We start from the raw sequence: 144,179 nt of genomic DNA, 5'->3' as shown, positions 1-144,179 counted from the left end.
ATTCCAATAAAACTAAAAAAAAACACACGCCCCCATGATAGGCTACGTGACGATTAATGTAGCCTATCACGGCTAGATTTTCAAAGTCAGCCATGATAGGCTACGTAAATCTTCACGTAGCCTATCACGGGTGACTTAAAAAAAAAAAGCACGTACGCAAATGGCGGCCCCCATAGGGAGCCGCCATTCACATTCGTTATGTGGTCGCTGTAGTCTACGTAAAGATTACATAGACTACGGCTGCCATTTGCATTCCCGTAGTTAAGCCGTGATAGGCTACGTATCTATTTACATAGCCTATCACGGTTCTATGGAGGGAGCGAATGGCGGACACAGACATGGCCACCATTTGCAAGTCAGCACCGATGGCAGCAGGTAGGTGCTTTGTTTTGCGAGTCTTTCCCGGGGCGGGGGGGTGCGGGGGCTTCGTTCTGCCATGGATTTTGGAGGAGATCCGAGATCCATGGTGGAAATCTCTGACATCCCTAGTATTTACGTAGCCTATCACGGCCTAATGCAGCCATGCAAATGGCGGCTGCTATGACGGCCGCAGCAGCCCGGCAGCAGCTGTAAGAGGAGCTGGAGTTGGAGCTGCCGCCGCTGCATCCACCGCCAGGTAGGCTCCGTCCCAGGGGGGTTCCGTGGGGTGGCGGGGAGGGAAGGCCGTTCCGCCATGGACTCCAGGGGCCAGATTCCAAAGAATCACTGGAGCCCGAGGTGGAATTCTCCGCCATCCCTAGTTCGGAGGAAGGATTTTCCCAAGCCCCACACAGGGGATGGCAGGGATACATTCTTTCTCCATGATCTGATCCCATTCATTATCCACCCTCTGCCCCATTGCAGGTGATGTGATTTGCACATTAAATTAGGGATGGCGGAGAATTCCGCCACAGATTCCAGTGAGGCCGAATGCCAGTGCATTTGGCCCCCCAGAATCTGTGGCAAAATGGCCTCCTGCCCCCCTGCCCGCCCCGCAGAACCCCCCGGGACGGCACTTAAATGGGCAGATGCAGTGGATGCAGAGGCGGGTGCGGCAGTGGCGGCGGCGTGGTGGCGCGGCAGTGGCAGAGGTGGGGGCAGCAGGTGCGGTGGTGGGTGCGGCGGCGGAAGGGGCAGTGGTGGTAGGTGCGGTGGCGGGGCGGTGGCGAGGGCAGAAGGTGCGGCAGTGGCGGTGGAAGGTGTGGCAGTGGTAGGGATGGGGGAGAATTTCTCCCCGAAACTTCGGGGGGCCGAGCGCCAACGCATTCGGTCCTCCGAAGGTTGTTCGGGGAGAAATTCTCCGCCCCCCGCCCCCCCCCGGGATGGGACTTACCTTTCACAAATGTCCCTCCCGGCGGCGGGTCCCGGCGGCGGTTCAGCAGGTCTTCGTCAGGGACGGGTGCGGCAGCTGGTCTTTCGACCAGCTGCCGCCGCCGCCATTACAAGCAAAGTAAAAAACAAACAAACGCCCCTGTGATAGGCTACGTAATGATTAACGTAGCCTATCACAGCTAGATTTGCAAAGTCAGCCGTGATAGGTCACGTAGCCTATCACGGGTGACTTTGAAAAAAAAAAAAAAGCGCGTACGGCTAATGGCGGCCCCCATAGGGAGCCACCATTCGCGTTCCTTATTTGGTCCCTGTAGTCTACGTAAAGATTTATGTAGACTACGGCGAAAATAAGGACAACGCAAATAGCGTTGCCCTTATTTTCGCCGTAGTCTACATAAATCTTTACATAGACGACAGGGACCAAATAAGGAATGCGAATGGCGGCTCCCTATGGGGGCCGCTATTTGTGTACGCGCTTTTTTTTTTCCCAAAGTCACCCGTGATAGGCTACGTGATGATTAACGTAGCCTATCACGGCTGACTTTGCAGTTCTAGCCGTGATAGGCTACGTTAATCATTACGTAGCCTATCACAGAGGCATTTTTTTTTTCTTTTGAAGTTCGCGGCCGGGGAGACGGGGCGCTTCTCCCCGGCCTGAATTTCGGCCGGGCGAGGAGGGAAGCCTCCCCCCCCGGCCTGAACTTCGGGGGGAGCAGCGAAGTGCCTCCCCCCCACCGCGAAGCAAGCTGCGAGACCAGGTAAGTGACTTTCGTGCACCCCTAGGCAGTGGCGGGGGTGGTGGTGGGGGCGGCAGGTGCTGCGGTGGAAGGTGCAGCGGCGGCAGGTGTGGCGGTGGGGGTGGCAGGTGTGGCGGTGGTGGGTGCGGCGGAAGGTGCGGCAGTGGGGGTGGCAGTTGTGGCGGCAGCGGGTGAGGGGGCAGCAGCGGTGGCGGCGGTGGCTGGTCTCCTGGCTGGGCGCAGCATATGCAAATGGCAGTGGCTACAGCGGCCGCCATTTGTGTTTGCTATTTTTAGCCCTTCTAGCCTACGTAAATATTTACGTAGGCTAGAACAGCTAAAAATAGCGAACGCAAATGGCGGCCGTCGTAGCCGCTGCCATTTGCGTATGCGTTTTTTTTACTTTGCCGTGATAGGCTACGTAAATATTTCGTGATAGGCTATCACGGTTAAGTACAGGGACGCAAACGACGGTGGCTATGGCCACCGCCATTTGCGTCCCTGCTGCCCAGGGGCCAGATGTCCGGCTGCGGTCGGAGCCGGCTGGCAGCTCCGCGGGATCCCCACGGATCGGAGCCGGCCGGGCAGGATTCCAGGGGGAGGGACGGAGAGCCTCCCCCCCGTCGAGGATTCTGGGGGGAGGGACGGAGCACCTCCCCCCCCACCACCAAGCAGATCCGCGAAACGGTAAGTGGCTTTCGTACATCCCTACATTAAATAGAAAGATACATTTAGTGTCATGCATCATTTGACCCTTGGACATTGCACTGCATCAATATAAACACACATGAAGCTGATTTTGGTACATAGTGTAAGCACAATGAGCTCCCAGGAGCTTAGATTGCATTGACTGGAAACAGAGGGCTGTAAATAACAACCCTCAGTATGTTTTTCACTTGCTATATCTGGTGGGCAGCATAAGAACATAAGAAGAACCCTTGTAGATCAGACCAAAGGCCTATGTAGTCCAGCATTCTGCTCTCACAGTGGCCAGCCAGATTATTGTCGGGAGCCCAAAATAGGGATGGGTGGGCGCCCCCCCCATCTGGGTTCTCCGGGCACCTGCCCAGCCCCTGCCCCCACTTGTGCACACCTGAATTTGCACTCAAACTCCCTGCTGCTCACCAAGCCACGTGCACTCACCCGGGCAGCCTCGCCGAGCTCCGCAATCACCATTAAAAAAAAAAGAAAATGGCAATTGCAAAAACACGCACATTCGCATATACGCAAAATGGGGCAGTGAATTGCCCATATAGGCAAGATTACAGGTAAGCAAAGGCCTGCAATCTTGCCTGTATGGGCTATTCACTGCCCCATTTTTCATGTATGCAAATGTGCATTTTTTCATGATCGTCAGTTTGTTCCAAAAATGCAGCTTGCGAGCTCGGTCAGGGGGAGAATGGGGGCAGGGGCCCGGCGAGCATGGCTTGGGGGTGATTTTTCACCAGATTCCCAGACAGAATCGGGCACCCACACCACCCCTAGCCCCAAAGCAGGACATCAGGGCAATGGGACCCTCCTGCTCTCACCAACTGATATACAGAGGCATACTGCCTTCAATACTGGAGGGTATAGTCAGTCACCATGACTTGTATTATTTATTAGTTATTTTTAAATAAGACTTATAAACTGCTAAATATTTTTAAAAATTTCCAAGTGCTTTGTAGCCATTGCTACATACATTCAATGTAGCCATTGAAACACTGATACATTGAAATTGCCTGTGTGCTGCATGTGATTTTTATGGTTCATGTGCCCCCACATGTGACACATTCATTCATTCATTCATTCATTCATTGAACATATGCATCGCTTCCCACTGCAAAAGCAGATACTGGGGCTGTTCACACAACACGCTAACCTGCACTCAGTGGTTGAGTGTGGGTTGTTGTTGAACTGTGGGTTGCTTGTTGACTGAACCCAGGACATTTTTCTCAGGGGCCTTGTTAACCATGCAGTGTGGCTTGTTAGCCATCTGAACAATCCAGTAACAAACCATGGCTTCTCAAGGTAGTTTGTTCAAGAAAAATAAGCCATACTCCATGGCTAACAAGCCACCCTGTGGAAAATGTCCTGGGTTCAGACAACACTCTAACCTACGGTTCAACCAACAAACTACAGTTCAGCAACCCACACTCAACCACCGTGTGTTGTGCGAACCCAGTCAACGTGGAGGCAATCATGCAGGGGTGTAGAATCTCTTTCAGCCCAAGAGGCAAATGCAATTTTGGAGAAGCTCTCGGGGGGCCCATCCCAGTGGTTGGCAAGACCAACAGCAAAAGGTGTGGGATGAAAATACCAAAAATGCCAGCATATTTTAGCTTAGAGCTCTTACTGTCAGTAACTAAGCCTTAAACTTTTAAGAATGGGTAACTTTCAAACTTTTAGGATGGGGAAAAACCTGTGGAAAAGCTGGGAAACTACCAAATGATTGGAGGAAAGAGGGTGGGGCCAGGGGAAAGGGCATTGCCATCTGGAGAACCCCAGGGACTAGACTGGGATGTCAGGAGGGCCAGGTTTCACCCTCAGGCCTGAGGTTCTGCACTCCTGCAATAAATGGCTGAGGGCTGCTGTGTTCTTACTCTTAGCTGAGTTCACTTAAAAAAAAATAATGGAATGGATCTTAACCATGATAGCAAATAGAAGGCCATTACCTTCACACCTGTCTTATGTACTTCTGGATGCATTTGGCTGTCCTCTCTTGGAAACAGAATGCTAGGCTAGATGGTCCGATCTAGCAGGGCCATGGCATTCTGGAACTAAAGCAGTCTTCTCAGGCTCTCAGTAGCTGGAAAGCAGTGCCAGCTCCAGGCTTTTGAGGGCCCTTGGGCAAGACACTCTCACCAAGCCCCCTCCCTCGGTGAGTTTACTTTATCACTGCCATTGTCACGATCTGCTCTTGCAGCTCATGCTCTTTCTCATCACTGCTGTCACTTGCTTGCTTGACAGGCAGAGAGCCAGTGAGCAAGTAGGCCGTGGCATCCACTGCTCCACCTTCCCACCACCATTACCATGGTCTGGGCCAGAGCAAGAGACAGGTGAGCAAGCCAGTTGCAAAGCTGAAGCTGAGGAGCAACTCCAGGAGGCCCTTGCTAGTGGGCCACTGCTTGAGATATGGGCCCTTGGCAGTGCCCAAACATGCCTCCCCTTGATGCTGCCCCTGCTGGAAAGCCCCATTATCATTTGATTTGAAACATTTATTAGTAAGTCTTCCGCCTAGGCTCTCAGACATAAGACATTATCAAATGAGAGAAATGCCATGAAGCAAACATGTGTGGTGAGCAACCACAAGTTCCAGAGAAGGGTTGTCCGTGAGCTCTTAAACCTCTTGCTGTCCATGATGTCAGTCAATAGAGTGATTGATAACTGATAAGATACTTTCCCATGTGTGAATACGGGGGTGACAAATATTGACATGAGGGCTTAGCAAACTCTTTAAGGACATGGTTCCGGGAAATTTTAAAATAAGAGGTGTGGTAGTGCTGGGTGGCAAAAGAATGATGGAGATGCTGGAGAGAGAAATGGTCCAGAGAGTATGGAAGGAAACAAGGGGAAGGGTTAAAGGAACATCATCGAGTGGTATAGCGTAGGAGTAGGCAGAAGCAGTAGCGGGTGGTGGTTCCAGTGTCAGTGGGGCTGTGAATTCGCTTCAGGGTTCAATCAGAACCCGTCAGAACTCTAAAGGAGCTATCCAAGTTGCAGAAGCTTCCACACCTTGGATAGCTCCATTAGAGTTCTGATGGGTTCTGACTGAAACCCAAAGCAGAATCACTGCCCCACTGACATTGGAACTGCCAACCTCCACTGTGCAGATGATAGATCTGGATCTTCTGGAAGATCTCTGGATGATTTGTTATAGATCAGCAAGGATTTCGGGCTCCCAATTGCTTAACAATCATAGCAACAAAATGGCCACCCACCCCAATCTGCTGAAATGAAGAGAGCTTGGGGTAACCAGGAGTGGATTGTTCTGTGGAAGGACTGTGAGCTCCATTCAGTTCTGGAACGAAAAACAAATTCCTGGGCTCAGAATTCCTTAATTCTAAGTGTGTGTCTTTTGCATCAAGCTTCACTTGGTTGATCTCTGAGTTCTAGGAGAAAGAGAAACAAAAACAATGACCCAGTGTGGTGTAGTGGTTAGAATGTTGGACTGTGACTCAGGAGATTCAGGTTCTAGTCACCACTCGGTCACTCACTCTAACCTAATCTCCCTTACAGGGTTGTTGTGTGAGGATAAAATGGAGAAAAGGGGGACCATGTAAACCACCCTGGGTTCCTTGCAAGAAGGGGAAAAAAAAGTGGGATATAAATGAATAAGAAATAAATAAAAATAAACCATGTGGATCCTGCAAGCCTGAAGTCTGCCCATCCCTTGTGAAGCAGTTAGAGGGATGGCCTCTGTCTGTCGAAACTCAGGTTCAAATACCCACTCAGCCATCAAGGTCACTGGATGGCCTTCAGCCAGCCAATCTCTCTGCACCTAACATAGTTCACAGCGTTGTTCTTAAGAGGATAAAATGGGCTGGGGGACCATGCATGTCATCCTGAGCTTGTTGAAGGAATGGTAGGTAAAAATAAACTGTAATGTTTTCCAAAGCTGCATATATGGACTGAAAAGTGGCATGGGGGTTGCTATCACACATGGCAGGAACTAGTAGTCTTTTCTATTACCTAGCAGTAGCCAGCATTTCCTTGTGGTCAGTATCCATGACTCTGTTCAGTGAACAACCAACCCATGGTGGCTTCTTCTCAGGGTGGTTGAGTGTGATGTGTGAACTTGCCCATTGGCTTGATGCTGCAGCTGGAGATCTACCAACGTGAAATTGACAAAGTGCCTTTCTCCAAAGTTTAGTCTGGAGATAAATCCATTTCAGCTCTCAGGTATTTCCAGCAGGTAAAAGATACATATGAGAAGGAAAACACTTGCAGAAAGGTCTTCAGGCACATTTTGAAGGTGAGCAAGAGGAAACAAAGACATCAGTGTCACCAGCAACAGCCATTCCATCAGGCTGCAGCAGAGGGAGAGAAAGGAAGCAGGGCCCTTCCATTAATTCTGCTGAGAGACCAGCAACTTTGAGCTCTTCCTCTCCTCAGATTATTTCTTTCCAGCTGGTCATTATAAGGATGCTTTTTTCCTCCTTCCTCCCAATCTTTTTCGCTTTTGTCTCATGTCTTTTAGACTGTAAGCCTGGGTGCAGTGACTGTCTAATTACTGATCTCTGTAAGTTTCTCTTTGAGCCTTTTTCAGCAGATGGGTGGGGTAGAAATCCTCCAAACCAACCAACCAGCCAGCCAGCCAGCCAGCCAGCCAACCAACCAACCAATACATAAATGGTGACTTCAGCCCTCAGGGCCACCACCACCAAAGGCTCATCTCCAGCAGCTTGAGGAACAGTAGCAGCATCCCCAAACAGCAGGTGGCATCTATATAACCACCAGGACATATAGAAAGCTGCTGGTTTAAATTAGGTCAGACTGTGTATCCATCTGGTCCAGGATTGTCTCCTGTGATTGGCACCAGCTCTTCAGGGTCTCAGACAGAGGTCTTTTTCATCTCCTGCTATTTCAGCATTAGAGATAGGGGTGCCAGGGATTGAACCTGGGACCTTTGGCATGCAAAGCAAGTGCTTAACCACTGACCTATGGGCCCTCACTGATCCACATAAAGTGCCTGCCACCAGGGCAAAACTCCAAGAACTGATCTCAGATTAAAGATACAGGGATCTATGAGAGATTCATTTCGATTCATTTTTATGGGGATTTACCCAGTTTGCACCTTCCAGACTGAAGCTGAAAACACAGATTCAGTCAAGGGCTGAACATTTCCAAGCTGGCAACGTCATCTGTGGACCCCCAAACATGTGTTTGACAGCATGTCTACATTTGAAAAACATGTATGAAAAAATGCACACTTTTGAAAAATGTGCACAAATGCACTTTAAGGTGCACTTTTATCGAGATAGAAGGTTGCCTCTGACCTCCTCTGAAGTTGGAGGCAACCACCTATCCAGTGCAGGGCAGCTGAAGCACTGAGGAGAGGATTCCCTCCTGGCTCATGCTGCCCTGCACATTGCCTTAGATAGATGCCCGATTTCAAGCATCTAAGCATGGCTTCGGGGAGGGGGCAGGAACGGGGCTGGAGAACACACAGGAAGCTGTCTAAAACAGCTTCCACAGTCTCCTGCCCTCCCTGCCCCAGGAACACCCCATTTTCGCCCATTTCATGCTCCATGTTACAAGCATGGACAGGCATGGAGAGACAGCCACCATGGTTCTATCTGAACTGGCTACAAGGGTGGGGGGGGCGTGGTTTCATAGTACTGTCCATGAGCTCAGAGCCAGGAAACCCCAAAATCCTATCTTCTTGTCTAGGGGACATCGGATTGCTCTTTAATCAGTGGGAGAAGAACACATACATTTCAAAGATTGGCACAATTGCTGTGTGTATATTTGGAAAAAACACACACAAAATATGCACTGGGTTTCCTGTGAAAAGAAAAACAAAAAACAAAACAAAGCTCGCAATCTGATATGGACCTGAGTCAGAAGGAACTTTGGGATGGAATTTGGAGCTGGAGTTTTGCCAATTCTCACCTCTCTTCCTATTAGGGATGGGCAGATTCCCTACCTGCTGGTCCAGCTGGGAATCCGCCCTTGGGGGGAGGCGATCAGTTCCTCCCCCCAGAATTCTCTTTGGCTGGCTCTGCTCCCTGTTGCGTCCCTGTTTTTTCATGTGATAGGCTATGCAAATATTTGCGTAGCCTAGTATCGTGTGAAAAAAAAAGCAGGGATGCAAATGGCGTCCAAGACACCATTTGCAGATGTAAAGGTCTTAGTTTAAGGTAAATGCAGCCATTTACGGCTGCATTTACCTTAAACTGAGACCTTTATGGATGCAAATGGCATCTTGGTTGCCATTTGCTTCCACAGTCAATCCCCCTCAGCCAGCAATACAGCATGGTGGCTGTTTCGCTGACACTTCAGAACCGGAGGATCCAGCCAAAGAGGATTCCGCAGTGAGGTGGAGGTAAGTGTTCCGTTCCACCACAGACTCCAGGGGGGCGGATTCTTTAGAATCTAGCCTCCTTGGGGTCCGTGGTGGAATTATCCACCATCCCTACTTCTATTGGGGGTGTACGGATTCCCCACCGTCTGTTCTGGTGGGGAATCCGCGGGGGGGAGGCGATCTGTTCCTTCCCCCTGGAATCCTCGTGGAGTGACTCCGCTCCACGAGGATGCCGCAGAGCCGCGGGCTGCCCTGTTCCGCCATCCGCCTGGCCCGGATTTCCCCCCGTTTTTTTTTCCGGCTCCAGAACTTACGTAAATATGTCATATCCATGATTTGTAAATACTTTCCGCATGCCCTTGGTCTCCAGAGGAGTAAAGCCCTTCGCGGGTATTCCCCGCGTAACTTCCGGTCACCTCACTTCACTGGAGCTGTCCTGACCTCACCTGACCTCACTGGACCTGACTGGACCTCACCTCACCTGACCTCCACAGACAATAAACAGAAAAGATGGAGAATTTCCGTGGATGACTCAGCCCCAGCGAAAGAAAGCCTCCGGAAAATGCCTCGTAAAAAGGGTAAAGCCACTCGCGGTCTTTCTTCCTCCATTTCCGATTTACGTTTTTATTTCAGTATTTTTTTTCGAAAAATCTGCCCTTTGATGGAGAAAAAAAAAAAGTGTCCGCGTGAGCTCCGGTCCAGGTCAACCTGGCCGCCCCGTTCTGAGGAGGATTCTGCTGACTGGATTTGTCAGAATTTGAGCCCATTTAAAATCCAGGCGGAATTCTCTGACATCCCTACTTCCTATATAGAGCTCAGGCCTTTAAAATAAGCAGACTCTTGATAGCATGCTACTGCTCTGCAACTATCTACTCCAAGCACACCTGGTTCAATCCCAACAAATACAACATTGTCATATCTGTGATTTACTTGTCTACTTGCACTATTCATATGCTGCCCAATAAAAAATGTTCTCTGGGCAGCTTGCAACAATAAAACACTTAAAATTAGGGATGTCAGAAAATTCCACCACGGATCACGGGGAGGCCGAATGCCAGTGCATTTGGCCCCCCGAAATCGGTGGCAGAACGGTCTGCCCCCCCGCCCCCCGGGACGAGACTTACCTGGGGCGGATCTTCCTGGCGGTGGTGGCTCCGGCAGCGGCTCCGGCGGCGGTTTGGCGGCGGTGGCTGCGGCGGCCGGTCTTCTGACTGGCCACCATCGCCGCCATTTCCAGTTAAAAATACGTAAATGTTTACGTAGCCTATCACGGCTGACTTAAACAACAACAACAACAACAACAACCGCTATGCTATTTGCGTTCCCCTTATTTTCGCCGTCTTAGTCTACGTAAATCTTGATGTAGACTAAGACGTGCCAAAATAAGGAATGCAAATGGCGGCGGCCATGGCCGCCGCCATTTGCTTATGTGCGTTGTTTTTCTTTTTTTTTTTAAGTCAGCCGTGATAGGCTATGTAAACATTTATGTAGCCTATCACGGCTGACTGCAGGGACGCAAACGGCAGCGGCTACAGCCACCGCCATTTGCGTCCCTGCTAGCCAGCGGCTGGATGTCCGGCTGCTGGCAGAGCTGGCCGGCGGCTCCACAGAATTCCTGAGGAGCACAGCCAGCCGGCCAGGATTCTGGGGGGGGAGGAATGGAGCGCCTCCCCCCCCGTCCAGGATTCCGGGGGGAGGGACGGAGCGCCTCCCCCCCCATCAACATAATCCGCAAAAGGTAAGTTACTTTCGTACATCCCTACTTAAAATATACAATCAATGACGCAATAAAAACCAACATAAAAATATCTGGAGCAGCAAGCAAAATAGCAGCATAAGACGCACAGAAGTAAAGCACATTGCTGATTGAGAGCTGATTGATGGCTATAGAAACAACGTTAACGGAACGAAGGTAATTCCAGTGCCATGACAGTGCTTAGCGGCACAACCTGCCACTGCTGCCCCCTAATGTCCAAGTCCTGAATAGCACCACCTCACTGAGCAGTTCCCCCAAGCATCCAAATCTCCATGTGGTCTAGATAATTGTTACAAAGGACATTAGCTTTCACAACCAAGAGGACTAACCACTTGGAATTACATCTGAACACGGAACTTTGTTTGCCAAGGCAATGCTGGACACTGGAGGTGGGGCCATTTGTAGGAAAAAATGAGAGGGGAGGGCAATTTCCCCTAGCTGGGCTAAAGATGGCCAAGTGGACATTGGCAGGGGGAAATGTACAGGTGGGGTAAGGGTTAAGTGGGGTAAGGGTTAAGGGAGCAGTGTGGTGTAGTGGTTAGAATGTTGGAGTGGGACTTGAAAGATCTAGTCTCCACTTGGCCGTGAAGGTCACTGGGTGACTTTGAGCCAGTCACTGACTCTTAGCCTAACCTGCCTCATATGTTTATTGTGAGTATAAGTTGAAGAGGAGGAGGACCATGTAAGTCCCCTTGGGTTCTTTGCAAGAGGAAAAAAGGTGGGATATAATAAATAGAATACTAAAACTACTGTTATGTGTCTTTGGGGCCTCCTCCAGCAGGTTAGCAAGGCAGATTATTTTTCAGAAAGGACAGTGATCCAGTTTAGGAACACAACAGATGTTTTATTTATTCTTCTTCTGGAACACAAACTAGGCCTCCCTTCTTGAAATTCCATCTCACACACACACACAGGCCTTCTTACTTCCAGAACCCTATCTGGCTTTCTGGGCCCACCTCTCCTCAGACAGCTCTCCTTCTAAGCTCTCCTACTAAGGGCTGCTCTTAAAGATACATGGAAGCATAAACTGACTTTGTTACACTACAACTAATAATAATATAAAGTACCCACCCTGCTGATTCTCCCGGAGAATGCCCCCACCCTGCACTGATATCACGAGACAAACATGTGTATGTTGGAAATGGTGTCTTTGTTCGCGATAAATTCTTCTGTTCTGAGAAACTCACATTCATTCCTATATACCTGATTCTCATCTGGACTAGCCTTCCCAGTAAGAAAAATGTCATACACAGTCTCTCCAAGTTGCCATATTCATTCCCATTCTCAAGGTGTGCCTACCCTAAATGCTCTTTGGGTAGAGGTTAACCTGCTGCTGTGCATATTTACTTGGAAATAAATTCTACTGTATTCAGCGGAACTGACTTCCAAGTAAGTGTGTTTAGGATTGCCGTGTTAGTCATTGGAAATGAATGCGGAGTTTGTCCTTGGCAAATCCCAATACAAACTGACCTGATCAGCACCTCTTGGACTAATGGGCAGATCTGGATGCAGTGATACGTCAGATTTCACACTTCTCTGAATTTTGAGCCGTAGATCTCGGCTCAAAAAACCTACTAAAAACCGTATTAAAGGGCAAGTTTTAGGATCAACTATGTTTAGAAATATGTAGTTTGAGAGAAAACACATTTTGAAATGTGTATTTTGTGAGCAAATATATTCAAACTTAATATTTAAATATGCATATGAATAACACATTTTCCCCCTTCATGGATCACTGCCTTGTTGTGGCGAAGGGGCTTGCGTAACTCAGTGAAGCCATAAGCTATGCCGTGCAGGGCCACCCGAGACGGACAGGTCATGGCAGAGAGTTCTGACAAAATGTGGTCCACTGGAGAAGGAAATGGCAACCCACTCCAGTATTCTTGCCAAGAAAACCCCATGGAACATATCACAAGGCTAAAAGAGATGACGCCGGAAGATGAGCCCCTCAGGGCGGAAGGTGTCCAATATGCTACTGGGGAAGAGCAGAGGGTATTTCCAAGTAGCGCCAGAAAGAGTGAAGCGGCTGGGCCAAAGCCGAAAGGACACTCAGCTGTGGATGTGTCTGGCGGTGAAAAGAAAATCCGATGCTGTAAAGAACAATATTGTTTAGGAACCTGGAATGTCAGATCAATGAATCAAGGTAAGCTGGAGCTGGTCAAACATGAGATGGCAAGATTGAACATCGACATCTTGGGAATCAGCGAACTAAAATGGACAGGCATGGGCGAATTTAATTCAGGTGACCATCATATCTACTATTGTGGGCAAGAATCCCTTAGAAGAAATGGAGTAGCACTCATAATCAACAAAAGGGTGGGAAAAGCAGTACTGGGGTACAATCTTAAAAATGATAGAATGATCTCAGTACGAATCCAAGGCAAACCATTCAACATCACAGTAATTCAAGTCTATGCCCCAACCACTGAGGCCAAGAAGCTGAGGTTGATCGGTTCTATGAAGACCTACAACACCTTCTAGAACTAACACCAAAAAAAGATGTCCTCTTCATCATAGGGGATTGGAATGCTAAAGTAGGAAGTCAAGAAATCACCGGGATAACAGGCAGGCATGGTCTTGGTGTACAAAATGAAGCAGGACAAAAGCTAATAGAGTTTTGCCAAGAGAACATGCTGATCATAGCAAACACTCTTTTCCAACAGCACAAGAGGCGACTGTACACATGGACGTCACCAGATGGTCAATATCGAAATCAGATTGATTATGTCCTTTGCAGCCAAAGATGGAGAAGCTCCATACAGTCAATAAAAACAAGACCTGGAGCTGACTGTGGCTCAGATCATGAGCTGCTTCTTGCAAAATTTCGGCTTAAATTGAAGAACGTAGGGAAAACCACTAAACCTTTCAGGTATGACCTAAATCATATCCCTGATGAATATACAGTAGAGGTGAGGAACAGATTTCAGGGATTAGACCTGATAGACAGAGGTCCTGAGGAACTATGGACGGAGGTCCGTAACATTGTTCAGGAGGCAGCAACGAAATCCGTCCCAAAGAAAAAGAAATGCAAGAAAGCCAAGTGGCTGTCTGATGAGGCTTTACAAGTAGCTCACGAAAGAAGGGAAGCGAAAAGCAAAGGAGAAAGGGGAAGATATACCCAACTGAATGCAGAGTTCCAGAGAATAGCAAGGAGAGACAAGAAGGCCTTCTTAAATGAACAATGCAAAGAAATCGAGGAAAACAACAGAATGGGAAAGACTAGAGATCTCTTCAAGAAAATTGGAGATCTCAAGGGAACGTTTTGTGCAAGGACGGGCATGATAAAGGACAAAGAAGGCAGGGACCTAACAGAAGCAGATGAGATTAAGAAGAGGTGGCAAGAATACACAGAAGAACTATACAGGAAAGATCTGAATGTCCCTGATAGCCATGAGAGTGCGGTCACTGAACTTGAGCCGGACATCCTAGAGAGTGAAGTCAAGTGGGCCTTAGGAAGCATTAGTAACAACAAAGCTAGCGGAGATGACAGTATTCCAGCCGAGCTATTTAAAATCCTAAAAGATGATGCTGTTAAAGTGCTGCACTCAATATGCCAACAAATCTGGAACACTCAACAGTGGCCACAAGACTGGAAAAGGTCAGTTTACATTCCAATTCCAAAGAAGGGCAACGCCAAAGAGTGTTCAAACTACCGCACAATTGCGCTCATTTCACATGCCAGCAAGGTGATGCTCAAAATCCTACAAGCTAGACTTCAGCAGTATGTGAACCGAGAACTACCGGAAGTACAAGCTGGGTTTCGAAGAGGCAGAGGAACTAGAGATCAAATCGCCAACATTCGCTGCATCATGGAGAAAGCAAGAGAATTCCAGAAAAACGTCTATTTCTGCTTCATTGACTACGCTAAAGCCTTTGATTGTGTGGATCACAACAAACTGTGGCAAATTCTTAAAGTGATGGGAGTACCAGACCACCTTACCTGTCTCCTGAGAAACCTGTACGAGGGTCAAGAAGCAACAGTAAGAACCAGACATGGAACAACCGATTGGTTCAAAATTGGGAAAGGAGTACGACAAGGCTGCATATTGTCACCCTGCTTGTTTAACTTATATGCAGAGTACATCATGAGAAATGCCGGGTTGGATGAATCAGAGGTCGGAATTAAGATTGCCGGGAGAATTATCAACAACCTCCGATATGCAGACGATACCACCCTAATGGCAGAAAGCGAAGAGGATCTCAAGAGCCTCTTGTTGAGGGTGAAAGAGGAGAGTGCAAAAGCTGGTTTGAAACTCAACATTAAAAAAACGAAGATCATGTCATCTGGCCCTATCACTTCCTGGCATATAGAAGGGGAAGAAATGGAAGCAGTGACAGATTTTACTTTCTTGGGCTCCAAGATCACTGCAGACGGTGACTGTAGCCATGAAATTAAAAGACGCTTGCTCCTTGGGAGGAAAGCTATGGCCAACCTAGACAGCATAGTAAGAAGCAGAGACATCACCTTGCCGACAAAGGTCCGTCTAATCAAAGCTATGGTTTTCCCAGTAGTAATGTATGGCTGTGAGAGCTGGACTATAAGGAAGGCTGAGCGCTGAAGAATTGATGCTTTCGAACTGTGGTGCTGGAGAAGACTCTTACGAGTCCCCTGGACTGCAAGGAGGTCAAATCAGTCCATCCTAAAGGAAATCAACCCTGACTGCTCATTGGAAGGACAGATACTAAAGCTGAAGCTCCAATATTTTGGCCACCTAATGCGAAGAGAAAACTCCCTGGAAAAGACCCTGATGCTGGGAAAGACTGAGGGCAAAAGGAGAAGGGGACGGCAGAGGATGAGATGGCTAGATAGCATCACGGATGCAATGAATATGAACTTGAGCACGCTCCGGGAGAGAGGAGGACAGGAAGGCCTGGCGTGCTATGGTCCATGGGGTCACGAAGAGTCGGACGCGACTGAACGACTGAACAACAACAACAACAAACACATTTTCATGCAATTAAAAATGGCAGATGAATGTGGAAACATGATGGAACAAACTGAAGAATGAACACATGTGAATCTGATGTGGACTGGAAATAGAGAGATGCATCCCTATTAGTTATTTAGGCTGAAGACCTATACTTACCTGTGCGTAAACTCCATTGAACTCAATGTTACTTAGTTCTGAACAGTCCTGCATAGGATTGCACTGTTAAGTCTCTTTGTAGACACTTTCTCCCCAAACACTTGAAGCTGCAATCCTTTGCAAATTTACCTGGGAGCAAACCCCACCAAACATAGTAGGGGTTACTTCTGAGTAAACATGCATAGGATGGAGCCACAAAAGGGGATGTGCTCAAGTTCCTTTAGTTCTGCTGGGAAGAAGTTCAAGATGAACTCTGAAAAGCCTCTTGGGCCCTAACCACACTGTGTGCACTAAAACCTGATGTTGTGAACTAATCTCACTTTAAGTAATCCAAAACACATCCGTGAAACTGAAAGTGTATTGACTAATCCAGGCTTCATGTCCCTCCTCCAGGAAGCAATGACTCAAACTACCACACTCACACATTGGTATATGCCACTTTAACAGGTTGGGGACTCCCTCCTATATAAACTTTACATGCTTGGCATTGTGATAGTGAGAAGCTCACCAGTAGGTAAGTTGTTTCTTCTCTTTAGCCACCTGTGAAACGAACATGTGAGCGTGAAGGCATGCAGGCTTCTATTTCTTCTATTTGTCTGTTACCCATTTAGAAAAAGCGTTAACTCACTAGTCATGCAGGCATTTATCAGTTATAGCTTAATACATTTGCTTATCTGTAAAATCTGCAGTTCTGAGGAAAATGTGGATAGGGGAACACCCTTTGCTTTTAGATGATTGAATGCATTTGTCAAAGCAGGTACCATCTCAGAAGAGGCATTCTGTGCCATGCCAGAGGGAATACGGAATGCCTCTTCTAAGAAGGTGCGGACTCTATCTATCTATCTATCTATCTATCTATCTATGGTGTGTGTGTGTGGTGTTTGGATCCAGAATTAGCCATACTTAAAGTAGACTCATTGAAATCCATGTGACTTCTGTTAGTCATGGGTAACTTAAGTCCCATTGATTTTGATGGGTCTACTCTATCTGTGACTAAATCTGGATCCAACCCTTAAATATTACTATTTTAGATTTGCTTTCTCATTAATTGGGGGCACCTCTGTTAAAGGGTATTTAATCAATTTGCTATAATCAACTAAACAAGGAAACTGTGGCAGCCTTAATAGACAGACAAAATATTTCTAAAAAGTGAGATTTGACAAACGTGTATAAAATGGGTCTGGCAATAGCTATTAGCCATGACAGATAAACTGGATTTCCATGTGTAGGATCAATACAGTTCTGAATACCAGATGCAGAGGACAAGCCCTGTTCGGTCATTCTGATTCTTCTGACCTCTTTGGCTACTACCCAATGCTGGATCAGAAGGCCTGCCTAGACAGATTAGGTCAACCACCCACTTTGGAATGTGGCCCCATCCGCTGTGGGCATGTGGCCTCCAACATGCTTGCCCAGAACCAGTTTGGCCCTTCAGACAAAAAAAAAAAAAGGTTATTAGTCCCCTACTGTAGAGCAACCCCCCTCCACCAGCTATCCTGCTGCATCCAAAATTGCTGCTCCCTTGCTGGTTTTCAGCACAGGCAGGGACAGTACTTTTGGCTGGAGCAGGAAGGAAAACTCCCCCCCCCCCAATCCTGCAATCCTGATTGAGACTGCTGGTAATATCAGTGCAGGATAAGTAATCTTTTCTCTGCCATCTAGCTGATCAAGTGGGCAGTGGGGAAAAGTAGGCGGAGCTCCCTGGAGCTAAATGGGCTGCCTGCTTGGAGAGCAGGCAACAGCCACAAATGGCCTGCGGGCCATGCGTTGCCCATCTGTGCTATAGCACGGGGGTGGGGAACCTGTGGCCCATGGGCTGTATATGGGCCTTTTTAGTCCCATGGATAAATTTGTATTTTTTTTGGGGGGGGGGGTCCCACTGGCACATTTGTCATTTGGTGGTGGTGGTAGGATTCTCTCTTTTCTTGTCCCCCTGCATGGGTTCTCTCTCTTCTTGCCCCCACCCTGCCTGAATTATCTTTCTTTTCACACACCCCATACACCTGGAATCTCTCTATTTTCACCCCCCCCACACACACACCTGGAATCTTTCTCTTTTCATCTGCCCCACCTGGACTTTCTCTATTTCAACCCCCTAGGAATCTGTTTTTAACCCCCCACACACACACACGGAATCTCTTTTGTTTCACCTCCCCTACCTGTTATATATCTCTTTTCACTCCCCCCCACACAACTGGAACTTCTCTCTTTTCACCTCCCACACCTGGAATCTCTTTATTTCCCCCCCCCCACACACACACACTTAGAATCTCTATTTTCACCCCCTATACATAACCTTCGAATCTCTCTCTTTTCAACACCCCCCCCCCCAGGGGAAGTCTTTATTTTCACTTACCTACAACTGCCTGGAGTCACTCTCTTTTCACCTCCCCAATGTGGAATCTCTCTGTTTTCACCTCCCCCAATCCCACACACCCCAATGCACCTTCCCCAGCCCCACTGCCTACTTCATCTCTCCACCACTAAAGCACTAAAGAGGAAGCACGAAGTCAGCAGACTGGGTGAGGGAGGAAGTGCAAGGGTGTCATGGTGGGTGCTGTTGGGGCTCTTGGTGGGCACCAGAAGACCAGTGGCTGCCATGTGGCCAACCTCTGGCCTACAGGGCCTCCCTATAGGTTTTTAAAAAAGCTTCCATTAGTGCTAATCACCATGCAGGGATGGTTTTCAGAATGGATTAACCCTCCCCTCCCTGCACACTGTGATCTCCCTAAGAATTGCCCCCTGCAGAGCAATAAGGCTTTGAAAAGCCCCAAATTAGCAACTAATTTGAGCATCTTTTTAAAGCCTCATGCCTAAGTGGGGGGACTAAGAAGGAGGCAGCTGGGAAGGAGATCTTAGAGATATTTCAACATCTACTGCTTAGATATATTTTTATATATGGACAGCGGTATATAAACCTATTAAATAAAAATAAAAAAAATAAGGAGAGGGGGAAAAGAGGGGGGAGAGAAAAGGAGGGAAACCGAAGGTGTGTGCGCGTGTGAGAGAGAGAGAGAGAGAGAGAGAGAGGGCAGGAGGGCGAGCGAGAGCAAATACAAGAGAGTGAGATGGCCCTGGCTGCACCCATTTTTGGCTTCAGCCTCACTTCTGCTGGCATGCAATCCCTGACAGCTTTTGCCCAAGGAAAGGGATGTCTCAGCAGGTGATGGTCCCCCACCTATACTGTAGAACATATGATTTTACCGTGGCCTTTTCTTGATATTACTGGTATTGTTGCTGTTACTGCTGTTAACATGGTTGCTGGTTTTATTGTTATTTTTATTGCATTTATGTTTTTATCACTTCTCGTATTTTAACTGTTTTTATATATTTTATTGCTGTAAGCTGTCTTGGGAGGGCTTCTGCCCTGAAAGACAGCCAAGAAATATTTTAAATAACCATATAACTAAATCAAACAAGGGTAGGCATCCTGGTTAGGGTGGCCACTTATGAATTTCCCCCAAAGAGCAAATCCATCACCAAAAAATAGAGGACCAAAGAGGACAGCCATTTGAAAAAAAAAACTTTGCATATGTTAATATATATGTATAGATGCACATTTAGAAATGATGACTAACTTGAATAGAAATACATTACATCTCACCATAGCGCAGAAGACTGTGACTAGGTGACTTGTGTGGAAGCCCATTCAGCAAACTCTTGGTGGGCAACAATTCTTATGGTTCTTCATCTTTAAACCAGACCTGGAATGGACAACCCTTCAGACAGAGGATACCTTCGAGGCCCTCTGGCAGTCTTGTAAAAGAAGACACATGGCCTAAACCCAGTGCTATGGAGGTGATTTGGACTGCAACTCCCATCAGCCCCAGCCAGCATGGCCAATGTTAAGGGATCATGGAAGTTGTAGTCCAAAAACTCTGGAGGGCACCCAGCTGCCTAACAGCGCTCTACAGCATGGAAGGCAAACTTGCAGCAGAGATGGTGGGAATTTGTAACATGCCTGATCAGGAGCAGGAAGGCCTGTGAGCCAGGCAGTGGCATAGAATTTGGTCTAAGCTCTTGCATGGCTCTCCCGTGCTGTGCTGCTTCCTGCTCCCCAGCTGTACTGACTGCAGGACAGCAGGGGAGGCCACACCTAGGCACAGGATGGGATGCACAGAAAACATGGCATAACCTAGACTGGACATGTCTAAATGAGACATGATCATCAATTCATGGATAAATTTAGCTGTGACGGGCTCGACCGGATAATGATAATTTCAAAGCCATTTCACTCACATCAAAACCGATCGCTTCCCTTTGTCAATTTTGTGACAAAATAAATTAGAACATCTTGCAACCCCCACCCCCAATTTTTTAAAGCATGCCCTAAGGTTTAAAACACATCCTGAGCTGTAGGGGGGGCATATAAAATGGGATGCGGGGAAAAATCACAGTGCAATCCTATGCATGTCTTATCAGAAAGAAGCCCCGTTGAGTTCAATGGGACTTACTCCCAAGGAAAAATGCTGAAGCAGCAGCAAAATGAATGGACAAAACAAAGTGTGTGTGTGTGTGTGTGTGTGTGGCATGGGTGGAGGGAGAAGCCATTACACGAAACCATTTCCCCACAAATTACTGGGTCAATTTCACATCCTTTAAATCAATCAATAAAATCACTTTTTCTCACCAGGTGTACCTTTACCATGTCTTTTTAACCTTTCAAAATAATCATTGAGGGAGGAGGGGAGTTACAATTGGGACCATGGCATCTGGGGCCTAGTTAAACCTTTTCTCCTGCACTGTGGTTCTGGCAACTCCCACCTCACCCAGATTTTATTTCGGCCCTCCCCAAGCTGCTATTTCTTCCTGGAATTAATTGCAGCATTGGGGTTTGGGCAGAGATTTTTTTTGGCCAGGAACCATGGCATCTGTTATTTTGAGTGGGAAAAAAAGACACACATTAAATGCACCCATACATTTAATGTGTCACCTGTAGTTTGGCCCTCATGCTCTGGATTTGACTTGTGACTTAGAGCATCTCTACACCAGCCTAAAATCCTGCATTTAAAATGGGGCTTTCTGCTTCCATTTTAAATGCAGGATCATGTCGGATTCCCTTTACACATACTTCCTTCCCCATTCCTTCCCCCCATTATTTGAGTCTTCCATATGTTTCATTATACAGCCTCTAGATGATGCTGTGGTCTAGCTCTTCTTATTGTGGCTTTCCTTTATCACAGGGAACTGAAGTGGAACTCAAGCATGGTAATTTGATAGCTCATTATCTCCAATCTTTAAAAAAATGAAATAAAGGTCATTTAGTGCAGGAGATGCCCTGGAGATTGTCGACATCATCTAAAGGACCCACAAACTTCCGTGACTAACCGGGCTCAATAGCAGGATAAAAGTTCCATGTGAAGAAGCCCTTACTTGCCTGTAAAGTTGGCCACCACTGATGTCAAACTATCATTCCTCTCCCCATGGTCCTTAATCACTCTTCTTCCTTCTCCTTTTGTTTTGCAGTCATGGGGGCAAGGATGCTTCTACAGATTGCTGTGGGACTGGCCCTGATAAATGGTAAGTAGGAAACTGTCTCTGGACCAAAGCCTGCAACTATACTGGGATAGGAGTATTGGATAAGTAACCCACAATCCATCCATCTGCAACAGGTTAGAGCCAAGGAGATCCATAAGAAAACAGACATTGGTTCCTTGGGTGAGGTTTGCCACAAAGTACGCAAACTGTCAAGGATGCTATAGCATTCTGCAAGCAGCCCTTGGTTGTAGGGTGTGTTGTATCAACACTGAGGCTTGCTTATTCATTGTGAAAAGCAGGCATGGGGTGGCTAGGTCTGCTCTTGCTATTTCAAAGTCCTGTTTCTTTGGCAAACATTCAGATTAGCATATCAGGAGGAAAAAGGGATGTGGAGGGAAAGGAGGTATGGGAGGGAAATGTATGCCAAATAGGCGTGCATATGAAAGTCAGGATCACAGGCACCATTTTTGTACGTGCACAAAAATCTGGAATCCGAAGCATCTATTTTTTTCTTTCTTTTGCTTCCCATTTTGAAAAAAGAACAAGTTTCTAGCCAGCATGGTTGCAGCAAAGCATATGAAACTGTAGAGGCAGTGGGTCCTGAAGCTTCAGAGAACAGAGAAGGTGTAGGTCTACATGGGCTTCCAAAAGCCAAGAAGAGAAAATTCTAGTTCTTTCCCAGTTTCCTGTTTCTTCTCACAACCCCATCTTATGGACCCTCTAAGGTCTAGTTCCCACATACAACAACAGCAACCCCACCCACACACATAGCAAACCAGCACATTGCAGAGAGACTACACCAGAAGAACCCTTCTCCCTGGCATCCAGTTTCCTATGTGGAGGAAATTATTTTGTGGGGCTGAGCATTTCAGACCCATGAGCTCTCACCTGCATTCTGAAGTGGTACAGCCCTTACAGAAGTTAGGAACCCTTAGCAACTACTAGGCCTAACTGTAAGCTGGGATCAAAAGAGCTACTTTCCCCATCAGAGAAGAGCTAGAATAAGGTGGCACTGTTTACAGAGGGCAGCCCTGTACTTTAGTTTACAGAGGGCAACCCTGTACTTGAAGGGATGTCAGAAGACAATCATCTATTTGAAGACATCCTCTATTTGGTGGACCGTCCAATCCATGTCTGGTTTAAAGATAAAGAACCACAAGGAGTGAGAGTAGCAGGGCCCTTGAAGTTTCCCATCCACAGTTAGTACCATTGCCTGTGGTGGTGAGATTGTATTTCGATTTAAATGACCATAATGATTTCTAAATTTAATTCTGTAAGTATACCTTAGTTTATACAAATCTGTGTCATCTGTTGTCCTCTATTTATTTTAGTTTTTTGGTGATGTACCCCGCCCCCCCTTATTTTGGCAATGTCTTAATTGACTACCCTAAGCTACCCCAATTGTGGGGCTCATCTGTTGGATAATGTTTTAAGTGTGTGTGTGTGTGTGTGTGTGTGTTGTGGGGCTTTTGTGTAAGTGTGGTGGTGGTGGGCACATCACCAAGACCCATGGACATGGTTTGGTCATTTGGCTTTTTTACTATCATCCTACGAAGCTCTTGTGCAATGTAAGTAAAATAAATTGATTATTTTCACCTCAGACCTTTTCTTTGGGTGGAGGGGAGGATATTCTAGACCTTGTCTCAATGCCCAGGTCCCTGTCTAGTCTTTTCATACCTCTCATTCCTGGTTCCTTCTGTCACCAGAACCATTGTACAACAGCCTCCTGCCTTTTGCAAAAATGACAAATGTAATTGTCCCATTTTTAATTACCTTGTGGCCATCACATGAGAATGGACTTGAAAGGCTTCCAAATGAAAACTCAGCTCTTGCATTTATCCTTTGTTCTTGAGAGCGGGGCTGGCACTGGGTTTGAGAGCTCCGCACAAAGTGGCAGGAGGTGTGTCCCCCTGCAGTCCCCAGCAGTCTTCCTCTGGTTTCTGAACTCGCTAGTGAGCTCTGCAGCTGGGGAGTTTAGGCTCCAGAGGTTGCGCAAGGGTGCCAAGTGCTGATGATGAACAAGGGCCTCAACAAGGCCCTTGTTGAGAGCCTTTGAAAGTGTATATTCCTTTGAAAGGAATCTGGCAGGACCCCCACCCCCCGCCCACACCCCTGAGCCCCACTTGCCAAGCCTCTACCCCCATTTGCCCCCTGCCCATGTTCGGCAAATGGCCCACACTCACCCCAGCAGCCTCGTCGAGCTCCACGGTCACCATTTTTAAAAAATAAAATGGTGACTGCAAAAATGCGCATATTTGCATGTGTGAACATGAGCATTTTTGTGAATGAGCATATTTGCATATGCATGAAATATACATACGCCATTTCATGCATACGCAAATAAAGGGGTTGGACTCGATGGCCTTGTAGGCCCCTTCCAACCCTACTATTCTATGATTCTATGATATGAGCATGTTTGTGATCGCCATTTTATTTTTCAAAAGATGGTGACAATGGAGCTCGATGAGGCTGCTGGGGTGAGTGCAGGCTTCTCGCTGAGCACGGGAGGAGCACGAGCGTGGTCCGGGGACCAGTAAATGGGGGCAAGGGCTGGGTGGGCACCTGGAGAACCCAGACGGGGGTAGCTTCGCACATCCCTAGTCTCAGTTGAAATGTTAAAATGTGAACCACCTCCTTAAATGTCTGGTCAAAACTTTAAGCTGGGGGTACAGAACCTCAAGTCCAGGGGCAAAATCCAGCCCTCCAGAAATTCCAATCTGTCCCTCTGAAATTCCCCAGACAGCCATGCTCCCTTTCCTTCCTCCCAACCACTGATTGTTTGGTGGTTTCCAGCTTTTGCTCAGTTTCCCCACATTCTAAATGGTTTGAAGGCCTCTCCTAAGACTTGGTTACTGGCAGTAGGAGCTTTAAGCTACAATATGGTGATATATTTTGCATTTGTGCCCACACCTTCTTTTGCCTGCAGCCCCTCCCATCACTGGAATATGCCCCTGAGAGCTCCTCTGGAATGGAATTTGGCCCTTGGATAAAAGAAGTTTAACACCCCTTCCCCAAACTGGTGCCCTCCAGATATCTTGGACTTCAGCTCCCATCAGCCTCAGGAAAATGGCCAATGGTTAAGGAATGCTGGGAGCACTGTAGTCCAAAATGTCCAGAGGGCACCAAGTTAGGGTGGGCTACTTTAGAAACATAAAGCAGCCGTTCTGTTCCTAAAGTTATTTTATGCATGACTTAGTTTGCTCATAAACTTATCATTATATTTTAAAACTTTTAAAAGTAAACTCAGTTAGTAAATTTGTAATTATTGTCTGAATAGATTAGAACTACATTAAATGACTGCCACAGCATCAGAAACACAGGACTCTATAGAACAAAACCCCGTCTGTCAAGAATGCACAATGGTGACTCTACTCAGATGTTGGGAAACTGAGCATAAATGTCTATGAGTAAAATATGTTTTCGATTAATAATTTTAATAAGGAATGCATTTTCCTCTATTGTTTTCACTCTGGTCTGAGGGATCCCCCCAAAGTGCACTGAGAGCCACTGTTAATCTCCAGAGTAACCACCATTTTCTATTTTATTGGTTTATTTAGTTATTTGTATTTTTTAAAAAAACCAAAATGCTGATATGCTACTACCCTTCTGTTCAACAAGTGCCCTCACATGCAAATTGGAAAAATGCACACACAAAATACCTAAAACAATAGACATGGTAATAAGCCAATCAACATTAAGTATGACAGCAGCAGGAAAAAAACAAATCAACAAACAAACAAACAAAAAACACCCCAGAGGTTATCTAGCCAATTTTAGAGCCACTCCTATCATAACAGGTTGCCTACAGTAGGGATGTATGAGAATTCTGTTTCTGTTTCCAAATCATGTGAATATGTCCTGTTCACAATCTGAAACGTCAATGTGAGCCAGAGCACTTTTGAGGGGTGGGAATTCCCAAATGTGTGAGTGCATTTGAAAAATACATTTTTTAAAACATGTGCACTTTGAAATGTGCATCTGTCAAAACAAACCAACAAGCAACAAAACAGCCCCCCCCCAAACCAAAAGCATTTTCACACTTCAATCAACGAGGGGAAAATGCACACTTTTCCTGTTCAAAACATGCACTTTCCCCATTCAAACGAGCTGAAAAAAAGATCAAACTGAAAATAAAAGCGAGCCAAAATGAGCTTCAAAGTAATTTTTGGAGAATTCAGGTAAGGTTGAAAACTGCTGGTTCTGTCATCCTTAGCATACACAAGGAAATGCATCTCTCTCTCTCTCTCTCTCTCTCTCTCTCTCTCTCTCTCTCTCTCTCTCCGGAAAGATCTCTCATCTATCTATGTAATGTTCTACATATGTATGGGCTTAAGGAGTCACATTTGGGGTTCTCTGGGCAGCACTCTTCTTAATTAGCAGCTTTAGAAAGTAGGAATGTGTGAAACCCCCCTTACCTGGCTCCGCCGGGTTCCATTGGGGGGGGAGGCACTCCATCCCTCCACCAGGAATCTTTGCTGGGGAGGGGAGGCACAGAGCACTTCCCCCCGGCATCCTGGCCGGCCGGCTCCGCTCCACGGGGATTCCATGGAGCCGCCGGCCAGCTCTGCCAGCAGCCGGGCATCTGGCCACTGGCTAGCAGGGACGCAAATGGCAGTGGCCATAGCCGCTGCCGTTTGCATCCCTGTATTCAGCCATGATAGGCTACGTAAAGACTTACGTAGCCTATCACGTCTGGGTTAAAAAAAAAAAAACCACGTACGCAAATGGCGGCAGCTATGGCCGCCACCATTTGCGTTCCCTATTTTTGGTTGTCTTAGTCTACATAAATATTTACGTAGACTAAGACGGTGAAACTAAGGGGGAACGCAAGTAGCGTAGCAGACGATATTTGCGTTCCCCTTTATTTTCACCGTCTTAGTCTACGTAAATATTTACATAGACTAAGACGGCGAAAATAAGGGGGAATGCAAATAGTGTCCGCTACGCTATTTGCATTCCCCCTTAGTTTCGCCGTCTTAGTCTATGTAAATATTTACGTAGACTAAGACAACCAAAAATAGGGAATGCAAATGGCGGTGGCTGTAGCTGCCGCCATTTGCATATGTGTGTATGTGTGTTTTTTTTTTAACCCAGATGTGATAGGCTACGTAAGTCTTTACATAGCCTATCACGAATGGGGGGGGGAAGACTACAAATGGCGGCAGTGGTGGCAGCCGGTCGGAAGACCAGCCACCGCCTCTGCTGAAGCTGCCGCTGTCCGGAACATCCGCCCCAGGTAAGTCTCATCCCGGGGGGGATCCACGGGGGGCGCGGGGGTGGCAAGCCATTCCGCCACGGAGTTCGGGGGGCCGAATGCACTGGCATTCGGCCTCACCAAGATCCGTGGCAGAATTCTCTGACATCCCTATTAGAAAGAAAAGAACTTCCAGGTTCCCCAACCAGTGCCGGGCACATATGCACATACTGCAACCTGCTCGTCAGCACTGATTTCCTGCTTTTGCCATTCCTTCCAGGCCTCCATGCTGTATTGCCCATTGGCCGGGTGTTCATCACAGCCTTCATGCAAAACCACAAATTGGACTACTCTAAGGCTCAATTCCAGCTCTTTATCTCAGGGTACACGCAGCGTGCCCATGTCACTATCTCAGTCTGCAAATCCCAAACAATGAGCAAGCTGACTGTCTTCCATAGTGTGACCACGGTGGTGAAGATACCAGCTTATATGGAGATGGGCGGCACCGCTAAATTGTGCAACACTGTCATGGTGAGATCGAGTGCTCCCATCACTGTCTTGGCCTTCAGCTCAAAGATGAATTCAGCTGACACCATGGTTGTCTACCCCATCACCCATCTAGGTGTAGAATACTATGTTGTCACACCTCCTGGAGGGTTTCCCAACACATACAAGGAGTTCTCTGTCATCGCGTGGGAAGATCGCACGGCAGTGGAGATCTACCTCAAGGGCAGTGTGACATTCCAGGGGCGGACCTACCCAGCAGGCAGCAAGCTGGATGTTGTCCTTTCACCCTACAAAGCCATCCAGCTCCAGAGCCTTCAAGATCTCTCTGGCACTTTCATCAAGTCGGTGAAGCGTGTGGCAGTGTTGAGTGGGCACACCTGTGCCCAGAAGAACACCCATTGCAATCATGTGATGGAACAGCTGCTGCCAGTGCCTAGCTGGGGCCGGTCCTTCATTATCCCCCCACTCTCCTTCCAGAAGAATTATGACCTTGCATATATAGTTGCCTCCCAGACCACCACAGTCACCAAGGTCTCTGATGGGTTCCATACAAACTTCAACCTTGTGGCTGGGCAGGTACTTCAGCTGAAAGTCACCCATTCAGATCCCATCTACATCACAGCCAATGCTGGCATCCAGGTCTTCTTCTTCTGCACTGGTGGTGCCCGTTCTCATCTCACTTTTGACCCCTTCTTCATTAATATCCCTGACATGTCCAGTTATTGCACATACTACTCTATTAAGGCCTGGGCGGGCTTTGAGAATTATGCACACATCATTGCAAAAACCACTGCCATCAAGAGTATCACCAAAGATAAGCACACATTGGGAGTTGCCTCTTGGAGACCAATTCTGGGAACAGAATATTCCTGGAGCGAGTACAGCCTCGGGAAGGAAGGAAGGACCCATAACCTGTTAGATAAGAAGACCCCTTTTGGCCTGCTAAGTTTTGGCATTGCCGATAGGAATGGCTATGGTTCAGCAGGACTCTGCAAAGCAGGTGAGTAATGGGGTCATTGAGAAAGGGGTTCAGGATGCCTTGTCCCCAAGTGCCATCAGTACGGCAGATAAAGACAGGGTTTGAATCTCTACTCAGCCATGAAACTTAGCGGGTGACCTTTGGGGCAATCACTCTTTCTTGGTCTGACTAACCTCAAAGGGCTGTTGTAAAAATAAATTGGGATAACCTGTTTATGGATTGTCTTGGAGGAAGGATGCAATAAAAAGATATAGCCGCCAGTAGGGATGTACTTGTCCCCATTTGAACAAACTGAAAAACAGGTCACAAACAAGAATGGGAGAGACCCGAACTGAACTTGGTGGTAAAGTTTGGAGAATTTCAGTAAGCCCAAGCCTCCCTAGTTCTCCCACCCTACTAGGCACTTGTTTTTTGGGACAGCTAAATCTGTGAGTAATGTTGACTATCCCACTCCACTCTGTTCATATATTTTGAACTAAACAAACAATGGTCTCCCCAAATTCTCCACCCTGGTGAATTGGGGGGGGGGAGTGTTGCCAAATATTATCCACTGGGGTGGCTAAGAGAATTCAATTCTCCAACAGTTCAGGAAAATTTTGGCTGAATTAAGAGTGATTTAAACTATATTGTTAGTTCATACTAGTAGATGAAGGAAGCCACAGGTTAAGAGAGGAGGACTGAAAGGAGGAGGGGACAACTTAAAATAATGCGAGTCACTATGAAAACTGGATCCACAATTCTTCACTCTATTCAGGGAGCGGGGCAAAATGAGGTGCTGGATGTCCACATTCCTGATCTTCAGGAGGGGTTTCTCCCCATACATCCCCCCACCATGTTGTGAAATGTGGAGGAGTCAGATGTGGAGGAGGAGTCAGATCAGCCTAAAATGTTTTCCCCTCCTTCATTCTTGAATAAGTTTGTGTTTGTTGAAGTAGTATCCGTTGGCCCCTATTCTTAGGCTCTATTCAGAACATCAGTGATGATTTATAAAGCTCAAAAGGACCTGGGCCCAATATTATTATTATTTATTATTATTATTTATTACATTTATATACTGCCCAACAGCCGAGGCTCTCTGGGCAGTTCACGACAATTAAAGCCATAAAACCCAACGCAATAAAACGTCATATAAGACGTTAAAAGTTTAGAAGTAACATATAAAACCAAAGTCAAACTCAAAAGCAGTTGCACGCAGGGAAAGGCTGGGTGAAAAGGTGTGTTTTTAGGTGGTGCTTGAAAGATGCCACATTTTCTTCCACCCAAACTGCATGGGGGTGTGTGTCCAGAGGCTGGGTGCTGGTACAGAGAAGGCCCACCGTCAGGATTCTTCATGGAGACATTCCTTTTGTTTTGGAATGACCAGCAAGGCCTCCTCTGATGACTTTATATGTCACCTGGGTATATATATAAGGGGAGGCATTCTGCTAGGTACCCGGTCCCAAATTGTTTAGGGCTTTATATGATAATAACATAACCTTGTATGTGGCTCAGTATCTAATAGGCAGCCAGTGGCAATATCCCTTAGAGCAGGGGAGCATCTGCTTTGCTTTTTACTAGAACTCCAAATGGTTCACCAACTGGAGCTTAGGGATGTCTGTTGCGGGAAAATCCAGCTCTTTTAGGGCCCAGTGGATTCCCACAACACCCCTGGCTCAGCTTGCCTTTCCGAGCTGAGCCAAGGGTTTGCTCCTGAAATCCGGGAATTTTTTCCCTCTTTTTTGGAAGGGCAATGTTCCTCAAGTTACAGGTAGGGATGGATGGGCACCCCCCTTTCCAGGTTCTCCAGGTGCCCATCCAGCCCCTGCCCCTGCTCATGCATCCCTGGACTGACACTCGAACCCCATGCCTGCTTGTTGAGCCACCCGCATTTACCCGGGCCCCGTCTGCCTCTGCTGCAATCGCCATGTTTTGAAAAACTATGGTGATCGCAATACTGCTCACATAGACTTACACACAAAATGGTGCCATGAATCTTGCATATATGGGCAATTTGTGGTGCCATTTTGCATGTAAGTGTATGTCCACAGTATTGCGATCGCCATGTTTTTTCAAAATAGGGTGATCGCGGTGGAGGCGGATGGGGCCCAGGTAAGTCATGGGTGGTTCAGCAAGTGTGTGTGTGTGTGTGTGTGTGTGTGTGTCGAGCAGGGCAGGGGCTCAGCGGGAGTGGCTCGGGGGCGTGGACTCAGGCAATCCGCCGGAATCCTGGATCGAGACAGGTGTCCACACCATCCCTAATTACAGGCATAATTTGTGGAACATTGCACTTCTGAGAAAGAGAAAAAGCTTTCTGTCACTGCTGCTGTGCGCACTCCTTGTGGTCTGCTTGCCGGTGTCGGCTTTGGCAGGAAGAGCAGGACTGATGTGCGTGGCAGCGGCAGCAGGGAGGTGGTTTCCCTCCCTCCCTGCTGCCACCATCATGTGCACCCCTCCCAATCTCCTTGCCAGTGACAGCATTGTCAGGAAGAGTGGGAGGGGTACGCATGGCGCAGTGGCAGTGAAGGAGGGAGACCTCCCTCCCTGCCACCATGGCAGCGCATGCCCTTTGTTCTCTCCTTGCTGGTGTTGGCATCAGCAGGAATGGTGGGAGGGGTGTGTGCAGTGACATTGGTGGAAAATCCACAAGCTCACCCAACTCACTGCAGGCCAAGTCAGGCCAGCTGGCAGATGCTGGACCAGAGCCCAGGGGGCCGAGCTGGTGAAAGCTCCACCCTCTGAGCACTGCGCTCCACCCTCCAAAGGGGTTCCTTCAACATCCCTACTGGAGCCAGAGGTAAAATGGTGACTTGGAGGGGTGTGTGTGGAGCAAATGCTGTACTGTACCCTATGAGCCATGCATTAGGATGAACTATGCACAGAAAACTACATCTGAGTTACTACTGGTCAGGAATTAGACTAACTGATCTATCAGTAGATCCAAGTCAACCTTCTGCTCACCCCTGCCTTAGAGACCACTTCTACACCAACAGTCCACCATGACCATTAAGACTGATCAGGAGAACCCTCATAAGCTTCCATCTCTGTGTCCAGTCAGTCTCAGTGGCTACCTCTAAACTGTGAAAGTCTCTTCCTCTAAAGACTTGCCAAAGGCTGAATCTGTGCATCTTCCAGAAATGATGTAAGACATGTTGATGAAGGAGTGACTTCTGGTGGCCAAAAGGCTGCCTGCGGACCTTCTCCAAATGTGGAGGATGTGTACAGCATGTCAAGCTGTGGGACCAACAGCATGTTCTTGTCCCCCTTTCCCATATGTACATGCAGAGAAAGTTTGAGAGGGCTCCTGTGAGCTGAGGATGGTTTAATTATTGTAATCAGTGTTTTAGCACTTAACCTGTGGCATGGATTGGAGCATAAATCAAAAGAGAAAAAGAGGAAGTCTCTTCTAACCCTCCCTCCATTTGTTATTTTTATTCCGTCCATTGTCATTTCCCCCCTCATGCTGTCCCTTCCCCCATCTCCCTTCCTGCCCCATTCCATTCCTCTCCTCCCCGTGGTTACATTAACCTGTTGCCTGTTCTTGCCAGGTGGTGTAAACCTTCCACCTTCCTGCAGTTCCATCCAGTGCCAGAAGAAAGATGCTTGCCAGATGATTAACGGCCAACCCATGTGCGTGTCTAGGTCTACTGCCACCTGCAGGGCCCAGGGCGACCCCCATTACCAGACATTTGACAAGAGGCGATACAACTTCATGGGCACCTGCACCTACACTATGGCCAAGACCTGCAGGCCAGACATGACTTTCCCAGCCTTCCACATCACAACCAAAAATGAGAACCGGGGCAGTCGGAGTGTGTCCTACATTGGATTCATGATGGTCCAGGTCTATGGTTATAACATAAGAGTGGTCAGAAAGGAGTATGGCCTAGTTAGGGTAAGAATAGTCTCATTCTTTTCTTTTAAATATGTGAGTTGCCACTTCCCAGATCATGTCTCTAGCACTCGTCAGTTATCAAGGCAAACATTGCCTACCCAGACCAATGTAGGGGTGTACGAACCCAACTCACCAGTCCTCCTGGGAGTCCGCAGGGGGGGAGGTGATCTGTTCCTCCCTCCGGAATCCTCCCTGGCTGGCTCCGCTCCGCGGCGAGTCTGCAGAGCTGCTGGCCAGGTCTGTCCACAGCTGGACTTCTGCCCGCTGCCAGTCTGTGGATGCAAGTGGCGTCCAGCGTAGCGGACACCATTTGCGTCCCTACTCTTTTTGTGATAGGCTACGTAAATCTTTACATAGCCTATCACGGCAAAGAACAGGGACACAAATGGTGTAACGGATGCTATTTGTGTTCCTGCTCTTTGCCGTGATAGGCTACGTAAAGATTTATGTAGCCTATCACGAAAAGAGCAGGGATGCAAATGGCGTCCGCTACGCCAGACACCATTTGCATCCGCAGACCAGCAGTGGACAGCTGTGGACTCAGTGGACGGACCCAGACCTGCCCGGCAGCAGGTAGGGTCCATCCGGGAGAACTTCGTGGGGTGGCGGATGGCCACGGGCTCCGGAGGGGGGGATTCTAAAGAATTTGTCCTCATTGGAGTCCAGGGCAAAATTCTCCGCCATCCCTACAATATTGTCACCTGCCTGGCGTAAATATTTACGTAGGCTAAAACGGTGAATCAAAAAGGGACGTAAATAGTGCCCGCTATGCTATTTGTGTTCCCGTTATTTTCGCCGTCTTAGTCTATGTAAATATTTACATAGACTAAGATGGCCAAAAATAAGAAATGCAAATGGCGGCTGCCGTAGCCGCCGCCATTTGCATACAAGATTTTTTTTTTACCCAACCATGATAGGCTACGTAAATCTTTCTGTAGCCTATCACGTCTTGTAAAAAACAACAAGAAAAAATGACAAGACTGCAAATGGCGGCGGTGGCAGCCAGTTGGAAGACCAGCCGCCGCTACCGCTGCCGGACCCGCCGCCGCCCGGAACATCTGCCCCACGTACGTCTTGTCCTGGGGGGGATCCGTGGGGTGGCGGGGGGGTGGCAGGCTGTTCCGCCACAGATTTCGCGGGGCCGAATGCACTGGCATTCGGCCTTACCTAGATCCGTGGCAGAATTCTCTGACATCCCTACTCACAACTTGGCCTTGAGCTGACGTGAGTAGACTTCAGGTTTGTGTCATTGCTCAGGACTGGAAACTCTCAGATACTGAAGCCCACAGTGACAGTGACTCTGAAGAGGCACCAGAACCAGTCCATGGTCCTTCTGAACTGGTGCCCACTGCCTCAGATCCTATATACTATCCATGTAACTCAGGAGGATAGTATATCCTGCACCCTGACTCTGAGGAGTGCACCTCAGACTCCTTTAATAAAAGGGAGACCCTGAGGAGCAGTCCCCAACCAGTGTCTCATCCCTCCAACCTTCACTCGCCAGGAGAAGTCAATGACAAAGGAAGGGATTGCTTCCCTTTAAAAGCCAAATACAGTACCTGAAGGGGTGGAGCTTCCAGAAGGTGTCTCCTGGCTTGACTGTGAATCCCTGCCAGTTGCTCCTACTCATTGCTGGAATAACTTGCCACTAGGGATGGGGGAGAATTCCGCCATGGACTCCAATGAGGCTGGATTCTAAAGAATCCGCCCCCCTCCTGGAGTCCATGGTGGAATGGAAGATTTACCCCCACCTCCAAGCGGAATCCTCTTCGGCTGGATCTCTGGCTCTGGATTGCCAGCAATACGGCCACCATGCCATATCGCTGGCTGAAGGGGACTGACTGCAGATGCAAATGGCATCCGGGATGCCATTTGTGGCCATGCTTTGCATTAACGTGATAGGCTACGCCACTTGTATCCGCAGTCAGTAGTCCCCTTCAGCCAGCGACACGGCATAGTGGCCGTATCGCTAGCACTTCGGAGCTGGCCGGTGGCTCCGCAGCATTGCCATGGAGCAGAGCCAGCTGGAAGAAGATTCCAGGGGGAGGAACAGATCACCTTCCTCCCCAGCACGGACCCCCCCCCACTGGCAGATAGGGGATTCATACATCCCTACTTGCCAGTACTCTAGCTCCAGGATTGCTATCCATGGTCCTGAAATTAATTCAAGTCCCAGATATGATCCAACTGCCTGTCCCATGTTTTGCCTCCTCACCGGAGCCACTGCCCAGAGCAAATGATGGAAGCCCAGGTAGATCAGGACAGCTTCTCTTTACTTGTCAAAGTCTACTAAGTGGAGTGAATAATGTCTGGTAGGGATGTTGCGAGCGTCTGTTTGGGGGCTTGAGCTCGGCAGGTTCCCACCAGTTCACCCCTTCAGATGCCAGTCCATGACTTCCTACTCTTGCCAGACTCAGTGCATGCCAACTCGGGCAAGCACAGTGGCCCCCTCTCCTTGCCCGAGCGACAATTGCAGGATGGGAAGCCTTCCCATCCTGCTGCTGAGAGTAACTGCGACCCTCTCTGCCGGTGCTTGGCAGAGAGAGGTGCAGTTGTTCTGGGCGGTAGTGGAGACAGCAGGATGGGAAGTGAGAGGGAAGCAGTGCTTCCCTCTCGCTTCCCATCCTGCTGCCAAGAGCAACTGCGCTGGCACCCAGCAGAGAGGGATGCAGTTGCTTGCGATGGCGGCAGTGACAGTGCTCGTTGGGCCCCTGTGATTGTGAACCACCAGTCAGCTCGTGTCCCAGCACGAGCTGGGCTTGGCAGTGGGCAGGGCTCTGGCGAGTGGGTCACGAGGTGGACTCATGTGAGTTCACACAACCCCCAAATCTGGGGTCAGAGTCAAGTACAAAGTGATGTTTCAGGGGGTGGAACCAATTATCTACTGAGGCCCCATGAGCCGTGCGCTGGGATAACTTCCATTTAAAAGTACTGTACATATTTATATCTGAGTAGGATTTTAGCCAAGTGCTAAATTGGCTAACACAGCTGCAAAAAGACTTTGTCAAATACTCACATTTTACTCATATTTTACACTGAGGCTGAGAGGTGTGCAATTAGTACAAGGCTGGCCATTTTACTCACTAGGGATGGGCAAACTCACCATTCCTTGCCCCGCAGACTGCTCGCTGGCCCCTCACTGGCTGTCCAACCTTGTTCTCCAAGTGCAGATAGCCCTGGGCAGTCTGCAGGCACCTAGCACACAGTGTGCGGCTGCCCGGTCCCTCACCGAGCCACCATTTTGTGTAAAAATGGCGGCGCGGCTTATTCGTAAATAACCATTTACACAAATGTCTGTTTTACGGCTGCCATTTGCATAAATGGTTATTCATTAAATGGTTATTTACTTGGAATGTTATTGATTCAGTCAATATTGTCACCATATCAAGTGTTATGAGGTCACTTCATTGGCCACGTGGATTGACTTGTAGGCCTATGTCTTCAGGATGGACCATAGCTGATTAGCAGAGCAGAAACTTTGCATGTATACCATAAGGTCCCAGGTTCAATCCCTGGCATCACCAATTAAGAGGAAGATGGGAAAGGCCTCACCTTGAGACTCTTAAGGTCATACACAATGCTGAGCTAGATAGACAAATATGTTCTGGTACAAGGCAGCTTCCTATTTTCCTGTGATCTCTCATTCTTGTGAGATGCTGCTGGGGAGAGAGGGAATGGCATGGTTGAATGCTCCCCCACTAAAAAAAAGAAAAAAGAAAAGAAAACTCCATGTCCATAGAAAATTAGCAGATCAGAATGCAGGCTAGACTAGAACAGTTGGGTGTAGATATTCCTGTCTTGCAGCAGGTGGCTGGAACAAGTGTCTTTGGGCCACTTCCCAACTCTACGATTCTAAGAGCAACGTATATACTTAGGGCAGCCTTCCCCAACTTGGTGCCCTCCAGATGTTTTGGACTTCAACTCCCATCAACCCCAGCCAGCATGACCTATGGTCAGGAATCTTGGGAGTTACCATCCAAAACATCTAGAGGTCACCAGGTTGGGGAAGACTGATTCAGGGCAACTGTGATCATAGAATAGAATAGTAGGGTTGGAAGGGGCCTATAAGACCATCGCGTCCAATCCCCTAGATACATCTCTAACAATCATATTTACTATATCAGGTGAATAATCAGCGCTCCTGCCTGCCCATCTCCCTGCATGATGGGAAATTGAGGGTCTACCAGAGTGGGACCTCTGTCTTCATTGATACTGACTTCTCACTGAGGGTCTCCTATGACTGGAACAGCCGGTTGTTGGTGAAGATCTCCAGCACCTTCTCTGAGAATGTCTGCGGCCTGTGTGGTAACTACAACGGGAACCCCGCTGATGACTTCAAGACCCCAGGTGGGTCCTTGGCCCCAAACCCTGAAGAATTTGGGAAAAGCTGGAAGGTGGACGATGGAGACAAGCTCTGCTCGAATGACTGTCATGGAGAATGCAAGAAGGTCACTGAGGATGTGCTTACTAAGTACAAAGCTGAACCATTTTGTGGCTGGATCAGCAAGAGACAGGGCGGTCCATTCAGCCAGTGCCACTCTGTTATTGATCCCAACATCTTTGTGGAAAACTGTGCCTATGACCTCTATATCTATAAAGGCCACCAAGAGATTTTGTGCCAAGCACTGAAGAGCTATGCTGATGCCTGCCAGAGTGAAGGTGTGACCATATCTGATTGGAGGACACTCACTGGCTGCTGTGAGTAGAATTAATTTTCTTATGGTACTGTTCCCCAATGTGGAGCTTGCCAGATGTTTTAGACTGCAACTCCCATCATCTCTTAATTGTGCTGCTGGGGCTGATGGGAGTTTTAGTCCAAGACACCTGTAGACCGTCATGTTAGGGAAGGCTGGCTTATGACATGATGATTGCTATGGATCATTGCCATGCATTGCAATCTTATCAAAGAGTGGGATTAAAACAACAACATGTTAATGGAGACTCAGTTCAGGTGGGTGAAAAACATAGGCTCCATGCCCCCTATTGAACTGCTAACTCCAGTTCAGCCTTGTTGCATTATCACAAAAAATAACATTGAACCACTTGTTCAGATGGCTTAAAAAAAAAAAAAAAGGCTAGAAAAAATCATGGCAAGTAGTTCTGTCTATGGCTATTGGCAGTGATGGCTAAATGGAACATCCACGTTCAGTGGCAGTACATCTCAGACGTAGAGGACAAAAATAAGAGGTTCCCATCTTCAACCCTTGCTCGCCAGTTTTCGGTGGGTGTTTGGCTTGCCAGAATGTTGGAGTAGATGGACCTTGGCTTGATACAGCAAGCCATGTTCTCATCTCAGGGGGAAAAAAGAGGGAAAGCAAGTGTTCAGTCTGGCCTGGGCAGGATAACAAGTCACAGGGTTAAGACACAAAAAGATATGAGTTCACTTTTAGGAGATAATGTTCCTAAGCATAAGAGCATTCCAGCAACAAAGCAGGCTGCCTTGGGAAGCTGTGGAATTTCCTTCTTTAGAGTTTTCAGGAAAACATTGGACAGGTATGTCGGAGTTTCCAACAGGTGTAGGGTATCATGTGCCTGGTAGGTAGGGATGTACGAAAGTCACTTACCTTTTTGAAAGGTGACATTCGCGGTGGGGGGGAGGCGCTCCGTCCCTCCCCCCGAAATTCTGGCTGGGGGGGAGGTGCTCCGTCCCTCCCCCCTAAAATTCTGGCTGGGGTGGAGGTGCTCTGTCCCTCCCCCCTGAAATTCTGCCCGGGGGGGGAGGCGCTCCGTCCCCCCCCAGTCCTGGCCAGCCGGCTCTGCAAATAGCGGTGGCTGTAGCCGCCGCTGTTTGCATCCCTGCAGTCAGCAGTGATAGGCTACGTAAATGTTTACATAGCCTATCACGGCTGATTTTTAAAAAAACAACAAACTGCACATACGCAAATGGTGGTGCCCACGGGTGCCACCATTTGCGTTCCTTAGTTTGGCACGTCTTAGTCTACGTAAACATTTACGTAGACTAAGACGGGAAAAATAAGGGGAACGCAAATAGTGTAAACGCTACGCTATTTGCGTTCCCCTTATTTTTGCCGTCTTAGTCTACGTAAATGTTTACGTAGACTAGACGTGCCAAAATAAGGAACGCAAATGGCGGCGCCCGTGGGCACCGCCATTTGCGTACGTGTGTTTTGTTTTGTTTTTTACTCAGCCATGATAGGCTACGTAAACATTTTTTAAAAAATCTAGCTGTGATAGGCTACGTAAATCTTTACGTAGCCTATCACGTTTTTTGGTTTTTTTTTTACTGGAAATGGAGGCGGCGGCGGCAGCCGGTCGGAAGACCAGCCGCCACCGCCGCCGAACCACCACTGAACCGCCACTGGAGCCGCTGCTGCCAGGAAGATTTGCCCAAGGTAAGTCCCGTCCAGGGGGGGGGGCAGATCGTTCCGCCACCGATTTCGGGGGCTGAATGCGCTGGCATTCGGCCTCCCTGAAATTCGTGGCGAAATTCTCTGACATCTCTACTGGTAGGAAAAAGTAGAGGCCTCTTTGAGTGTCTTCCAGCAATGACTGTATAGTAGGGATGGGCAACCTGTGGCCATAGATAGCACTGCAGGAAATTGGCCAGTGCAGCCCTCTTCGGAATCCCATGCGGCCCTCTTTGGAATCCCATGCGGCCCTCTTTGGAATCCCATGCGGCCCTCTTTGGAATCCCATGCGGCCCTCTTCCGAATCCCATGTGGCCCTCTTCCTAATTTCAGAAGCCCTCAGCAAGTGATCACTTCAGGATTCTGGAAAGAGTGATGTGTCCCTCCCCCAGCAGGCTACTGCTGGAAAGGGAGAAGGAGAGGGTGGTGGTAGACAGAAGAGTTTGTCAGAAAGAGGGAGAGGGAAGAGGATGGTAGAAAAAGAGAAATGAGTGGCCCTGCCCACTTCTGGCTCTAGCCCTGCCCACTGCTGGCATGTGGCTCCAGACCAATTATCCCTGAGGGAATCCAGCCCTTTGTATCAATAATGGGTCTCTAGTTTAGAAATGGGGAGAACAGAGCCACTCTCAGGGATTTGCATCATTGGGCAGCTGCCAAGGCTCACATCCCAGCAGGAGGCCAACTGCCAATCACTGGAGCCTCCTGGCTCTGCTCCCCCTCTTCCTTGCTGTTGTTGCTTGTTCACCTCCTCTCTTCAAGTGTAAGAGAAGTAAGGAAAAGGAGCAGTAATCTCCACACACCTTGTCCACTCTACCTAGAAGATGGTGTGGATGCAGCCCATTGGTTGACACAATGAATGGTCAGTGTCGACGGTGGTGGTGGTGAGAAGGAGGGTCCAGCCAGGGATGGAGGTCAACTGAGAGCATCCTCCCAAACGGCCTCCTAAAATTCAACTTTCCATTTCAAGAAATTGCTGGAAAGTTGTCTTCCCCTCCTCTGGGGTTACAGCTAGGGATGTTGTGGGAGTCTGAGAAGGGGGTGGAGTCTGACAGATTTCCCCCCGTTTGGCCTCCTGGACCCCGTTCACTGAGCTGCCACCACTTACCAGGTCCAACTGGTAGCTGCCCGTCCCCTTAGAGAGCCCCCATTTTGCATAAAAATGGCAGCTCTGGGTTTTTTGGATATGTAATGTTACATAAATGGCAGCCATAAAGGGGCCATTTACGCAACATTACAGGCATGAATGGTCCATTTACGCCTGTAATATTGTGTAGATGGCCCCTTTATGACCGCAATCAACACAACATTAGTTTTCTGGAAAGACCCGAGAAGCCATCTTGTGTAACAATGGCGACTTGGGGAAGAAATGGGCAGCCCCACAGCGCTTGCTGGTCACTCAACGAGCCGTCTAGGGGCTCCCGCAATGCGACGAGTGGGCGTGGGCAGTGGTGGCATCTCAGTGACTGACCAGCGTCCCCAGATGGAGGTGAATCTGTCCATCCTGAGTTTCAAGGGTAGGCATGGTCGGGCAGCTGCAGAGGGCCAAAGCCCAGTAGGGGCCCACTAACAAAAGCCCCCTGGAGTAACTCCTGCTCATCATCATTGGCACACCCTTGTTTGCCTGCATCTTGCTCTGACTCAAATACTGGTGGTGGTGAGAAGGAGGAGGAGCAGATGCCACGGCCTTCTTGCTCCCTGGTTCTCTGCCTGCCAAGCAAGCAGGTGGTAGCAATGATGAGATAGAGGATGGGGAGCAAGAGTAGCTGGTGACCATGATAGTGAGAAGGTCGACTCCCTGAGGGAGGGGGCCATTCAGGGTGTCTTACCCATGGGCCCACAAGAACCTGGAGCCAGCACTTTGTGGAGGAAACCCCCTAAGAAGGAATCCTAACAACAACAACAACAACAAAGGCAAGCTATGAAGGAAAATGATGCTCTCCTTTTTTCTTTCCTTTTCCTTGAAGCTCTACCCTGCCCTGAGAACAGCCAATATAAGGTCTCTGGCTCTGCGTGTCCTGCAACTTGCAACAACCAAGCTCTTCCTACCGACTGCTCCTCTTTGGGATACGTAGAGACCTGCCAGTGTAACGAGGGCTTCGTATTGGATGCTGGGAAATGCATCCTGCAGGCTGCCTGCGGGTGCATTTTCAGAGGCCGTCTCTTCAGTCCCAGTGAGCAGTTCTGGGGGGATGGCACCTGCACGAGTCGTTGCATCTGTGACCCACAGACCAAGCAAGTGACTTGCCAGGCTGCCAGCTGCAAGGATGGGCAACAGTGCAAAGTGGAGAATGGCATACAGGACTGCTACCCAATGGGCTACGCGACATGTTCTGCCTTCGGATACTCTCATTATCATAGCTTTGATGGCCAGAGTTTTAACTTCCAGGGCACCTGTCTCTACACATTTGCTGGACTCAGCAAGAAGAACCAAGGTTTGGTCGATTTCCAGGTCTTGGTCCAGAATTCAGACCAAGGTGGTGGGTCCATGTCCCTCAACAAGCTGGTCAAGGTTCAAGTCTATGGCCTGGAGATATCTGTCAGCTGGGCTTATCGGGGAAGAGTCATGGTGAGTCACATTGGACTTGCTCCTGGGAGTGATGCCATTAAAAGCCCCACTCGTCCAGTTTGGTGCTGTGCTGAAAATTTCTCCCACATTTCCCCCCCTGACCATTCTCATTCCATTTCATAGAAGAGAAATTGCTTTTGAAAAGAAATTCAAAGGAGGGAAAATTTTGCAGAAATTCTCATGGGCTGGGTTTGGGGTTCTTGTGCTTACTTTACTTGTGAGGTGGCTGAAGAGTGTGCAGGAGTGTCCTGTCTGTCATTGAACAGTCATCTCTGTGGCAGCCTTTAGCCTCCTCAGCTTCCCAAGCTTCAAGTAAAGCTATCATGAGGAAGATATCATGAGGCACTTCCTCCCTTGGGGCTTTTTCAGTTCAGAAAGTGCAGGTGGCCTGGGAGGCTGCAGGGGAATGGAAAGGTGCGTGTTTTCTCTCTCTATTACACATAATACCCCAGCCACCTCGCAGTGATTAGGGAAGCTCAAAAATATTATAAAAAGAAATTCAAAGTTCTGCCTCAAAAAAGTGGAAGCCTCAACACAGTTGATGCTGTTGCCACCTGCAGAAGCAGTGGAATAAACTAAAAAACCCTAGGAAAAAAGAAAGGACCTGTGCTACAACCCCTGCCAATAGGGAGCCCCATCTGTGAGGAACTGTTGGAGAATTTCTTCTCTCCTAGGAGAAATTCAGTGAAATTGAATTTCTCTGCCCACAAATAGGCTGGAGATTTTTGAGAGGCCATTTGTGCACAGCTCTAATGCGAACAACTCTCCGTGCTTCAAAATGTTTTCTGTAGCATGTAAAACAGGGGTGTTGAACCTCTTTCAACTCGAGGGACATATTCCATTTTGGAGAAGCTCTCAGGGGCCATGCTCCAGTGGTGGACGGGACCAAAGGCAAAAGTGGTGGGGTCAAAAATACCACCATATTTTAGCTGAAAGCTCTTACTGACAGCAGCTAAACCTTAGGAGAGGCATTTCAGCCTTTTAGAACGGGGAAAAACTGCACAAAAGTCAGGAAAGTACTAAATGATCAGTGGTTAGGGGCAGGGGAAGGGCCAACTGGGAAATCCCTGGAGGACTGGATTGGGACCACAGGTGGTCTGGAGTTTGGTCCCAGGGCCTGGGAATCCGCACCCCTGATATAAATGGAAATGGCTTCTGAGATGCTTACACACACAGCACCTTTTCAGCAGAGTCTTCCTTCTAAAGAATCGTGCATGGGATGGAGTAATGTGAGATGCTCATGTGCATAGCTTTTCCAGAAGTTTTCCTTCTGAAGGACCATGCATGGGATGGAGTGATGGGCAGCTGGTTGATGTCATACCATGATCAGCCAATGGTAGTATTGGAGGGCCATGTTGCAAAGGGGTTCAAGGATAGCAAGCCAGTCTTCATCCCTCCATTAAGGCCTTCTGGTTCCCTATGGCCAGAGCCTCCATTCCCTCTGCCCACTCCACTTGCCTCTGCTTTGGCAATGGGGGGTGGTGGAATCAGCTGGTGAATGGGAAAAATCTAGGCCTGAGAGGCCCTCCCAGTCAGAGTAGATCCCACTTCGGCAGATGAAGCAGCGGTCTGAATCAGCCTTGTATGCTTGTAACTCTTGGTTTGGTTGAATGCATTGATCATTACTGCACAGATGCTTCCAGCAAGGAACAAGCTAGACCAGTGAGGTCCTCCTCTGGATAGCCTTGCAGTTTGACGTTCAGTGGGAGTCTATCAGGGGAATGGCCTTTTAGGTGATGGTGCTATCTTTGTGGAATACCTTCCCTAGCTTTGGCATTGTGTAGGGATGTCAGAGAATTCCACCCGGATTTTAAATGGGCTCAAATTCTGACAAATCTGGTCTGCGGAATCCTCCTCAGAATGGGGTGGCCAGGTCGACCCGGACCGGAGCTCACGCGGACCCAATTTTTTTTCTCCGCCAAAGGGTGGATTTTTCAAAAATAATTACAGAAATAAAAACGTAAATTGGAAATGGAGGAAGAAAGACTGCGAGCGGCTTTACCCTTTTTACAAGGCATTTTCCGGAGGCTTTCTTTCTCTGGGGCTGAGTTGTCCACGGAAATCCTTCATCTTTTCTGTTTATTGTCTGTGGAGGTCAGGTGAGGTGAGGTCAGGTGAGGTGAGGTCAGGACAGCTCCGGTGAGGTGAGGTGACTGGAAGTTACGTGGGGGAATCCCTGCAAAGGGCTTTACTCTTATGGAGACTGAGGGTGCACGGAAAGAATTTTTGGGCAGGAATTATGAAGGTATTTATGTAAGTTCCAGAGCCGAAAAAAACCGGGAGGGGAAATCTGGGGCAGGCGGATGGTGGAATGGGGCGGCCCTCAGCTCTGCAGCATCCTCATGGAGTGGAACCACTCTGTGAGGATTCCGGGGGGGACGAACATATCGCCTCCCCACCCCCTGCAGATTCCCACAGGAACGGGTGGTGGGGAATCCGTACATCCCTAGCATTGTGTGCCATCAGGAGCCAGGTGAAAAGTTCACTCTCTTGGAAGGTATTTGGTTTGAACTGAAGTTGTTTGGGGGCATTTACTGTGAAATTCTTTTTTTGCTGTTCTTTTCTGGGTATTGTCAGTCATACTGTGCCCATTGCTGTTATGTTGTTGTTGTTGTTGTTGTTGTTGTTTTGTCTTCTTTTCTTTTACATTCTGTGTGTGTGTTGTAACTGATGATTTTTTAAAATTCATTTTAGTTTGTTACCAAGCCTTGAGTTTATTTACAAAGAAAGGCGGGATCTATTTTTTAAAAAATATCTATATCTCTATATTATATTTATATCTATATGATCTAAATCAGTGGGGGAGAGAGTAAAGCTCTCAAGCAAATTCTCCCATAATAAGCTTTAAAATACTGAATTTGGCAAGTAGATCTCCAAAAACACCCCTTTAAAACGTACTAACAAGTGTTATAACTCAGTTCCACACATGTCCATTGCAAAGCAGACCGGCATTTTAGTCCTTTGGTTTTTAAAACTGCATTAAAAAACTGTTGCTGGCTTTAGTCCTGATTCTGGGTTAAACTTAAGGTTTTCATACTATGTTTTACTATATTATTGCATTTTATAATTTCATGTTTTCTTTTGTGAAGTGCCCAAAGAGCTTCTGCTATTGAGTGGTATGAGAAAGGTAATAAATAAAATAAGTAAATAAATAAGCTCTGTTGAGTTCAGTGGGGCTTATGCCCCAATTAAGTATATAAGCATACAGGAGCAATCCTGTATATATTTACCAGGAAACATGTCCCATTCAACTTTGTGGGGCTTAATTCAGTAGACAAGCACAGGATTGTGCAGCTATAAAGGGGGGGGGGAAATGAAGTCAAGTTTCAAAAGCAAAACTGGAAATGTGGTTTTAAAAAATCACCTTCAAAATGTTCATTTTGGCAATGTTCATAGCCATATAGGGTTGTCCATTTGGCCCTTTTTGGGCTTGTCAGATTTCTGTGGTACCCCCACTTGGCTTACGTTTGCAAGCTGAGCCATGGGTTTTTCCGGAAATCCATGAACTTTTTTGTTTTTGTGTTTTAAATGCATAAATAGACATTTGCAAAAATCGCAACTGCAATTTCTGTAATTTGTGCAAATTTCAGCCACAATTTGTGCAAGTTACGCAAATTGCAGCTGCAATTTGCGCAAATGCCTTTATGCATTTTTTAAAAAATACGGAAAATCTGCCAGGTGGCCCGATGGCTGTGGACCAAGTTTGGTCTTCTGGCAAAAGATGGAATGGAGTCCAAGGGGCTGAGTCAACAAAAGCTCATTAAGTTTCACCTTCCAACCAGATTCCTCGGACATCCCTATAGCCCTATAACCAGATTGCAGGCTGGAGGGTTCCTACTCACTCCTTCCACTCTTCTCCCAGGTGAATGGCTTGCTGACCAACCTGCCCTACAGGATGAACCTTGACCAGATCCTCATCTACCGAAAGGGCTGGAATACTGTGATCCAAACCGACTTCGGCCTCACTGTTACCTTTGACTGGCAAAGCCATGTCACGGTCACTGTACCCACAACCTACAAAGGGGCTCTTGGTGGTCTCTGCGGCAACTTCAATGGAGACAAACGAGATGACTTGACAACTGGGGACTCAGTGTCAGCCTCAAATCCTACCGCCTTGGCCCAGCGGTGGAAAGTGACAGAGTCCCCGGGATGTGGAGAACTGAACCCAAAGGTGTGCCCAGACTTGGAAAGTGCTGCCCGGCGTCAACGAGGCAGCAGCATAGAATGTGGGCTCCTCGTGCACAAGAATGGCCCATTCAGGGAGTGCCATGGCAAAATCGACCCAGAGCTGTTCTTCATGGACTGTGTATATGACTACTGTGCATACAATGGCCAGCAAGCTGTGTTGGGCCACGTCGTTGCTGCATATGCTGCAGCCTGCCAAGCCATGTGGGTGACCATATATACCTGGAGAGACCATGTACTTTGGAGTAAGTATGATTCCACCTTGCTCTGTCTTCTGTTGGGGAGAAGCCTAGGTAGAGACATGGATGTATAAGGATTTCCTTTCAGTCTGCACTCCTTCAGATGCAAACATGAGCTGGGAGAGCGTGTTCTCTGATATCTCACAAATCGCCATACTTTCATTCCTGCTTGAATGAATATATATATGTATGTATGTATGTATGTATGTGTATGTGTATAGTGGGGTGGGGGAAGTGCAGATTTTTGGAGCATTTAAAAAGAAAAGCAATTATTTTTACCATGTCAAATGTTTTGGCTGAATGGGAAAAGTGCACAACAACAACAAACAGTGTGCAAGTGAACAGGGGAAATGAAGTGAGACAAGTTTCAGATTGGTGTTTAGAGAATCTCTTGCCCATCTGTAGGTAGAGCTACCAAGGCCATCAAGTGTTTTCAAAGGGGGTTTAAAAAGATTTGTCTCACATACAATGTTGCATGCATGTAGAGAGGAGCTTATAATGTACACCTTGATATTATTATTATTATTATTATTATTATTATTATTAATTACCACCTTAGTTGCCTTGCTCTTAAAAAAGACCAAGGCAACTTACAACAAAATCATTGAAATGCTAAAAAAGGCTAAGCATAATTTCCATTAAAATACCAAAACATAATAAAACAGCTAAAACATCAGTACAGACCTTAACCAAGGCCACTACTGCAACCCCTCCCCCCCCAATCGTATGCCTTCAAATGCCCGGGAATAGAGGAGAGTCTTGACCTGGTGCTGAAAAGATGACAATGTTGGTGCCTGATGGGACTCACTGGAGAGAGTTTTCCACAATCAGGGGGCTGCCACTGAAAAGGCCCTTTCCCTTTCTGCCATCCCCCAAACCTCCCCCAGGGGAGGCACTCTGAGGAGGGTCTGAGATTTTGATCTCAGTGTATGGGTAGGTTCAGTAGCATCTTTGATGGCAATTTGGTGGTTTCTCTGGGGAGGGTTCATAGGTTGGTGGTAGAGAACATGTTTCGCATGTAGAAAGGCCCAGGTTCAAAGCCTGGCATAGTTAAAAGGATCTCAGGTTATGGGAAACAGATCTGCAATCTATAAGGCTTTTGCACTTGGGAAGCAATTCTGAGAGTTAAAAATGAAAATCCTTTCTAACACCGTGCACAAATGTCCTCTTAAATTCTTCACCCTGTTTGTAGGCAGAAACATTCAGGGGATCATTTCGGTGATTTTTTTCCAGTGGGAGGAGCTATTCCTTATGGTAGAGCTCACCATGAGTACTGCTTCTTTCTTCGTTTTTTCCCCTATGGGTTGTGTGTGTGTGTGTGTGTGTGGGGGGGTGCCTCTGCAATTGTGTTGGCAGCCAGGTTACTATTGATTTTGTATCCTCTGCAATGCCTTGGATCAAGCATCATCCCAGGGCATTCTGGGAGGGGAAATGGCTGCCAACACATACAACGTGGTGAAGAATATTTGGAGAAAATTCTGCAAAGCAGCTGTCTTATTCTACAGGAGGCAGGTAAGGATGTCAGAGAATTTCGCCATGAATCTCGTGGAGGCCGAATGCCAGCGCATTCAGCCCCCCGAAATCGGTGGTGGAACGGTCTGCCCCCCCGCCCCCCCCCCCGGGACCGGACTTACCTTCGGCGAATCTTCCTGGCGGCAGCGGCGGCACGGCGGTGGTGCGGTGGCGGCAGCAGCGGCAGTGGCCAGTCTTCTGACCGGCTGCCACCGCCGCCATTTCCAGTAAAACAACAACAACAACAACAACAAAATGATAGGCTTTGTAAAGATTTACGTAGCCTATCACAGCTAGATTTTTAAAAAACACCATGATAGGCTACGTAAATGTTTACGTAGCCTATCACGGCTGATTTAAAAGAAAAAAAAACCACGTGTATGCAAATGGCGGCGCCCATGGGCGCCGCCATTTGCGTTCCTTATTTTGGCACATCTTAGTCTACGTAAACATTTACGTAGACTAAGACGGTGAAAATAAGGGGAATGCAAATAGCTATTTGCGTTCCCCTTATTTTCTCCGTCTTAGTCTACGTAAATGTTTACGTAGACTAAGAGGTGCCAAAATAAGGAACGCAAATGGCGGCGCCCATGGGCGCTGCCATTTGCGTATGTGCATTTTTTTCCCTTTTAAATCAGCCGTGATAGGCTACGTAAACATTTACGTAGCCTATTGCAGCTGACTGCAGGGACACAAATGGCGGCTATGGCCACCGCCATTTGCGGAGCCAGCCGGCCAGGACTCGGAGGGGGGAGGGATGGAGAGCCTTCCCTCTGGCAAGAATTTCAGGGGGGAGGGACGGAGCGCCTCCCCCCCACCGTGAATGTCACCCTTCGAAAAGGTAAGTGACTTTCATACATCCCTAGAGGCAGGGAGGATAGAAAAAAAATCTCACACATTTCTCAGAAAAATGTCTTCTGAATGGTAGTTTAACTTAGTAGTTTCTCAAGTTTTAATTTTCAAAAGTTGGAGATATATATAAACAAGGACTAGCAATGTGGTACCCATGGACACCCCCCACCCCCCGGCACCTTTCTTGAGTCCACCAAGATGTTCTAACCTTCCCACTATGATGATGATGATATATTTTCTTACTAGAGGCTGGGATTGCTGTCAAATAGGTTTCTGTTGGTGCTGAAAACAATGGATTCAAAGGAGATGTTTAGTGTTTTGGGGCTCAGAGCCCATCTCCACCTTCTGCACAGTCATTTGAGCAAGTTACTTGTCCTTTGCCATGCCTCCCATGGCAGCCATTTTGTGGTGGTGCCCAGGACAGTTTAGCAAATTGCCAGATGTGCCCCAAAAGGTTGCCTGTCCCTGATCTAAACCAAGGAAGCAGATGAAGCAACATGTGAATGATGGGAATTTTCTTTCCTTCCCTTTCCAGAGCCAGTCTGTCTCCAAAACAGTCACTATGAACTCTGTGCCGGGAGCTGCCAACAGACATGCAGCAGTCTCTACTCGCCTGAGTCGCCTCTGCTTTGCTCAGCGCACTGCACAGAAGGGTGCACCTGTGATGAAGGCTTTGTGCTCAGCGGTGACCACTGCGTCCCCATGGAGCAGTGTGGCTGCATGTACCAGGGACAGTACTACTTGGCTGGGCAAACCTTCCACCCAACCAGCAAGTGCAATGTGGAGTGTCTGTGCCAGGTTGGCGGAGCCGTGGCCTGCAAGGAATTCTCCTGTGGCCCCAACAAGGCATGCCGGGTAGTGGATGGCACCCGGAAATGCCAGCCGATGGGTTCGGCCACTTGCACTGCCTATGGTGATCCCCATTACATCTCTTTTGATGGCGTCTCCTTTGACTTCCAAGGCACCTGCACCTACATTCTTGCTGAGGCTGCCATCACAGACAAGAGGAACCTGGATCCTTTTACTGTCCTGCAGAAAAACAAGCCCTGGAATGGTAGAAAAGTCTCGGTCACCACAATGGTGTCTGTGGAGGCCTACGGCATCACATTGACCATGCTGCAGAACAAAAAGGGAATGGTCAAGGTGGGTATCTTCATGTTTTCAAGGCTATCTGTTTACTGTATTGTCATCCCACTTGGCTCCAAGATGCTCAGGGCAACATTCATGGTTCTCCCTCTACCCCTCCTATTTATCCTCACAACATTTATCCTCACAACAAGGTAGACTGGGCAGAGAAATGGTGTCTGGCCCAAGGTCTCTCAGCAAACTTCATGGCTCAGTGGGGATTTGAATCCAGGTCTCCAAGACTTGCTCGAAGTCTGACACCCTAACCACTATGCCACACTACTTCCCACTACATGATTCATGCATAGGGAGCCAGCCCTCACTCTCTCCCATTTTTTCTCTCTTCCCCCCTTGTCTTAGGGATGTCTGAGAATTTCATTTCTGCTCACAAAGCATGCAAGCATACCCTGTTCGAATCTCCAAAGGCAAGAGCGAGCACATGTCTGCTGCAAATATTCCCGATTCCCAGTTTAATTTGCACAAATTTCCTAACTTGTGCAAATTTCCTCAGTAGGCAGAAACCGCCCCACTTTAGTCTATGGAGGCTATTTGTACAACTTAGGGGCAGTTTCTGCAAATTTGGGGGGATTTACACAGATCTCCCATTCAGTTGCTGCTTGATTTGTGAAAATATCCCCTTCATGCAAAGTGATCAGCAATCGCAAATGGGAATCAGGCGCGAGATGAGCGGCAAGATGACATTACCTTCCTGCACCGCTGTCTAGATGTGTTGACTCATGAGCTGGGCACAGGTTCAGCCATTCTCAAGGTGGCCCTCTATATGCAGATCCATTGAAAATGTCAACTTGATTGACCTCAGTATGTTAAGAATGGTTGTGCGATCTGGACTTATGACTATGGTAGAGACAGGGACCAAAGATCATTGAGGCCAGTTTTGTGACTGTCAAGGATAATGGCCTGCTTTCCGCCATAAGATCAGGTCAGGCTGTCAAGTCGGATATAACCACCTGAAATCATTTGTAATCTAGAGGCTCCTCGGCCCTTTGCCCAAGGCCAGATGCAGTCCCTGCTAACTAGAAAGTGCCAACAACTGGATTTGGTGGGGAGTTCCAGCCTCTTGGAGGCAAGGGCGGGCTGCCCAAGGACTTAGCCAGTGATTGGCTGAAGCAAAATCTGCCCTAGGTTGCCAGGGCTGGGCTTTATTTATTTATTTATTTATTTATTTATTATTAAATTTATTAATCGCCCATCTGGCTGGTCACCCAGCCACTCTGGGAGATGTACAACATACAATAAAACAGTTTAAAACAATACAATTCTACAATAAAAACATTTTCTAAAATACCCTAACCCACCCCAAATGCCTGCCTGAACAACCACGTTTTTAATGCATGACGGAAGCTCATTAAAGAGGGGGCATGACGGAGTTCCCTAGGGAGGGAGTTCCACAGAGTGGCGGCCACCACAGAAAAGGCCCTCTCCCTCGTCCCCACCAGTCTAGCTGTCCTGGCTGATGGGACAGAGAGAAGGCCATCCGAGGCTGATCTTGTTAAGCGGCCTGTCTGGTGCTGCTGGAGGCGCTCCTTAAGATAGGCTGGGCCGCAACCATATAGGGTTTTAAAGGTCAAAACCAACACCTTGAATTTGGCCCAGAAAACAACTGGTAACCAGTGCAACTCCTTCAGCACTGGAGTGATGTGATCTCAAAGGCGGCTGCCTTTAATCAGGCGAGCCACCATGTTCTGTACCAGCTGCAGCTTCCGAACCATCTTCAAGGGTAACCCCACGTAGAGCGCATTACAGTAGTCTAAACGAGAGGAGACCAGGGCATGTACTACCGATGGGAGCAGATGGTCGGGAAGGAAGGGGCGCAGCCGCCGTATCAGATGGAGTTGATACAGCGCTGTCCAGCTCACGGCTGACACCTGAGCCTCCATGGACAGCTGGGAGTCCAAAATGACCCCCAGGCTGCAGACCTGGTCTTTCAAGGGTAGCCGTACCCCATTCAACACCAGGTCAACATCCCCTAGCCTCCTCTTGTCTCCCACCAAAAGTATCTTGGTCTTGTCAGGGTTCAGCTTCAGCTTATTCCTCCCCATCCAGCCACTCACCGTCTCCAGACATTTGGACAAGGATTCTACGGCCAACCTTGGTGAAGATTTGAACGAGAGGTAGAGCTGCGTGTCATCCACATATTGATGACACTGCACCCCAAACCTCCTGATGATAGCCCCCAGCAGCTTCACATTAGGGGTGCATGAAAGTCACTTACCTGGTCTCACAGCTTTTCGCGGTGGGGGGGAGGCACTTCGCTGCTCTCCCCCCGAAATTCAGGCCGGGGAGGAGGCGCCTCGCCTTGCCCGACCACGAACTAAAAAGTAAAAAAAAACACAAAACGCCCCTGTGATAGGCTACGTGACGATTAACGTAGCCTATCACGGCTAGATCTGCAAAGTCAGCCGTGATAGGCTACGTAAGTTATCACGTAGCCTATCACGGGTGACTTAAAAAAAAAAAGCGCGTACGCAAATGGCGGCCCCCATAGGGAGCCACCATTCGCGTTCCTTATTTGGTCGCTGTAGTCTACGTAAATCTTTACGTAGACTACGGCAAAAATAAGGGCAACGCAAATAGCGTTGCCCTTATTTTCGCCATTGTCTACGTAATCTTTACGTAGACTACAGCGACCAAATAAGGAACGTGAATGGTGGCTCCCTATGGGGGCCGCCATTAGCCGTACGAGCTTTTTTTTTTTTTTAAAGTCACCCATGATAGGCTACGTGACGATTTATGTAGCCTATCACGGCTGACTTTGCAAATCTAGCCATGATAGGCTACGTTAATCGTCACGTAGCCTATCACGGGGGTGGTTTTTTTTTTTTAGTTTTATTGGAATGGCGGCGGCGGCAGCCAGTCGAAAGATCGGCTGCCGCCCCCACCCCTGACGAAGACCTGACGAACCGCTGCCGGGACCCGCCGCCGGGAGGGACATTCGGGAAAGGTAAGTCCCATCCCGGGGGGGGGGGTGCGGGGGGGGTACGGAGAATTTTTCCCCGAAACTTGTTCGGGGGCGAACACGTTGGCGCTCGGCCCCCCGAAGTTTCAGGGAGAAATTCTCCGCCAACCCTACTTCACATAGATGTTAAATAGCATCGGGGAGAGGATGGAACCCTGTGGCACCCCACAAGTAAGTGGCCACGGGTCCGAAACCTCCTCTCCCTGTGCTACCCTCTGGTACCTGCTGGAGAGGAAGGACCGGAACCACCGCAATACGGTGTCTCCAATGCCCAACCCCTCCAGGCGGTCCAGGAGGATACCGTGGTCAACGGTATCAAAAGCCGCTGAGAGGTCGAGGAGAACAAGGAAGGAGCATTCACCCCTATCCAGAGCCCTCCTCATATCATCCACCAAGGCGACCAAGGCCATTTCTGTCCCATGCCCAAGTCTGAAGCCTGACTGAAATGGGTCTAGATAATCAGTTTCTTCCAAGTGTGCCTTCAACTACACCGCCACCACCCACTCAATCACCTTGCCCCAAAATGGCAGATTTGAGACTGGGCGAAAGTTGTTCAGAACTTGAGGATCCAAGGAGGGCTTCTTTAAGAGTGGTCTTATCACTGCCTCCTTGAGGGCTGATGGCATCACTCCCTCCTCAAGGGAGGCGTTCACCACTGCCCTGATCCCCTCACCCAGTCTCTCTCTGCAGCCCATAATGAACCAAGATGGGCAAGGATCAAGTAAGCAGGTGGTCGGCTGTACAGATGAAAGCACCTTGTCCACTTCATCAGGAGGAAGAAGCTGGAACCGATCCCACAAAACCGGTTTTCCACAGGCCGCCTCCTGCTCACTAACTGTATGCACAGCGTGCAGAGTAACACACCTAATCTGATCAATTTTATCTGCAAAGTGCCTTGCCAAAGCCTCACAGGAGGCCTTAGAATGCTCCAGTGATTCCGGAGCCACAGGACCAACCAGGCTCCGGACCACTTGGAACAGCCTCCTGGGACAGCACTCTGCAGACGCGATGGAGGCAGCATAATATTCCTTTTTTGCTGCCTTCACCGCCACATGATAGGCTGAAGATACAGCTCTAGCCGGTGTCTGATCGTCTTTGGAGCGAGACTTCCACCACCGGCGCTCTAGCCGTCTCACCTCCTGTTTCAGAGCTTGTAACCGCGGATTGAACCATGGTGCAGTCCGAGCCCTGTTCAGGGGGAGAGGGCGTTTCGGAGCCACCTGATCTAATGCCCCAGTGATTGCGGCATTCCAGCCACCCACCAGGGTCTCGACAAAGTGGCCGTTGGCGTGCCCCAGAGAATCCCCAAGCGCGTTCAGGAATCCATTTGGATCCATAAGACGCCTGGGGCGGACCATTTTAATGGGTCCTCCACCCCTGAGGAGGGCTTGTGGAACCGAGAAGTCCAACATCACCAGATAGTGATCTGACCATGACAAGGGGGTGGTGGATATACCCCCGACTTCCAGATCACTCCCTGCTTCTCCAGAAACAAACACAAGGTCTAGTGCATGACCGGCTACATGGGTGGGCCCAGTTAGAATATGGTGCAGCTCCCAGGAGGCCATGGTCTCCATGAAGTCCCAAGGTGCTCCTGTGAGGATGGCCTCTGAATGTACATTGAAGTCCCCCAACAGCAATAAGTTAGGGGACTGTACATGCACATCAGAGACCACCTCAAGCACCTCGGTCAGGGAGTCAGTCATGCAGCGCGGTGGATGGTACACGAGCAGAATCCTCAGACTGCCCTTCGGGCCCAACCTCCAGTACATGCACTCAGTAAGGATGGTGGAGAATTTCTCCCCGAAACTTCGGGGGGCCAAGCACCAATGTGTTCGGCCCCCTGAAGAAGTTTTGGGGAGAAATTCTCCGCCCCCCCGCCCCCCGCACCCCCCCCCGGGAAGGGACTTACTTTTCCCGAATGTCCCTCCCTGCGGCGGGTCCGGCCGGCGGTTCGTCAGGTCTTCCTCAGGGACGGGAGCAGCAGCCGGTCTTTCGACCGGCTGCCGCCGCTGCCATTCCAATAAAAGAAAAAAAAATGCCCCCGTGATAGGCTACGTGACGATTAACGTAGCCTATCACGGCTAGATTTGCAAAGTCAGCCGTGATAGGCTACGTCAATCGTCACGTAGCCTATGACGGGTGACTTAAAAAAAAAAAAAAAAAGCGCATACGGCTAATGGCGGCCCCCATAGGGAGCCGCCATTCCCGTTCCTTATTTGGTCGCTGTAGTCTATGTAAAGATTACGTAGACTACGGCGAAAATAAGGGCAACGCTATTTGCGTTGCCCTTATTTTCGCCGTAGTCTACGTAAAGATTTATGTAGACTACAGCGACCAAATAAGGAACGGGAATGGCGGCTCCCTATGGGGGCAGCCATTATCCGTACACGCTTTTTTTTTTTTTTAAGTCACCCGTCATAGGCTACGTGACGATTTACGTAGCCTATCACGGCTGACTTTGCAAATCTAGCCGTGATAGGCTACGTTAATCGTCACGTAGCCTATCCAAGGATGGCGGAGAATTTCTCCCCGAAACTTCGGGGGGCCGAGCGCCAACGTGTTCGGCCCCCCGAACAAATTTCGGGGAGAAATCCTCCGAACCCCCCTGCCCCCGCACCCCCCCCGGGACGGGACTTACCTTCGCCGAATGTCCCTCCCGGCGGCGGGTCCGGCTGGCGGTTCGGCGGGTGTTCAAGCGGGGCGGGAGCAGCAGCCGGTCTTTTGACCGGCTGCCGCCGCCGCCATTGCAATAAAAGAAAAAAAAAACGCCCCCCTATAGGCTACGTGACGATTAACGTAGCCTATCACGGCTAGATTTGCAAAGTCAGCCGTGATAGGCTACATCAATCGTCACGTAGCCTATCACGGGTGACTTTAAAAGAAAAAAAAAAGCACGTACGGATAATGGCGGCCCCCATAGGGAGTTGCCATTCGCGTTCCTTATTTGGTCGCTGTAGTCTACGTAAATCTTTACGTAGACTACAGTGACCAAATAAGGAATGCGAATGGCGTCTCCCTATGGGGGCCGCCATTAGCGTACTGGTTTTTTTTTTTTTAAAGTCACCCGTGATAGGCTACGTGACGATTGTCGTAGCCTATCACGGCTGACTTTGCAGATCTAGCCGTGATCGGCTACGTTAATCGTCACGTAGCCTATCAGGGGGCGTTTTTTTTTTAAAAAAAAACCTTTCAAGTTCGCGGCCAGGCGAGGCGGGAAGCCTCCCCCCCCGGCCTGATTTTCGGCCGGGCGAGGCGGGAAGCCTCCCCCCTGGCCTGAATTTCGGCCGGGGCGAGGCGGGAGCCTCCCCCCCCTGGCCTGAACTTCGCGGGGGGTACAGCGAAGCGCCTCCCCCCCACCGCGAACATCCTTCGAGGACAGGTAAGGGACTTTCGTCCACCCCTAAGCCTATCACAGGGGTGTTTTTTTTTTCTTTTATTGGAATGGCGGCGGCGGCAGCCGGTCGAAAGACCGGCTGCTGCTCCCGCCCCGGACGAAGACCCGCCGAACCGCCGGCTGGACCCGCCGCTGGGAGGGACATTCGGCAAAGGTAAGTCCCGTCCTGGGAGGGTGTGGGGGGCGGGGGGGGGTGCAGAGAATTTCTCCCCGAAACTTGTTCGGGGGGCCGAACATGTTTTCGCTCGGCCCCCCGAAGTTTCGGGGAGAAATTCTACGCCATCCCTAGATAGGCTACGTGACGATTTATGTAACCTATCATGGCTGACTTTGCAGATCTAGCCATGATAGGCTACGTGACGATTAACGTAGCCTATCACGGGGGCGTTTTTTTTTTTTTAACTTTTTAGTTCGCGGCCAGGCGAGGCGAGGCGCCTCCTCTCCGGCTTGAATTTCGGCTGGGCGAGGCGGGAAGCCTCCCCCCCGGCCTGAATTTCGGCCAGGCGAGGCGGGAAGCCTCCCCCCCAGCCTGAACTTCGCGGGGAGAGCAGCGAAGCGCCTCCCCCCCACCGCGAAAAGCTGCGAGACCAGGTAAGTGACTTTCGTGCACTCCTAGCACTCAGCAACCTTGGTCTACCAGAGAGGGGGTCTGGTGAAGACCAAGGACTCTCAGTAGATAACAGCCACTCCCCCTCCCCGATCTCCAGCCCTTGGCTGCTGTGCATACGAAAGTCCAGCTGGACACATGGCGGCAAGGGTTGGAGCAGCAGCCTCGGCCAGCCAGGTCTCCGTAATACATGCCAGGTCTGCACCCTCATCCACGATCATGTCATGGATGAGGGAGGTTTTCTGGGTAACAGACCTGGCATTGCAGAGCAGCAAACGAAGGCCAGAAGATGGGGTCACGCCTTTAAAAGTGAGCTGAGGTCGAGGAATGGCGTCTCCCTTTATTCTGGTGGTTCTGGACCTGCAGACAGATGGTTGCTATCCAGGGAGATCCATATGCAAGGATATGGCCAGGTAGATTTATTATTTTGCTTGGGTGTGTGTTCATGAAGCTCTCTGTTTACCCTCTTATGTAACTTGCTACTTCCATTCTTCCCTTTCCCTATACCCCTTTATTCTGATTTTAATAAACCTTTATTCAACCTTTAGTTGGTGTGATATCTCTGCATAACCTCAATGCTAATTTCAGTGCCTTTTGGCTTATGAAGGTGGCTACTGGGTATTTTGGGGGGTCTGAAAGGCCGGGTTTGGCCAGTCCTGTTTTTGGGAAGGGGATCCCGGGATTGGGTCCTGAGTGGTCCTCCCTCGCAGGGAGGTTGGGGCAGGTCCCGGTGGGATCCTCCTCCCTTCACAGTGACTATTGCATATGCTGTGCTCATCCTCTTACCGAAAGCATGCCCTGCTCATCCTTTTCTTCTTCTAGGTGAATGGAGTGTTCCAGTCTCTCCCCATAGACCTTTCTGATGGACGTCTCAGAGCCTATCAGCAGGGCACTAAAGTTCAGATCCAGACAGACTTTGGCCTCATTGTGAGCTATGATCTGGTTTACCGTGTGACAGTCACTGTCCCAAGCAGCTACAAAGACCAGGTGCGAGGCCTTTGTGGGAACTACAATGGGAAGAAGGATGATGAGTTCCTGCTCCCTGGTGGCCAGGTAACCTCTGATGTGGCTGCATTTGGTGCTACCTGGAAGGTCCTGGTCCCTGGGGAAGATAGATCCTGCTCAGATGGATGCTCCAGAAACAACTGCCCAGTCTGCGAGGAAAGGAAGAAGGACATTTTCAAACAGCGCAACTACTGTGGGCTCCTCACTGCCTCTGATGGCCCCTTCAGAGCTTGCCACAGCAAGGTGGACCCCGGTATCTACTTCAGTAACTGCATCTATGACCTCTGCCTGGGCAATGGCAACAGCGAGGTCTTGTGCCAGGGTATCCAGAGCTACATGTCTGCCTGCCAAGAAGCCAAGATCCCCATCCAGCCCTGGAGGAGTCTGTCATTCTGCCGTGAGTACCATAATGCTGAGTTCCAAGTAGTAAAACAGGGAAACAAGACAGTATTGTGTATTTGGGGGAGGAGAAAGTGTCACCAAAGAATAGAGAAAAGGAAAAGGAAGGAGAACAGGAGTGGAGAACAGCTTAGGTTATGAGCAGCAATGCTCCAAATTTTGTAATTATTCAGATCGAACTTTACCCATCTGTAATGCTCACCTTTTTAATGAGCCTGGACCTACATATTTTACAAATTCACTAGTAAGTATAGAATTGACTGTGAGCTTCTGAACATGTGCAGTCTGTATCTAAACAATGCCATTTTGTCCATGGGCTGAGTCAGTTGGTTTAACCCTTGACTTGAATGATCCAGTGCACCCATCGCTGCTTTCCTCATCATCATTGAAGCACTGGCACGATGAGGAGGTGGTGGACTCCTCTGTGGGTCCATCTTCTTCTCTCCGCCATAGTCCATATATGGTGATAAATGATGGTGAGTAAACATCACATAGGCAGGCCACATGAAAATAACCGTTTGGGAAGGAGGTACATAACATGGTTCATGCCACACTATGGGTGTCCCAACTACAGCTCCCAAGATGCACTTTGACACACATGCACCAATGTTTATTTGTATGGAATGAGAGTTCATTTTAAAGGAGAACTCTCATCTGAGCTTGTATAGGTGAGTTTGTTATTATCCGAGGAATTAACCAATTCACCCAGGGTAAGTTAGCCCATTGCTAGTTATGGGCATTGTTTTGAAGTCCATTTTCAATAGGACAATTGTTTCAAGGGAGAGGGGCAGATGCACGTGTTTGTATATGCAGTCCAGGGGTTCTTCCAGATGGAGGACTCCTAGAGCTACCAATCAGAAGGACTTGTGCAGGAATCTTGTCTGGATTTTTTTTTTGACAAAATGGATATTCTGTGATAAGGAAAAAGATGGAAGCAGCGATGGGAAAATACAGTAGTGTTACAAATAGAAGTTGACAATGTCTCAACCCCTCCCACCCCATTAAAATTAAATGAACAAGGCAGGGTGATGGTGCCTAAAAGCCTCACCTGGAAGCCCCCCAGATACTACAGTCAATCCCTTCTTAGTGCTTTAAGCTTAGCAAGTTCATAAATGGAGGGAGGTATCTTCTGTTCACTGAAAAACTGAAAGGGACATCACTATCTTTCTAGTTCTACAGAATTAGTCTCTTTGCAGTCAAAGTTGCCCATAACATCCATTGTCCCCGTGGAAGACGCTGGCTGGGTTCAAAGAATGAAGTAGGTGCAGCTACTACAGATGCTGAAGGTCTTTGCCCTCAGTCATGTGTCTTTTGCACATTTCTTTCTCTCCTATAGCTCTGAGCTGCCCTCCCAACAGCCACTATGAGGTCTGTGCTGATCTCTGCTCCGCTGACTGTGCCGGGACCACTGACTCCAGAACATGCCCCGAGACATGCACAGAAGGATGCCAGTGCAACGACGGCTACTACTTCAATGGTCTTGGCTGTGTCACAGTGAAGGACTGTGGCTGTTTTTGGAATGGACACTATTATAAGGTGCTGCCCCCTAGAGGACATAGTGCTGCAGGGCCTTGAATAACTTTAGTGTATTTGGGAGATACGTAAAGAACTCCTTATATTGGGCAGTATCCAATGGTGTCATTCCACAAACTCAAATAGTGATAATGGAGCTCTGCTAAATCTTTCTGTTGTGCCCGTGGTTACCCATTATGCTTGTGCAACCAGTTGCACAAGCAGGTTTCACAGTGGGTTGTACATAGGGATGTGAGAACTCTAGGGATGTATGAAAGTCACTTACCTTTCGCGGATTATGTTGATGGTGGTGGGGGGGGAGGCACTCCGTCCCTCCCCCAGAATCCTGGCTGGCCGGCTGTGCTCCGCAGGGATTCTGCGGAGCCGCTGGCTGGCTCCGCCAGCAGCTGGACATCTGGCCGCTGGCTAGCAGGGACGCAAACGGCGGCGGCCGTAGCCGCCGTCGTTTGCGTCCCTGCAGTCAGCCGTGATAGGCTACGTAAATGTTTACGTAGCCTATCACGTCTGACTTAAAAAAAAACCAACAACAACGTGCGTGCGCAAATGGCGGCAGCCACGGCCGCCGCCATTTGCGTTCCTTACTTTGGCATGTCTTAGTCTTATTTTGGCACATCTTAGTGGACGCTACGCTATTTGCATTCCCCTTATTTTCGCCGTCTTAGTTTATGTAAATCTTCACGTAGACTAAGACGTACCAAAATAAGGAATGAAAATGGCGGCGGCCATGGCCGCTGCCATTTGCGTACACACATTTTTTTTTAAAGTCAGCCGTGATAGGCTACGTAAAGATTTACGTAGCCTATCACAGTTTTTTTTTTAAACTTAGCCGTGATAGGCTACGTAAATCTTTACGAAGCCTATCACGTCTTTTTTTTTTTTTTAATTGAAATGGAAATGGCGGTGGCGGCAGCCGGTCAGAAGACCGGCCGCCGGAGCCGCCGCTGCCGGAGCCGCCGCTGCTGGGGCCGCTGCCACCAGGAAGATCCGCCCCAGATAAGTCTTGTCCCGGGGGGGTGGGGGGGCAGACCATTCCGCCACCGATTTCGGGGGGCCGAATGCACTGGCATTCGGCCTCCCCGAGATCCGTGGCGGAATTCTCTGACATCCCTAGAGAACTCACTTGTGCCCACCAAGCGTGGGCGCTCGCAGAGTCTCTGCTGCCGCCTGCCCCTGCAAGCTGGGCTGCACGAGCCCTGGAGGGCTTGGCGAGCAGTCTGGGGACATCCCACGGCTCGGGCTCCTCAATGCAAGCTGCCATTTTCACAGAAGATGGGGCTCACATTGAGGTGTGGGCGGCTGCAGGGGTGTCCCCGCTGCCACTGCCGCCACTGCAGTGTGTGGGAGAAGATAGATGCGCTCTTCTCCTCCTCCACCCCACCCCTGCTACAGCAGATGTGGTGGTGAGGGACAGGCTGGTCATTTTATGTAAGTGTAAGAGAGTTTTGTAAAACAACCAGCCTGTCCCTCTCTGTCTGTCCCCGCTGCCATCACTGTAGAAGGCACGGGTGGAGGGGAGAAGAGGATAGGTGCTTCCTCCTTCCCTCCACCCCCACCTGCCACAGCAGCGGTGGCAAGGGACAAGCTGGTCATTTTCCGTAAGTCTCTTACACTTACATAAAATGATCAGCCTATCTCTCTTGCCTCCAGCATAGCTGCATCAGGGAAAAGAGGGGAAGAAGGCAGCACCTCTCCTCCTTCCTCCATCCTTGGTACAGCAGCAGCAGTGAGGGACAGGCTGGTCATTTTACGTAAGTGTAAGAGACTTAGGTAAAACAACCAGCCTGTCCCATGCTGCTGCCGCTGTAGCAACGGGGGTGCTTCCTTCTTCCCCCTCTTGGTGATAGGCAGCTCATTATGGGACCAGGAACCCGGGAGGCTGAACCGATGATTTCTCTCGAGGCTTCAAGCCTCAAGCAGATGCCCACGCCATCCCTAGTTGCACAAGCAGGTTTCACAGTGGGTTGCTAGGGATGTATGAAAGTCACTTACCTTTTCAAAGGGTGACATTCGCGGTGGGGGGGAGGCGTTCCGTCCCTCCTGAAATTCTCTCCGGCTGCAGCCGGACATCCAGCCGCTGGGCAGCCTGCAGGGATGCAAATGATGGCTGTCATAGCTGCCACCATTTGCGTCCCTGTATTTTGCCATGATAGGCTACGTAAATATTTACGTAGCCTATCACAGCAAAAAACCCACAACAACAGCAGACGCAAATGGCAGCGGCTATGGCGGCCGCCATTTGCGTTCCCTTTTTTCCCGCCATTTTAGCCCACGTAAATATTTACGTAGGCTATTACGGCAAAAAAAGGGGGAATGCAAATGGCGGCCGCTACGCCATTTGCGTTCTGTTTTTTTTTTTTTGCCGTAATAGCCTACATAAATATTTACATAGGCTATTATGGCAAAAAAAAAGGGAACGCAAATGGTGGCCGCCGTAGCCGCCGCCATTTGCGTCCGCTGTTTTTTTTTTCCGTGATAGGCTACGTAAATACGTACGTAGCCTATCACGGCCTCTGCAGGGATGCAAATGGTGTCCCTGCGTTAGCCGTGATAGGCTATGTAGTTATTTACATAGCCTATGACGGCTATAATGAGGAAGCGAATGGCGGCCGCAGAAGTGGCCGCCATTTGCAAGTCAGCGTGGACGGCAGCAGGTAAGTGCTCCGTTTCGTGCACCTTCCGTGGAGCAGGGGGGAGGAGGGCTTCGTTCCGCCATGGATTTCGGGGGGGCTGAATGCACTGGCATTCGGCCTCACCGAGATCCGTGGTGGAATTCTCTGACATCCCTATGGGTTGCACAAGCAGGTTTTGCAATGGGTTGCACAAGAATTATGCATATTGGGTTGCACAACAGAATGCATGAGCATAATTCACAACTGCTTCCACAACAGTGCTTGCACATAGGTAACCTCAGTTGGATTTTTCTCTTGTGCATAGTTCAGACTAGTGCAATGTCATTTGCTCTAATGGGATGATACAGTTGGATACTGCCCATTGAGTTAGGCCTTTGCTCCATCTAGCCCAGTGCAGAGGTCCCTTCCCGATTTATTCTATTACATTCATCTGGAGATACTAGGGATTGGCACCTTCTGCAGGCAGGCATACCCTAAAACAGGGGTACAGAACCTCCAATCCGGGGGCCAAATCTGTCCCCCCAGGGATTACGAGAAGGCCCTGCCCCCTTCCCCTTCCCCTGGCCCCACCCTAACCCTCACCTGCCAATCTTTTGGTGGTTTCCCAGTCCATCATAGGAGATGCAATTCAGCCTTTTAGAATGGGGAAAAGCTGCTCAAAAGCTAGGAAACCATCAGAGTAGTATCGTGGTTGGAGCTCTGGACTGGGACTTGGGAGATCTGGGTTCTAAACCCCACTTGGCCATGAAGCTCTCTGGGTGACTTTGGGTCAGGTGTGACTCTCAACCTAATCTACCTCACAGGGTTGTTGTTAGGATAAAATGGAGAGGAGGAGGAGGAGGACCGTGTAAGCTGCCTTGGGTTCCTTGCAAGAGGGGGAAAAAAGCAGGATATAAATGTAATCATCCATCAGTTAATCAAAGTTTATTATATGGTCACAGATCTGTTCATTAATGAATATATAAATGGTCAGTGGTCAAGGGAAAGGCGATGGGGCCAAGGGAAGGAGGGGTGGCTCTCTGGGGAATCTTGGAAGGCCAGACAGGGACCACTAGCAGGCTGGATTTGGGCCCTGGGGCTGAGGTTCAACACACCTGGGCTAAAGCAATATCATAGTTAGAGCAGAGGGTTTAGGAATCAAATTGCCAGGCTTCTGTTCCTCAATCTGTCTTCCATGAAACTGAAAGAGGTATTGGACCACCAAGTCTGTAGTGTTAAGTCATGTAATGGTTTACTTTCCTGTGGCAAATGCCCTTGCAGCCCAACGAAAAGGTCCTCCTGAATGAATGCCAGCAACTCTGCACGTGCAAGCCAGGCCAGGGAGTCACCTGCCAGTCCCACAGCTGCGCTTCTAGTGAGACCTGCAAAGTCCAGGATGGGATCGTGACCTGCATCAATAACGGTGAGTAACTAGAGGTGTTTTCAGATCCAGCTGGCCTGGCTCTCAACTCTCAACATGGCAGAATTGCTGCACAGAGAGGAATGCATGCAGCACTTTGCTGCTAAAAGAAGAGGACTGCCAGTGGAGGCTGGTGGCTCTGATGTCAGTGGGCCAGTGAATCTGCTCTGGGTTTCAATCAGAACCAGTCAGAACTCTAAAGGAGCTACCCAACTGGTGGATTTTCCACTTTAAAAAAAAAAAGCATAAATTGATATTTGCACAAATTGCAGCTGCAATTTGCACAAACGTCTATTTATGGAAATAATAATAATTTTAAAAAGCACCGATAAAGTTCCCAGATTTCCAGAAAAACTCAGGCCTCGGTTCGCAAATGCAAGCTGAGCTGAGGGTGCTGTGGAAATCCGGAAAAAGGATTCCCCCCAAAGGGCTGGATTACCCGGCAACGGACAACCCTGTGCAGGAGTGCTACTGCTGTTGCCCAACCCATCACAATGTCTTTATTTAGATCTTTGCCAAAAGTTGACGTGTCGGACCAAAGAAACATGTAAGGTACAGAACGGCACAGCGAAGTGCATCCCGAATTACAGCGAGACCTGCTGGGGTTGGGGAGAACCTCACTACCACACCTTCGATGGCCTGGACTTTGACTTCCAGGGCACCTGCACCTACACCATTGCCAAGTATTGTGGCAATGACCCCATGCTGGAACCGTTCACGGTGGAAGAGAAGAATGAAAACCGGGCCAGCCAGGACATTTCCTTTTTGAGACAGATCAATATCTATGTGTACGGGCACAACATCTCCATCTACAGGAAGGAAGCTGGCCAAATCCGGGTGAGTTCCCTGCAGTGGGGCCTATACTGCACAGCATCAGGACAGAAATAGTGGAGACCCTGGGTTGGATCCAGATTTACTCATCATGCTTAGAACAGACCCACTGAAATCAATGAGACTAAAGGTAGTCATGACAAACTGAAGTCCCTTTGATTTCAATGGGTCTACTATGAATATGACTAACTCTGGATCCAATCTCTTGGGCATTTGCTTGGCACTAGGGGTCCATAGCACTGAGTGCTTGCTAAGGCCCAGATCCATTAAGGGGATCATTTAACAATGTGTTAAGTCACCACTACCTACCTTCCTTCCTTCCTTCCTTCCTTCCTTCCTTCCTTCCTTCCTTGTTTGTTTGTTGCACATTTAAACCACCAAATAATGCAATGTACAAAACATTAGAAACATAAGATACAGTATCAAAGCACTTAGTACAAAACTTAGCCCAGGGGTGGGCGACACATGGCTCATCAGCCAAATGCTCCCCCCGCCCCATGCTCAGGTGTGTTCCATGCTGCTGCCACGAGGCTGCTGAAGACAACAAGCTAAATTTGTCCTTTTAAAGCTTCTTTTTTTGCCACTGCTGCATCACTGGATTCAGTGGTGCAATGGCAGCAGGAGTGTGGCCTGCAGGGGGAGTGTGTGTGTGGGGGTCAAAAGAAGCCCATGGACCTCCCCCACCCACCAAAGTTGCCTGAGCCTAGCCTAGCTGGATTGGAAGGGATGCACATCCATATGGCCAGGCCTTCTGCCAAATGAGAGGCGTGCCCTAGATATAAGGCTGCTTGGGAATTACTTTCAGTCCGCATTTCAAACTAAGCCAACTGGATCCACACCTCCAAACTAACAGGCAGATCAGAGCACCGTTATCCTTTGGATTTTGCATTTCTCCAGATACTAGCATGCAGTTTGTGGCTCAAACCATGTACTGGGATGCATATAAAGACACACGTTCTAGAATAAAATACAGTTCAAGATGCCTACTTTGAGAGAAAATATGATTAGGAAAGCATATATTGTGGGAAAGTGTGTTAAAAAATGCATATTTAAATACAAAATTTCCTGCAAATGTTTGTTAATTAAAACAAAATTGCAGATGAATGTGGACCTGGATGGAATGGATGCATGCAAAACTGACATGGACTAGAAATAGATGGAAGCTGTCCATATTTAGCCCCACAGCACAAGGGTTTTTGGGATACACTGCCAGTTCTGGTACTTCTCAGCTATTTATTTATTTATTTATTTATTTATTTATTTCATGTCTATACCGCCCAATAGCCAAAACTGTCTGGGCAGTTCACAAAAATTAAAGTCAAAGAACACACAATAAAACAATATAAATTATATAAAACATTAAAACCACAGTATAACAATACAACCCAGATAAAACCGGAATAAAACTTAGCAGCAATGGAGGGATTTAAAATACAGATTTAAAACAGCAAAGCTAAAAGTCTAGAAAGCTAAAATGCTAAAATGCCTGGGAAAATAAAAAGGTCTTCACCAGGCACCAAAAGGAGTACAACATAGGTGCCAGGTAAATCCGCTACGCCGGACGCCATTTGCGGCCACAGACCGGCACCAGATGGAAGTCTGGCTGCGGCTGGGGAGGATTCTGGGGGGAGGGACAGATTGCCTCCCCCCCACCGCAGATGCCCCACACCGGACAGGTGAGTGGGGTTCGTACACCCCTACTGGATGAAGCACATAGCCATCAAGACTAGTAGCCATTAATAGCTTTTTCCTCCAGGAATTTTCCACCCCCCTTTTAAAGCTATCACTACATCTTGTGGCAGTGAATTCCATAGTTCAACTATGTGATGTGTACCTTCCTTTTATTTGTCCTGAATCTCCCACCAATCAGCTTCATAGGATGACCCCGGGTTCTAGTATTTTGAGAGAGGGAGAAAAATGTCTCTCCATCCACATTCCCACCATGCATAATTTTGTAGACCTCTATCATGTCTCCCCTTACCCTCCTTTTTTCCAGGCTAAACAATTGCAGCTGTTGTAACCTTCTCTCATAGGGGAGATGCTCCTGCCCCTTGATCGTTATACCTCCCCTTTTCTGCACCTTTTGCAGCTCTACAATATCTTTTTTTAGGTGTGGTGACCAGAACTGTACATACTATTCCAAGTGTGGCCATAGATTTGTATAAGAGCAGTATGATATTGGCAGTTTTATTCTCAGTTCCTTTTCTAATTATGCCTAACACAGAGTTTGCCTTTTTTTCACAGTGGACGCACCTTAGAGAGCTCCTTTAGAGTTCTGACTGGTTCTGACTGAAACTGCACAAAAAAAGGCACAAAAGCTGAGATTCTCCCAAACAATTGGTGGTTGGGTGAAAGGGCGGGGCCAGAGGAAATGGGCATGGACATCTCAGGTACTCCAGATGGCCAGTTTTGGGCCCCGAGCAAGAGGCTCTGCATCCCTCCTTTAGAGAAACAGAAGATGGTTTCACACAGTTATTCATGGGCAGTTATACGACACAGTCCCTGGCTCCTACCTGGGCAAGTGAAGGTCCTTTTGCAGATAGAGATATATTTATGACTCTGTCCCCCTGTCTCTAGCTCAACGGTGTCCTCACTAGCTTGCCTGTGACTCTGAAGGATGGGAAGGTGCGGCTTTTCCAGAGTGGCATGAAAGCTGTACTGGAAACAGACTTTAGCCTGGAAGTTTCATTTGACTGGAGCCAGCTGCTGGTAATCACCATGCCCAACAGCTACCATGGTGCCGTCTGTGGCTTCTGTGGGAATTTCAACCAAGACCCGGATGATGACATGGTGACATCTGCTGGGAAGAAGGCCGCTTCTGTGGTGGAGTGGGCTGGAAGCTGGAAAGTGCAGGACCATGACCCCTTCTGCTGGCACGTCTGCCATGGGAGCTGCCCAAGATGTGAAGAGAGCAAACGGCAGCTCTTTGAAAGCGAGGAATTCTGTGGGCTGATCTCCAAATTGCATGGGGGGCCCTTCCACGAATGTCACCACAGGTTAAGCCCTGACGCTTTCTTTGACAGATGCATCTACGACGTCTGCCTCAACGGTGGTGCCAAAAATATCCTGTGCCAAGCACTGGATGCTTATGCTAGCAACTGCCACAAAGAAGGCGTGGTCATCCATGACTGGAGGGCGCAGAGCGGCTGTGGTGAGTACAGATTGGCGGAGTGGGAGGGAGTCAGCACTAGGGTGGCTACTATGAACTGCCCCAAAAGGGGACATGCATCACCCCAAAAACAAGACAAAAAAGAACACCAAACTCCCCCCCCAAATATGAATGCATATGCTAATTTATAGGTCGAGATGCAAATTTAGAAATAATTATTATACTTTACATAGAAATACAGTTCATCATCAGAGAGCTTCGGCTATTGGGCGGTATAGAAATAAATAAATAAATAAATAAATCATGTTATAGTATGGAAGACTGACACCAGGTGACCTGTGTTCCCTGCTCCATCTGCTGTGCTGTTGATGGGCAACTTCAAGGTCCATCTCTTCCTTCCCATGGTTCTTTATCTTTAACAAACCAGATGGACTGTACAACCCTTCAAATAGCAAACACCTTCAAAATAGAGGTCTGACAGCCCTTCAATAAATGATGGCCCTCTGTAAAAGAGGGCACCTGGCCACTCCCTCTTCCTCTTCCTCAAAGGACATGGCCCAGGCTGTGTATTAGTTGGTCCCTGTCAAATGATGTGCTAAGGAAGGCCCAGATCCCAGAGAATGCTCTTTGTGCTTTATCCAGGAATATTTCCAGATTATATTTCCTCTAACAATGAACTCAGGCAGTGATCGCCAATGACTACGGAGCTAAAACAGAGTAGCTGAGAAGCAAGTAAAAAAGTACCAGTGTGTGGGGGGGGGAATCTGAAGAGCAGCCCTGTGTGAGATGGGCATGTTCAGTGGCCACAGAATGCTGCCTGTTGGGAAAGAAAAGTGGGAAACCTTGTGGGTGGTAGTGGGAGTGGAATTTCCTCAAGGAGGGTGTGACTGGCTCACTTGGACTCTGCTAGAGGATGGAGATACACTGTAACATTTTGTTGAAAGTGCCGCCTGTAAATGTTTGTATACACACACACACACACACACACACACACTTGTTATCTTTAGATGAGGAGGGGCCAACATAGCTATGTAGCTAGCCTCAGTGTTGGGAATAATGCTCCTATATTATTGCATCCAGTAAGGAAAATGGGATGGAGTGAGAAGAATATAAGAAGAGCCCTGCTGGATCAGACCAAGGTCCATTTAATCCAACATTCTGCTTATATAGTGGCCAACCAGCTGCCCCTAGGAAACCCATAACCAGGATGTGAGTGCAGCAGCACTCCCCTGCCCATTTTCCCCAGCAACTGGTGTACATAGCATACTGCCTCTGATACCAGAGGTAGTATCTAGCCATCAAGACTGGTAGCCATTGATGGCTTTCTCCCTCGGGAATTTGTCCAATCCCTTTTAAAGCCCTCCAAATTGGTGGCCATCCCTACATCTTGAGGTAGTGAATTCCATAGTTTAACTATGTGCTGTGTGAAGAAGGATTTCCATTTGTTCATCCTGAATCTCCTGCTGGCCAGCTTCATGGAATGACCCTTGGTTCTAGTATTATGGGAAAGGGGGTGGGGATATCTCACTATCTACTTTCTCCGCACCATGCATCATTTTGTATACTTCCATTATGTCTCCCTTTCCTAGCCATTTTTTTTTCTAAGTTAAATAGTCCCAAGTTATTCATTCATTCATTTCATTTCTATACCGCCCAATAGCTGAAGCTCTCTGGGCGGTTCACAAAAATTAAAACCAAACAGCACACAATAAAACAATATAAAATATATAGAACATTAAAACCACAGTATAACAATACATGGGTAGCCGCGGTGGCTTAGTGGTTAAGATGCTGAACTGCAGACTGGAAGGTCGGCAGGACAGCAGTTCGAGAGCCGAGTGCCGCGTGACGGAGTGAGCCCCTTCTTCAGTCCCAGCTCCTGCCAACCTAGCAGTTCGAAAGCAAGAAATTGCAAGTAGATAAATAGGTGCTGCTTCGGTGGGAAAGGTAACAGCGTTCCGTGCACCTCAGTGTTCAGTCATGCCGGCCACATGACCACAGAAGCGTCTTTGGACAGCGCTGGCTCTTCGGCTTAGAAACGGGGATGAGCACCGCACCCTAGAGTCGGACACGACTGGTTGGGGACACCTTTACCTTTTTATAACAATACAACCACAATAAAACCTAGCAGCAGTGCCGGAATTTAAAATACAGATTTAAAACACCATGCCTTCTCCTTCGGGAATTTGTCCAATCTCTTTTAAAGCCCTCCAAAACAAGTACAATACAATAAAGTATTGTAACCTTTCCTCATAAGGGAGTTGCTCCAGCCCCTTGATCATTTTAGTTGCCCTTTGCTGCACTGTTTCCCAAGTCTACAATATCCTTCTTTAGGTGCAGTGACTGGATGCGGTGTACACAGCATTCCAAGTGTGGTCATGCCATAGATAAATGTGTCAACCTCATAAACCTCCATTGCACAGGCCACATTAAATCTATTGAGCTTCTGCCTTTCCTAGTGTTGTTGCCACGGCTCCTTATTCCTCTCCTTGCAAGGTTTCCTGGTGCACACGTGCATGCATTGTATCATAAAGCCATATGGCAGCCAAGATTGTGGTGCAGGTAGCCACTAAGACTAGCAGGGACATGGGAGAGGTGATAGACATCGGGCCCCAAAGCAAGCAGACGTTTGGCCTTCCCCACTACTTGACTGAGAAGTGCTAGTGTTGTATGTTGCACCGGCACTTGATGTCGCCGGCACTTTATTTGCTGTAAAGTCTTTGCCATTCTGTCCGCTCGCAGCTTTGCCCTGTCCTGAGAACAGCCACTATGAGGCCTGTGGAAACGCCTGCCCAGCCAGCTGCTCCAACCGATCTGCTCCGTTGACTTGCGATAAGCCCTGCGTGGAGACTTGCCAATGCGACAACGGCTACGTGCTCAGCTCTGACAAATGCGTACCTGTGGGGAGGTGTGGCTGCACCCACAATGGCCTCTACTATAAGCCCAATGAGGAGTTCTGGGCTGATGAGAAATGCACCTCTCGCTGCTGGTGTGATCCCAAGCTGGGCATAGTGACGTGCCAGCCAGCCAGCTGCAAGGCTAGTGAAAGATGCAACATGGTTGATGGGATCCGGGGCTGTCACCCCAGAAGCTATACCACTTGTGCAGCAACTGGCGACCATCACTATACCACGTTTGATGGGAAGAGATATGATTTTACTGGCACTTGCGTCTACCAGCTGGTTGGGCTCTGCTCCAAGGATCCTACTCTCACGCCGTTCACCATCAAGATCCAGAACAGCCAAGGCAGTAAGACAATGCCGTTCGCTTCTGTGATTACCTTGGAAGTCTATAATAGGACCATTACAGTCTTCCAGAAGTATCCTCACACAATCCAGGTAGGAATGTCCATCATGGGAAAACTGGCAGTTTTTGGGTTCGCTGGAGTTCCGCAGCATGCCTGACTCGACTTCCATTGGCAAGCAGAGTCGGGGGGTTTCCCCAAACTCCGGGGACATTTAATGTAGTTTTTGTGTGTGTCGGCCAATTTGCACAAAGAGATTTGTGTAAATTGCAGTCACAATTTGCACAAATGTGCATAATTTGTGTAACTTGCACAAATTGCAGCCTTAATTTCCCAATTTCCACAAAATTGTGCAAATGGTGGCTGTAATTGTGCAATTTTCTTTTAAAAACACACACACTGACAATCCGCTAGTCGGTCCAATTTGCTGCAGATCAAAAGACAACCTGAAGTCCAGGGGGCTGAGCTGATCAAAGCTTGCTGAGCTCCACCCCAGATGGATTCTATTCCAGGTACAGGGATAGGGAGTATAGCAATTAATAGTCTTGAGATATGAGCTGTGAAAGCCCCTGAGTCAATGCTCATCTATGAATTCACTGGGATGCTTTAGGTAAGCCCCTATCTCTTGGCCTCAGAATCCCCACCTGTAAAATGGGGGTAATCATATTGACCTATCGTTAAAATATTGTTGTAAACATTACTGAGATTATTTAGTTAAACCAGTTTGAACAACTAGGAAAAATGTGATATTAATATTACATTTCAGGAGGAATTGACAGCTTTGGGCCATAAGAAGAGCAGTTCTAGGCATGCCTTAATCAGCCCAGTATCTTGTCTCCAACAGTGGACAGATCAGAATGTTTGAAATGGATAGTTTTTGCTCCGGTCTCCCTACAGAGATCTCACACAAAGGAGACAGAATGGCTTTTATCCATGTTATACCTCAAGAAATCTTCTTCTCTGACATGAAAAATAAGTGGTCCAGTCCTGTCTTGGACTCCCCCCACTCTCAAATTGAGTTCACAAAGGAAAAATGAACCTTTCAGAAATTATCTTATACATCCTTAGATCTAGTTGAATATCAGCTGTGCTATGCACATTTCTGCAAACTGCCAATTTTAATGCTATTTAATAATATGAGAGAAGCTGCTGGTGGTGCTGCTGGTAGTGGGTTGATCTAAAAACAGCCTTTTAATGACCATGGTGCACATTCTGCCTATGATATCCACAGACCTGCTTTGCCCCATGCATATGTGATTTAAATAAGGTAATAACATTCAAATCTTGTGTTTACTTTCTTTTATTCCCCGTGATAGACATCTACTATTTTTTCCCCTTTCAAATACGTCATGTATGTATGTATTTGATTTACATCCTGCCTTTCTTCCCAAGGAGCTCAAGGTGGTATACATGGTTCCCCTTCCCATTTTTATCCTTACAACAATCCTGTGAGGTAGGTGAGGCTGAGATAAAGCAAGTGTCCTGAGTGAGGCTTTGAACGTGGGTCTCCCAAGGCCTAGTCTGGCACTCTGATCACTATCAATTGGCTCAATATTCTGGGAACTGAATCCTAAAAACCCACCAATGCTCAACTATGCATAGGATGCCCCCCCCATTCTACAGCAAGGAACTGAGCCTAATAGGCTTCTTAAAGTGCCATCCTATTCATATTTACTCAGGAGTAAGTCCCACTGTGTTATGTGGCTTACTCCCTATTAAGTGTGCTTTGGATTGCAGCCTCAGTCAAATTCTTAATCCGTTCTCCTCAATTGTCTACCCTGGATTTTGACATCTTGCCAATGGGTTGGTTCCAGATGTAGTCATATTTAAAGTAGATCCATTGAAATCAATGAGACTCAATATACCCATGGGTAACTTAAGTCCTGTTGATTTCAATACGTCTGCTCTAATCCTGACTATGTCTGGAACAAACCCAATGTCCTCTATATCTCCCGTAGGTAGATGGAGTGCTTGTGGACTTGCCCTTCTACCACGAAGATATGGTAAAGGCCTACATCAGTGGAGCCCATGTCCTTGTAATGACCAAGTTTGATCTTACCGTGACCTTCAGCTGGAACAGACTTGTCTATGTTACAGTTCCCAAAAGCTATCTCAATGCAGTTTGTGGCCTCTGTGGCAATGACAATGGGGAACCTGGTGATGATCTGATCATGAAGGATGGGAGGCAGGCAGCCAATGCCACCCAGTTTGCTGAGAGTTGGAAGGTAGGTGAGATTCCTGGTTGTGTGAATGGATGCACCATCAACTGCCCAGTCTGTGCTGAAGCACAGAAAGAAATCTACATGGGCGACCAGTACTGTGGGATCCTCTCCAGAAAGGATGGACCGTTCAGGCAATGTTATGAAGTGATCGACCCAACTCCCTACCTTGAGGACTGTGTCTTTGATGTCTGCTACTACAAGGGCCACTATGAAACTCTCTGTAGTGCCATCACTGCCTACGTGACAGCCTGCCAAACTCAGGGCATCCGGATTGAGCAGTGGCGATCAGCCTCTTTCTGCAGTAAGTATTAGAACTGGTTTCATTTGGTAACATCTGGGGACCAGAGCAAGAGGGCCTTTATCAGGGGCAAAGTAGATGAGATATTAAATTAGGGATGGTGTGGGCACCCGACTCAGTTCAGGAATCTGGTGGAACCCCCCATGTCCATGACGGATCTTGGTGAGGCCGAATGCCAGAGCAATAGGCCCCTCAAAAACTGTCGCGGAACGAAGCCCCCGCCCCCCAACCCATGAAAGGTGCTCAGGACGAATTGCCCACCGTCCCCACCCCATGAAAGGCGCGTGAAATGGAGCACTTACCTGCTCCCGTCCACGCTGCTGTGCGAATGGTGGCCATCCTGCGGCCGCCATTTGCTTCCTCCTTCAGCCGTGATAGGCTACGTAAATACTTACATAGCCTATCACGGCTAATGCAGGGACACCATTTGTGTCCCTGCAGAGGCCGTGATAGGCTACATAAGTATTTATGTAGCCTATCACGGTGGGGGGGGGGAACCCCAGCGTACGCAAATGGCGGCGGCTACCGCCATTTGCGTACACTGGGGTTTTCCCCCTGCCATGATAGGCTACATAAATCTTTACGTAGCCTATCACAGCTCACTACAGGGACGTAAATGATGGCGGCTACAACAGCTGCCATTTGCGTCCCTGCAGGGCTGCCCAGCGGCTGGATGTCCGGCTGCGGGTGGCCGGAGCCGGCCGGCGGCTCCATGGCCTGGCTGCGGAGCAGAGCCAGCCAGCCAGGATTCTGGGGGGAGGCACGGAGTGCCTCCCCCCCTGGGAAGGATTCCAGGGGGAGGGACGGAGCACCTTCCCCCACCTGCAGAACCCGGTGGAGCCAGGTAAGCGGGGTTTCGTACACCCCTAGTCCGCACCCCCAAGCCCTGCTCGCCAAGCCCCTGCTCGCCGCTTGCCCGTGCTTCGCGAGTGGCCTGCACTCACCCTGGGGGCCTCATCAAGCTCTGTGGTTGCCAGTTTTTGAAAAATAAAATGGCAATCGCAAAAATGCACATATATGAGTGTGTGCGAAAACGCGCATTTTTACGAATGCACATCTTTGCGTATGTGGAAATGTGCATTTTTGCGAATGCCACTTAATTTTTTTTTAAATGGCAACCATGGAGCTCAACAAGGCTGCTGGGGTGAGTGCAGGCACATCCCTATTTTAACACAGGGTAGGGATCATCAAGCCCAGGGGCCAAATCCAGCCCTCCAGAGTTGCCCAGAGTGTCATGCCTTTTTTGCTCAGCCCTACCCCCTTTCTCCAAACTACCAATCATTTGTTGGTTTCTCAGCTTATATGCAGGTTTTCCCCCATTCTAAAAGTTGAAATCCCTCTGATAAGGCCTACTGACTGGCACTAAGAACTTTCAGCTACAGTATGCTGGCATTTGTTTGCATTTTTGACTCCACCCCCTTTGCTTTTGGCCCTGCCCACCACTGGAATGTGGCCCCTAAAAGCTTGTCCTGAATTAATACACAGGGTTGTTGTTTTTTTTAAAATGTAAATAGCATCAGGTGGAGGAGGAGCTGGTCATTATGTGGATCATAGCAGGCATGGAGAGGGAATTTACCCTTTTTTCCCAGGCTGTGGTCCTGAGAAAAAAACCTCCATTTGAAAGGCTACCTGCTTTTGAGGAAATCTCCCATTGGGGCCCCCCAGCTGATGCTGTTTACTAGGGCTGTGCAGGGATCCCCCAATACGACTCAGAAGACACTTAGCAGCTTCTGAGTCAGGCCCGATCCGGCTCGGGCAGATTTGGGGCCCCCTGACCTGCCTTGGGCCTGAACCCGAAGATGGGTTCCCCCCCGATGTCCCCACACAACCCCCCCCAGCTCCTTACCTGGGCCGCCACCTCCTCCTCTGCTACTGCTGCCTCTGCTGCCACCCGCTGCTGCCTCCTGAGGCCTGGACACGCGGCGACTCATCTTCTTCCAGGGAGTCACCATTTTTAAAATGGCAACCTTCTGGAAGTTCCACGAAGTTGCCATTTTAAAAATGGCGACTCCCTGCAAGAAGAGTCGCCGTGCATCCAGCCTTAGGAGGTTGCAGTGCGGCGGCGGTGGCAGTGTGGTGGCGCAGCGGCAGTGAGGAGAAGGCGGCTCAGGTAAGGAGCTGGAGGTGCTGGGGGGGGGGCTCTGGGCCAGGGGTTGAAGCACACCGAGCCCCTGACCTGCTCCGGGCCGCTTAATGCCCCCTCCGCTTCACCTCAGAAGGGGCACAAAGTAGCCCAAAGCAAGCAGCCCACTTTGACTTGGGGTTTAGGCCTTGGGCCAAAGCGGGGCACAGCCCTAGTTTACATTAAATGAGCCCTGGCTGCTTCTAAGCCTCTGAACGTGTCCTCCAGCTCTGTATTTTAGCTAAATTGCCTGTCTAGCAGAGGCTTCGGGGATAGGGTGGCTCAGGCCGGCTGGCGGCTGGGGATACCTGGGGATATTCCTAGGTATGCCTCTTTTCCCACACCTTCACGCTCCATTTTGTAAGCATGGAGAGGTAGCTGGTGTGGTTCTCTCCATGCCAGCTACAAAGGGGGTGGGGCGAGGAGGGTGGGGAGTGTGGTTTCTTGGCTCCGAGCTCCAAGCCCTGTCTATGAGCTCCGACCCAGGGAACAGAACAATCCTATATTCCCCCCCCCCAAAAATGCTGTCATCTAGCTTGGGCCCTGGTACCATCTGCTAGTTAGAATAGGGACAGCTCGAGTGACTGTCACAAGTGTACCTCTTTGTTAGTATAACTGGTAAAGATAAAATAAAGGGCAGTGATAGCTTTTAGAAAAACAAAACAAAAACCCTTTACAAAAACTTAGGGCGCAATCCTATGGCCGCTAGTCGGCGGTTAGATGGCCGTAAGATTGGCCAGTTCCCGGAGAACCGCCCTCCGGCTCCAACCCCTCCCGTGCTACCTTGTAGGCAGCGTGGATTGGACCCATGCTCCGTGCTCAGAAGATCAGTGCGGAGTGGGGGAAATGTGGCATTTCTTGGGGGAGGCCAGGGCGGGGAGGTCGGAAGTGCCGTTACGACACTTCCTATGTGTCATCCGGCCTCCCCACCCTGCTCTTTGAGGTCCCGCAGCTAGTCAGCTGAAATCAGCTGTGTAACCATGACTGCCTTGTGGCTGGAACACAGAGGGGATGCACTCCTCACCACTCCTCCTACCCTGCAGTGGCGGGTAGGCGGTCGCCTCCGAGTTCAGAGTCGGCCATCTCCCCCCATAAGATTGCTCTCTTATTTAGCTAAATGTGGTGTTTGGAAGAGGGGACAAAAGGTTTCATGACTCATGCCCACCGATCTAGCTACCCCTGCTATCACCACCTCGTCCCGGTGGTGGTGGTGGTGACGGCACTCCCTGCCGCTGCTTTCTTGGTAGCCACAAGGCACTAGGCTGGAATAATATTAGGCTACATGACACAGTTTGAAGCTAAATTGGAGGCAGAGTAACACTCTGGTGACTTGCAAGGAAGTAAAGAAAAAGGAATGGTACCCAGCAGCATCAGGGAACACAACTTCCCCCATTACCAGGGCCATCAAGAAGTGGGCAAATATTACAGCCTCCCCTCTTGGAAAAATACTCCCCCCCACACACACGTTACAGCCTGAAATAGGTGGCAAATCTGGGTTGTCTGTGTGTGTGTTGGGGAGTTGTTTCTGCTCAGCCCTATTCTTTTGTGCAAGAGTCAGAAAAAGTGTAGAACGTATTGCCTGGAAGTCCTGATTCCCTTCTCACCAAGACGATATTTAGCCTGAGACATTGGTACAACCCCCCTTTCCTTTTGCACCTATTTGGTCTCCTATGTTTTCTTTTAGGACCTTCCTGCCCACGCAACACCCACTACGATCTCTGCGGAAATGGTTGTCCCGTCACCTGCCATGGCCTCTCAGCTCCTGATGGGTGCAAGATGTCCTGCAAAGAAGGCTGCTATTGTAATACTGGCTTTGTCCTGAGTGGCGATGAGTGTGTCCCCAAGGGCGACTGTGGCTGTATATACAAGGGAAGATACTACAAAAAGGGAGATGATTTCTTCCCCAATCCCTCCTGCCAGGAAAGATGTCGTTGCAGAGACAATGGCGTCGTGGAGTGCCAGGAGGTCTCTTGTGGGGCCCAAGAGGAATGTAGGGTGAAGAATGGTGTCCAAGGCTGCCACCCCATGGGTTGTGCCAAATGCAGCGTGGTCAGAGGAAGCCACTACCTTACCTTTGATGGATGGACCTTCACCTTCCCAGGTTCCTGTAGTTACACTTTGGCCAAAGTCTGCAGCAGGGATCCTGAGCTTACAAGGTTTTCTGTGGTCGTGGAGAATGAGAGCTCTGGACGCAAAGTTCTGCTGAAGACGGTTGTCATCACCGTTCATGGTTATGCCATCAGTCTTGTAAAGGGAATGGCCTGGAAGGTTATGGTAGGTCCCCTTTATTGTTCATGTTACCATGAAGTCAACAGACCTGACTCTCCTGCCCATGTACAGACAACCCCTCCACTATGTGAAAGTCTCATACTTCCTCAGAGAAACAGTGGGTGGAACTGAGTTATATCCCCAGCAGGACAACTGCCTTTCCTTGGGTAGTGTTGATCTTCCAGTGTGCAGTTTTTCCCTAGCCTTAAAGGTCAGTACTGTGTCCAAGAAATGATATATGAGAAAGCTGTTATGAAATATGCCCCAGGCAGGGCTGGTTCCAGGTTTGGGGGAGGCTGGGGAGAGTTCTCTCCAGTGGGCCCCTTCTTCTGTAGACAGGCTTACCTTGCAGAAGTGGCAGGAAGGCAGGTAGGCAAGCTGCAGCAGCAATGCCAAGAGCAGCATCTGGTGTCTGCATCTAGTTGCCATTTTAATTTCCCCACAGTGCCCCCAAGTGGCACTACATCAGTGGAATTGTGGGAAATGAAGGTGGTGATTCCCAGACCATGTTCCCTGGTGTTAACTGGAATGTTGGGATTTTTTGTTTTTTTTAAGGGGGGGGGGTCCCAAGACTTGCATCAGGTGTAGGCCCAAAGATGCAGGATGTAGACACTGGCCCTGCCACCAAGCTAAAAGTTAGTCACATCTAGGGTGGCCACTTATGAATTGCTAAAAAAGAGAGGACACGCATCATAAAAAAGGAGGACAAAACAGGACACTGGTTTGCATAAAATGTGCATGTGCTGATTTATATGAATCGATGCAAATTTAGAAAGAATTATTATAATTTAGTTTGGATGTCTATGACGAGATGACCTGTGTGTCTGCTGTCCGGGTGCTAACAGTTGATGGGCAATTTCAAGGCCCCTTCGTGCTCTTCCTTCTTATAGTTCTTTATCTTTATACCAGACTTGGACACTTTCAAAATAGAGCACTGCCCTTTAGCTGCCCTTCAAATAGAGGACTGTCCTCTGTAGAAGGGGATACATGGCCACCTGAGTTTGTAAGTTACAAGATGGTGAGTTGAGGAAGCATTTGTGATTCGGGTTTCCTCTTTCTGTATTCTTAGTGTAACTTACAAAGAGGAAACCTATCATGTATCTCAGGATTAGGAGTTGTACATTTGATGAAAGCATGAAAACAGGAAGTTGGTGCTCTTTGGCTGGCTTGCTCATGCTTCCTTTACCCTTGGGAAAATGTGGTGTTGCCCTGTGTCTCCCTTCATTCTAGCCAAGTGGTCTATGGATTTTTCTCTTTTGTTGGCACAGGTGGACGGAGAGGCCTACACGCTGCCACTGATGATAGGGAGAACAAAAGTCTGGATAAATCAAGAGGGGAAGAATATTGTAGTCCAGACTGATTTTGATCTCAAGGTCCTCTATGATTCTTCCCAATATATCCTGGTGTTTATCCCCAGCACCTATCAAGGACACGTATGTGGCTTGTGTGGCAACTTCAATGGTGACAGGAGAGATGAATTCCAACTGCCCGATGAGAGGAGCACCCAGAACGTCACAGAATTCGGAGCATCTTGGAAGGTTTCAGTCAAGAATGCCAGTTGTTCCGATGACTGTGGGCAGAATTGTCCCTTGTGCGACACCATCAAGACAAGGCCATACCAGGACGAGAGTTCGTGTGGGCTGATGGAAGCCACAACAGGCCCTTTCAGTGAATGTCACCATGTGGTGAAGCCTACTGAGTATTTTAATCACTGCCTCTCTGACATGTGTGCTGACAAAGGGGCAAACGATACCCTCTGCCAGAGCCTTCAGGCATATGTGGCTGCGTGCCAAGCAGCTGGAGCAAATCCCAAGGCTTGGAGGACAGCCTCCTTCTGCCGTAAGTTTTTGAGAATGGATCTACTTCTGCTGTGGTCAACATCTACTCTAGGCCTGCCGCCTTGTCTCTCTGCAGCTCTAAGCCACATACAGCTCTCTGCTTTGCCCATTCTCTCTCCCTGTTTTCTTTTCTTTTTCCTCCTGTACCTCTGCTTCCCCTCATTCCTGAGAGCCAGTTTGGCACAGTGGCTAGAGTATCAGGCTAGGGTTGGGGGACAGGGCCGGTGTCAATGGTAGGCATGATCAGGCACCTGCCCAAGGCCCACACCCTGGCAAGAGTCCCCTAGACTTGCTCCTCTTCTTCACCATGGCATCCTGCTTCTTCACCTGCCTCTCACTCTGTCCAAGGCAATGGTGATGAGGAGGAGGTGGAGCGGTAGATGCCACTTTCTACTTGCTCATTGGCTCTCTGCCGGTCAAGCAAGTGTTAGCAATAATGAGAAAAGAAGCTGAGGAGCAACAGACACCAGTGACAATGGTGGTGAGAAGCTAGACTCACTGAGGGACGGGGCCCATTGAGAGGGTCCTGCTCACAGAAACCTGGAACTGGCACTGCTGGGGGAAACCCAGGTTCAAGTTCCCACTGAGACACAAACTCACTGAATGACCTGGGGCCAGTCGCTATCTCTTAGCCTAAGCTACCTTGCTGGGTGGTTATGAGGCTAAAATGGGAGTGGGGGTGGAGTAGGGATGGTGGAGAATTTCTCCCCGAAACTTCGGGGGGCCGAGCGCCAACGTGTTCGGCCCCCCGAACAAGTTTCGGGGAGAAATCCTCCTCCCCCCCGCCCCCCGCCCCCCCCGGGACGGGACTTACCTTCCCTGAATGTCCCTCCCGGCGGCGGGTCCGGCTGGCGGTTCGTCTGGTGTTCGAGCGGGGCGGGAGCGGCAGCCAGTCTTTGGACCGGCTGCCGCCCCCGCCATTGCAATGAAAGAAAAAAAAAAACAAACCGTCCCCTGATAGGCTACGTGACGATTCACGTAGCCTATCACGGCTAGATTTGCAAAGTCAGCCATGATAGGCTACGTGAATCGTCACGTAGCCTATCACGGGTGACTTAAAAAAAAAAAAAAAAGTGTGTACGGATAATGACGGCCCCCATAGGGAGCCGCCATTCCCCTTCCTTATTTGGTCGCTGTAGTCTACGTCAATGTTTACGTAGACTACGGCGAAAATAAGGGCAACGCTATTTGCGTTGCCCTTATTTTCGCCGTAGTCTACGTAAACATTGACGTAGACTACAGCAACTAAGTAAGGAACGCGAATGGCGGCTCCCTATGGGGGCCGCCATTCGCGTACGCGCTTTTTTTTTTTAAAGTCACCCGTGATAGGCTACGTGACGATTCACGTAGCCTATCACGGCTGACTTTCCAGATCTAGCCGTGATAGGCTACGTGAATCGTCACGTAGCCTATCAGGGGACGTTTTTTTTTACTTTCGTGTTCGCGGCCGGGCGAGGCAAGGCGCCTCCTCCCCGGCCTGAATTTCGGCCGGGCGAGGCGGGAAGCCTCCCCCACCGGCCTGAATTTCGGCCGGGCGAGGCGGGAAGCCTCCCCCCCTCGGCTGAACTTTGCAGGGGGAGCAGCGAAGCGCTCCCCCCCACCGCGAACAAGCTGTGAGAAAAGGTAAGTGACTTTCGTCCACCCCTAGGGTGGAGACAAGAACCGTATTTGCCACCCTGAGCCCCTTGGAAGAGGGATGGGGTATAGGTGTAATAAACATACAATGAAGGTCCCACCCCTCAAATTCTAAGACCTGCTTCCTTTGGCTGCTGCCTTCTGAGGCCCCCTGGCCAAATCTTTCCTATCCCTATGCACTTCTCCTGCTACTTCCTTAAGCTTGTGTCCCTGAGTTCCCTCTCTCCAGGACTGGACCAGCTCAGCCAATAGCAGAGAGAAATTCTTCTGCCTGCTCCACCCCTCTACCACTACCATCAACACCGAATCCCTTAACACAGGGTGGTGGTGACTTGTGGTCCTCCAGATGGGCTGGTCTAGAACTCTCATCAGTCCTAGCCAGCATACCCAGTGGTAAGAGATGATGGGAGTTGTAGGCCAAAAGATCTGGAGGGCCACAAGTTGTCCATTACAATACATATTGTTCAGCTGCCATTATTTAACTGTCCCTTGAGATCCTCCCCATGAGAATCAAGGGCTCTTTTGCTGGCAGTTCTATAACAGTGCTTCCCGTCTCTTTCCAGCCCTCACTTGCCCAACCAACAGCCACTATGAGCTGTGCACCAGGTCTTGTGACCTCACCTGTGCAGGCCTATCTGCTCCCTCCCAGTGTACCAAGAAATGCTTTGAAGGCTGCCAGTGCAATGCCGGCTATGTGTCTGATGGGGAAACGTGTGTGCCCATGGACAGGTGTGGCTGTGTGCATGATGGGCGCTACATCAAGGTGAGTGAACTGCGGTTACTTGAAGGCTGATTTTCAAGGGCTGTAACAATGCTAGAGAGAAGGAGAACAGATGTCATTATGACCTGACCTCCCGCCCCACCACCAGCAACTGCAGAAAGCTTCACTTAGGAGGTCGCAACTTTGACATTGTAAGAGAAGTGAGAGAGGGAGAAAAGGGGGTGTGCTGTTGGGTAGGGCAGGGAGGGGAAAGGAGAGGCCAGGTTGCGCAATATCCTATGGCCTCTCCAGTTCCCTCCCAGCTGGCCAAAAGGTAAGTCAGCTAGATGGACTCAAGAGGCCTTTTTTCCCATATATATATATATATATATATATATATATATATATACACACACACACATATATATATATATATATATATATATACACACATATATATATACACATGCACATACATACACACATTATATACATACATACACATACATATATATATGACATATATTATGTCCACACAAAAATGCATACATATGTGTGTGCAAATTTTTCCTAATAGATACATTTATGAATGCAATTTTGCCTAAAAACACACATTTTTTGTAAGCAGTTTCCCTTAATATAATGCATTTTTGTATGTTATTTTCACCATATATTTCTGTGCACACTTTCCCCTAATATACACATTTTGTAAGCATGTTTGGATTGGACAACTGCATTACAAAATATGGAAAACTGATAAACTCAAGTATAACTGTGCTTCAGTTTGCATATTGGTTTGGGTAGTACAAATTCATATGAAAATGTGAACCGAACAAATTTCTCCCTCTTTCCTACTTACCTGGGAGTAAGCCCCATTTAACTTAATGGGACTTAATTCTAAAAAGGCATGCATAGGATTGCACTGTGAAGCTGCAATCCTATGCACAGCTACCTGGGAGTAAGTTCCATTTAACCCCAAGATACTTATTTCTGAGCAAACATGCATAGTTGATCTGCCTGCATCTCAGTCATATACACAATTGAGGTACTTTGTAGTTTTCCTGTGAGAAAATGTCACCACAATTTGTTTTGTTCAACTTGATATTTCAAGAAGGAAGCATTTATTTAAATGAAAATGCTTCCCACAATCCCCTCAAAATACAGAAACTAAATGTGAAATGTCAACTTTTTCTGGTGGGACAACATCTCCACTTTCATCAGAAAAAAAAGGTAAACAAACAAACAATCATTTCCAGAGCAGCGCTCTATCAATGAACTTTGGGAATTATTCCCTGTAGGCTGAAGAAACCATCATCTCCAAGGACTGCTCTGAGGAATGTACCTGTCACGCCTCAGGCCGGCTCACCTGTGAAGAAATCAGCTGCAGGAAAGGGGAGACATGTGCCCTCAAGAAGGGTGTGCGTGGCTGTGTGCGGCAGGAAGGCCAGTGTACCCTCACCGTAGGAGCCCAGCTCACCACCTTTGACGGTGCCTCAGGGGAAATACTCTACAATGGTTTCTATGAGGTGGCTTCTCTCTGCAACTCTGCGGCCCGTACTTGGTTCCGGGTGATGGTGGATGTGAGGGACTGCAGTGATGGCGAGGCGAGCGCTGCTGCTTCAGTCTATGTCTTCTTTCGAGAGGCCTTTATTGCCATTAACAGGGACAAGAAGGCTTGGGTAAGAAAGTACATCATGTCATGGGGGTGCACAGAGGGCCCTGCTGCTGCTGAGGACAGACAGAGCTTGTGAGAAAGCATGAGGGAACATGAGTGCATTCATTGTATTGCTTTCTGCTTTTCAGAAAGGGCCTGAGCCGGCCCCAGTCATGGGACTGTCACAAGCCCTTCTCTGTCAGTGATACAGATGATCAAGGGATAGGATGGGTTGCTTACTTCATAAGCAGGGTATGCAAAGGACCTTGCTTGGCACCTTCAGGGCTGGCATCACAGGTGGGCATAGCCAGGCACATGCTGAAAGCCCAGAGCCCAGTAGGGGCCCACTGACAAGTCACTTGAATTTGCTGCTCCTCTTCACCATTGAAGTCTCCTTGTTCACCTGCCTCTGTCTCTGTTCAGATAACAGTGGTGATGGGAAGGAGCAGTGGCAGATGCCACTACCTACTTGCTCACTGGCTCTCTACCAGTCATGCAAGCAAAGTGGTAGCAATGGCAGAGGAAGAGGATGAGAAGCAATAGCAGCTGGTGACAATGGCAGTGAGAAAGTAGGTTCATTGAGGGAGGCAGGGGGTCCATTGTGGGCGTCTTGCTCACAGACCCTCAAATACCTGGAGATGGCTCTGGGTACCTTTCAGGAGAAGGAGCCCCCCTCCCCCCAGTTCCAATCCTGCCTGCTTTGAAGCAACAGGATTGCCCCAGAGCTCCAAATCTCTGTTTGCTTGGCATGCTAGCAGCTGGATTGAACATTGGTTCACCTGACCTTGATGAGGGAAGCCCTTACTGCATGTCAGTCATCGGTTTCATGGAGGAAAGGAATACTGTGAAGGTATCCTGCCGGGACTGGCCCTAACCTCCTTGTGAGGGAGGACTGCTCAGGACTAGGGATGGGCAGATTCCCTACCTGTTCCTCCGCTTGGGAATCCACCTGTGGGGGGAGGCGATCCGTCCCTCCCCCTGGAACCTTCCCTGGCCAGCTCTGCTCCTTCTGCGGAGCCACCGGCCAGCTCCAGAGCACCAGCGATATGGCCGCCATTGCTGTATCACTGGCTGGGCTGACTGACTCCGGACACAAATGGCATAGCAGACACCATTTGCGTTCGGAGTCAGTCAGCCCAGCCAGTGATACAGCAATGGCGGCCGTATCGCTGGTGCTCCAGAGCCAGCGGGCGGGGAGGATCCAGCCAGGGAGGATTCCTCAGGGAGGCGGGGGTAAGCGATCCATTCCTCCACATACTCTGGAGGCCAGATTCTTTTGAATCCGTCCTCAGTGGGGTCCATGGAGGAATTCTCCGCCATTCCTACTCAGGACCTAATCCTGGGATCCCCTTCCCAAAAATAGCACTGGGCAAACCTGGCCTTCTAGTCCCCCAAAATACCCAGTAGCCACTCCCCTAAGCCAAGAGGCACTGAAATTAGCACTGAGGTTAATGCAGGGAGTTATGCAGGGGTTATGCAGGGAGATAACCTGCAGGGATTATGCAGGTTATGCAGGGAGATCACACCAACTAAAGGTTGGATAAAGGTTTATTTAAGATCAAAATAAAAGGGAAAAGGAAGAATGGAAGTAACAAGTTACACAAGAGGGTACAAAGCCATTTGACTTAACTATAAACAGAGAGCTTCATGGATGCACACCCAAGCAAAATAATAAATCTACCTGGCCTATCCTTACATACCTAAGTATGGATCTCTGCAGATAGCAACCAGCTATCTGCAGGTCCAGGACTACCAGGATGAAGGGAGACACCATGCCTTGACCTCAGCCCTCTTTTAAAGTCCAGCCCTGGCAATCCAGGGCAGATTTTCCTTCAGCCAGTCACCGGTCCAAGCCCTGGATGGACTGCCCTTGCCTCCAAGAGGCTGGAACTCCCCACCAACTCCAGCTGTTTAGCAGGGTCTGCACCTGGCCTTGAGCAGAGGGCCGAGGAGCCTCTAGATAACACATAAACCCAGGTGGTTACATCAGACATGACCGCCTGGCCTAATCTTATGGTGGAAAACAGGCCGTCGTTCTTGACAAACAGAAATGGCCACAAAGAGAAGATTTCCTCCTGGGCTATATTCTGGCAAGGAGGCACATGCCTCCAAGTCAGGGAACATCCTTGTTTCAGTGGGCAGAGGGAACCAACCAACTCGCCTGCACAAAGAAGAATGCCAGATCTTGCCACAAATGGGTCCCAAGAGTTCAACTGGGTTGGGTTGACCTGGGTTTCCCAGGTGTTGTGTGAAGGCATCCTTGAACCTGGGCAGAGAAGTATTACAGTGGGACCAGATGTGACTATATGGTCCCACACAGCAGAAGTCAACAGCTTCAGCTGAGAGTGAACAGATGATATCTGGGAGGGTAGACAAGGATAGGGAAACGTTTGCAAAGGCCCCAAGGGAACAGGACTGGAATTCAGCTTCCTGTTCCTTTGCCCTGAGATGATAATGATATCTATTGCTATATTCTATTCATTCGCTGATGCTAGTCTCAGTGTTTGATCTACTACACTGCATCAGAATATCTACCACTGATGTGTCACCTCCCCCCGTCCCCACAAAGCTCCAGAAACATGAACTGAAATGGTGGGGAAATCCACCCTAATTCTGAGTACAGTAGAGTGGTTAATTATGGGACATTATGGGTCCCAGCCCACCATCTGAAGAGCAATGAGTTAAGTGATCTTGATATGTGCCATGCTCTCTCTCTCTCTCTCTCTGCCTGTATACTGTAGGTGAATGGACAGCCGGTGCAGCTACCAGCAAATGTGTCTGCAGATGTATCCATGAGCCTCCTCCAGGATATTGTCACAATCAGCCATAGGACCGGTCTTCGGGTTCTCTTTGGCCTCAGAGGGGAAGTCACAGTCTCAGTCAAAAACAGCCTGGCGGGCAAGCTGTGTGCATCCTGCGGGAACTTCAATGGTGACAGCTCTGATGACCTGGTATTACCTAACGGGAAGGTTGTGGGGAACATTGCTGAGGTGATTGATGCTTGGAAAGCCAGAGACTTCATGGGCTGGTGAGTTGCTTTGCATCGAAAACCCCATAAACAACCATGACTAGGGAATGACAAGCATACACCCTGTGTAGAAAAGCTCTAAATCACCCTCAGACGCTGCTATTAGGCTTGAAGGGGAAAATATAGGCACCTGTATTATGCATGCAGTTTTGTGCGTGGTTTGGGAATTGGTTTATATAGGGGAAATAGCAAGGCAAAAAAGGGATGTCTCGGGAGTCCAGAAAGGGGGCTGGATGTTGCAGGAGTCCTAGGGATGTTGCGGGAGTCCAGAAAGGGGGCTGGATGTTGCAGGAGTCCTAGGGATGTTGCGGTAGTCCGGAAAGGGGGATGAATGTTGCGGGAGTCTGGAAAGTAGGACTCATTAGGGAGACCTAGGGATATTGTGGGAGTCTAGAAAGGAGGTGGAGTCCAGCAAACTTCCCCCCACTAGGCTACCCGGACTCCAGTCCATGGACCACAGCACTTACCTAGTTTGGCATGTGCTGAGCCAAGCAAGCATGGTGGTCCCCGCTGGTCTGCCGAGCCGCCATTTTGTGTAAAAATGGCGGCTCGGCCTTTTTCATAGATCCCCATGTACACAAATGGTGGCTGTAAAGGGGCCATTTTCACAAGATTACAGGGATAGATGGGCCATTTCCATTTGTTGTTGCTGTTCAGTCGTTCAGTCGTGTCCCACTCTTCGTGACCCCATGGACCATAGCACGCCAGGCCTTCCTGTCCTGCGCTCTCTCCCGGAGTGTGCTCAAGTTCATATTCATTGCATCGGTGATGCTATCTAGCCATCTCATCCTCTGCCGTCCCCTTCTCCTTTTGCCTTCAGTCTTTCCCAGCATCAGGGTCTTTTCCAGAGAGTTTTCTCTTCGCATTAGGTGGCCAAAATATTTCAGCTTCAGCTTCAGTATCTGTCCTTCCAATGAGCAGTCAGGGTTGATTTCCCTTAGGATGGACTGATTTGACCTCCTTGCAGTCCAGGGGACTCGTAAGAGTCTTCTCCAGCACCACAGTTCAAAAGCATCAATTCTTCGGCGCTCGGCCTTCCTTATAGTCCAGCTCTCACAGCCATACATTACTACTGGGAAAACCATAGCTTTGATTAGACAGACCTTTGTCGGCAAGGTGATGTCTCTGCTTCTTACTATGCTGTCTAGGTTGGCCATAGCTTTCCTCCCAAGGAGCAAGCGTCTTTTAATTTCATGGCTACAGTCACCGTCTGTGGTGAACTTGGAGCCCAAGAAAGTAAAATCTGTCACTGCTTCCATTTCTTCCCCTTCTATATGCCACGAAGTGATGGGGCCAGATGCCATGATCTTAGATTTTTTAATGTTGAGTTTCAAACCAGCTTTTGCACTCTCCTCTTTCACCCTCAACAAGAGGCTCTTGAGATCCTCTTTGCTTTATGCCATTAGGGTGGTATCATCTGCATATCGGAGGTTGTTGATAATTCTCCCAGCAATCTTAATTCCGACCTCTGATTCATCCAACCCGGCATTTCTCATGATGTACTCTGCATAAAATTTAAATAAGCAGGGTGACAATATGCAGCCTTGTCGTACTCCTTTCCCAATTTTGGGAAAATCGGTGTTCCATGTCCGGTTCTTACTGTTGCTTCTTGACCCTCGTACAGGTTTCTCAGGAGACAGGTAAGGTGGTCTGGTACTCCCATCACTTTAAGAATTTGCCGCAGTTTGTTGTGATCCACACAATCAAAGGCTTTAGCGTAGTCAATGAAGCAGAAATAGACGTTTTTCTGGAATTCTCTTGCTTTCTCCATGATCCAGCGAATGTTGGCGATTTGATCTCTAGTTCCTCTGCCTCTTCGAAACACAGCTTGTACTTCTGGTAGTTCTCGGTTCGCATACTACTGAAGCCTAGCTTGTAGGATTTTGAGCATCACCTTGCTGGCATGTGAAATGAGCGCCATTGTGCGGTAGTTTGAACACTCTTTGGCGTTGCCCTTCTTTGGAATTGGAATGTAAACTGACCTTTTCCAGTCTTGCGGCCATTGTTGAGTGTTCCAAATTTGTTGGCATATTGAATGCAGCACTTTAACAGCATCATCTTTTAGGATTTTAAACAGCTCAGCTGGAATACTGTCATCTCTGCTAGCTTTGTTGTTACTAATGCTTCCTAAGGCCCACTTGATTTCACTCTCAAGGATGTCCGGCTCAAGTTCAGTGACCGTACTATCATGGCTATCAGGGACATTCAGATCTTTCCTGTATAGTTCTTCTGTGTATTCTTGCCACCTCTTCTTAATCTCCTCTGCTTCTGTTAGGTCCCTGCCTTCTTTGTCCTTTATCATGCCAGTCGTTGCACAAAACATTCCCTTGAGATCTCCGATTTTCTTGAAGAGATCTCTAGTCTTTCCCATTCTGTTGTTTTCCTCGATTTCTTTGCATTGTTCATTTAAGAAGGCCTTCTTGTCTCTCCCTGCTATTCTCTGGAACTCTGCATTCAGTTGGATATATCTTCCCCTTTCTCCCTTGCTTTTCGCTTCCCTTCTTTCGTCAGCTACTTGTAAAGCCTCATCAGACAGCCACTTCGCTTTCTTGCATTTTTTTTTCTTTGGGATGGATTTCGTTGCTGCCTCCTGAACAATGTTACGGACCTCCGTCCATAGTTCCTCAGGCACTCTGTCTATCAGGTCTAATCCCTTACATCTATTCCTCACCTCCACTGTGTATTCATAAGGGATATGATTTAGGTCATACCTGAATGGTTTAGTGGTTTTCCCTACGTTCTTCAATTTAAGCCGAACTTTTGCAACAAGAAGCTCATGATCTGAGCCACAGTCAGCTCCAGGTCTTGTTTTGACTGACTGTATAGAGCTTCTCCATCTTTGGCTGCAAAGGACATAATCAATCTGATTTCGATATTGACCATCTGGTGATGTCCATGTGTAGAGTCGTCTCTTGTGCTGTTGGAAAAGAGTGTTTGCTATGATCAGCGTGTTCTCTTGGCAAAACTCTATTAGCCTTTGTCCTGCTTCATTTTGTACACCAAGGCCATGCTTGCCTGTTATCCCGGTGATTTCTTGACTTCCTACTTTAGCATTCCAATCCCCTATGATGAAGAGGACATCTTTTTTTGGTGTTAGTTCTAGAAGGTGTTGTAGGTCTTCATAGAACCGATCAACCTCAGCTTCTTCGGCATCAGTGGTTGGGGCATAGACTTGAATTACTGTGATGTTGAATGGTTTGCCTTGGATTCATACTGAGATCATTCTATCGTTTTTAGGGGTGCACGCAAGTCACTTACCTGGTCTCGCAGCTTTTCGCGGTGGGGGGGAGGCGCTTCGCTGCTCTCCCCGTGAAGTTCAGGCCAGGGGGGGAGACTTCCCGCCTCGCCCAGCCGAAATTCAGGCCGGGGGGGAGGCTTCCCGCCTCGCCCGGCCGAAATTCAGGCTGGGGGGGAGGCTTCCCTCCTCGCCTGGCCGAAATTCAGGCCGGGGAGGAGGCGCCTCGCCTCGCCTGGCCGCGAAATTAAAAGTTAAAAAAAAAAACGCCCCCGTGATAGGCTACGTGATGATTAACGTAGCCTATCACGGCTACATCTGCAAAGTCAGCCGTGATAGGCTACGTAAATCGTCACGTAGCCTATCACGGGTGACTTTAAAAAAAAAAAAAGTGCGTACGCAAATGGTGGCCCCCATAGGGAGCCGCCATTCGTGTTCCTTATTTGGTCGCTGTAGCCTACGTAAATCTTTACGTAGACTACGGCGAAAATAAGGGCAACGCAAATAGCGTTGCCCTTATTTTCGCCGTAGTCTATGTAATCTACGTAGTAATCTTAGATAGGCTAATTTACGTAGCCTATCACGGCTGACTTTGCAAATCTAGCCGTGATAGGCTACGTAAATCGTCACGTAGCCTATCATGGGTGACTTAAAAAAAAAAGAAAAAAGCGCGTACGGCTAATGGCGGCCCCCATAGGGAGCCACCATTCGCGTTCGTGATTTGGTCGCTGAAGTCTACGTAAAGATTACGTAGACTACGGCGAAAATAAGGGCAACGCTATTTGCGTTGCCCTTATTTTTGCCGTAGTCTACGTAAACATTGACGTAGACTACAGTGACTGAATAAGGAACGCGAATGGCGGCTCCTTATGGGGGCCGCCATTTGTGTACGTGATTTTTTTTTTTTTAAGTCAGCCGTGATAGGCTACGTGACAATTAACGTAGCCTATCACAGCTGACTTTGCAGATCTATCCGTGATAGTCTACGTAAATCGTTACGTAGCCTATCACGGGGGCGTTTTTTTGTTTTTTTGTTACTTTTTATTTCGCGGCTGGGCGAGGCGAGGCGCCTCCTCCCCGGCCTGAATTTCGGCCGGACGAGGCGGGAAGCCTCCCCCCCGGCCTGAATTTCGGCCGGGCGAGGCGGGAAGCCTCCCCCCCCGGCCTGAACTTCGGGGGGAGCAGCGAAGCGCCTCCCCCCCACCGTGAAGCAAGCTGCGAGACCAGGTAAGTGACTTTCGTACACTCCTACTTTCGGCTTTGGCTCAGCCGCTTCACTCTTTCTGGCGCTACTTGGAAATACCCTCTGCTCTTCCCCAGTAGTATATTGGACACCTTCTGACCTGAGGGGCTCCTCTTCCGGTGTCATCTCTTTTAGCCTTGTGATACGTTCCATGGGGTTTTCTTGGCAAGAATACCGGAGTGGGTTGCCATTTCCTTCTCCAGTGGACCACATTTTGTCAGAACTCTCTGCCATCACCTGTCCGTCTTGGGTGGCCGTGCACGGCATAGCTTATGGCTTCACTGAGTTACGCAAGCCCCTTCGCCACAACAAGGCAGTGATCCATGAAGGGGAGTTACAAGTGGAAGTTACATTTCCACTTGTAACTGTGTGTAAATGTCTGCTTTACGGCCGGCATTTGTATGAATAGGGATTTATGAGAAAAGGCCCAGCTGCCACTTTTACTCCTGAGCCACATCCCCACTGGGTTCCCTCTGGACCAGGCCAGCTAAGATTCTGGATTGCGAAGAGCAACAACTAATCCCTATTTTCTCTCCTAGTGAACAATAGTCCAAAGGGACCATCCAGATCATCCCCTGAAGATGCTTTCCACAATAGTCTCTTTGTTACCTACCAAGCCTTAACAAGCCGCTGTAAAAGCAAGAAAGATGTTGTAAAATACATGCCCGTGGTTAATGTCATTAAAGTTATATTTGTGGATTTGTCTCTAAAGAAATTGTTCTGTCCATATGTCAACATCTTTCGCAGATTCTCCGCCTGGGGGCTGGAGTGGTGTAAGTCTGCAGCTTAGGAAAATCCTCCTTTTTAAAAATGAGCCATGACAGAGGTGAGGGTACACTCAGTGGTTTGCTAGATTCTTTAGAAGACCTCTGGGAGACAAGACTGCCTTCAGATTTCCTTCCATCCAGTGCTTCTTATATCATCACACCACTCATTAATGAACAGCAGATGGTTAAGAAGGCTCTTTTTAAGGGCTGCTTCTTTAGATATAACTGACCAGGGAAAAGGCTGAACTGACTAAGAGGCTGTAAGCCAGAGGCTGGCAACCCACAGCCCTTGAGCTGCAGGCAACCCCCAACCTCTCTTAAAGAATGTGTCCCCCTCGTGTCCTCCTCAACATCTCTTGCTGTTGTCTCCAAGCTCCCAGCTGATACAGGGGGTACTTTCAAAGGATGTCCGTGAACAGGCCGGGAGCAGGGCAGCCTCCTCCCCACCTGAGGCAAGAGGCAGACAGAGAAGAGCCCTCTGAAAGTACATCTTCCACCAGATTGTTTGTGTGTGAACACTGTGGAGTATGTGTGAATGGATGCATAGGAGTCTGGCCCCACTCAGAGTGTAGCCCCTGAAAGATTTCCACTGAGGGAATGCAGCCTTCGGTGGTAAAAAGAACTTCTCTGCTCCTGCTGCATTCACACATCTCTCCACAACTCCCTCACTGCAACCACTTGATCTTGCCACAGAAAGAACAAAGATGAAAGTTAAGTGGCAGAGTTTGATCATGGCGTCAAGGAGATACTGCATGCAAAGAAATGTGGTAGAGCCCAGATAGACGCTACACTTCCCCTCCATTGAAGCTGGGAGAGGAGAAGTGAATACGTTTTTGACACCCTTGTCAGGTCAAGGTTCTGTCCTGGTACACAGCATCTGAGCCCACTATCAGGCGTGGTGGTGGGTGAACAAACTCTCTGTGCCTTGAACAAACTCTCTGTGCCTTGAACAAACAGCTCTGTGCCTTGAACAGGAAGGTATCTGTAGGAAAGAACAATTGTTCCATGCTACCTGTTGGAAGGCAAAATGACATGTTGTTGCAATAGACAGGGGGATGCTGCTGAACAGGCATTCTTTTCTTGAGTTCTCCCCATCATGTTTAGTATTAACATTTAAACTCCTAAACAGCTGAGGGCCAGGTTATCTGAAGGATCACCTCCTCCCATATGTACGTGCCCGGACCCTAAGATCATCTTCAGGGGTCCTTCTCCAGGAGCCCCCGTCAAAGGAAGTGAAGTGGGTGACTACCGGGAACAGGGCCTTTTCTGCTGTGGCACCTTGTCTGTGGAATGAGGTTTGCCTGGCACCTACATTGTAGTCCTTTCGGCACCAGGTGAAGACCCTTTTATTTTCCTAGCACTCTAGTCTTTTAGTTCTGCTGCTTTAAAGCTGTTTTTTAAATCTCTGCGTTGCTGCTAGGTTTTATTCTAGTTGTACTTTTATATTGGAGTTTTAAGCTTTCATATTTTATATTGTTTTATGCTGTACGTTGTGGTTTTAATTTTTGTGAACTGCTCAGCAAGCTTTGGCTATCGGGCAGTATAGAAATAAATAAATACATACATACATACACACATACATACTTACATACATACATACATACATACAGCAATTTAGGAACCTTTAGCCAGTGTCATACAATGTCATTGTGGGGTGTGTGTGTGAATGAGCATTCCCTGACCTGAGCAACTGGGAGGGTGTTAGAGAAACAGTGACAGGAAAATCATTGTGAAATTCACCTGTTCGCTCATAACAATTGTGAACTGTGCTGAAGAAAGTTCCATCCAAAACACACCTTACACTTCCATGCTATGTCCAATTTTGCACATACGAATGAGAGGTTTCATACTCTGTGCATCCAGTGAGCTCAAGAAAATGAGTTAGCACGCACATCAGTGGGGTTGTGAAAGGGTTTACTTCTTCATAGATAGGCCTGTTGTATCTACCAGGGTTTGCTAGTATGCCTTTAACTTTATACATTTATTTTATTTTTGAATGTGCTGCAACTCATAAACCAAGAGTCTAGAAGCCAAACTCCCATCAAAACTCAGAAACCATTTGGACATGCTGAAGATGAAGAACATCCTATTTCTGGATCAGACCAAAAGTCCATGTAGTTGAATACATCGGCTCCCACAATGGCCAGCCAGATACCCATGGGAAGCTCACAAGGAGGGCAATGAAGGTGATTGCTATGCCCACAATTGTTTGTCTTCAGCATCTGCTACTCAGCGGTACACTACCTCTCAATACGGAGGTTCCATTCTTGGCTACTGAAGCAGTGCATTCTGGTGCTCCCAGTTGTGGACTGTTTTTTCTTTATTCATTTATCCATTGCAGCATTTGAAGGTACTTGAGCGGTCCAGTGCATGTTTCCATCTTGGATTTTTAGATGTAGCTGCGGGGGGGGGGGGGGATGCAAGGCATATGTTATGCTTGAGCTATTAGTTGAGCCTGTTCTTGTACATCAAACAATTCTGCAGTTACTTTTCAGCCAAAAATCTCCCTTCTAAAGCTTCCTTTGTACTGTTCTTGTATGCACAGCATTGCCCTGCTCTGCCTTGATTTAGGAAAAATGGAGGTGCAATGTCCCATCAACCTCAATAGATGGCACTGTTCACAGTCTCCATGAAACAGTTGATTCTCTGGAAGAGAGGAGGGTTGAGCAGGACCGGCTATACCCTGGGTGGCATGTGCCTTTTGCTTCCCACTAGAAAAGGAATTTGATGGAAACTCACTTGTGGGTCAAAGGTCAGGGCCTATAACACTAATTCAGGACTGTAATCCTGCACACAGCTCAGTAACTAGTATGTTATGTACTGTATGTGCACTGTGCTGTAAGACCCCCAGAATCTGTATTAGAAAATGCACTCTGTATCTGCCAAATTGATGGAATTAGTCCACTGAGAATTAGGATCAATTGGTTTCAGATTTTGGGGATATTTTAGGCAAGAAATACAGGGAAGCATCATGGGGGTGGAGATCTTTGAAGGTGTAGAATGACTGCAGTCATTAGACACAAGGAGCAATAGGGATGCTGGGGGTATTAAAATATGAAGGGTTGAACCACTTTTATTGCATCTTTTCTTCTTCTTCTATGGGTCATATAATACTGGGGGCATAGAAGTGATGGGCTCAAACTGATCAGAAGGTGCAACCTCATCTCACAGGAAGCTTCCAGTCTGCACATCATCTCTGTAAACCAGTGGACCACTGCTACCACAACAGAATACTTGCAGATCACTGGCCATTTTGTCACTGTTTGAAACAGGCTTCTTCTTCTCCATCTCCATCCATATGTGGCTACTTGGGTACATAATATATACATCAACTGAAAGTGTTGTAAGGCCAGCCCCTTTGATGGTGGATGTGGTCATTATGAAATTACAATACCAGTTTGGCAGGGGGAACTCCACACCTGCATCAGTTGAGGAGAAAGTGGTTGCTTGCCATTCCTTGGGGGACTACTTTGTTTTATTGGATGACAGGATGGGGATGATGCTAGCCGACAGGAGAACATTAAGGGTGGGTGCACCAGGCTGGAACCAGGACATGAAGTAGATTTCAGCCTGCCTGGGAGACTTTGAAGGGGTAGCATGAAGAAGGGGTGCTCAATTTCTTTCTGAGCAGGACATCAGAGCAAAATACCATGTCAGTAAATTGAGAGAAAGTTTGTTAGAAGGAGCAGGAAAGAAGGAGCTTTCTGAAAGCACTGTGCGGTCTTGCTAGTCTGAAAATAGCAGACCTCCTTATTACTTACAGTGCCATCCTATACATGTCCACTCAGAACTAAGCCCCACTGAGTTCAGTGGGACTTATTTCCAGTTAAGTGTGTATAGAATTGCAGCCTTAATCCCATAGTGTCTCCAGAAATACATTTTGAGTGAAAGTTGCTCCTTTACTCATAGCACATTATGTTTCCCTTCTCTTTCACTCTGTCAAACTCACATACACCCCACCTCTGGGTGCCGCTCACCTTAGATTGCATGATCTTTCTTAAGGATGGCACAGGCACCCAATTCAGTCCAGGAGTCCAGTGGACCCCCCTGCACCCCTGAGCCATGCTCACCGAGCTTCTGCCCCCGCTTGACCCCCACACACCTTGCCAAGCTGCCGGCATTCACCTGGGACCCTTGAGCACCAGGATTACCATTTTGCAAAAATAAAAAAAGGTGATTGCAAATATATGCACATCTAGTTTTATGCAAAATGGCATTGTGAATGGCCCATATATGCAAGATTACAGGCATGAATGGGCAATTTGCACCTGTAATCTTGCGTATCTGGGCCATTCATGGTGCCATTTTTCATACAACTAGATGTGTGCATATTAATGATCAACCTTTTTAATTTTTTAATTTTTGCAAAATGGCGACTGTGGTGCCCAAGGACGGGTCCTGGGTGAGTGCTGGGCAGCTCAGCAAATGGCCGGGAGCTCGTGTGCAGGTCTGGGGGCACTGAGTGGGGGCAGGGGCTGGTCGGGTGGCTGGAGAACCCGTAAGGGGGAGGCACCTGTCCATCCTTAATCTTTCTGTTAAAAAGGTGAGCGTGTGCTTAGCTATCACAATTGGCAAGTTTGGTGTGTTGTCTACGGAGCATTTTAAAAACGTTAAACCTTTCCCAACAGCTTTTTGTTCTAGAACAAAAACATGTGAAGGAAGGGAAATATGAAGGAAGTTTAGACAGATTTAGGGGTGAAGGAGCCATGTAGGATCAGGTGATAGATTCCTAAGCACAACCAAGGCCTGGGTCTGGTACGCAAAGGCTGAAGAGCAAAGCTGGCAAGAGATAAAGGGATCCTTCACTCCATCCCTGAGCCTGTAGAGATTGTGTAAAGGGTTTGAGGAAGTGAGATGGGAATTAAACATTCTAAGCACTCATAGGCTGGACCAGCTAGATATGGTGGCCATGCATCCTGCTTTACAGTGGACAGTCCTCTGTTTGAAGGCATCCTCTGTTTGAAGGGCTGTCTAGTCCAAGCCCAGTTTAAAGATAAAGAATCCTAAGAAGGGAGAGGAGAGGCCTTGACATTACCTAAAAAGTAGACTGAGCAGGCAGGCACACGCAAGCGGGCCAAGTCACCCAGTCACAGTCTTCCTACTATGGAGAGATGTATTCTATTTAAATCATAGTAATTATTTCTAAATTAGAGGGGACCTAATGTGCCATATCCTATCTATTGGTTTAGGACAACTTCAGGGAGGAGAGGATTTAGGTACAATTTATGGTATGTGTGAGTGTGTGTGTGTGTGTGGGGGGGGGAGTTGGAATGTGTGGAGTGTGGATTCCACTAAGGCTTCTCCTACTTTCCTTCTTAATTCCCCCTCCTACCCTCCCCGCCCCCCATATAAAACATGTCTGGATAGGTCTTTAGAATCAGCAGCAATCTTGAGAGTAGCTTACCAGTTTAAGAAGTATCTGGTCTTCCAGGTGTCACTAACTGTGAAGGGAAGCAAAGGAAAGACACTTGTGGAATTGGCCCTCAATGTATGGGATACAGTTGGTAGCCCAGGGCCTCTTGTCAGCCTCCATGTTGCTTTTCTTCCCCCTAGTTTGGAGGTGTGTGCGTCTGTGTGTGTGTGTGCATGTGCATGTAAAATAAATATTCTTTGTAGTTGCTTAATACTTGCAGGAAGTGGTCACAACCCAATTTAACCCAACAATGAGTAAGAAAGGAATGGGAGAAAGGAATGGGAGTGCAGCAGTGAGGGGATGGGAATGGTTAGACCTGAAGTGGAGAAGAAGGGAACAATACTTGGAACGGAGCAAATAGGAGTTGGAGACATTCGAGTGTCCTTTTTGTTAGTGTGCTAAGAGAGCCAGGAATGGCAGAGTATATACTTCATGTGCAGAGGGACCCAGGTTCAATCCCCCTGACATCTCTAGTTAAAGGAGATTGATTAGGAAAGGAACTGAGAATAAAACTGCCAAGATCATACTCCCCTTATACAAATCTATGGTGCGACCACACTTGGAATACTGTGTACAGTTCTGGTCACCGCACCTAAAAAAGGATATTGTAGAGTTGGAAAAAGTGCAGAAAAGGGCAACTATAATGATCAAGGGGTTGGAGCAACTCTTCTATGAGGAAAGGTTAAAACATCTGGGATTGTTTAGCTTAGAAAAAAAGTGAGTAAAGAGAGACACTATAGAGGGGTACAAAATTATGCATGGTGTGAAGAATGTGGATACATTTCTCTCCCTCTCTCATAATACTAGAACCCGGGGCTCATCCCATAAATCTTAGTGGTGGGAGATTCAGGATGAACAAAAGGAAATCCTTCTTCACACAGAGCATAGCTGAACTATGGGTTTCACTACCACAAGACGTAGGGATGACCACCAGTTTGGATGGCTTTAAAAGGGGATTGGACAAATTCCTGGAGGAAACGGCTATCAATAGCTATTAGTTCTGATGGCTAAATGCTACCTCCAGTATGCCTACATAAACCAGGTGCTGGGGAAAATGGGTGGGAGAGTGCTATTGCACTCATGTCCTGCTTGTGTGTTTCCTGTGGGCAGCTGGTTGGCCACAGTGTGTACAGAATGCTGGACTAGATGGAGCCTTGGTCTGATCCAGCATGGCTCTTCTGATGTTCTTAGGAGGGTTGGGAAAGAACCCAGAGCCATTGCAAGTCAGAGAGGACAACATTTATTTAAGAAGGGACTGGAAAGCAAATGCTTTGCATCCAGGTTCAACCCTTGGCATTTCTAATTTGAAATGGTTCTGGTAGCAAGGGATGGGAATGAGTCAGGTAGAAGAAGCTGGAAAATGCTTCTCTCTGCCTGAGAACACTGGAGAGCAACTGCTTAGTCAGAATAGACCAGGGGGGGAAGGGCATTCAGGCCCAGGTGCCAAACCTGGCCCTCCTGGGGTCCCAATCTAGCCATCTGGAGTTCCCCAGATGGACACCTTCCTTTTCCCTTGCTCCATCACTTTTCCCCAACATCCAATCCCTGCTTTTGTGCAGTCCCCCCCCCATTCTAAAAGATGGGAATGCCTCTCCTAAGGCTTTGTTCCTGGCAAAAGGAGCTTGAAGCTAAAATATGCTGCTATTTTGACTCTGCTCCTCTTGTGTTCAGCCTGCCCATCACTGGAATGCGACCTCTGAAAGCTTCTAAAAAATGGAATCAATTCCTTGGGCTAAAAGAGGTTTTGCACCCTTGGAGTAGACAATACTGGGTTAGATGGACAAATACTCTGACCTGGTATAGGACAACTTCCCATCTTCCCATGACTGTTGGCTAGTTCAGGAGTCCTTCACCTGATGGTTTGCAACCTTGGCCCCCAGATGATGTTAGACTACAATTTTAATCTTCTCTGGCCATTGGCCATGCTGGATGGGGAAGATGTAGTAGTCCAACAACCAGTGGAAGCTGGTGGCTCAGATGTCAGTGGGGCAGGAAATCCACTCCGGGTTTCAGTCAGAACCAGTCAGAATTCTAAAGGAGCTATCTCAGTTGCTCTGTATCTTGGATAGCTCCTTTAGAGTTGTGACTGGTTCTGACTGAAACTTGGAGTGGATTCACTGCCCCACTGACATCTGAGCCACCAGCCTCCATGGACAAGAAGATCTGGGGGCCTAGGGTTGGGAACCACTGCCTTAGCCTATGGCAGCCCCAACATATTCCTATTCCATTACCAACAGCAGCCAGACACGTATGGAGCTACTTACCATTCTAAGAAGTCCCTGGCCTTCCAGGCATCAACGACCTCAGCAATGTCACTTGCAATCTGACCACTAGGCAGCCTTAGGTCATCTGAGATGTCATTGTTAAAGTTCCCACAAGGGGCACATGTCTTCCCTGCCAGCCCGTCTGTGATTCTCACTGTCACTTTGCCATTGGGACTGAAGAGCACCTGCATCTGGGAGCTTTGATCGATGACAATGATGTTCTGAGACTCAGTAATGGAGATGGTTTTGGAGACATTCACTGGGAGCTGGACCAAGAGCCCATTGATCTGAAATGCAAGGAAGGCAGGGTGAAGCAGACTGGAGCTCAGAGCCATTGAAGCTGGAAGCCATGTGCTTGTGTGTAAGGCTTACAAACATCTATCTGTTTTCTACCATTTGATTTGAACTGTCATGGCTTCCCCCAAAGAATCCTGGGAATTGTAGTTTGGGAGTTGGTTAGGTTGCTGAGAATTCTCTGTTAGATATTTCTTCTTTAAATCTGTAGATTAATGTGAGAATTGGATGGAATGGACTTATGAGTGAACACATGCAAAATGGATAAGGACTGGAAAGAGAGTGATCCATCCACCCATACCTCAGATATTGGTGGCTTCAGGAAAGATGATTTTTACTTTCTGTTTTCACAAGAATGCCCTTCATACATTACAGAAAAGACACCACTGATCTCCAAGCACTATGTTCCCTGTAACAGGGAGATACCTTCAAATATCTTAGATTCTGCAGTTAGAAAACTTAAATGGTGTGACTAAAGTAAATTCAGGAACTCAGATAGGTTTGCTTACATAACTTGAACACTTTGAGTTAACTTGAACATTAATTGGAGACTTCTTTGCAGGATCAGGAATGATCCCGATGCTGGCTGGGGGATGCTGGGAACTGTAGGACATTTCAGTCTAAACATGCATAGGATTGCGCCTTTAAGAATATAAGAAGACCTCTGCTGGTTCAGGCTGAAGGCTCATCTGATCCAGCATCCAGGTTCCCAGAGCAGCCAACCAGTTGCTTCCAGGAAGCAGGGCATGAAGGAAGTAGCCCTTCTCTGTTGTTTGTTCCCCAGCAACTAATATTGAATGGTGCACCATTTTGGGAGCTTCCCCTTCACTATCATGGCCAAGAGACACTTACCCAAGTCTCCCTGTAGTTGGTCACTGTGATGAATGCTTCCCGGAAGAAGACATAGATTGCTGTCCCAGCTGGCATAGCATCATTGTTGCATTCGTTGACATCCACCACCACCTTAAACCAGGATGGCGATTGCTCATCACAGTAAGAGGTGAGCTTGTAGGCACCACTAGAAAGGAGTTTTCCTTTGGCACCATCAAAGGAGGTGAACCAGGCTCCTGGGGTGAGCATGCAATAGCCTTCCTGCCTTAGACAGCCATGCACCTTGCCTGTGAGTGCACAGGTCTCTCCCACAGCACAGCTGCTTTCCTGACAGGTGACCTGGCCTGAGGGGTGACACATGCATTTCTCTGAGCAGTCATTAGAGAGGATGGTCTCTCGAGCCTGGAAAGAAATCCAAGACAGACAAAAGAGAAACCAGTTAAAAATCAACTTGTAGACACCAGAACCCAAGTCATTAATCCTGCAATGCTATTCCTAGAGCTTCTCCTGGAGTAGAAGGCCATCAATGGCTACTAGTCCTGATGGCTATATGCTACCCCTAGTATCAGAGGCAGTATGTCTGTGTACACCAGTGGCTGGGGAACATGGGTGGAGAGTGCTATTGCACTCATGCCCTGCTTATGGGTTTCCTGTGGGCAGCTGGTTGGCCACTCTCAACAAAATGTTGGACTGGATGGATCCTTGGTCTGATCCAGCATTCTTATTTCCTATGTTCTTACTTACCTGGGAGGAAGCCCCATTGAACTTAATGGCACTGATTTCTGAGATGACATGAATAGCATTGCACTGTAAGCCTCAGAAGAGATAATGTGTTGAAGGTAACTGTAGAACTGAATCCAATGGAAATATTTATTTTTATTTTTAAAAGAGAGCTCTCCTACAAAATATTTTTGGCTGAGGTAAGAGAACTGTACATTTTGCATATTCTGTCAGAGGCTGTTTTCTCATAAAGTGGCTACCAAACTGGATATGTGTGATGAAATCTTACTGGATGGAACAGGAAATGGGATCACCGTATTTCCACAATCATCTACTTTCATCAGGAGGAGCCATAGCTCCATGGTAGGACACAAATGTTGGCATGCAGAAGGTCCCACATTTAGTTCCTAACAGCTCCACTTCAAAGGATCTTGGGTTGAGAAAACAAACGAACAACCTCTGTCTGAGACCTGGGAGAGCAGCCACCATGAGAGGAGACCACTGGTGTAGTGGTAAATTTTGAAGTACGGATGTTCATCAAGAGAGTCCCCATAACTGCACTCACAGGGAATGTCCAAAAATTCAGGCAGCTGTGTTGATCCACATTGGCTTTCAGAAAGCAAGGTCTGTTCTAAAATATTTCATACTCGATGTCAAAGTAGTCTCTGTAGATTCTTTATTTCTGTATATCTTAAGAGTCCCTAGGCCAGATGAAGCATTGGCTGCATAGTTTATATACTCTCCACCAGACTGTGGCAGTGTAACATCACAACTTGAGGTCAGCATTTCAAGCCAATTCAGGACATCAATTTAGCATCCTGGCAGTTTTATCAGCTAAAATTACAGTGATAAAACAATTCTGGGAAATGTTTAGCCAAATTCAAAGCAGCCCTTAAATTATAGAAATGTAATTTGAATTTATTTTCAAATTCCCAGTTGTGGCTGCTGCTGGATTTAGGGGTATGAAGGCTGAGCCAAAAGGGGGATGGATGATTTCTGTAAATACTTTTATCATCATCAAAAGGTGCCCCCCTTCATCAATCTCTCAGGGATCACTGCAAAAATAATGAAAATGTTTGCTCTTCAGGAAGTATTACTCTAAATTGGTCTTGTTTGCCCCCGCCTTCCTGACTGGGATGTGACCATCCAGAAAACCATATGCTCACTCTAAAACAACTTGGTTTGCCATCAGTAACATTGACATATAAGCCAAACCTAATTGGTTATGTTCATTGTGTGATCCCTGATTGGCTAGAATGAAAGAGAGGAAAGAAAAGCCCTAAAAAAAGTTATCAAAGCAGTAGCAGATGGTGGTGGTGGTCCAGAATGGCTGTAAACAAGCAAAAAAGGAGGTGAACATTTCCAACAGCAGGGGTTTTCTCCAGGGAGTATATCAAGGGGCTCAATGGTATTAATTTGCTGTAAAATTAGGGATGTCAGAGGAATCTGACTGGGGGGTGGAGCTTGACAAACTTTCATTGGCTCAAGCCCCAGATTACATTCCATCTTCCACCAGCTCACTTGACTTGATGAACAATGAGTTGGGCCAGCTGGCAGAATTTCCATAAATTATTATTTGCATAAACAACACAGCTGCACAAATTGCACATATCTGCATAATTTGTGAAAAATTCAGCTGTAAATTGCACAATTTTGCATCATGTGCACAAATTACAGCCACAATTTGCAAAAAAATAAAATAAAAATGTAAATTCGCAATTGACAGCTAAAACCTGTGCAAATTAAGCAAATTACTACTGCAATTTGCTAAAATGGCAGCCATTGGCACCATGCTGGGGATCCTGGGGAAAATGAGATTTTAGGGTGGGGGAAATAAGTTTCTGGATTTCAGGAAAAAGCTTGTAGCTCAATTCACAAATGCAAGCTGAGCTTCAGCTTCTAGGGAAATTCCCTGAGCCCCCAAAAGGGCTGGATTTCCCCATGACAGCCATCTCTACATAGCATTGATGAACATCCAGCATAAATCTAGTTTCAGCTGTGCTGCATTGCCAAATACAGCATACCAGATCCACAGCAGGCTGACACTGTCAAGGTTGTATCTGAGCCCCTAGAGTCCCAAAGTGGCTCTGGTTCTGAGGGGGAGAGACAACTCATGAGGGAGGAACTCTCTCAGATTTCAGAGGTACAGCTGGAGGGGGATCCCCCCCTTCTCACATCCCTAGGAGTGACAGTGAACCAGGTGTGGGAGAGGGAGGGACAACCTGAACTTTTAGACGCGAGGCGCAGACACAGGCACAAGTGAGAGATTGCAGGGGCCGAGCTTTGGAGCTCAGACCAATTGGCTTGACGTCAACAGCTGCACCCAGAAACATCGTGGGAGAGGGGGAGATCTTCCCCTCCCACCCCTTAAGTTCAGAGAATTGTAGGGATGTCAGAGTATTCTGCTACGGACTCCAGTGAGGCCGGATTCTAAAGAATCCACCCCCCCGGAGTCTGTGGCAGAACGGCCTCCCCCCCCGTGGAATCCCCCCTGGGACAGACCTACCTGGTGGCGGATGTGGTGGCAGTGGCTGAAGTGGCAGTGGTAGCGGCTCTGGCTGCTGCCGGGCTGCTGCGGCTGCAAATGGCCATCATAGCGGCTGCCATTTGAGTCTCTATGCTAGCCCATGATAGCCTACGTATATATTTACATAGCCTATCACGGCTAAATCAGGGATGCAAATGGCATCCCCCACACCATTTGCATTCCCGCTTTAGCTGTGATAGGCCATGTAAATATTTACATAGTCTATCACGGGCTAGCATAGGGACGCAAATGGCATCCCCTACACAGGACGCCATTTGCGTCCACAGCAGCCTGGCAGCGGATGGAGGCCCCACTGCGGATCAGCCTGGCTGGCAGCTCCACGGACTGGCTGCAGAGCAGAGCCGGCTGGGCAGGATTCTAGGGGGGGGGAGGAACGGATCGCATCCCACTCCCATCGAGGATTCCGGGGGGAGGAACGGATTGCCTCCCCCCACCTGCGGACCCCAGCGAAGCCAGGTAAGTGGGATTTTGTACACCCCTAGATAATTGCTGCGTTTTTCTCAAACGGAGATCAACTGACGTCCTAACCCTTAGGAACCCCTAGATGGCTGTTCCTTTGTAGTTTCTCTGAGTCTCAAGCAAGTAGCATCTGTATGCCTCATTAGGATATATGGAATTAAAGCCTTGGAAAGCAGCCCTTTTGTCTGAGTGCTGATTTTGGCTATTGGAGAATTCAGTAGGCAACAGGGGCAACCTGACAGACACTATGGGACAAATATAGAGAGCCAAATCAGCACACACATCAATAAATGCCCCACTGCAGCAACAAATATCTATAGGTCTAGGTTTGCTCCAGCTGTTTCATGATCACAGCACCTCAGGTGAGCCCTAAACAGTCTGCTTCATGAACCAGCACCCACCTTGATGTAGCGTCCATTGTATGCACAGCCACACTTGTCCATGGACACACATTCCTCTCCCTCAAACACATAGCCAGGGTCACACTGGCAGCCTTCAAAGCAGTCTCCCGTGCACTGGGATGGAGCAGACAAGGCAGCACATGTGAAATCGCAGCTTCGGGTGCACAGCTCGTAGTGGCTGTTGTTTGGGCAGGAGAGGGCTGAAAAGAGCAATGCAATATGTAGAAAATGAGAATGGAATCAGATGCTCTCTACTCCGGACATATCTATAGATCTGCTTAGTGTGTGTGTTAGGGCCTCTTGGCTTGTCATAGCCCTACACTGAGAGGGCTCCTGAACATTTATCCGATGCACAGAAGAGAAAACTCTCTCATTCATAGACAACCAGTGTGGCATACTGGATACAGTGCTACACTAAAGCCAAGGAGACCCAGGGCTTCTCTACACCAGCATAAAATCCTGCATTTAAAGCGGGGCTTTCTGCTTCTGTTTCCAATGCAGGAACATGACTACTCCCTTTTTCACCTGCTTCTTTTCCCCCCTCCCCTTCCCCCCCTCTCCTTCTCCCCATATCTGAGCCTTCCATCATCTTTCATTGATCTCGCTCCTCTTCTTGCCACTTTTCCTCTTTTCTTGCAGAGAACTCACGCAGAACACAATGGAGTAATCTGATAGCTCATTACCTGCTATCTATTTAAAAACGGAACAAAGGGCATTTAGTGCAAGAGACGCCTTGGAAGGTCAGTGTGTCATGTAAAGAGCCCGCGAACTTCTGAGAAGGAGCAATCTCAATCGCAGGATAAAAGCTCCGTGTGAAGAAAGCCTCAGGATCAAATTCCTGCTCAGCCATGCAACCCATTGGGTGATCCTGGGGCAATTTCTCTTAGCCCAGTCACTGGATAGTTGTGAAGAGCGTGTGTGTGTGTGTGTGTGTGTAGGTATGCTGTACTGAAGCATTTGGAGGGGGTTATACATTTAAATAAAGTTCTGTGCAGTACAGTTTTCCCCATACCTGTAGTACTCTGAAAAGATGTCAAGAGCCAGTGTAATGCAAGAGGACAGAAGATCTGATAAGAGAGACCTGGGTTAGTCTCAGCCATCCTTGCTCAGTCATAAACTATACAGTGTGGACCTGGGCAAGTGATTGCCTCTCATGTTTGCTTCTAATATTACCCCCCCCCCCGTCTCCTGTCGTGCGTATGGGAAAAGGGAGATGAAATGGCTGGAGATGTATTTCATCTCCATTTTGGATGCATTTCCAAAGCTGCATTTCATCTCCAGTTTGTTTGGAGCAACAGCCAAACAAAAGCCTACAGCACAGGCTTTGTGAAGCAGCTTCAAGGAGGATTATAATAAAGGTGGGCCAAAAATCATCCCCCCCCCCAATTCATCCCATGCAAAAGGGAGCAGTGATTTTCTGCTGCTTTCTACTGCTGCTGTAGTCCCATGGGCATTCTAGGAAGGGCTGCCAGGCCAGAAGGCTGCAGAGACTGAGTCTTGTTCTACTACAAGGAGGCATGAGGGTTGGTGTTTGTTTTTTTTTTAAGTTTCAAAAGCAAGAAACCCCCACACCCACCCCTTGGCCACCTTGTTCGAAATTACATAAATGACACATGCAATTATGCAAATTTCCACAAATCACAGCCAAAAATATCTATTTGTGCAAATTACAGCTCAACACACACACACACACAGTTCAGGAACCCTGCAAATGCAAACCACTTTGGGCATGCTGCAGAACTCCATTGAGCCCCCAAAGGACCGGATTTCCCAGTGACAGACATCCTTAATTACAGCCAAGCAGAAGGGCTATAGATTAATTGGCAAACTTACAGCAGAAGGAGGTTGTTCTCCAGGCTCCAGGCTTGGCTCCAGCCAGTTGGCATGCAGCTGCATAAGCTTGAAGGTGACGACAGAGGGTTTCCCCTGCTCCGTTGGCTGCACACATGTCATGCAGGCAATGTCTCATGTAGTCAGCAGGGCTCACCAATGGGTGACAGTCTCTGAACAGGCCTGATTTGGACTGGATCATTCCACAGGAGCTCTCAGCCTTGTATGGTGCAGTCTGGGCTGTATTGCAGATGGGGCATCTCTCGCCACAGCCATTGGTGCAAAGGACACCGTCCACAGGGACTTTCCAGGAGGCCCCAAACTCATCCACACTTTCAGTGACTTTCCCATTGGGTAACATGAAATCATCACTCTTATCACCATTGAAATTGCCACCCAGACCACACATGTGTCCCTGGTAAGTGCTGGGGATGGACACATGGACGTACGAGGAAGTATCATAAAGGACTGTGAGGCCAAAGGATGAATGGACAATGATATTGTTCCCCTCCTGAGTGATCCAGAGTTTCCCATCAACTGTATTCATTGGCAAAGTATAGTGTTCTCCATCTACCTGTATAAGCAACACATCATATGTTTTGGGGAGGGGGTTTAGTTCCGTTCATACACACACATGCACACACACACAGGCAACCACTTGCATCTACATATAAATGAATGTAAACACCTACGAGATCAGCACCAGCATTTGTCATTCACTCATACTAGTGTAATAAGAACATACCATAGCCTTCCATTTCATTCCCCTTTCGAGAACAACAGAATATCCATGAACAGAGACCACAACTGTCTTCATCAGAGGCGAAGTCCCATCATCAAGTTTCTCATTCTCCACCAACACAGAAAATGCCACTAACCGAGGATCATTGCTGCAGACTTTGGCCAAGGTATAAGTGCAGGAGCCCTGGAATTCAAAACTCTGTCCATCAAGGGAAATATAATGGCGGCCTCCAGTCGTTGTTGTTATTCCATGTCCAATGGGATGGCAGCCTTGTACACCGTTCTCCACCCTGCACACTGCATGAGCTCCACAGGAGAACGTTTGGCAATCGATGGCTCCGTTGTCCATGCAGCGGCACTTCTCCTGGCAGGAGGTGCCAGGGTAGAACTCCTCTCCCTTCTTGTAGTATCTGCCCTGGTGCACACAGCCACACTCAGCAAGATGGACACATTGATCCCCACTGAGGATGAATCCAGAGTCACAAAAGCAGCCTTCTACACACAGAGCATCACATGTTTCTGGAGGCGAGAGATCATGACAAGTGGCGGGGCAGCCATTTCCACAAAGTTCGTAGTGGGAATTACGTGGGCAGGGAGTACCTGGAAGGGAAGTATGGGGGAAAAGAGTGGAGATTCTTGCAATTTAGCAGTCACAATGCATTTAGTCTAGGTACTATATTACAAGCAATAGTGGAATATCCCAAACAGTATTCCTTATCAGAAAGGATGGGCATTCAGAAAATGCCATATGAATTCTAGTGCCCATTTATTTATTTATTACATTTATATCCCACCTTTTCCCACTTCAAGGAATCCAAGGTGGCCTACACTGGAGGGAAAAAAAGTCATACAGATGTGAGGATAATATAAATCAAAATCATATTATTTGTAACATGGTCGGAATTCAACATCTTCTTGTCAGAAAATAATCTAGCAGCTTCACTCGAGTTTCAGTGCACTATTAAGCGTATAACTGGCTTTGAGAGATACATAGCCATTCTCCACTTTCCTGAAATGGTGGGTTGACAGAAAATACTTCTAATTATAGGGCCTCGATTGAATCAAAGTAGAGCACCAAGGATGGAGGAAAGCTGAATCCCGAACAATATTTTTTTTCCCTTCCATTTATATCCCTCCTTTTTTCCTCCAAAGAACTCAACTTGGTATACATAATCCTCCTCCTCTCCATTTTACCCTCACAACAACCCTGTAAAGTAGACTGGGCTGAGAGTAGTCACCCACTGAGCTTCATGGCTGAGTGGGGACCAGAACCTAGAGTTCCTGAGTCCCAGTCCAACACTCTAACCACTACACCACACTGGCTCTCTGTAATGCTGTATGGAGGGAAGGGAACAGTCATCAGAGATGAGTGATACACTAATTAGGATTCCTATTGCCTTTGTTATAGAAGGGGTATGGGTTTGAGTGTCTGGAATAGAACAAATGGATTAAAAGCAATGTATTGTGTTCTAACCCTTCAGTATGGCAGTACAATTGTTCTCCCTAGAATGCAAAGCTGTGATAGGCCTAATAGCTAGGCATGCTGGGAATAATTAGGGGTTGACAAAACCCCACTCACCTGTGTCTGTGGGGGGCCCACCGGGGGGGGGAGGTGATCCGTTCCTCCCCCCCGGAATCCTCCCCGGCTGATGCCTCTCCACGGCAACTCCGTGGAGCCACCGGCTGGGCCATCCGCAGCTGGACCTCCGTCCACTGCCGGGCTGCTGCAGCTGCAAATGGAGTCCTGCTGTGATAGGCTACGTAAAAGAACAGGGATGCAAATGGAGTAGCAGATGCCATTTGCATCCCTGCTCTTTGCCGTGATAGGCTACGTAAGTATTTACATAGCCTATCATGGCTAAAGGAGGGATGCAAATGGTGTCCCCTATGCAGGATGTCATTCACGGCCACACACCGGAGCTGGAGACTGCAGCGGCTGGATTCGGACCCACCGGAGGCAGGTAGAATCCGGTCCGTGGGGATTTTGCGGGGTGGCAGGGGGAGCAGTCCGTTCCGCCACGGACTCCGAGGGGCCGGATTCTAAAGAATCTGGCCTTACTGGAGTCCATGGCAGAATTCTCCGCCATCCCTAGGAATAATAGTAAAATATTCTGGGGAGGCAACGTTTAGTCAGGAAGAGAGCAGGAGCAGATCCTTATGAGAATATTCCAGAAGGAAACAACATGCTGGTAGGGATGGGCAAACTGACCCCAGCTTGCCCTGTGCACTGCTTGCTGGACCCCCACTACCTGCCCAACGCTGTTTGCTATGTGCTTTGAGCCGCCGGGCGGTCCATGGGTGAGCAGCACGTGGCTGCCTGATCCCTCGCCAAGCCACCATTTTGGTAAGAATGGCAGCTCGGCCTCTTTCATAAATCCTCATTTATGGAAATGGCAGCCACAAGGCAGCCATTTACACAGGATTATAGGCACAAATGGTCCATTTACGTCTGTAATATTATGTAAATGGCTGCTTTATGGTGGCCATTTAAGTTAAATCAGCCATTACAGAAAAGGCCAAGCCACCATTTTGTGCAGAATGGTGGCTTGGCGGAGCAGCAGGACCTGGCGCACATTGGGTTGGGCAAGTGTAGCGGTCCACAGACTGGTGTCCGGGGGGCTGAGCTGTTGAGAAATCACCAAGTTTTTAGTCCCAACTGGATACCCGTGCCATCCCTACATGCTAGCAAAAACCCATATTTCAACAGGGGTTTTAGCGATAAGTAGTAGTAACCTGAATGACTGCCCAAGGAAAGGAATGTTTAATGTAATGTGGGACCTCCTCCAAAGGTTAGTTCCTATAAGCATTATCACTTATTATAAGACTTTCAAGAACTATTTAAGTCCTAATAGGGTTCAAGAGTGCTGTCACCTTCCAAAAGACATCATATATTAGGACTGATTTGGTTTGTAATCTCCTTTTTCCTCCTGAAAATGGAAGGGGAAAGAACATGAAGTTGGCCTTCAGTAGGGATGGGCGAATAATAAGCGATGTTCGAGAGCACCAGGATTTTCCCAACAACATCGTGTGTCTGATTTCTGTTCACAATCACAGCTCACTCTGCATGAATGGGAAACCTGATTGAACAGGAGATTTGTGTAAATTTCCCCAAATTTGCACAAATTTGCACAAATTTCCTGCAAATCAAGAGATGTGTACAAATCAGACACATAAGCACTAATATTGTCAGCTGTCACATGCTTGTGCTTGCAATCAGAGCTTCAAACGGGGCATGTTCACATGTTTTGAAGTGACAATGAAATTCTCATATATCTGTAATGTTTATTTGGGGGATAAAATGACTTCCAGGGTTTATTCTGATCATGGCCTGTGTGCCACTGTTGTATTGTCAAAGCCAAATATTGCTTTGGGCTCAAAAACTGTAGAAAATATTTGTGCATAATAAAAAAATAATAATAATCCCTATTTAAACAGTGCAGTTTCTATTTATAAGCATTTTTTTTTTTAATATACTATTTCACTACAAACTTTGGAAGAACACAAAAGTCATGATGATTTTTGTAGGGATGTCAGAGAATTCCACCACGGATCTCAGTGAGGCTGAATGCCAGTGCATTCAGCCCCCCGAAATCCGTGGCGGAGCCAAGCCCCTCGCCCCCCCACCCCGCGAAAGGCATGCGAAATGGAGCACTTACCTGGTGCCGTTTGCGCCGCTTTGCTAATGGCGGCTGTGTCTGCGGCCACCATTCGCTTCTGCATTTTTGCCATGATAGGCTACGTAAATACTTACGTAGCCTATCACGGCGGACACCATTTGTGTCCCTGCAGAGGCCATGATAGGCTACGTAAATATTTACATAGCCTATCATGGCAAAAAACCAGGAATGCAAATGGCAGCAACTGTAGCTGCCACCATATGTGTCCGCAGGCTCCGCACGCCTGCGAATGCACCTGTCTGGCAGCTCCGCGGAGTTGCTGAGGTGCGGAGCAGGCCGGGTAAGGATTTCGGGGGGAGGTGCGGAGCGCTTCCCCCCACCGCGAATCACCCCCTTGAAAAAGTAAGTGACTTTCGCACAACCCTAGATTTTTGCTCAGACCAGATATTCCATGAGGAACAATGAATGAGAAGTCCACTCCCAGTATGGTTCTGTGCCTTGTGCTGGCACACATGTTTTCATGTGGGGCGAGCATTCAGTGGCTTGTAGGGATGGGTGAACAAGCAATATTTGAGCTCTCCAATATTTTCCAAACATCAGCTTGCCACTCATCCCTTGCATTTGCAATTGCTGCCCATTTTGCAAGAATGGGAAAACTGCGCAAAATGAAGGTATCGAATGTTGAAGTTGCGCAAAATCCTCAAATTTGTGCACATTTCCTGCATAGACTAAAGCAGGGCTGCTTTTAAAATTTGTGCCAATGGAACAGGGAACGTTGCACCAACTGAACGTGAGCATATGTTTGGTAATTTGTGAACATTTTTGGCAGATATGTTCTCATGCTCACGCTTGCATTCAGGGTTGCAAACAGGGCATGCAGGAAATTTTCGCACTTCCCTAGTGGCTTGTGTTCATGGAAAGGCACATAGGCAAATGAAGATGTAGAGGGTAACACTTACTGCAGAAGGAGGCTGATCTCCATTGCCCAATTTGGATGGCCTGGGCTTGGCAGGGTGTCACATAGGCACTGATGGCACCACAGAGAGCATCGTGGTGGCCCTTGTATTGGCAGGTGTCAAAGATACAGTCATCGAAGTAGGGGGTTGGGTCAATAGCTGCATGGCACTGCCTGAATGGCCCATCCTTTCTGATGAGGACCCCACAGAACCGGTCCCCTTTGTAGGTTTGTTTCTCTGCCTCCTTGCACACTGGACAGTCAGTAGTACATCCTGCTGAGCACCCTGGGACCTCCTTCACCTTCCAGCTGTCTGCAAATTGGATTTCATCTGTTGTCTCCATTCCATCCTTCATGATAAAGTCATCGCTGGGATCCTGATTGGCATTTCCACAGAGTCCACAGATAGCATTGGCATAAGCATCAGGAATAATGACCCTGGCATAGCTGTACCAGTCAAAGCTGACTCTCAGATCAAAGTCTGTCTTGATGAACCCATGGACGCCACTGATGTAGATCTTGAGTTTATTTTCGTAGGAGAATGGCAGGTCCACAAAGACTCCGTTGACCTGGAAAACAAGTGGAAGAGACCATTAAGGGTTTTGCAGTGAATTTAGAAAACAAGGGATTGGTCCAGTTGCTCATTAGCTGAGTGGATCCAGATAACTGGATATCCAATATATGAGTTACCCTATGGAGTTGATCCAACTCTGCTAGCCTAAGAAAGAGAAGGGAATTAATTCTTGGATGATAAGTAAAGGGGATGAAAGAGAAATATCTTTCTGCAGACTGGCAGTTCAGTATAGGTTTCTGAACTGTAGAAATCAAGCTTGGACACAGAAGGTGTGAGGTGTCCATCTTCAAAGTTGTCCTCCAAACCTTTCCTTATCTTCTTAAATTTGATCTACAAAGCCACATCTTTTATATGAGGATTGAAACTATCACACAATTTTCTGGTTGCTGAAAATTCCATTACAAGCTACTTATATTTTATTTTATTTGTATGCTGCTCCATATCGTAAAGTTACTGAGGTGGCTTTCTAGATACAAAAGAGAACATAAATCCATAAAATTAAAAGCAACATAAAATACATCAAGAAGCAAAACTCACAACAACCTCAAAATAATAATAAAAAATACAAATTTTTAAATGCCAAGACCCAGACTATCTTTTCAGACCATGCAAGGAACACCCATTCATGAGGCAGAAGGACCATGTGAACTCATTGTGTGAAATTATCTAGAATGTCCATAGAGGATTTGCCGCTGATGAGTGATTAGTACTACTAAAAGAGTTAAATAATCAGGGTCCAAGAGCTGCCTCCCAGAAAGTAAAGGAGTCTGTTGGAAATGGGACTGGAAACAAAGCCTTACAAGGATGAGAGACTGAAAGAACTGGGCATGTTTAGCCTTGAGAAGAGAAGACTGTGGGGAGATAGGATAGTGCTCTTCAAGTACTTGAAAGGTTGTCACAGAGAGGAAGGCCAGGATCTCTTCTCAATCATCCAGAGTGCAGGTCACGGAATTATGGGCTCAAGTGACAGGAAGCCAGATTCCGGCTGAACATCAGGAAACTTCCTGACTGTTAGAGCAATATGACAATGGAACCAATTCCATAAGGAGGTGGTGGTCTCTCCCACACTGGAGGCATTCAAGATGAAGCTGGACAGCCATCTGTCAGGGATGCTCTGACTTGGATTTCTGCACTGAGCAGGGGGTTGGACTCAATGGTCTTATATGCCCCTTGCATCCCTATTCTATGATTGTATGATTCTAAATATCAAGCACCAAAATGCCCAGCTATAGGATACAGAATTGGAATGGGGAGATCTGCACATCTCAATCTCATAGACGTTCTCAGGTTTCCACCACTAAGCTCATCCTGTCCTGGTACCATACGAGTTTGTTGTTGTTGTTGTTGTTGCTTTTCCCTGCACAGAAATCCACACTTCTTTTTTTTACTAATTTTTCAAATGTACACATTTTTGTACACATGCACCCATTGACGAAAGTGCGCTTCTGTGTATTTTAGATACGTACACAGTGTTTTCTGTGCATTTTTCAAATGTTCGCATTTTGTGGAATGCATTTTTTCTTTCACAGAATGCCTTGCAGAGAAACCATATGTGACAAAAAGCATAGTTGATCTGGCAGTTGAAGAAATGTAGCTCCATGCAGGAGAAAATATGAGATAGGATTGTTGTTGTTGTTGTTGTTGTTGTTCAGTCGTGTCCGACTCTTCATGGACCATAGCATGCCAGGCCTTCCTGTCCTGCGCTCTCTCCCGGAGTGTGCTCAAGTTCATATTCATTGCATCGGTGATACTATCTAGCCATCTCATCCTCTGCCGTCCCCTTCTCCTTTTGCCTTCAGTCTTTCCCAGCATCAGGGTCTTTTCCAGAGAGTTTTCTCTTCGCATTAGGTGGCCAAAATATTTGAGCTTCAGCTTCAGTATCTGTCCTTCCAATGAGCACTCAGGGTTGATTTCCTTTAGGATGGACTGATTTGACCTCCTTGCAGTCCAGGGGACTCGTAAGAGTCTTCTCCAGCACCACAGTTCAAAAGCATCCATTCTTTGGTGCTCAGCCTTCCTTATAGTCCAGCTCTCACAGCCATACATTACTACTGGGAAAAACCATAGCTTTGATTAGACGGACCTTTGTCAGCAAGGTGATGTCTCTGCTTCTTACTATGCTGTCTAGGTTTGCCATAGCTTTCCTCCCAAGGAGCAAGCGTCTTTTAATTTCATGGCTACAGTCACCGTCTGCGGTGATCTTGGAGCCCAAGAAAATAAAATCTGTCACTGCTTGCATTTCTTCCCCTTCTATATGCCAGGAAGTGATGGGGCCAGATGCCATGATCTTCGTTTTTTTAATGTTGAGTTTCAAACCAGCTTTTGCACTCTCCTCTTTCACCCTCAACAAGAGGCTCTTTAGATCCTCTTCACTTTCTGCCATTAGGGTGGTATCGTCTGCATAGCTGTCTGCAAACACAGCAGGTGAAAAGAAGCAGATGAACACAGGAGGGGATGAGATAAAAGAGAAGGAGGCTGGTGGCAGTGGACCAAGAGCAAAGAAGACAACATGTCCAAAAAGACAGAAAAATAGCCTCATCAGGTTTTTCTTTAGCAAAAAGGTGAGATATAAATAAAAGAAATAAAAGAAACAAGGGAGAAACTGATAGCAAACAACAACAAGGAAAAGCCCATTGGAAACAACCAAAACATCTCCCCATAAGTGAATTATATTATATGTCTCTTCCTCCCCCAACCCAAACTAGCATGCTTTTATTTTTAAACTCATGGTTTCCCAGGGCAAGCAAAGTAGTAGCATCGGAATGCTTATGACCCGGGGAGAGTTCCAGTGCTTCCAGATGTAGGGCTCCTAGATCTAACCATCAGAGAGTACTGTGAAGCGATTCTGTCTTCTTCTTTTTTTTACTTAATGGATTTACAGCAGTAAGGAAAAAAAAAATGAAATGAAGTAGTGGGAAAACAAGGGCGGATAGCGGATTACAAGTGGAAAATGGCATTATCAGGACCCCTTGTATAATTCTGTGAATGAAGCAAGGTAATGGTGCTATAAAAGCCTCAGCTGGAAACACTCTCAATATGATATGTTTCCTGCTGTACTAAGAACAGTTGCCTTATAAGTAAAAGCATATGTTCTTTCATGTATAGAAAGGTGCATAATTTATACTGATTAGGGCACAGATTAGGGCTTCACTAACTGTGAAGCTTTGAGCCTCCAAGCCATTTGCTTCTCAGGTTTGTGTCACACTATATAATTTTCCCATAGACTGAGATGATTTGGCATATAGGATAAGGTGTGCCTTAAGGTATACAGGAAAATTATATAGTGTGGCACAAACCTGAGAAGCAAATGGCTTGGAGGCTCAAAGCTTCACAGTTAGTAATCCCACAAACACTTGATTCTGGGCAATCTAAGCCCTGCAGTTTCCCTAATTCAAAGCTCCCCCAAACTTCCCATCCATCAGCATTTTTTGTACCTGAATCTTACGTGGATAATCTTGCCTCAGGCTGATGATCATGTTGTAGACCTTCAGAGTCACCACCTTGGTGAAGGACACGGCCTTACTGCCTCGATTGTTGTTCTCCACTGTGACTAAAAATGGGGTGAGGGTGGGGTCCTCAGAGCAGACCCCTGCCATCTGATAAATGCAGGTGCCTTGGAAGTCGTACTTCCTTCCATCAAAGGTGGTGTAGTGAGGGTCTCCGGTCCCTATGCAGGTGGAGTACATCGTTCCCTTACAGCGGCGCACGCCGTTCACCATGGCACATTTCTCACTGGCTTTGCAACTGGCCTTCCGACAATTCACTCTGCCCAGACTGGGGTCACATTTGCAATGGGAGTGGCAATTCTCATCATCCCAGAACTCCTCCCCGGCCTTGTAATGGAGGCCATTGTAGATGCAGTCACAGTTCTTGGCAGGGACACACTGCTTGCCATTGAGAACATAGCCATCATTGCACTGACAGGATTCCACACAGGGCTTTTTGCAGGTGGAAGGAGCTGATGGATCAGAACAGGTAGCTGGGCAGGCATTTCCGCAGGCCTCATAGTGGCTGTTTTCAGGACAGGTATGGTCTGTTTTGGGGGGAGAGGACAGGGGAGGTGCAAGAATAGATTGGGCATTATAAACCATTTTATTTACTCATAGATTCATTACACAAGTTCCCTAGATTATCACTTTGTATGTTGTTGCAGTGCTCACAGCCAGTTTTAGAGACCATAAAGAGGAAGAACTAGGGCCCAAGCTTCTGCTTATGGCCCTAACATTCATAAACAGCACTTGAAATGATATGTGGGCCATTGTAGGGAACCGTTACCCTGAAAGCAGGGCTGGCCCTACCATTAGGCAGAGTGAGGTGGTCATCTCAGGCAGCAGATGCTGGCAGGCAGCAACAAGGTGTTGCAGGAGAAAGTTGTGTGCCTTGTGCCCCCTAAGTTAGCCTGTTGCCTTATGCGTGGAGAAGCCAGGTTGTAGCTCAGTGGTAGAGCACTTGTTTTGCATGCCGAAGGTTCCAGGTTCGATCCCCAGCATCTCCAAGTAGAGCTAAGCAAGAATGCTGCCTGAACCCCTGGACAGCCATTGCTACCAGTCAGTGTCGACAATACTGGGCTAGATGAAACAATGGTCTGATTCAGCATAAGGCAATAGGAAGTATAAGGCAGTTCCTGTGAGGATGCTGTCCCATTGGCAGTGCTGAAGAAAGGGTAGACTGCCAGTTCAGTTGGCTTTTGCATGTGGAATGGGAGGGGATGCCATCTCATTCTTTCCCTCAGGCAGCAAAATGTTTTGGGCCAGCCTGGCCTGGGACACTAACACAAAGTGTGCCTGCTGACCCACCTGTACCAGAAGAACTTTTTAAAGAGGCTTTGCCCGCCTTCTAGAGATCGAGGGCAGCCCCAGAGACAGTGGGTTTCCACAGGGAGCTAGCTGTACAACACAATAATGCAATGAAAGAAAATTGTGGGCTTCATAACAGCCAAGGCTTGCCATAGTCAGTGGTAGGGAACCCTTTTTTCTGTTGAGGGCCGCATCCCCTCTGGGTTAATATATTGGGGTCCGCATGCCAGCAGCAGGTGGGGCAACAGCTCAAAGTGGGTGGGGTTTGTTCTCATGTCCTCTTTCTGTCTAGGGCTGTATGAGCTTTTCATTTCAGATTGTAAATCATTCAAAAATGCCCCATTCACAATCCCAAAGAGAAACAGATCACATCTCTGAAAAATGTTTTCTCTGAAAATGTTTGCAAATTCCCCAAATTACTTCCATGTCTGCAAAATGAATACTTGAAAGTTGTGTAACTTCCTCAACATGCGCAACTTCCTCAACATGCGCACATTTTAAATCTTTAGTTTGTGGGGGAAATTTGTACCATCTGGGAAATTTGTGCAAATTTAGGACTTGCTTGCACAACACACATGTTTGAAAGCTGCTTGTTTTGAGTGTGAAACAAACAGCAATCGCAAACACGAATGCAAATTGAGGAGAGATGATCAGGGAGCCGATGTCTAGATAATTTTGGTGAGCTCAAACATCACTCATTTGCTCATTCATATTTCTATCCCAACCCATCTCTCTTTCCCAACCCAGCCCACCTCCACCTCTCTCTCTTGTCTCCCACCTCATCTTTGTGGGCCACATGAAATCAAGGCAGCATGAAATTAAGCCTAGGGCTGCAGGTCCCTCATCCCTACTCCAAGGCAGGGGTGGATACATTTTAGGCTTGCAGGATCAGCTTTGTTTTTCTCTAGGGCCCCCAAGATCCACCAGCTGGAGCCAGGTGGCTCATGGAGGCACATATAGAATTGAGGAAAAAGGTGCCTCTGACCACATGCTCAGCCCAGGCATTTGTTTTCAGAAGTGCACACAAATCCTTTCATATGCAAGTCTAATCTTGTGTCTTGTCCACCCCACCCCACCCAGCTTTCTTGAAAAAAAGGAAAAAAAGCATCTTGTTTTTATTTTTATTAGTGTAAAGCCATTGGGAGTTGAAAGTCCTTCTTGATCTACTGCAAATCACCAGTAGATCCTGATCTAACTCCTGCCTTCTTCTGCTCTAAGGAGTCCCCCCCCCCACGGCTCTTCCTGCATCTCTCTCTTGCCTCCATTGCCTTAGCCAACCCTAAACTAGTGCTGCAACCTCCTCTCATTTTGTGCATGCAGTGCTGTTGGTATGCTCACCAGCTGATGGCTGAAGATTCCCTTCAGTGCTGATGCCTTCAACTGAGGTCTCATTTGTCCTGTCCTCAGGCTGGGCTTGTCCACAGCCAGACATCATCTCCCACTCATCAATGGTAATGCCGTGTTCTTTGCAGGCAGTGGCATATGCCCCCACCAATTGGCAGAGCACATGGTTGTCTCCGCTGTTTAAACACATTCCAGTGATGCAATCATTGAAGTAGTTAGTGGGGCTCACGGTGGGATGACACACTCTAAAGGAAACTTTGCTGATGATCCCACAATACTTCTCACTGCTGTACAGTTCCATCTTCCCTTCATCACAGGTGAGGCAGTTACCTTGGCAGGCATCGGAGCAGGCAGGGTCCTGATCATTGACTTTCCAGCTCCTGGCCCAGTCTATGGCAGATGAGGTTCGGGTGCCATTATGATGAGTCATGTCATCATCTGGGTCCTCGTTGAAATTCCCACAGAGCCCACAGGTGGCACCATAGTAGCTACTTGGGAGAGTCACTACTATGGCCCAGTCATCGTTGTATGTCACCTTAAGGCCAAAATCTGTTTCAATGGTGGGCTGTGCATTGCTGTTGGAGACTTTGATTTTTCCACCATCCAGTGTTGCAGGGATGCTGGCCACCTCACCATTCAACTAAGAAGAGAAAGAAGGGAGAAACAACACATTGTAGACATTTCTGGCACACCTTGTGCCTACTGTAAGTCAGGTTGTCTTACTTGCAAGCTGAGCTGCAGGTCGGTTCCTGATACTCAGGAACTTTATCAGCTTTGCTTTTTGTTTTTTTTTTGTTTTTTAATTTGTAGAAAATGTTACAGGTCTAAATCTTTGCGGAGTTGAGATATTTTGCACAAATCACGAATTTCACAAATTAAAAAAGCTGAAAAACCATGAGCTGGTTTGACTTGTTGCACACCGAGTTGGGCCAGCTTGCAGATGAGCAAGTTGGAGTCCCAGGGGGGAGATGACAAAAAAACAACAACCCCAATCTCCACACCTCAAATGGATTCTTTCAACATCCCCAGCTGTAAACAATAAGGGTGGTGCAGGCACCCATCTCAGTTCGGGGGTCCTGCAGACCACCCACGCCCATGCCCTGAGTTGCTCCCGCCAAGCCCCCATTTGACCACCACATGCTTGCCAAGCCTCCTGCACTTACCTGGGCCCTGTGCACATATTTTGCACATAGACGTATACGCAAAATGGCTCTGTGAATTGCCTGTGTACTGTATGCAAGATTCATGGTGCCATTTTGCATATAAGTCTATGTGTGCAGTTTTATGATCGCCATGTTTTTTCAAAACATGGCCATTGCGGCAGAGGAGGATGGGGCCAGGTAAGTGCAGGCAGCTCAGCGAGTGGGCGTGGGGCTTGAGTGAGGGTCCGGGGGTGTGCGAGCAGGGGCAGGGGTTGGGTGAATGCCCAGAGAAGCTAGGCAGGGGTACGCCTGTCCATCCCTAGTAAGCAACCACTAATTCCCATTGGTTAACATCTTTAAAAAGAGGTACCAAAGCCCACATCAACCTGGGAGGTATGCCATCCAACACAGAAATGCTTCCCCCCCCCCATCAAAGATGTTAGAACTTTGTCTATGGTTTCACAGTGGTGAGTGAAAGACCTTCTGTACATGTTTTGAGGTGCTCCCTTAATTATTATTATGTTAATTATTGTTAACATTGGCATTGAAAATAGTCTTTGGGTTTGAGCACTTCTGATCCCTGTACTCTACTTAAGCCTCCCTCATTGTACCATGAGATCTCTAGAACCATTTGCTGGGTCATTGAACAAAGTATTCCAGGGAAAAGGGTGGCTAGAGTGTCTGACTAGGTCTAGGGAGACCTGTGTTCATCCCCACCTAGCCACAAAGGTCACTGTTTGGCCTTGGGCCACTCACTTTCTCTTAGTCTAACCTACCTCACAGGGTTGTTGTGAAGATATAATGGGTTGGGGGAGAACCATATATGCCACCTTGAGCTCCTTGGAGTAAAGGTGGAATAGAATGCAATAAATCAATAATAAATGATAGACTTTTTCCCAGTTATTATGCCAAATTTTCACCCAATCCAATTCATATTCATTTCTCCCCTCCCTTTGATTATGAATGAAAAAATGGCAAACGAAAGAGCCTACATTCCTACCATGATCTGGGCACCTTCTCCTTTGTTAATGGTGATGCTATGACCATACACTTTGATATGGGTTAGTTGCAGCTTGGAGGAGTCCTGGCTCTCCACGTTGCTGTTCTTCTCTTCAACTATGAAAGGCACAAGCTCGGGGTCACTGCCACAGTACTTTGCAATGGTGTAAGTGCAAGAGTCTTGGAAGGCCACGAAGAGACCATCAAAAGTCTGAAAATGCTCAGTGGTGGAGCCTTGGCAAGTTCCCATGTACTCATGGATGCAGCGTGTGTGACCATTCTGCACCTCGCATGTTTCCATTGTCCGGCACTGGAGTATTTTGCAGGGATCTATGAGAGGAAGACAATACTAAGTAATGTTAAGACAACAGCTTGGATCCTAAGATAAATTAATGCAAGGAAGTTCATGGAAGGAACATTTCTTGCCCCCTCCTCCTCCATACAGCCACCTGAAAACCCTTTCTAGGGGGTCAGAGGACCTTCCAAAAAATGGGGATGGAGCACAGAGCTTGGATTCTAAGATAGGTTAATGCAAGGACATTCACAGAAGGAAAATTTCCTCATCTCCTTCTTTCCCTAGCAGCATCGCCCCCATAGTTCAGGAGGGCCACCCAACCCTTCAGGGAGGCTTTTTAGGGGGTGAAAATGTACACCTAAAAATGAGATGTGTGAAATGATTCCCAGCTTCTTAGAGCAAGCAGTTCTGGGGTTCTAAAGAAGATTAGAAAGGGCCCAGCCAGATCAAATCAAAGTCCATCCAGTCCAGTCTTGTCTTTCCAATAGCGGCCAATGAAGTGCCTCTGAAAAAGCCCAAGTGCCTCTGAAAAGGGTGTATAGAAATGTGCACACTCATTTATATATTTAGAGATGATACTATCTAAAATATAGATAGTACAAAATACATTAGTGATTGTTGTATTTTGTGTTTTTTTATCCTTTATAATTTCTTTTTTTTCTTTTTAATTATTATTATTAATATTATCAATATTATGATACTAGGATTAGTAATATTTTACTGGCTGGTTGATTTAAGCTTTATTATTATATAGTACCTAAAAGGCATTATATGGCTAATGGAAATGAATTGTAAGCTTGCTTCCTTGTTGTAAGCCTGAAGATACAATATTGAAATTGATTACTTATGCTGTATTGATTTGTAAGATTGGTAATATTATGGGTATAATTTCTAAGTAGAGTGATATTTGAAGTCTATGTGTAATGTAGTTTACATTCAAGTCCATTATGTAATTTTTTGTTTATATTTTCCTTTGTTTTCCTTTGTTGTTTTTTCTGTTTCTTTCCCCTTTGTCCTTCTCTCTCCTTTTTATATTTTCTCTTTTCCTTCTCTCTCCCCACCCCCCTCTATTTTATTATTGATGGGTCCTCTTAAGAACACTGCAATGTTGGAAACTGTAGAAGATGATTATGTTGTTGGTGCTGGTGCTCTTTATTTCATTTATAAAGATAAAAGTAGAATAAAAAATATTATTCGAAAAAGCCCACCAGAAGGGCATGCAGGCAATAGCTCTACCTTGCTATTGTCCCCTAGCAATTGGTATTCTTCAGGGCTGTTGCATTGCATTGCATTGCTGTGAGATTTATGAGACTGGAAAAGGATGAAAGAAGAGGAGAGGAATAAAAGATGGGGAAGGAGGGAACAAGGAATCCCATTTTACCATTTGCACAAACAGCAGGGGAGCCATAAGCCTTCTCATTTCCAATTCCAACACTCAGCAGCCCAAAGGAGGAACTGGGATGTTCTATTGTGTGGACAGTATATCCTTGGCCTAAGCTGTGAGAAGCCCAGGAGTATTCGGTGCCAGGAACCAGATTCCACTGGAGACCATGCAGTGGTCTCTTATCCAAGGTGATTCCAGATGTCTCCAAAGATCTGGCAATGAGCAATCCATAGTTCTCAAATTGGTCATGCCCGTAGATGTAGTAGGCCTTACAGTAGCTAGAGATGTCAGGGATTGCCATGAAGAAGGGACCATATTTGAAGCGCCCATAGTTGCCGCCATCATTGAAGAACATTACCTGGATGCCAGAACTGGCTGAGAGGGACATGGCGGTTGTGCCTTGAATGCCATACAGCGCTGCCCGGGCAGCATGCAAATCCCGTCTGCTCTTGCTTTGTCCAACCTGGGCATCAACACGAGTCTTTTGGGAAGTGGAAACATAGACTATGTCATACTCCATATTGAAGGGTAAAGAGGGGATGATGAAATGGGTGCCCCAACTGGAAACAGGCAAAAGCTGTTCAACAACATGGTCACACTGGATTTGTCTAGAGACACATGTGTGTCCGCTGTAGACAGCCACTGGTTTCTGGGAGACTATCTTTGTACCAGAGAGGTCCACACTGCTTTGTAGCTGGACAGCTTGATAAGGCTGAAGTGTGATGGTCATCTGGTCTCCTCGGCGATAGACTTTTCCTTGAAATGTAATGGTCCCTTTCAGGTAGATATCGACTGATGTGGGTTCTTCCCAGGATATGATGGCAACCTCTCTGTAGCGATCTGTGCCCACATTTGGGGTGATGACATAATACTCAGTACCTAAGCTTGCCATGGGATAGACAATGGTGGTGTCAGCCGTCTGGGGTTTGTAGCTAAGAGAGAGGATGGAGATATCCTTATCAGCCCGGACAGTGAGGGTGTGGTCAAATATACCACTCCCAACCATCTCTGCCTCTAGTGGGATTTTTACTGATAATGTTTCACCAGCATTCACCTTGACTGTGACCCTCAAGGCAGGCTGCTTCATGGAGATAGTAATGGATGTGTCAGAAACATAGCCTGTGATGAGCAGTTTAAAATCTCCTTGGAAGTTACGTTGCAACCCATTCTGCATGAAGACTGTAACAAACTCTTTTCCTAATGGGCTTGAGGAAATAGCGATGGGGAGCATGTTGAACATTATCCAGGCAGGACCATTCAGAATCCCTAAATAGAGGTGGGGGGAACAAAGAAAACCTTTGAGAGGGCTAATGAAATGTTCCCCTGTGTTTTAAGATACATTTAAAGTAATAGTGTCTAGATTCTATGGGAAAGAGAAAATATGTTGTCCATTATGTTGCTGGACTTCTCAAAATGTGTCATAAAAAGCCAAGACAAGAAAGCTGTTCATCCATTCTCTCTAAGATGTGGTGGGCAGATTGCTATCCACTAGGAGATCACTGGATGATGACTGTTGCTGATCTCCCAGTGGATTCCAATCTTAGAGAGGTCAGCAGTGATTAGATCAGCAACAATTATAACAACTATTCAGAATAATTACTAAACAATTTATAACAATTATTGATAGCGACTACTAAAAAAGCCCAGTCCCAAACCACTGTCAGATACATGGCAATGGTGTCAGCCACTAGTTAGTTAGTAATGTGAGTCCCTATCATAAATAGTTCCTTTCAGTTTATTAATTCTGTGTTGCTTATGTTCACTTCTGCTAACTTTCTGATGTCTCGTCTATCTGCTTTCTTCTCTTCTTGTGTGGACAGTGTCATTATGGTGTTTATTCCAGCTTTGCCCAGCCCGCTGCCCTCCAGATGTGTTGAACTACAACTCCCATCACTCCCAGCCATCATGTCTACTGGCCATGCTGGCTGTAGTGATGGGAGCTGCAGTCCCACATCTGGGAAGGCTGGTAGCCAATAGATGACACTGGACTTAGTTGTGTCTGGGTGGAAACTGGAGTTTCCTGTTGGTGTTCTGTTCTTGTTTAAGATAAAAAACAAAGTTCTTATCTAGGTTCTTGATTGGTGTGTCCTCTCAGCTTTCTATGACACTTCTTCTTGTTCTTCTTTCTTAGGTCTCCCCTCTGTTTCTCCCCTTAAATACCCCCACTCCTACTCTGTTATCAGCCAACTTTTTCCCCTTGTTCTTGCCCAACACTCTATGCTTTTTCACTTGCCCTGAATTCCACAATGTCATATGAGTAGGCCTCACACTTGCTCTACTGAAAGCAATCCTTTGCTGCACTTATTATCTACAATCCTGGCGACTACCCCATATATCCCTAGTAAAATCGGCCAGTCTGCATTTTGACAAATGGATATCCAGGTTTGCATATTAGCATGTGACGAGATGAATGACTGGGTCTTTCACGGGATGACAGATTATTTTAGGCATATGGTGAAGGTCATTTGATGATATCATAGACCAGGGTGGAGAGCCTGTGGTCATCCAGATATTGTTGGACTCCAGTTCCCATCAGCCCCAGCCAGCATGGCCAAGGTTCAGGGATGATGGTGTTATCATCCAACAACATCTGAAAGGCCACAGGTTCTCCAGTATTGTTGTAGTTCATCACAACTCTCTCTCTAGGTGTTTTTATATGTGCTGCAGACTGTATGAGAAGAGAATGAGAAAGGTGCATGAACTGGGAGATGTTTCAAGGATCCTTGATATAAATGCTGCAAAGGAGGATAGCAATGAGCAGTGAGATCATGCTGTTCCAATCGACGTTTGGGATGGGAGAGGCAAAAGTAAACAAAACAAGTACATAGCCTTGTCCTCTGAGCTGAACTGAACACAATATTATCACACAGGCTCTAGGGCTCACTGATTTGTGAAACTTTGATCTGTCAAGAATGTTATATATCCACAACCAGGATTATTGGGTCCATTGCCAGCTTTCGGAGAAAAAAAGGATCTTGCTTGTACAGTGGCCCAAAGTGTTAAGACTTATATTTTGCCCAGTTACTCTCCCTCTTGGACACCCAACAAAGAGACCAGTGAACATCAGTTACGCTATGGTGTACTCACCCCATAGTATACAGCACTTGGCCCAGGGATTGATCATTTCCATGTTTGATAATGTATTAACAGAGGCTGCAAAATAAGTTTTGAGATCAGATTAGAACACTTGGTCCTTCCTACAGGGCAGCCACCCATCCAACAAAAATAATTGGAATCTTTTCATGATGCTAGTTCTTTGAACCATGTTTGTGAATTATTGGACCTAGTTCAACTGAGGTCTGTGCAAAGCAGAAGCCGCAGTCCTTCATATACTTGAGAATAAATCCCAATAAGACACACCTTTCACCAGAAATAAATTACACAAACATGATGTACCCTGCCATAACACAATCTAGTCATAATTTCAAGCTCTGTTTTTCAAAGCTTGCTCAGCATTTCATCACTTCATCATAATTAGCTTGAGTTCTTAAAGGATCTTATTTGTAAGCTGCCTTTGCCATGGGCCATAGCAGCATGTTGAACTTCATATGCTGAACCCATCCCAGTGCTGACAAGGAAGATTCCAGACTCTCCCACATTGGAATCCTGGGTTCTATGCAACCTGTACACTGGGCCCTCTGTTAACATTCATCCCATCTGCTGGGATAAGGGCTAATGTCATCTATTTGATTACCTATTTGATTCAATAGCTTTAGTGTTTTCATTTTTAACTGAATTCTCAGAACCACTGTCTATTATCTTTGAGAAATCATGGAGGACGGGTGAAGTGCCAGATGACTGGAGGAGGGCTAATGTTGTCCCTATCTTCAAAAAAGGGTAAAAAGGAGGAAACTGGGAACTACAGACCAGTCAGTCTGACATCAATCCCTGGGAAAATTCTGGAGCAGATGATAAAGCAATCCATCTGGAAGCACCTCGACAACAATGCAGTGATTACTTGAAGCCAACTTGGATTTGTCAAGAACAAATCCTGCCAGATGAATCTATTCTAATCTCATTTTTTGATCAGGTAACCTCCCTTGTGGAGTGTAGGAATGCTGTGGACCTAAGATACCTCGACTTCAGCACAGCTTTCGACAAAGTGCCCCATGATATCCTGATTAGCAAACTAGCTAAATGTGGGCTAGATGAAACAACTATCAGGTGGATCCACAGTTGGCTACAGAATCGGACTCAAAGAGTGCTTATCAATGGGACCTTCTCAAACTGGGGAGAGGTAATGAGTGGGGTACCGCAGGGCTCAGTCCTGGGCCCAGTGCTCTTCAGCATTCTTATTAATTGCTTGGATAAGGCAGTGCAGGGAATGCTGATCACATTTGCAGATGACACAAAATTGGGTGGGATAGCTTATACCCTGGAAGACAGGAACAGAATTCAAAATGATCTTGATAGACTGGAGTGCTGGGCAGAAAACAAAAGAATGAAATTTAATAGGGATAAATGCCAAGTTCTGTACCTAGGAAAAATAAACCAAATGCAGTTACAAGATGGGGGATACTTGGCTCAACAATACTACAAGCAAGAAGGATCTTGGAATTGTTGTAGATCACAAGCTGAATATGAGCCAACAATGTGATGTGGCTGCAAAAAAGGCAAAAGCTAGTTTGGGTTGCATTAATAGAAGTATAGCTTCCAAATCCTGTGAAGTACTAGTTCTCCTCTACTCAGCACTGGTTAGGCCTCATCTGGAGTACTGTGTCCAGTTCTGGGCACCACACTTTAAGAAGGATGCAGACAAACTGGACAGGGTTCAGAGGAGGGCAATGAGGATGATCAGGGGACTGGAAACAAAGCCCTATGAAGAGAGATTGAAAGAACTGGGCATGTTTAGCCTTGAGAAGACTGTGGGGAGATAGGATAGCACTCTTCAAGTACTTGAAAGGTTGTCACAGAGAGGAAGGCCAGGATCTCTTCTCGATCATCCCAGAATGTAGGACATGGAATAAAGGGCTCAAGTTACAGGAAGACAGATTCCAGCTGAACATCAAGAGAAATGTCCTGACTGTTAGAGTAATACAGCAATGGAACCTAGGGAGGTGGTGGGCTCTCCCACACTGGAGACATTCAAGATGAGGCTGGACAGCCATCTGTCAGGGATGCTCTGACTTGGATTCCTGCATCGATGGTCTTGTAGGCCCCTTCCAACCCTATTATTCTATGATTCTATGAATTGTATTTAGGGATGTCGATCACTGGGAAATCCATTTCTTTTTTGGGTTGGAGGAGTTCTGCTACTTGTACAACTCACTTTGCATCTGCGGGCTCTTCCCTTAACTCTCAGAACTTTTTTGTGTATTTGCAGGTGGGGGTGGGGTTCTCCAATCTGCACAAATTTCTGAGCAATTTGCACAGATTACAGCCGAATCTGCACAAATTAGGGATGGACGGAACACTTACCTTCTGTTCCGTTCTGTTTCCGCTGGGGGGGGAGGTGCTCCATCCCTCCCCCCAGAATCCTCGATGGGGGGGAGGTGATCTGGTCCTCCCCCCCAGAATCCTGCCTGGCTGCCTGCAGCCGGACATCCAGCTGCTGGGCAGCCCTGCAGGGACGCAAATGGCGGCTGTCGTAGCTGCCGCCATTTGTGTCCCTGTATTTAGCCGTGATAGGCTACAAAAATATTTATGTAGCCTATCATGGCAGGGGGAAAAAAACCCAGCGTACGCAAATGGTGGTAGCCGACGCCATTTGTGTATGCTGGTTCCCCCCCCCCCCCGTCGTGATAGGCTATGTAAATTCTTACGTAGCCTATCACAGCCTCTGCAGGGACTCAAATGGTGTCCCTGCATTAGCCGTGATAGGCTATGTAAGTATTTACGTAGCCTATCACGGCTATGAAGAGGAAGCGAATGGCGGCTGCAGGATGCCCGCCATTCGCAAAGCAGCACAGACAGGAGCAGGTAAGCACTCCGTTTCGCATGCCTTTTGTGGGTTGGGGGCGGTGGGGACTTCGTCCCATGTGCCTTTCGTGGGTTGGGGGGGCGGGGGCTTCGTTCCGCGATGGATTTTGGGGGGCTGAATGCACTGGCATTCGGCCTCACCAAGATCTGTCGCAGAATTCTCTTACATCCCTAGCACAAATTATGGTGAATGTATGCAAATATCAGGAGCACCCCAGCTGCCTCTTGCAGTCCCCACCAATAGCCAACTTAGGACACAGATGACGAGGATTCTTTCCGAGACTTGATTCCTTTATTACTTTATGACTCTTTCAGAATACTAATCAGTAGCGACAAAGCAAGGAACAGCACTGGGGAAAGATAGCAGAGTAGCCTAAGCTCCAGGTAAGGCAGTTGGTCCCCATTTGAATGAGAACCACGGGAAGACCCTGAACCTATGGGCTAGGGAGAGATCCTCCCTCTTTCCCTTGGGTCCATGGGACACGACCATTGCTTGCGTGCCAAATGGGTGCTATGCCTCCTTTCTGCACCCTCCATCGCTCGTTGCTCCCTGCGTCTGCGTCGAGCGTCTAGCAAGCCCCCCTCCCACACTCTCTCACTGCCAGGGTCACTATCTATCTCAGGAATGCCGGCAGGACGAATCTCTGCCAGCTGCTGTGCCTGTGAGGGATGAGCTGGCTCCTCTCCCATGGATTGCTGTTCCTCCTCAGAATCAGAACTGCTCTGGGGCTCTATTGGCTCAGTTTCCACCCTGACAGCAAATTAGGCAGGTTTGGACATAATTTGCATACTTTGCACAAATTCGGCCATAATTTGCTCAAATTGCTCAGAAATCTGTGGAAATTGCAAAATCTTCCAAAGAAAAACATTGTGCAAAATTCCCAGAAAATCCATGAACTGGCCCGATTCATTCATTCATTATATTTCTATACCGTCCCATAACCGAAGCTCTTTGGGTGGTTCCCAAAAACTACAAACAAAACAAAACAAAAAACAAACACTGCGGATAGGGTCAGGCACCAAAGCAGGAGCTGAAATGGTCTGGGGGGCTGAGACTAGGAAAACTCATCAAACACCTCCCCCAACAGATTTCTATGACATCCCTAATTATTGTACTGTTGTTAGCTACTTAGGTAAAAAATAGGATAGATAGATGAATGCCCTAACCCCAGCACCAGCTTATCTGGCTGAAAGGGGGGGCATTGCGGGTGGATGGGGAGAGAGGACGTGGCTGCCTGTCCTTGGGCACCTCCAGTGGCACCCCCAAACAGGGAGGGGCAGGCAGAGTTGCCTTAAGCTCTGCCCCCCTCTCAACCTAAGCTCCCTCCCACCCTCCCTCCCTTAAGCAGTGTGGGTTTATTACCGGTTGCCCTTTGGGGAGCCATGTAGGAATTCTTGGCTCACAGTTCAATTGGCCTTCTACTGTGAGTCTTTTTGCCTACTTCACACTGTTATTGGGGTAGAGTGCATCCTGTAGGCGAATTAGGTCCAATCTCTCACAGGTCACGTTTTAGTTGGCAGCTAGGACGGGCAAAAGCAGAAAGAGAATAGGGATGGTGTGCATGCAGAGGCACCTTATGGTGACAGGTGATGCCTGAGGCCCCCTGAACAAGTTGTGCGGCTCGGCGGGGGGATAAGGGTTGCCTGGGAGACCAACCCTCCTCACTCACCCAGGTGTTTGGGCAGCACTGGGAGGGGGTGACAGGGGAAGGTCTACCTCCCCCAGAAGGGGCAGTCCGGAGGGGTGGCAAGATTGATGCCAACCCTCAGGCTGGGTGTGTTTTCGCCCAAGAAGTGCCAGCTAGTCGCTGACACAGTCAGGTGTAGGGTTGGCGGAGAATTTCTCGCCGAAACTTCGGGGGGCCGAGCGCCAACGTGTTTGGCCCCCCGAACAAGTTTCGGGAAGAAATTCTCTGCACCCCCCTGCCCCCCGCACCCCCCACGGGACGGGACTTACCTTTGGCGAATGTCCCTCCCAGCGGTGGGTCCGGCTGGCGGTTCGGCGGGTCTTCGTCCGGGGCGGGAGCGGCAGCCGGTCTTTCGACCGGCTGCCGCCGCCACCATTCCAATAAAAGAAAAAAAAACCATGCCCCCGTGATAGGCTACGTGACGATTAACGTAGCCTATCACAGCTAGATTTGCAAACTCAGCCGTGATAGGCTACGTAAATTGTCACATAGCCTATCACGGGTGACTTAAAAAAAAAAAAAAGCGCGTACGGATAATGGCGGCCCCCATAGGGAGCCGCCATTCCCATTCCTTATTTGGTCGCTGTAGTCTACGTAAATCTTTACGTAGACTACGGTGAAAATAAGGGCAATGCATTGACCTTATTTTCGCCGTAGTCTACGTAAAGATTTACGTAGACTACAGCGACCAAATAAGGAACGCAAATGGCGGCTCCCTATGGGGGCCGCCATTTGCGTACACGCTTTTTTTTTTTTAAGTCACCCGTGATAGGCTACGTGATGATTTACGTAGCCTATCACGGCTGACTTTACAGATCTAGCCGTGATAGGCTACGTTAATCATCACGTAGCCTATCACGGGGGCGTGTTGTTTTTTTAAAAAATTTTAGTTCACGGCCGGGCGAGGCGAGGCGCCTCCTCCCCGGCCTGAATTTCGGCCGGGCGAGGCGGGAAGCCTCCCCCCCGGCCTGAATTTTGGCCGGGCGGGGCGGGAAGCCTCCCCCCCCCAGCCTGAACTTCACGGGGGGAGCAGCGAAGTGCCTCCCCCCCACCACAAAAAGCTTCGAGGACAGGTAAGGGATTTTCGTGCACCCCTAGTCAGGTGCCCATCCTATTTATTTTATTTATTTTTATTTTATTGCATTTATACCCCACCTTTTTTCCTCTTGCAAGGAACCCAAGGCGGCTTACATTATCCTCCTCCTCTCCATTTTATCCTCACAACAACAATCCTGTGAGGTGGGTTGGGCTGAGAGTGTGTGACTGGCCCGAAGTCACCCAGTGAGCTTCCATGGCCGAGTGGGGACTAGAACCCGGATCTCCTAGCTCCTAGTCCAACACACTTGCCACTACACCACACTGGCTCTCCTAGGCACTCCTTTGCAGATATTTTCAATAAACGTGACCCAATTTTCAACCCAAACTTTGTTGTCTGCATCTTCTTTGACCCATCTCTGCTTGCAGTGAATGGATAGATACATAGACAGACAGGCAGACAGAACAAGTAAACTGATAACAAACCATTCTGCCCTGTTTAGGGCAAGTCCTATCAATCATTTTATTGTGACATAAATACAGACAGCCTGATACAGTTCCTCATGTGACTAGTGCCCACGTGTGGTGGAATCCCTATAGGGCCTAACTGAGCTCTCTTTTCCAACCCCCCTGCTGCAGTACATATCCAGTTCCAACTAACCCTGTGTTCAGTCAATCCAATTTGAATTCTTTTCTAGAATGTCATGTGAATTATGATCTGGAAAAAATGCTGAAATATTCATAAGCCTAGTTCAACATTCCAGGTGGTTGACTCATCTTGACCTCAATGTGGAAAATGTGGCTATGTCACTATTCTGTATTAACAACAGAATAAGCACCTGCCTGATTGCCTTTTTGCTTTTCATATTTATATTACGCCATTCCAGAATATGTTTACTATGGGGTATGTAAAATGGTTTTCCCCAAAATATCAGGAAATGATATGTAACCTGGTGTACTGCCTGTAGCCCCTTGTGGGGTGCCTGGAGCACAGACCATTTTTGGCCCACAGGAGCAGGGCTGGCCCTACTATTAGACAGATTCAGGCAGTTGCCTCAGGTGGCAGATGCTGGGAGATGGCAGCGAGGGATTGCTGATAGGGAAAGTGGGATAATGATGTTGATGGCATGGAAATAAAATGAACTATGAGCTGTAGTGCTTATATGGGAGGGGCTGTAACTCAGTAGTTGGATTGGAATACATGCTTTGCATGCAGAAGGTCCCAGGTTCAATTCCCAGCAGTCTGTGCTGACAATATAGGGATAGATGGACTTAGCATGAGGCAGCTCCCTATGTTCCTATGCTCATGGTATATCTGGATATTTTTTTCAGTGTGGATCAGACATAAGATGGTTCCTAGGAATGTGTGAAACTAGAGCTGAACCAAAATTTCTCAGAAGATATTTGTACTTGTCTGACTGGGGCACCTTTTGGGATTTTTGTGATGCTTTCCTTGAAATGGAAAGTCATTGTGGTGATGGTTATCAGTGTTGCCCCAAGGAATGCAAAGCCCTGCAGCATCTCCTGGTTTGGAATCCAGAGCCCTGTTCCACATATACTGTAGCTCCACATTCACATCTACAGCAGGATTTGGGTCTTTATTTTAAAGACTTCACCTGATTTTGGTTGCATCTTCTTACATCTATCCTTAATTTATCATTTCCCACCCAAATGAGAGCCACAAAACTACTTACAACCAAATCATAATACAATATTAAAACTAGGGATGGACGAATGAGTGATGTTCAACATTGCTAGGATTCTAAGAACATAAGAAGGGCCATGCTGGATCAGACCAAGGGTCCATGTAGTCCAGCATTTGGCCACTTCACTGCTCACGCCTAATTCCAGATCATTTATGAACAGGTTGAAAAGCATTGGTCCTAATATAGATCCCTGTGGGACCCAACTATTTACTTCCCTCCATTCGGAGAATTCACCATTTATTCCTACTCTCTGCATTCTCTTCTTTAACCAGTTATTGATCCATAAGAGGACTTCTTATTCCATGACTGCTAAGTTTTCTCAGGAGTCTTTGGTGAGGGACTTTGGCAAAAGCCTTTTGGAAGTCCAAGTAAGCAATGTCTGCCAGATCACCCCTGTCTACATGTTTATTGACACTCTCAAATAACTCTAAAAGGTTAGTGAGAGAGGACTTACCTTTGCAGAAGCTGTGTTGATCCTTTTTTATCAGGGCTTTTCCTTCTATATGCTCACTAATTTTATCTTTAATAATGCCTTCAACCAATTTACCTGAAACAGATGTTAAGCTAACTGGCCTGTAATTTCCCAGGTATCTGTCCTATATATTCTTAAGTGAAGATGGATGAAAAGAATTCATTCAACTTATTTCCAATCTCCTTGTCCTCCTTCACTACTCCTTTAACTCCATCGTCATCCAATGGTCCAACTGCCTCCCCAGCTGGTTTGCTGCTTCTGATATATTAAAAAAATTCTTTATTGTTGGCCTTAATGTTGTTAAAGATATGCTCTTCAAAATGCTTTTTTGCATCTCTTGTTGTCTGCTTGCATAGTCTTCATGCAAACTTGTGCTCCCTTTTGTTTTCCTCGCTTGGGCAATACTTCCATTTTCTGAAGGAAGCTCTCTTTACTCTAATAGCTCCCTTAACACTGCTCATTAACCATGCCAGCAACCTTTTGGACTTGGTGCTACCTTTCCTAACCTGTGGTATACATTTTGGCTGGGCTTCTATTATTGTAGTTTTGAGTAATCTCCAAGCATTTTGAAGGTTTTTAATCCATTTGACTCCCCCCTTTAGCTTCTGTTTTACCAGTTCCCTCATTTTAGATGTTTCCTCTTTTGGAGTCAAATGTGTCTGTGTTGGACTTCCTGGGCAATTATCCACCTAAATATATATTACATCTGATAGCACTGTGATCACTGTTTCCAATTGTTCCAACAACATTTACATCTCGTACTAGGTCCTAGGCAACACCATTTAGGATTAAAGTTGAACCCAAGGTCGCCTCCCCTCTGGTTGGTTCCATGACCAACTGTTCTAAGGAACAATTGTTTAGGGCATCTAGAAATTTAACCTCTTTGTCATGGCTGGAATATGCATTTATCCAATCAATGTGGGGGTAATTGAAGTCACCCATTATTACAACACTTCCTTGTTTTGAGGCCTCCCTGATTTCATTTTCCATCTCAAGGTCCTTCTGAGCATTCTGGTCTGGGGGACGATAGCATGTTCCTAGCATTAAATTAGTTTTGGAGCCTGCTATTGTCACCCACAGAGCTTCTGTGGAAGAGCCTACCCCTTCTGTTGTTCTAGCCTGCTTGACACTATGCAACACCTTCCCCAGGACACCCTTCCCTGTCCTTCCTGTACAGTTTATATCCAGAGATGTCCATATCCCACGGGTTCTCTCCACTCCACCAGGTTTCTGTAATGCCCACTATATCCAAGTTTTCCTTTAAGATCAAGCACTCCAACTCTCCCATTTTGGCACAGAGGCTTCTAGTATTTGCATAGAAACACCTATACACAGTATCCTTCCCCAGATGCCTCTGGCGTGTGCATCTTTTGTGATGGGACGTTGGCCCCTTTGATTGGATATTATGTTCTACCATGTGCTCCTGGCCTTTTTCCTCCTCTTCTACATTTGGGCACTCAAAAACATTTTCATCTTCATCCCTTTGGGATGATTTAACCTGAACCAGATGCTCCTCAGTTCCTGTAGGCGTTCCCCCAGGGTTGAGTTTAATAGCTGCTTTTTGTTTAAAAGCTTCTCTGTCATCTTGACACTCATCTTGTGCCCAGTTCCAGTTCCTATTTGCAATCACTGCTTGCTCTGCACAAACAGGAAAACTGAGCATTTTGAAGAGCAATTGAACATGAAACGTGTGTAAATTTCCCCAAATTTCCTAATTTGTCCAATGTTCACCCATAGACTAAAGTGGGGCTGATTCAATCTACAGGGCACATGTGCACAAATGAGGAAATCTGCGCAAAACCAAACTGGGAAAGTTGCGCAAATCAAATGCAAACACATTTCTTGCAAATTGCGAACGTTTTCAGCATACACTCGCTTGTGATCCTGTTTGTGCTTTCGAACAGGGCATGCTCATGTATTTTGCAAGCAGAAACAAAATTCTCACACATCATCTCTGATTAAAACAAACAGCAACCTGGCAGCAACAAGAAGCAGGAATACCAATGTGGGGAGCAAGGGATAGGAGAGGGGTGCTACCTTTCATGCCCTGTTTGTATGCTTCCCATGGTCATCTGAACTGGAATGTCCATTGCTGGGAAATCCACCCCTTTGGGTTCTTGGTGGTCTTCTGTGGGGCACCCAACTCTGCTCTGCTTGCTTTTGAGAGCAGATTCATTTGGTTTCCCTGAATTCTGGGGAATATATATATATATATATATATATACACATATATATATATATATATACACACACACACAGTATATGTATGTATGTATACACACATGCGCAATTTGTGAAAAAAGAGAGTTGTGCAAATTATGGCTGCAAATTGCTCAAATTAAATTAAAAGACACACACACACACATCTGCTAACTGGTCCTACTTGCTGCAGGCTGAGTTGGGCCAGCTAGCAGAAGATGGGATGGAGTCCAGGGAGTTGAGCCGATGAAAGCTAGCCATGCTCCATGCCCCAGTCGGATTCCTCCAACATCCCTACATCTCAATAGCCACTGCTGGAAGAAGGATTCTGGACTAGGTGGACCTTTGTGATTGGATCCAAGGGGGTTCTCTTTGTGGTTGCCAGATTACAACCCAGATCACTGTCCTATTCTTTAGTAGTCCCAAAGCTGCAAAACACCCTGCTCCTCCTGCACAAATCCTCCCCCATTCTAGAGCAAAACAACAGTCCTTCTAGCCTAGTGAGGGTGGTTGTGGTGGGGGTTGGAGGAGGATATGAAATGCAGCAGTTGCATCCTCTTTCTCAGCTGCAGTGCTATTACAGGGCCAGAACACTACTCCACTTCATGACCTAGCAGCCGCTAGGTCATGAAGTGAGTTCGAACTCAGTTTACACTAAATAACTAGTAGTAACCATAATCAGATGTGTTAGCTCCCTTCTACAAAGAATTAGCAGAGAATCTTGCTAAGAGCCAAACTGCACATTCTCCTGTGTTGGTTGGTTTCCTGCCCCCAAACATCCCCCCCCCACAAGCTTCTATTTCCCTCCTAAGGCGCTGGGGTGGGAGGTGGTGGGGAGAATGATTTTCAGGAGGAAACTGGCATGAGACCCCTGTTCAGATCAGGAGCATGTCCACAGAACCAATGCCTGTTTTTCTTTACTATAAAGAGGCCAGTTTATGCACACTGTTTTTAAGAAGCATGAAGAAGCTAACACATTGTTTGGCCTTTAACCTGAAGAGCTAAAAGGAACAGAAGGGGTGTGTCTAGGAAGGCCAATTCAGATGCCTGTCCTTTGGGGCCCTAGTAAAAGGGACACTGTCAGGATGAGTTGCCACCTTTTTCTTCTTCTTCTGGCACAGCCCCTGTGCCTTAATACCTATGCGAGGAAGAGAAATTAAGCAGGCAAAATTGTTCTCATCACTGCATCACCATGCCAGGAAGACCTGCACTTGTTGAATTTCTATCCTAACATGTAGCTCAGCATTCTCCAAACCTGGTGCCCTCCAATTGTGTTGGACTACAACTCCTATCATGCTTGGAGCTGTAGTCCAATAGATCTGGAGGTCACAAGGCTGGGAAAGGCTGATGTAGCTGTTAAAGCCATTAGTCAAAGAAGAAAAATGGCAACACAAGTACAGGAGGTCCAAGTGAACTTGTTCTCTGGTGTCAAAACTACATTTTGATGTGGTTTAGCATTAAACTATCAAATGCATCATCCGTGCTTGCTGTCAAATCTGCTATTTCCATCTGGGAATGGAATTTCCCAACCCTCAAAATATAAGACAGATAATTCTTGCTGAAACTCCAGAGTGTGATGTAATAAGGAGCAAAACAGAATTTCTTACCTTCAGCCCCTTTGGGTTTCTGATGTACTAGAATAGAGGGAGATGGTGCTGCTGTATCTCTTCTGCTGAACCGTTCACTTTCGATGGTTTCTCTTTATATAACGATCAAGTGCCAGTTCCAGGAATTCTCCCAAGGTGATTAGAGGGTTTCTGTTGTTGTTTCTGTTTCACCAGAATAGATTATATTAAAATGGGGTGTAAAGATAACGACTAACTTGGGACTTGAGATTCCTGGATCCGTCCTACTCTGATGAGGCTGTGGACATGTCTTGGGTTGTGAAATGTTTGGCCATCAGGAGGCCAGTGGTGATTAATAGGAATAAATGATGGACCATTCTGGCAATTCTCCAAAACAGCCATCACCTGCTCGCAATTGACATCCAACATGTCTAGTCATTGAAATTAGCCTTGCAGCTGAAGATATATTATTTATTGGGTGCTGTGGATAGTGACATCATTAGCACACCCAGGGCATTGGTCGCACCCCCAAAGCATTACCAGAAACCATACAATCTAGAGTTGAAGACTAAACAGTTGAGGTCTCCCCTTCCAAACCAGCAGAACAAAGATTCTTGTGAGGTGCTTGCCAAGTTAAACAAACAAACGTGGAAGACATTTGTGTAAAGGAAGGTTCGGGATTTCTCTGGATGGTACCCAGATTAGGAAGCTGAGGTCTGTGCTGGTCATTGCAGGCCTAAGAGCCAACATTTCTTCATCATTCTTCTAAAGAAGGGGAGTGGAACCAGATGGTGCCCTGAGGGAACAGGGTAACTAACAAATAATAATCTTCATGAAACACAACAAAACAGTTTAGAAGAGTCATGGAAATGAAAGGAAAATCTGAGCAAAGGGGAATAAATGAATGAAGGGGGAAAGAAGCTTATTTGAGTCTTACAGATGGATCCTCTGAGATGGCTGTGTTAACTTTGCATGGAGCATGCTGGTACAAAGTAAAGTTGCCACCTTTGATGATTGGTAAGAGAGGCTGTCCCCTTCATGGATCACTGCCTTGTTGTGGCGAAGGGGCTTGCGTAACTCAGTGAAGCCATAAGCTATGCTGTGCAGGGCCACCCAAGACGGACAGGTCATGGCAGAGAGTTCTGACAAAATGTGGTCCACTGGAGAAGGAAATGGCAACCCACTCCAGTATTCTTGCCAAGAAAACCCCATCGAACGTATCACAAGGCTAAAAGATATGAAGCCGGAAGATGAGCCCCTCAGGTCAGAAGGTGTCCAATATACTACTGGGGAAGAGCAGAGGGTATTTCCAAGTAGCGCCACAAAGAGTGAAGCGGCTGGGCCAAAGCCGAAAGGACACTCAGGTGTGGATGTGTCTGGTGGTGAAAAGAAAATCCGATGCTGTAAAGAACAATATTGTTTAGGAACCTGGAATGTCAGATCAATGACTCAAGGTAAGCTGGAGGTGGTCAGACATGGGATGGCAAGATTGAACATCGACATCTTGGGAATCAGCGAACTAAAATGGACAGGCATGGGCGAATTTAATTCAGGTGACCATCATATCTACTACTGTGGGCAAGAATCCCTTAGAAGAAATGGAGTAGCACTCCTAGTCAACAAAAGGGTGGGAAAAGCAGTACTGGGGTACAATCTTAAAAATGATAGAATGATCTCAGTACGAATCCAAGGCAAACCATTCAACATCACAGTAATTCAAGTCTATTGTCACGGGCTCCTTGGAGGGCTCTCTCAGTCTAATCCAGTAGCCAAGTCCAGACTCAGACAAAGGGATTCCTTTCACAGCTTTATTCTTCTTTTACAACTTAACAACTATACCATTTGCAACTAGATCTGAGCAGCACGGTACCTATGCCCTAAGTTGGAACAGTTGGTCCCCGTTTGAAAGGGAATTACTGGCAGACCCCTGAACGTAAGGACTAGGGAGAGTCCCTCCCCTTTTCCCTTGGATCCTCTGGGCGCAGCCGCTGTTTGCGCACCAACCGGGCACTACGCCTCCTTTCTGCGCCCTCCATCTGGCGCCGCTCTCTGCGTCTGCGTCACGCATCCACCAAGTCTGCTATCTGTGCTTGGTCACTCCCTGTACTTCTAACTAAACTAGGAATGCTGGTGGGAGGAATCTCTGTCAGCTGTTGGTCCTGGGAAAGAGGAGCGCGCTCCTCTCCCAGGAGCGACTGCTCTTCCTCAGAATCAGAACTACTCTGGGATTCTATGGGCTCAGTGTCCACCCTGACATCTATGCCCCAACCACTGATGCTGAAGAAGCTGAGGTTGAACGGTTCTATGAAGACCTACAACACCTTCTAGAACTAACACCAAAAAAAGATGTCCTCTTCATCATAGGGGATTGGAATGCTAAAGTAGGAAGTCAAGAAATCACCAGGATAACAGGCAGGCATGGCCTTGGTGTACAAAATGAAGCAGGACAAAAGCTAATAGAGTTTTGCCAAGAGAACACGCTGATCATAGCAAACACTCTTTTCCAACAGCACAAGAGATGACTCTACACATGGACATCACCACATGGTCAATAGCGAAATCAGATTGATTATGTCCTTTTCAGCCAAAGATGGAGAAGCTCTATACAGTCAGTCAAAACAAGACCTGGAGCTGACTGTGGCTCAGATCATGAGCTGCTTCTTGCAAAATGTTGGCTTAAATTGAAGAACATAGGGAAAACCACTAAACCATTCAGGTATGACCTAAACCATATCCCTTATGAATACACAGTGGAGGTGAGGAATAGATGTAAGGGATTAGACCTGATAGACAGAGTGCCTGAGGAACTATGGACGGAGGTCCATAAAATAAGGGGACGGCAGAGGATGAGATTTCTAGATAGCATCACCGATGCAATGAATATGAACTAGAGCATTGAGCACACTCTGGGAGAGAGCGCAGGACAGGAAGGCCTGGCATGCTATGGTCCATGGGGTCACGAAGAGTCGGACACGACTGAACGACTGAACAACAAAGAGAGGCTGTATAACTTTAAGAGAGGCTGTATAAAGCTACATAACAAGCTGAAATCAACTGATGAAGAAAATATTTCAGAAACTTTTGCTTCAAAGGAAATTCAAAGCTAATCCAGAGGATCTTGCTTAGGTGAAGTATCAGTAGGAGTTCAAGGGAAGTCTAACACAGTTTTGAAAAGGTTAGCTGTATACAGTATATAGGAGATAAGAGAGAGGGAGAGAGATCCTCTAGCTCTCATGTACCTGGTAGATCTTCCACTGAGCCCTCCTGTCTTGTGGTGCTGCTATTTAATGCCAGATCAGTCCACAATAAAACCACACTCGTTCACAATTTCATTGTGGATGAGAGGGCCAACCTGGTGTGTATTACTGAGACTTAGCTGGGTGGGGTTAAACTGACTCAGCTCTGCCCACCTGGGTGGGTATTCAGTGCAGCACCAATATAGGTTGGAGGGCTGGGCCAGGGTGGGGGAGTTGCCATGGTTCATAAAACATCCATCTCTCTCTCACTAGGAAACCATTCCACCTTGGAGCAGGCCTTGAGGGGCCATTGAGACAGATTGGGGATGCTGCTGGTGTACCACCCACCCTACTGCCCAGCATCCTCCCAGACTGAGCTGAGCTGGTAGAGGCAGTCGCAAATGTGGTGTTGGAGGAACCCAGGATGGTGGTGGTTCTGGGTGACTTCAACTTCCATTCTGAGGCTGTCTCTGGAGTTCCAGCTCAGGACCTCATGGCTTCCATGACAACCATAGGGCTGTCTCAGTATGTCATCAGCCCAACACATGATGGAGGGCACACCCTTGATTTGTTTTTTGCTCCAATTTGTGAGATGGGTAGTCTGAAGATTGGGGGAGGGGGTCCAAGTAACCCCATTGTCGTGGTCAGACCATTTCCTGGTGAGATTTGAACTTATGGTGTTACTCCCCTCCTGTGGGGGTGGGGTACCTATTTGGAAGGTCCGCCCCAGGAGACTGATGGAATCCAATGGATCTGTGGAATGCTCTCAGGGATTTTCCATTGGAGAGAGCTGGTGATCCAGCTGAGGTCCTGGCTCCACTGTGGAACAGTGAGATGTGTGGGGGGCCATCAACTTGATTGCACCTGAGTTCCCTCTCCAGCACTGTGGAGCCCATTCTGCTCCATTGTATACTGGGGAGCTGCGGTCAAAGAAACAGGCTGGACATCAGCTAGAGCACAAATAGCACAGAAGTGAAGATGACGAAGTATGCTCTAGAGTGCATAACCATGCCTATTGTGTGGCACTACGGGCCACAAAGAAGGCCTATTTTGTTGCCTCCATTACATCCTCAAGTAGCCCTCCAGTGGTGGTCCAGGGGCTGTTAATACTTTCCCCAGTAAATGGGGCCCTGGTCCCATTGAGGATCCGCTGTGATCTCTTTGCATCACACTTTAAGTGCAATGCAAAATTGCTTGTCTCCACTGCAACCTTGACCCTGTCATTAGTTCCAGTCAGGGTGTCTGATGCCACCATCTGCCCGATCTTGTGGGATCAATTCCAGTTGTTGCGGCCTGACGATGTGGACAAGGTGCTTGCAGCAATGCGACTGACCACGTGCCCTCTCAATCCCTGCCCCTCCTGGCTAATAAAGGTAGCCGAGGGGGTATGACTGGGTGGGTCCAGGGAGCAATAAATGCTTCCCTACAGGAAGGGGTGGTCCCTGCTATCCTTAACAGAGGCAGTAGTATGACCAGTCCTGAAGAAGCACACTCTGGACCCAATGGTATTAGACAACTACTAGCCAGTCACAAATACCCCCCCCCCCTTTTTTACGGAAGGTACTTGTAGGGAGTTGTAGGACTTGTCTAAACATGCATAGAATTGCGCCTTAAATGGCAAGTTGTAGATGATAGTTGAAGGACATTTTCAGTCTATACAGGCATAGGATTGCACCCTAGATTGCTAAATGGGATTGGACTAGATACTTGATTCCCATGAGAATACATTTGGAAGGTGGAAAAGGCTGCTTAAAACACCTTTCAACCCATCTCTGCCTTGATTGTTTAGGGTCATAGCTTAGTGATGGAGTGTTCCATGGTCCCGGCTTCAAACTTTGCTATCTCCATTAAAACAGTTCTCAGACAGCAGGGCTGAGAATGACTTTGAAGAACTGCTGCTGTTTGGCAGTTCACACAGTACTGGGCTGGATGGACCAATTATAAGATGGAGTATAAGGCAGCTCTTTATGTTTGTTTTCGCTAGGGGGAGACTGCATCATTCCTAGGGATGGGCAGAACACTTACCTGCCGTTCTGGGGGTGGGGGTCCACAGGGGGGGGGTAGGTGATCCATTCCTCCCCCCCCCCCGGAATCCTCTTCAGCCAGCTCCACTCTGCAGCAATTCCGTGGAGCCGCTGGCTGGCTTCGAAATGCCAGTGATATGGCCACCATGCCATATCGCTGGCTGAAGGAGACTACTGCCTGTGGATGCAAATGGCATCCAGGACGCCATTTGCGGCCATAAAGGCCTTAGGTTAAGGTAAATGCAGCCGTAAATGGCTTCATTTACCTTAAACTAAAGCCTTTACAGCTGCAAATGGCGTCTCGGATGCCATTTGCATCCTCAGTCAATCTGCTTAGCCAGTGATATGGCAATGGCAGCCATATTGCTGGCGCACTGGAGCTGGCCAGCGAGGAGGATCCAGCTGGTGAGGATTCCTCCTGGAGGCTCAGGTAGGAGATCCAATCCTCTGCAGACTTCAGCGGGCCAGATTCAATAGAATCCGGCCTCATTGGGGTGTGTGGAGGATTTCTCCAACATCCCTAATCATTCCGGTGTCCCATGCACAGTCCAGCATAGTGGTGGGAGGCACTCAATAAATATTAAACCATATTACTATTGGTAATAACGGTAAGTCATAATTGCATGTGAACAAATCCATGTACAGTAATGTTCTCGATCTGATCCCCTTTTCCTGAGCTGTCAGTGTCAAAACATGCAAAAATTACCCACTGACAGCTCAGGTAAAGGGGACCAGATTGTCCACTTAGCAACCTGATCCTCAGGGTTTGAAGTGTTGACTGACTCTTTCAAATACCAAGCTTCCATTGCACACTTGCCCAAGTCTCAGGCATGAACATTTAACACAGATCTAGCATCCACTCCTTTTTCCCGGCTCCCGTTTCTAGTAACCACAGCAGCACTTCCTGAGCAAAGGAAGGGGAGGGAGGGAACTGACAAGTTGTTTGACGCGTAGGGCATATGGCGCTGCAGGGCTAAATGAAGTAATGGACAGAGAGGATGAAATTGACAAGGATATTGACAAGAGGGGAATATTGCAAATTGCAGACGTGGAAAACAAAAACAGAAATCCACATATTGGGTCAATTCGCTACAGAGCGAGTCAATACTAGCGGCCGGGGGGGGGGGGGGGAGAACAAAATCCCCAGGGCTGAGCCAGAAAAATCCACTGAGTTTTCACCCCACCCCCCATGGAATTGTCATATTGAGCAGTGAGTTAGACTCGATGGCCTTGTAGGCCCCTTCCAACCCTACTATTCTATGATTCTATGATATACCTCTAGCTTTTACAAATATTTTGTTCTACTGTCTGAAGCTTTGTTCTACTATCTGTACCAAAGTACTTTTTGTGGGAGACAAGGGGAGGTTAGAGGAGGTTGACCTGGTGTTTAATGGGGTGCGGCTACCCCTGAAGGACCAGGTCCACAGTCTGGGGGTCATTTTAGACTCCCAGCTGTCCATGGGGGCTCTGGTGTCAGCTGTGAGCTGGGCAGCACTGTACCAACTCCATCTGATATGGTGGCTGTGTCCCTGTCTCCCTAACAATCTGCTCCTTCCCATCAGTTCATGCCCTGGTCTCCTCTCACCTAGACTACTGTAATGTGCATTATTTTATGTGGGGTTATACTTGAAGATGGTTTGGAAGTTGCAGCTGGTGCAGAATGTGGTGGCCTGCCTGATTAAAGGCAGCCATCAGCAAGACCACATCACTCCAGCGCTGAGGGAGCTGCACTGGTTACCAGTTGTTTTCTGGGCCCAATTCAAAGTGTTCGCATTGACCTTTAAAACCCTATATAGTTCTGTCCCAGTCTATCTTAAGGAGCTCCTCCAACACCACCAGGGATGCCGCTCAAAGAGATGGGCCTCTGTAGGCCTTCTGTCTGTCCCATCAGCCAGGAAAGCTAGGCTGGTGAGGACTAGAGAGAGGGTTGTGGTGGCCCCCACTCTGTGGAATTCCCTCCCTAGTGACCTCCCCCATGCCCCCTCTTTGATGAGCTTCTGCTGGGCTTTAAAAACCTGGCTATTCAGGTGGGCATTTGGGGTGGGTTAGGGTTTTTTAGAGCAGTGTTGTTTTGTTATATTGTTTTGTTCAGTTGATTATGTAAATTTGTTATTAGTATTCTGCCTAGAATGGCCAGGTACCTGGCCAGATGGGTAGATCAACTTTAATAAATAAAGAAATAAAGTTGCACATGATGGCTCATGTATCAGATTAGTTGGCTATAGGTCAAGAACCAGCATGTGCAGAAATGTCTTGCAGGTACCACATGGAAAACTGGCAGTTACTAGGCCCAGACACTTTTTATTATTATTTAGAGAGGAATTTCATAGGTGATGCAGTGGGTACTGAGGAAGCTAGAACTTTGGGTCCCTTCACTTTTCCCTTTTCTCCAACTCCTTCCTTCTCTCATTATTCCCCTTCTCTTCAAATGGTCACACCCCTTTCCCTGCTACAGCTCTTCCTTATTCCTTTCCCTGGCTCCATCCTTTTGTGACATTGATGATGATGAAGATGCCTCCTTCTCCCAAAATGTTCCTGAGCACAGCTGGGGAAGGAAATAGGGTGAGCTACTGTGGTGTAGTGGTTAGAGGTTTGGCCTGGGACTCAGGAGATCTGGGTTCTAGTCCTCATTTGGCCATGAAGCTCACTTTGGGCTAGTCACTGACTCTCAGTCCAACCTACCTTATGGGGTTGTTGTGAGGATAAAATGGAGAGGAGGATTATATACGCCACCTTGGGTTCTTTGGAGGAAAAAGAAGATGGGGTATAAATAAACGTAAAAATAAAACACATATTGTTTGCTGACTGGTTGGG

At 47.7% G+C, this 144,179-nt stretch overlaps 2 protein-coding genes across 2 annotated transcripts; one reads left to right on the top strand and one right to left on the bottom strand.

Annotated features, from left to right (window-relative positions):
- The first annotated feature begins 30,132 nt into the window (after positions 1–30,132).
- LOC146337920 (IgGFc-binding protein-like) lies at positions 30,133–90,855 on the top strand. Its single transcript, XM_084816339.1, has 20 exons — positions 30,133–30,143; positions 30,797–30,828; positions 31,580–31,926; positions 36,051–36,624; positions 40,259–40,860; positions 44,723–45,290; positions 48,184–48,791; positions 56,577–57,156; positions 58,495–58,694; positions 62,582–62,723; positions 63,229–63,557; positions 66,129–66,702; positions 69,403–69,998; positions 71,863–72,427; positions 76,231–76,820; positions 78,083–78,653; positions 80,851–81,050; positions 82,286–82,666; positions 85,383–85,669; positions 90,687–90,855. The coding sequence occupies exons 1-20, from the start codon at positions 30,133–30,135 to the stop codon at positions 90,694–90,696; spliced, it is 7,767 nt and encodes a 2,588-aa protein (XP_084672465.1). The 3' UTR covers positions 90,697–90,855.
- Positions 90,856–92,812: 1,957 nt separating this feature from the next.
- LOC146337919 (IgGFc-binding protein-like) lies at positions 92,813–124,666 on the bottom strand. Its single transcript, XM_084814383.1, has 13 exons — positions 124,609–124,666; positions 121,519–122,787; positions 119,844–120,172; positions 117,732–118,341; positions 114,996–115,594; positions 110,992–111,556; positions 106,420–107,015; positions 105,678–106,248; positions 103,845–104,044; positions 99,738–100,118; positions 98,592–98,878; positions 96,319–96,355; positions 92,813–93,313 (listed from the first exon to the last, which is right to left on the bottom strand). The coding sequence occupies exons 1-12, from the start codon at positions 124,649–124,651 to the stop codon at positions 96,352–96,354; spliced, it is 5,454 nt and encodes a 1,817-aa protein (XP_084670509.1). The 5' UTR covers positions 124,652–124,666; the 3' UTR covers positions 92,813–93,313; positions 96,319–96,351.
- Positions 124,667–144,179: the final 19,513 nt, after the last annotated feature.

Source organism: Heloderma suspectum, chromosome 10 (assembly GCF_057233095.1).
Source record: "Heloderma suspectum isolate Gila_16-S chromosome 10, 16-S_ref, whole genome shotgun sequence".
NCBI classification, from domain to species: domain Eukaryota; kingdom Metazoa; phylum Chordata; class Lepidosauria; order Squamata; family Helodermatidae; genus Heloderma; species Heloderma suspectum.
The sequence above is the reverse complement of the archived record's forward strand: the minus strand, read 5'-3'. Positions and strand labels throughout refer to the sequence as shown.

Bases quoted from the DNA above. Each gene is read 5' to 3' on its own strand.
- LOC146337920 (XM_084816339.1), top strand. The intron at 57,157-58,494 runs GTGAGTACCATA...TCTCTCCTATAG, and splicing joins GAGGAGTCTGTCATTCTGCC to CTCTGAGCTGCCCTCCCAAC. The intron at 82,667-85,382 runs GTAAGAAAGTAC...TGTATACTGTAG, and splicing joins ACAGGGACAAGAAGGCTTGG to GTGAATGGACAGCCGGTGCA.
- LOC146337919 (XM_084814383.1), bottom strand. From the start codon at position 124,651: ATGGAAATGATCAATCCCTGGGCCAAGTGCTGTATACTATGGG. The intron at 118,342-119,843 runs GTAGGAATGTAG...TTCTCTTCTTAG, and splicing joins GAGAAGGTGCCCAGATCATG to TTGAATGGTGAGGTGGCCAG. The intron at 115,595-117,731 runs GCATCAGCACTG...CCCCCAAAACAG, and splicing joins AAATGAGACCTCAGTTGAAG to ACCATACCTGTCCTGAAAAC.